Source organism: Gossypium raimondii, chromosome 6 (genome assembly GCF_025698545.1).
Source record: "Gossypium raimondii isolate GPD5lz chromosome 6, ASM2569854v1, whole genome shotgun sequence".
Classification (NCBI taxonomy): domain Eukaryota; kingdom Viridiplantae; phylum Streptophyta; class Magnoliopsida; order Malvales; family Malvaceae; genus Gossypium; species Gossypium raimondii.
Window position 1 is genome coordinate 60,284,264 of NC_068570.1, and position 118,426 is coordinate 60,402,689.

At 33.5% G+C, this 118,426-nt stretch overlaps 11 protein-coding genes, 2 long non-coding RNA genes and 2 pseudogenes across 49 annotated transcripts; 10 read left to right on the forward strand and 5 right to left on the reverse strand.

Annotated features, from left to right (window-relative positions):
• Positions 1–283: 283 nt before the first annotated feature.
• LOC105773741 (probable E3 ubiquitin-protein ligase WAVH2) lies at positions 284–3,323 on the forward strand. Of its 2 annotated transcripts, XM_012595840.2 has the most exons (4): positions 284–420; positions 520–687; positions 918–1,016; positions 1,721–3,323. In XM_012595840.2, the coding sequence occupies exons 2-4, from the start codon at positions 568–570 to the stop codon at positions 3,116–3,118; spliced, it is 1,617 nt and encodes a 538-aa protein (XP_012451294.1). In that variant the 5' UTR covers positions 284–420; positions 520–567; the 3' UTR covers positions 3,119–3,323. The 2 variants fall into 2 exon arrangements, with proteins under 2 accessions (XP_012451294.1, XP_012451293.1); XM_012595839.2 differs by having other exon boundaries at positions 349–687.
• Positions 3,324–4,623: 1,300 nt separating this feature from the next.
• On the forward strand, positions 4,624–8,043 carry LOC105773816 (protein PHR1-LIKE 2). Its single transcript, XM_012595958.2, has 6 exons — positions 4,624–5,063; positions 6,294–6,370; positions 6,490–6,544; positions 6,815–6,893; positions 6,990–7,059; positions 7,348–8,043. Exons 1-6 carry the CDS (start codon positions 4,880–4,882, stop codon positions 7,777–7,779), a joined length of 897 nt encoding a protein of 298 aa, XP_012451412.1. The 5' UTR covers positions 4,624–4,879; the 3' UTR covers positions 7,780–8,043.
• A 1,043-nt stretch (positions 8,044–9,086) lies between these two features.
• LOC105773477 (myb family transcription factor PHL7) lies at positions 9,087–14,028 on the forward strand. 2 transcript variants are annotated; one of them, XM_012595431.2, is made up of 7 exons: positions 9,087–9,232; positions 10,867–11,091; positions 11,529–11,605; positions 11,748–11,790; positions 11,954–12,011; positions 12,807–12,876; positions 13,117–14,028. In XM_012595431.2, exons 2-7 carry the CDS (start codon positions 10,878–10,880, stop codon positions 13,654–13,656), a joined length of 1,002 nt encoding a protein of 333 aa, XP_012450885.1. In that variant the 5' UTR covers positions 9,087–9,232; positions 10,867–10,877; the 3' UTR covers positions 13,657–14,028. The 2 variants fall into 2 exon arrangements, with proteins under 2 accessions (XP_012450885.1, XP_012450884.1); XM_012595430.2 differs by having other exon boundaries at positions 9,131–9,337.
• A 1,186-nt stretch (positions 14,029–15,214) lies between these two features.
• LOC105773700 (gamma-soluble NSF attachment protein) lies at positions 15,215–21,228 on the forward strand. Its single transcript, XM_012595784.2, has 9 exons — positions 15,215–15,382; positions 15,642–15,709; positions 15,855–15,939; positions 16,149–16,307; positions 17,235–17,372; positions 17,919–17,997; positions 18,889–18,968; positions 19,835–19,964; positions 20,879–21,228. Exons 1-9 carry the CDS (start codon positions 15,336–15,338, stop codon positions 20,981–20,983), a joined length of 891 nt encoding a protein of 296 aa, XP_012451238.1. The 5' UTR covers positions 15,215–15,335; the 3' UTR covers positions 20,984–21,228.
• A 4,614-nt stretch (positions 21,229–25,842) lies between these two features.
• On the reverse strand, positions 25,843–30,027 carry LOC105773914 (protein LSD1). 2 transcript variants are annotated; one of them, XM_012596115.2, is made up of 8 exons: positions 29,853–30,027; positions 29,706–29,764; positions 28,924–29,028; positions 27,879–27,989; positions 27,171–27,283; positions 26,367–26,453; positions 26,198–26,251; positions 25,843–26,087 (listed from the first exon to the last, which is right to left on the reverse strand). In XM_012596115.2, exons 3-8 carry the CDS (start codon positions 29,024–29,026, stop codon positions 26,046–26,048), a joined length of 510 nt encoding a protein of 169 aa, XP_012451569.1. In that variant the 5' UTR covers positions 29,027–29,028; positions 29,706–29,764; positions 29,853–30,027; the 3' UTR covers positions 25,843–26,045. The 2 variants fall into 2 exon arrangements, with proteins under 2 accessions (XP_012451569.1, XP_012451568.1); XM_012596114.2 differs by having other exon boundaries at positions 29,693–29,764; positions 29,853–30,026.
• A 10,100-nt stretch (positions 30,028–40,127) lies between these two features.
• On the forward strand, positions 40,128–41,422 carry LOC105771542 (caffeoylshikimate esterase). Its single transcript, XM_012592988.2, has one exon. The coding sequence runs from the start codon at positions 40,266–40,268 to the stop codon at positions 41,226–41,228; it is 963 nt and encodes a 320-aa protein (XP_012448442.1). The 5' UTR covers positions 40,128–40,265; the 3' UTR covers positions 41,229–41,422.
• A 12,046-nt stretch (positions 41,423–53,468) lies between these two features.
• LOC105771564 (isoeugenol synthase 1) lies at positions 53,469–55,351 on the forward strand. Its single transcript, XM_012592998.2, has 5 exons — positions 53,469–53,740; positions 53,850–53,984; positions 54,354–54,585; positions 54,666–54,869; positions 54,955–55,351. The coding sequence occupies exons 1-5, from the start codon at positions 53,543–53,545 to the stop codon at positions 55,152–55,154; spliced, it is 969 nt and encodes a 322-aa protein (XP_012448452.1). The 5' UTR covers positions 53,469–53,542; the 3' UTR covers positions 55,155–55,351.
• A 2,269-nt stretch (positions 55,352–57,620) lies between these two features.
• LOC105774543 (probable ADP-ribosylation factor GTPase-activating protein AGD13) lies at positions 57,621–63,048 on the reverse strand. Of its 5 annotated transcripts, none has more exons than XM_052632943.1 (9): positions 62,829–63,048; positions 62,194–62,268; positions 61,356–61,437; positions 61,099–61,174; positions 59,848–60,011; positions 59,442–59,574; positions 58,967–59,083; positions 58,436–58,531; positions 57,621–58,031 (listed from the first exon to the last, which is right to left on the reverse strand). In XM_052632943.1, exons 2-9 carry the CDS (start codon positions 62,219–62,221, stop codon positions 57,750–57,752), a joined length of 978 nt encoding a protein of 325 aa, XP_052488903.1. In that variant the 5' UTR covers positions 62,222–62,268; positions 62,829–63,048; the 3' UTR covers positions 57,621–57,749. The 5 variants fall into 5 exon arrangements, with proteins under 5 accessions (XP_052488903.1, XP_052488902.1, XP_012452526.2 ...); XM_052632942.1 differs by lacking the exon at positions 62,829–63,048 and adding an exon at positions 62,589–62,754; XM_012597072.2 differs by lacking the exon at positions 62,829–63,048 and adding an exon at positions 62,561–62,728.
• Positions 63,049–64,120: 1,072 nt separating this feature from the next.
• On the forward strand, positions 64,121–66,222 carry LOC128041967 (uncharacterized). 3 transcript variants are annotated; one of them, XR_008197162.1, is made up of 4 exons: positions 64,121–64,328; positions 64,842–64,922; positions 65,168–65,369; positions 65,865–66,222. It is a non-coding gene; the product is annotated as an uncharacterized LOC128041967 (long non-coding RNA). The 3 variants fall into 3 exon arrangements; XR_008197161.1 differs by lacking the exon at positions 65,865–66,222 and having other exon boundaries at positions 65,168–65,425; XR_008197160.1 differs by lacking the exons at positions 64,842–64,922; positions 65,865–66,222 and having other exon boundaries at positions 65,168–65,425.
• A 1,352-nt stretch (positions 66,223–67,574) lies between these two features.
• Positions 67,575–71,609, reverse strand: LOC105772187 (lysophospholipid acyltransferase 1). The gene is made up of 9 exons (XM_012593507.2): positions 71,315–71,609; positions 70,889–71,218; positions 70,346–70,401; positions 69,579–69,799; positions 69,060–69,468; positions 68,470–68,555; positions 68,252–68,315; positions 68,047–68,165; positions 67,575–67,854 (listed from the first exon to the last, which is right to left on the reverse strand). Exons 2-9 carry the CDS (start codon positions 71,188–71,190, stop codon positions 67,717–67,719), a joined length of 1,395 nt encoding a protein of 464 aa, XP_012448961.1. The 5' UTR covers positions 71,191–71,218; positions 71,315–71,609; the 3' UTR covers positions 67,575–67,716.
• Positions 71,610–73,058: 1,449 nt separating this feature from the next.
• Positions 73,059–75,169, reverse strand: LOC105772193 (uncharacterized). The gene is made up of 2 exons (XM_052632335.1): positions 74,515–75,169; positions 73,059–73,481 (listed from the first exon to the last, which is right to left on the reverse strand). Exons 1-2 carry the CDS (start codon positions 74,580–74,582, stop codon positions 73,223–73,225), a joined length of 327 nt encoding a protein of 108 aa, XP_052488295.1. The 5' UTR covers positions 74,583–75,169; the 3' UTR covers positions 73,059–73,222.
• Positions 75,170–76,777: 1,608 nt separating this feature from the next.
• On the reverse strand, positions 76,778–87,155 carry LOC105772190 (lariat debranching enzyme-like; annotated as a pseudogene).
• A 346-nt stretch (positions 87,156–87,501) lies between these two features.
• On the forward strand, positions 87,502–92,469 carry LOC105772191 (uncharacterized). 9 transcript variants are annotated; one of them, XR_008197049.1, is made up of 5 exons: positions 87,780–87,966; positions 88,305–88,399; positions 88,527–90,485; positions 91,545–91,927; positions 92,141–92,469. It is a non-coding gene; the product is annotated as an uncharacterized LOC105772191 (long non-coding RNA). The 9 variants fall into 9 exon arrangements; XR_008197046.1 differs by lacking the exons at positions 87,780–87,966; positions 88,305–88,399 and adding an exon at positions 87,502–87,773; XR_008197045.1 differs by having other exon boundaries at positions 88,305–90,485.
• A 2,448-nt stretch (positions 92,470–94,917) lies between these two features.
• Positions 94,918–106,638, forward strand: LOC105772188 (long-chain-fatty-acid--[acyl-carrier-protein] ligase AEE15, chloroplastic). 20 transcript variants are annotated; one of them, XR_008196583.1, is made up of 12 exons: positions 94,944–95,366; positions 96,895–96,948; positions 97,034–97,114; positions 97,674–97,765; positions 97,872–97,961; positions 98,534–99,583; positions 99,927–100,013; positions 100,117–100,216; positions 103,220–103,395; positions 103,653–105,210; positions 105,302–105,456; positions 106,285–106,638. XR_008196583.1 is itself a non-coding variant. In XM_052631910.1 (5 exons), the coding sequence occupies exons 2-5, from the start codon at positions 96,317–96,319 to the stop codon at positions 97,425–97,427; spliced, it is 381 nt and encodes a 126-aa protein (XP_052487870.1). In that variant the 5' UTR covers positions 94,918–95,366; positions 96,269–96,316; the 3' UTR covers positions 97,428–97,667. The 20 variants fall into 20 exon arrangements, 1 of the variants encoding a protein (XP_052487870.1); XR_008196582.1 differs by having other exon boundaries at positions 99,927–99,986; XR_008196577.1 differs by having other exon boundaries at positions 94,945–95,366; positions 99,927–99,991.
• Positions 106,639–108,022: 1,384 nt separating this feature from the next.
• Positions 108,023–115,714, forward strand: LOC105775752 (putative pentatricopeptide repeat-containing protein At1g26500; annotated as a pseudogene).
• The last annotated feature ends 2,712 nt before the right edge of the window (positions 115,715–118,426 follow it).

Below are 118,426 nucleotides of genomic sequence, written 5' to 3' on the forward strand. Positions count from 1 at the left end.
AGGCAAAATGACCATCCAATCCATCTTTTACTTTAGGAGCTAAGAGTGAAATTGAGAGAAAAAGGGGAAGGCCCAATCCCCAATAACAAAAGAGTGCTCTGAACAAAGAAAAAAAAAGGTGCAATCTTACTATTATTATATTAGTGTCCAAGTGGTCCCTCCCAAGAAGCATCCTTTTGTTTTCTTTCTATGTGCCTCTAGTCTACCACTTTTTATAATACAATATTATTGTGAAATATTTGCGTTTGTTGAATAGTCGTGATCTTTTTACATAAAAAAAGGGCAACGGTGGCGTGTACTGTGTAGTATACAATGATATATGGCTCTAGAAAATTATATTATAAAAAAACAGTGGAGGTGACACCAAACACTCATTCAACAAACAGCAAACAAAGGGGCTGGTTAAGACCTTAGAGAGTGGTAGACATTTTTGCAGATTTTGCAGACCTCTGTCCCCGTTTCTCTATTTCTTTCTTTCTTTTACTCTTTTTCTTTTTCACATCCTTCTGTTATCTTCAGTACCATCACCAAAATTTGGAAGCTTGAAGAAGAAGAAGAAAGAGGGCAATGGGGGTAGGTTCAACTGCATCTTCTAAGCTCAAAAAAGCGGCTAAAAAAATGGTGGTCGCTGCATGTGGTTCTTTCTCAAAGAATACTCCTCCTTCTCCTCCTCCTCCTCCTGCTGCTGTAAGCCTTTTTTTTAGCTTCAATATTTTAGATTAAAGATCCCTTTTTCTTTTGGGGGTATGGAATGTGGAAGATTGGGTTAATCTTTTCTTTTTTTTTTTTTGTTATGGCTTGTTGTCCATAATGTTAAAAGCATTGAATGATTCAAAGAGAACCCAATTCCTTATTTTTGCAACAATTTCAATTGCTTTTGGATGGCAGCTCTAATGTTATTATGTTAATGAATGTAGATGTCAATGTCACCATTGAAACCAAAGAATAAGTTTGAAGCAGTATCAGCTGGAATTGAAGCAGAATCCATCACCAACCATAATGACCTTGCATCTAAGGTAACCCCTTTTTGATAAGCTAAAAAACACTCAATTTTCTGAAAGAAATTTCATATGATACTAGTAGAGATTATACAGCAGTTAAAGAGATTAGGAAGGCAGTGTTTTAGCTCGGTTATTTCGTGTAGCCGATCTTAAGAAGTGGCGGTCGATTGTCTAGGTTTCGAATCTCATCATCTGTGATCCTTTCCTTTCTCCCCAGGCAAAGGCTTTGAACATTTTAGCGCTCAAAAGGCTAGGAATTTGTGACTTTAAAGTAGAAAAAGGTAGAGTAATACACACTCTTAGAATCCGAATTCCGATAACCCTCGCCTCTCATCGTTGAGATGGGAAAGTGTGAGAGATATCTTATTTAGAGAGTAAGTTATTCGAGCTGTACAAACTCGCTACTTTACCTTCAATTCTACTAAGTTCCCTTTTTCTCTAGATTCATGATCTGGACATTTGTCGCAGTGAATCTAATTGGAACTGCACAAAACATTAGAAAATTTACATGTTAATCACAAATGTTTGCTGAAATTCCTACTATGATATTTACTTATACCTTTGTAGTGATATTTATATAGTATTTTTAGCTTTTGGTAACACAGGAAAAATTTCATTCTCTAGCTATCTAGATCCTGAGAATGATGGCAACATTCAATCGATTTCATTTCGTGATTGTTTAACATGGATTTTCTTTCACTATTTGTGGATTGCTGCAGAATATATGTGCAATATGTTTGGAGGTTCTGAGTTACAGTTCTGGTAGCAGTCCAGGGCAAGCAATATTTACAGCTCAGTGTTCTCATGCATTCCACTTTTCCTGCATATCCTCGAATGTTCGCCATGGTAGCATCACCTGCCCTATTTGTCGTGCTCATTGGACCCAGTTGCCACGCAACTTAAATCCACCTGCATGTTCACTCTCTTGCAACCAAAATGACCCTGTTTTTCGTATCCTGGACGATTCTATTGCTACTTTCCGGGTTCATAGACGCTCCTTCCTTCGATCAGCACGCTATGATGATGATGACCCTATTGAGCCTGATCACACTCAAAATCATCCCCGTATTGATTTAGCTTTGGTTCCCCTCCAACCAACAGTTTTGACTCACCCTTGCTGCTTTCGGCATCAACCCGGTTCACATCCATCTTTTCAGATGCCGGGAGTTGGGCACGTCTCAAACCATCATCACCATCATCATCACTTCAGCAGCTCCTCCTCATCAACTTTACAGTTGCAACCACCAAGTGGACAAACACCTTCCTACATGTGCTCCCCCTCAAACAGTAGACCAGCCTATCTCAGCATAAAATTAGCACATCCACGAGCTACGGACATGGTCTTGATTGCAAGCCCCAACGGACCGCACTTGAGGCTTCTAAAACAGTCCATGGCATTAGTGGTATTCTCCCTCCGACCAATTGATCGTTTGGCCATCGTCACATACTCATCTGCTGCAGCACGTGTGTTCCCTCTCCGGTGCATGACATCCTACGGAAAGAGAACGGCCTTACAAGTTATCGATCGCCTTTTCTACATGGGTCAAGCTGATCCAATAGAAGGGCTCAAGAAAGGGATAAAGATACTCGAAGATCGTGCACATAAGAATCCACAGTCATGCATCTTACATTTGTCTGATAGTCCAACGAGATCATACCACGCCATGAACCTTCAATTCCCTATTCCTATACATCGGTTTCACATCGGATTCGGCTTTGGCACCTCTAATGGGTTTGTAATGCATGAATTTGAAGAGTTCCTAACACAATTATTGGGAGGTGTAGTTAGAGAAGTTCAATTGAGAATTGGGGAGGAAGGGCGGATCATAAGGCTTGGGGATCTACGAGGTGGCGAAGAGAGAAGGATATTAATGGACTTAGGTGAGTGTGTACATGTATCTGTAGGGTATAGCTATGTGGAAGGAGGAAGTGAAGAATGCATGAAAACAGGGGAAACAATGGTGAGTGTAGAGGATAAGAGGGAAACAGAAGATGGGAACAGAGAGAATGGTATTAACATTGTTGGGGGAAGGACAAGCAGTGTTGAGAATTGGGATTACCATGATCCTTACATGGCTAGAAGATGGGCTAAGCATTTGCATGGATACAGGTTCTGAATCTGAAATCAAGCTACCCCAAAATCCCACTGTAGATATATGGCTTCACATTTCATTCATTTTCCACAGGGATTTTGGTCATTCAATCCAATGGCTTATCCTCTATAATATATACTCCAAAATCTTTCAAGATATCTAATTTTATTGGTGCAACACTTGAACTTCATTGTTCATTTGAGTCAATTATTCCATCAGTTAGGATAAAGTTTAGGACTTTGTTGATTGTGTTGTTGGTTGGGATTGGAAAAATCACACCATTAATTAATACTATATATATATATATATTATAAGGTGATTATTTTGGTAGTTTGGGACTACAAATTTATTTCTTTGATTGAAATGACTTTTATGTTGAAATGATTAAAAAGAATCTAATATGAAAAATATTTAATCAAGAAGTTATGCAATTTTCCATAAAAAAAAAAAGGTTGTGCAGTTCTATTTTGTCCAGCAACCACCCTTGGTGAATGCTCTCTATTATAACAATATGATTAAATTAGTACCTATTATTAAAAGGATTGTTTAGAAAATATCATTTATTATTTAGTAAAGTTAATATTTTTAAATCACATATGTTTGTAACAGTGCATATAGATGGAATTTTTAATAGAAATGATCGATTTATTTTTTAATTTAATGCATAGAGATTATTTACCTATTTATTTAAATAAAAGAACAAAATACAATCGACTCCAAATATAGGAATTTCGTTATATTTTTACTTATTTGTTTGTATATTTGGCCATCAACCATACTTTATTTGATCACAATGGCAAAGCAAATTATGTTTTAAAAAAATGGAGAAAAAAGAAGAAGAAATGATGGTAATATTGTTAGTAATTCAACTTAATTAATGAATTATTAAAAATAAAAAATGTTAATATTTTAATATTATAATGAATAATTACTTTGGTTTTAATAAATTTAAGGGTAAATTGTAAAAATAGTCACTTTTGTTTACTTCAGATTGTTTGAAATGTTACGTTTTAGTTATTTACGTCATCATTTTGTTACGAAGTGGTCACTCTACTGTTAAGCTCCGTTACCTCCCTAACTGCGGTCCTACGTGGCAATCCAAATGAGTTTTAAATGCCAACTTGGATGTCCAGTTACTGAGATAAAAATAGGTTTTTAATTAAATAAAATTAATTTAGATTGTCACGTAGGACATCCAAGTTGGCATTTAAAACCTATTTGGACTGCCACGTATGACTGCCGTTAGGGAGGTAACAGAGCTTAACGGTAGAGTGACTACTTCGTAACAAAACGATAACGTAAATGACTAAAACGTAACATTTCAAATATAAGTGACTAAAGTGTAATCTGAAGCAAACAAAAATGACTATTTTTGTAGTTTACTCTAAACTTAAATAACAAAAGTTTAGACAGTATTTTCACCTATAAATATATATTTTTATTTTTATTTGTAAGTAAATAGATATTTATAATAATTATTTACCAATCAAACTTAATTCCAAACTATACTGTATATAGCATAAAAATAGAAAGAAAAATGGAAATTATTGAGTAGTAGAACAAGTATGGAAGTAGAAGGTTGAAAATGGATAAATTAAATTGTAAAGGGCGTCGGAGCAACAGCAAGAGTCCAGTCCCAGCCCCAGCCCCAGCCCCAGCGGTTTGAGTGGCTTGTTTTTTGCTTTTAACCATTTGCGGTTCAATTCCTTTGTTCGATTGTTCCTCTTGCAGCTTGGCCATCAGCAGCAGGGTGGATGTGAGATTTGTTACAGTGAAACAACAAAAATGGATATGTATCATCCAAGTTCAAGGCTCTCATCACAAGAAGAAATGCTTAATAATCTCAATCGCAAAGCTATAGGAGAGCCTTACCTCGTCTTGACTTCCGATCCTAAGCCTCGTCTCCGTTGGACTGCTGACCTCCATGACCGATTCGTCGACGCCGTCACTCAACTTGGTGGCCCTAACAGTAGGATTTCCTTTTTCTTCTTTCAATTTCTTTCTTTCTTTTTTAGTAGTTCTTTCTGGGTTTTTGTTCATCGCCTCTAATTTTACAATCCGAACCACCTTTATTTATGTTACATTAAGAAATAAGCATTATCTGCCTGGTTATTTTCATGATGCCCGACATTTGTGAAAATAAAAACTCTGTAACTGGCTGTAAAGATGTGATTTTCTGCTATTAGTTTACTTGTGGGCGAATTGCCTTCAAAGCTGACCAAAAAAAAAAAAGAAACTTAATTTGCCATTGTAATTAGGTAGTTAAATGATAGCTGATTTTGCTGAAACCAAGTGAAACTTGATTTGATCTTAAACTTAATTTGGCATTGCACAGCTTATTCTAATCTAAGATCCAAGTTCCTAGCAGTATGTGCGGCAAAACCAGGAAGCATAGAGTTAGAAATGAGTATATCCAACTGTAAATTGGGATAGCTCTTATAGAGGTTAAGTTAGTAGAAATTTGTTTATGTTGGTTTGGTCGCATAAGCAGATGGAGTGATGCATCTATTAGAAGAATGGAGCAAATTGATGTTGCATAGGTTAAAAGGTTTAAGGAGTGGAAAGAAAAAAGACATATAGAACTTAAAGAGAGGATGATAGTTACTAGGATGATAAGGATTTTATGTGTTCAATGTAATTTTTTGTCTTTATTTTGTAGCCAACCCTAAATATATTAGAATTAGGGCTTATTGATTGGGTTTGGTTTGATTTTAAGGAACAACTTAAACTTATGAATTATAAGTTGTGCGCTATTTCTTACGAGGTTGCTAATTAAAATAATAATTACTAGAATAGTGATAAGAGTAACTCTTCCAATTTTACAACCAATCTGTCAGTCATGCCATTATTCCAAAGCAACATAATTCATTTCATTTAATGGTTGTCACTATCTTGCTTCCCAACATAGGCATATTTCCCCTGAAATTGAGAAGTTTGCCTGTTTGTACCATAATGGGTTTTTGCTGGCCATTACCAGTACTTGTTAGTCTTATGTACGTTGTCCTTGTCAAATTATTTTCTTACATGCATTATAATGTTGGAATATTCCTTTCTTAGCTATGTGATAAACTGTTGGTCTTCTTGAGTATCTGATTCAGCCTATGTTTTTATGTTAAGTCTATTTTTGGCTAATCATAATTATAATGAATTCTGTATTTTATGTTATTTCTTCTGATAATGCATAGCATAACTACTGCAGAAGCTACACCAAAGGCTATCATGCGGACAATGAATGTGAAAGGCTTGACTCTTTTTCACTTAAAGAGTCACCTGCAGGTTTCTTCATTCTTTTCAATTTTTACCTAGTCAAATTTTTTTTACAAACTCATAGTTTTTGTTAGAAATGATTCTCTTCTGGACATATTATACTGTGTGATATTTTCATTGTCGTACAGAAATACAGGTTAGGTAAGCAGTCAGGGAAGGATATGGGTGAGGGACCAAAAGATGGTTGGTTCAGCTCTAACTCTTTTTCTTTCTTAGTGTATACTTCTATGCTACTGTAAATGAATCTGGCTAATTTGAATCTTAATTTTAAGTTTCTTTCACCAAAATGATTTACTTTCATTGTCTATCTTTTCAGATTTATAAAGTGAACTAAAATATTTTGGTGACTGATTTGAATTGGATGGATGTGTATTTGGGTATTAATTTATAAGGTAATCTGTGATAAGTATTTAAAACTTGAGACTGAATTTTCTTTTTCTGATTTTCATAAAGGGATGTCAGCTTCATATCTTTTAGAAAGCCCTGGAACCAATAATTCTACAATTAACTTGTCAACTGCTGACTTGAATGAGTGAGAATTTTCATCTTTTGTGTGAAAAGTATGATTTTGTTGCTAGTATGTCAAATTTTAAGCTAAGTTCCGGATGTAAATGAGTTTTACGTGTAGGGGTTATGAGGTAAGGGAGGCATTAAGGGCACAGATGGAAGTACAGAGTAAATTACATTTGCAACTTGAGGTAATCTTTTTCATCCTTCTCTAGTACATTCTCTTTTGTAAACGTGGCTGTGAAGTAACCGAATATTTTGCAGTTCATCTTGAATATATCTGGGGTTTTATGCAATTCAATAACTTCTATGAGCTTGTGAATGTTGTCTGGAGAAACTTGTAATGAGGCTTATACATGCTTGCAAACAGTAATTGATTGATAGTGGAAAAGCCTACCAAATATGTTTGATAGAACCCTCAGGATCATTGTCAAGTTGGTTCTCAAGCTGGGTAATGTCATTATGTTTTTCCTGTACAGGCTGAAAAGCACTTGCAGATTCGCCAGGATGCAGAACGAAAATATATGGCCATGCTTGAGAGAGCTTGTAAGATGCTTGCCGATCATTTTATTGGAAGTGGTGCAGTTACCGAAACAGATAACCTGGAATTTGGTTGTAAGATGCTGAGAAATTATTCTGTTGATCCACTGGGATTTTACTCCTCCCAATCCGCTGAGGTGGAGAATGCATGCGACCAGGAAGAAGAAATGCCATCCGGTCTGCATTCACAGAGGGGCGATGGTTCTACTGAAAGCTGCCTAACTTCACAGGAGAGTCCAGGAGGATTAACAATGGAGGGATCACCTGTTGAAGGGAAGAAAAAGATGGTCAACATGGAGGCAACAACAGGATCTGTGATATGGGGTGATACCAGGGTTAATCCCCAAGGGCTAACTGGTTATGGAATGTAGAGATGTAAAATGAGTGCTACTCTTTTATGTTTGCTCAAGTTATTATTATAGTATCAAGTGAAAAAAGATGGTGATATATCTTTTGGTTATTAGTGAGAGTTTGTCTCAAAATTGTAAATCCAAAGTTGCTTATGCAGTGCTCTAAAATATCAAAAACATGTAGTCAGTCTCTTAGAATATATTGACGTATGCTGATTTTATTGGAAATTTATGGAATCTCTGAATTCCAAACTAGGAATGAACTTTGTGTATTCTTGGTTTTAACTCTTCGATCTTAACTTTTGGTGTTGCAGGCATCTAAGGTTATGATTCAATGGAGGTTGGACCGGGGGTATTGGTCTAGACTGCATTGAATCGATTGATCGGTTGAAGTGAACAAAAAAATCAGTTAAATCGGGCGATTGAGTTGGTAAAACCAAAATTTTTAATAAATTTATAAATAATTTATTTAATCGAATCGGATCTATGATCGAATCAGCGAAACCAATTTAACCACCGGGTCAGTCCACTCGGTATTTCCACTTGACGGGCGGAAATGGAAAGGCCACATAAAATAGAAAACAAACGAGATATAATAATTAATTAACGGAACAGTCAAGACGAGAAAAGACAGAAATTACCGGAATCATTGAGGAATGGACGGAATATAACAGGGTAGATTCTGTGGAAGGCCGGTCGCTACAGGCCAATATTTAATTTCTTTATAATTTTACAAATACTAAATAGAAATATTAATTAAATACTTCTTTATCAGTTCTATGATACTATTGTTTTCGACTCATAATGATAACCTTGACAAATAAAAACAATTTATTTATTTTTATTGATATATTTTTAATAATATTTTATTGATATTAAACATTATGAGTTTATAATTAATTGCTTTTAAAATTAAAAAAACACAAAAATTATTATTAAGTATGTAATGAGAACACAGTAATATTTCAAATAATCACCCAGTAATAAATACTTGAAAGTAATTTTAATTGATATAATAATAAATTTAGCTCTTGATTTTTATATATTTTGTATAAATGCTGAAAGAATGTGTAAATATTCGGACTAAATTTATTAAATCAAAGGCTCAATTGATAAAATATATAAAATTTAAGGACTAAATTTTATTATATTAATAAAAACATGTATAGATGAAAATATTTACATTATTATTAATTTACTTTAGTTGCTCACTTTCGAATTTCAATGAATAATTGTTTTGAATTTTTTTTGAGAAGGATCAATTTGCTCAATATTAAAATTTAAAGGGATCAAAGAGAACTTTTACCCCAAAAAAAAAAAATTGTCTGGCCGAAAAGCAAATTGCTTTAAAGAATGCTAAACTAAAACGAAAATGTGAAGAAAAAAAAAAAGGAAAGCAGAAATAAGCGTCTGGTCTGCGTCTTTGGACCTTTTCGTTGGCTACTTGGCTTTGATTTTGGGGTCCAAAAAATTGGTAATTCTGTTTTTTGCTAAAAAACACTAAAGAACATTTAAATTATAGTTAAGTAAGCCATCGTGACATTGAAGTTATGGTGGGATGCTCATAGATCTGTTTCTGGTATGCTTTGCTTTGCTTTGCTTTGCTTTCCTCTTTCTCCTCTCTCCATATTCCAAACTTTAACTGCTCTCTACCTTTCTTTTCAGTTTTCTTTTTCGATTTTGGAGTTCAATGAATGGAGTAGAATTAGGAATTATGTTTGTTTATCCTGTAATTTGTTCCTAATTTAGGGTTTTATATGATAGAGGATTGCATCACATATCTCTTTTTTGACCTAAGAAAAAACAAGCAAACAAAAAAAAAATCATCTCTTTTCTTCACCTTTCTTGTTTTGAGTTGTATGCTAAGAATATTCATATTTCGAGTATACAATAACAATCAGCTGGACGCCCCTTTTCTGCTTGTATAAACTTACGCACTTCATTTTTTTTTTGTGTGTTTCTGCCTCTTTTAACTTAAAATTTTCCTAGTTCTAATACCCATTTCAGGGACAGTGGGGATATAATGAAGAAATTATATTTCTTATTTAATTAGTTTGTACGTCAGAGGGCTTTTATAAGACTTAAAGAAACATGAATTCTCAACTCTAAAAACTAGGAAAACAATCAAAACTGAATATTTAATCTTGTAATTATGGAACAAATTAGGAACAGAATAAAACTAATTTCCTCCAACAACTCAGCAGGTTTTAGGAAACATATATTTTTTAGAAGCAGAAATCAGGTAAATATGTGAAAGACTGAAGCAGTCAATGTGTATACCTAATATTTGCTTACAATGGATAAAACTTAGGTTTTCTTTTCTATTTGACACCTTCACTTCCTTGATCTCTTTAAACTTTTAAGACTGTTTCACGGGTTGTATTACATATGTTATGGTGGTTTAGTTCAATGGTTGGAGAAAGGGTAGAAATGGATGGAGTGTTCTCAGCTGCATCGAGACAGGCAAAAATGGGGAGTTATATGCAATGTTAGTGCGTAACAGGAAAATTCAGTAGCTATGGAAATGGTTTAGGGTTGTTTATGATTGCAAGGAGATATTGCTGATGATTCTTCCTCTAATCTGTTGTTTATTTTTGAAGGATATATTTTGACCAATTAGAAACTTGTGACTTGTCACGGCTCGCTATAGTCTGCCTTTATGATTACATTTGATTTCAATCACGGTCTTCCTTATTATGAATTCTTTGGTTTTGTTCATTATCACATGAATTACATTGACAATAGAAGTTTTTCTAGCAACTTCTGTTAAGGTGATATCATGGAAATATTTCCTTGTTAACTGCAAAAGTTGACAGATAATTTGATGGTTATAAATGCATTTAGTGATGATATTTATTAAAACAGTAACCTTGAAAAGCGTCATTAGGTGCTTGAGGAAAATGCTAAAATAATAAAAAGAGGAGGAAACATTATGGGGTTGGTTGGCTAATGGTGCTAATAATCCTTCTATTCATGCTTTCTTCACCAACCTCTGTGAGACTGTGAAATTTGCTTCTATGATGCATTTAATTCTTTCTTAGTATGCAATCTAGCTGTGCTTTGCATTTATTATGGTCTTTATGTATCTTTTATTCCCATCGTTTGTAGATGAACAGCAAATGTATCATCCAAAGACTGTTCCAGGTTCAAGTTTAGTTCGCAGCAACTCTTTGGTTCATGGTCAGCATTTAGATTGTGGTGCTAGCTCAATGGACCCTGTAAGTGGAGGAAACTCCAGCAACCCTAATCTTGCATCGAAGCAACGATTGCGCTGGACACATGAGCTCCATGACCGCTTTGTCGATGCTGTAGCTCAACTTGGTGGGCCAGATCGTGAGTCTCGTTAATGATCACCCTTGCTAATATTTAATTCTTATCCTGAATTTGTATGTGCTTGTAATGACTAGGTTGGCCATAAAAAAAGGGGTGCAAAAGGTTGGAAATTATGATGCCTTTATTTTGCTGCAAGATTGATGAAGTAAGATATTTTTGAAAGAAGGAAAACCAATTCTCTAATTCCTGGAAACTTAAATGGTTAAAAGTGATTTCATAACTTGAGCATCTCTGTTTCATCTAGTCTCCTGTTTTTTGAGAATTATCCATAAAACATTTCCTGTTAAGTTGCATGAGAAACCATTATTTACCATGGTGGCTTTAATTTTTTCATGGACGTGCTAATGCAGAAATTTTAATTACCATAAAATTTTCATGTTTATATATGGTAAAAGTGTATAACGGTGAAACAAGTTTCCTTCTTTTTACCCTCTCAGGAGCCACACCAAAAGGAGTTCTTAGAGTCATGGGTGTGCAGGGTTTGACAATATACCATGTCAAAAGCCATTTACAGGTATAATTCTTTTTTCAACCTAATGAAGAACTATACTTATTTATGTGCATAGTTTTGGAGCTCCCCAGGAAGTGAGGTTTTTGTTGAATGGTTCATGTATCATCTATGACTTTTGTTAACCCTACTGTTCTGATCCATCCAGAAATATCGACTTGCGAAATATCTCCCTGATTCTTCTTCTGATGGTAAGTTTCTTTTATCAATTTTTATTTTTTATGTAGATGTAAATTGATGTTAAAAATGTTGTTTTCTTGAAGTTTATATTCTTCATACTTAATTATAACTCAGGTTGTTTTGTACAAAACTTTTCTTCTTGATATTGCTTGTTTATTCTATTTGTTAATGAAGGTAAAAAGCCTGACAAGAAAGAAACTGGAGATATGCTATCCAATTTGGATGGTTCATCGTAAGTGAAGCTGCTGCTTTTTCAGTGATTTTAGTTTTTGAAATTATCCTTTTTCATATATATTCACCAGTTTTCAGAAGAGTAATTATTAGTTTCAACTTGTTTCTTGAATTTTGGGATGGTAGATTTTATATTTACATGCATAAGAAAACCTTAAGGTATGCTGGAATAAAGATAACATTCTGGAAATTGTCAGTCATATCAAAATGGCTGGTTAAATAGGGTTTTGGTACCTGTGAACAGGTAAAGCAAAATTTTAATCCAAATTGGGTTTGTATAGAGACACCTTTGGTTCCTGTTGTTCTGACCTGATATTATTGTGTTGACATTGTAAGCAAATTTTAATTGTAACATTATACTTTTATTTCCTTATATCCTCAAGATAGTGGATTACTTTTTAAGGTATTAAATTCTTCAACATAATCAAATAATTTTAGTTATTGAATTGGTTGTTATTAATGATTAAAAAATGGACAGAGCTAATCTTCATTTAAATTATAGTTTTGAAGTTGGGTGTGCAAATCATTCTCATCAAAATATGCGGTGCAGGTATTTTGTTGAATATTAGCTTCAGTTCTTTAGTTCAATATTGGTTGTCGGCTTGGGCACCTCAAATCTTGTTTTGTTTTAAAGAGTCGATGTAGGAGGCAGGTTACATGTTATCACCCCTAGTTATTATGCCTTGTGTCTAGAATCAAATGGATTTTTTAGTAATTTCCTTTCTTATACCACTATCTATAAAACTCAGTATTATATATCTGAGTTGAAGGAATTTTTTCCTTTCCCTGATTGCAGTGGCATGCAAATTACTGAAGCTCTAAAGTTGCAGATGGAGGTGCAAAAGCGCTTACATGAACAACTGGAGGCATGTATTCTCAATGCAAATTTAATATTAATTTGTTATTATGTTTGTTTGGCTCTACTTGCTATTTGGAGTAGCATGGTATTGAGTGTCAACAACATTCGGGCTCAGTATTTTTCTCTGTATTTATTAAGAAACCGGTGCAATTTGCTATATTACTGTGCAGTGACACATGCTTTAAGTTTTTGGTGTTTCATTTACTTGTCTTCTCAAAACACAGATTTCACCTCTGATATACAACAGGTGCAGAGACAGCTACAATTACGGATAGAGGCTCAAGGAAAGTATTTAAAGAAGATTATTGAAGAGCAGCGCCTTGGTGGAGTCCTTGCAGAAGCACCTGGCACAGGAGCTTCAGTCCCAGCGTTGGGTGACAATGGCCTGGAATCTGACAAGAAGACTGACCCTGCAACTCCAGCCCCAACTTCAGAATCTCCTTTGCAGGATAAGGCTGCCAAAGAAGGAACTTCTGCGAAGAGCCACTCTGTAGATGAGTCTTTCTCATCTCATCATGAGCCTTTGACCCCAGATTCTGGTTGCCATGTGGGTTCTCCAGCAGGGAGTCCTAAAGGGGAGATGTTGAAGAAGAAGCAACGGGTGAGCATGGCTGGAGCATTTGCTAAACCGGAGATGGTACTTCCACACCAGATACTAGATTCGAGCATAAATGCCTCCTATCAACAATCGCAGTCAGTTTTCATGGGAGAGCAATTTAATCCTTCATCTGGAATATCGATCAGAAATGAGAATCAATCAGGGAAGGGTTCAGGAACGGAGCTGTAGTTTTATGTGCTACATGGTAAATGTTGTTGGTTTCATTTTGGCCATGTATTCCTGATGAGATTTCTGATTAGGTCAAAAAGAAAAAAAAAAAAAAGAACTTGTTAATGTCTGTTGTTTGAGATAATTAGACTGAAGTAAATGTGTCCCTTTGACCTAATATATGTAGCATCCATATAGTGTAGTGGAATTAATTACAGTGAACGGTGCTGGGGACTTGGCTCGAGTGCCATGTCTATCAGTGATTGTTGTGTATTTTGGCTAAAGGTCTTAGAAAGACTTTGATGGCTGGCTTTAATTGGGTAACGTGGATTAGCACTGTTACTGTTGTTTTTAATTCTTTAATAACTTAGTAAGTCGACTTTGTTCATGGGATACTGCAGGTAGTCATGATGTCAATTTGCAGGCTTTCTACGTCATATTTGCAAATAATATTTTATTTTTTTAGGCAAGAACTATCATTCAAATTAGTTCCAACTTTTTAGGGATTATTTACATATTAAAATGGTCAGCTTTAAAAGAAATAATAAAAGATTAAATTAAGTGATTATTATCGTATTTAGAATAAAGCATATGATAGTTGATGCAAAAATATAATTTAAAATGTTAGGCTTTTTGTATATCTATTTTTAAAAATATCCTAATTTTAAGATTTAGCAAATTACGGTGTAAAATATATATAGCAAATTATATTGCAAAAATGTATCACCAAAGGAAAATGATGAGTGGCCAAAATCCAATATAGCCATTCAAGATGAAAAAGGAAATTAACTCAGATTTAAAATTATTAGATTTTATTATATAAATTGTTTGGCGTATTATTAAAATTAAGTATTAGTTTCTTTTTGATATAATTCTGATTCAAAATTAAATTATTCTTGAAATACATAAACATCTAATTAAGATTTAAAACTATAATTAGTGAATATTGACAATAATTAATTTTAATGTCATATTTGTAAGGAAAAATAATTTGATTTAGGCCCGTGTAGCATATAATGATAATTTGATTCGATGTAAAGGAAAAAGATACTTATGAATACTCTTTATGATTTAAAATTACTAACATATCCCTAAAATAACATTAACAACTCATCCTCTACAATCCCATTAACTTGTTAAGGTCTATTATTAAATAAATTTTAAATGAAAATATTATTATTTTGCTATTATTTATATTGATTTACTTTTCTTTATTTTTAATTACAAAATCTATTAAATTTCACATATATTTATATAAAAATATAATGCAATTTAACATTTTATTTTAATAATTATAAAATAATTTTATAAGTAATTAATTTTATTATTTTAATTAAAAATTATTGAATAAAAAATAACCTTTATATTTAAAATTCATTTAATAAATAAACTTGAGTTGGTATATTTTTCATGACTAAAGTTAACATATTTCAGTCAATAAATTGAGATTCAAATATTTCATCAAAAAATAAATAATTATTAAATTAACAAAAATTCATGATTATTGTGTTCTTTTTTTTTTCCCCCACTTTTCTATCAACAACTTTTTTTTTTTTTTTTTTAATGTTAGTTTCTTTGCGTTTAAATTTTAATTTTATCCCCAACATACGGAATCGGCATAAAATCAAATCAAAGTCGTAAAAATTAAACAAAGTCCAATCCAATCAAACACAATTCATAGAAAGTAAAACTCCGACGCCATGTCCAGCTCCGATCCCAACAAGCTCATCTCCAAAGCCGACAAACTGTTAGCCTCCTCTCTCTCTCCCTCTCTAAAGCTCTTACTTGTATGTATATTTAGAGGTTGTGTTGTAATTTACTTAGCTTAAGATTCTTAGATTTGCACTTTTTGGTTTTTGATATCCGATCCCATCGCTTGTAGAGTTAAATTGATCAAATTGATTTGATGTACATAAGGGGGGAAAAGTGGCAAAATGAATCAATAAGCATCACCCAACTTGTATCGAAAAATATTAGCTAATGTCTTAATCTGTTTATATTTGTAGAACAAAGCTAAGTCTTACAAGGTGGAGTGCAGATTGGAAAAGTGCTACTCTTTTATATGAACAAGCTGGTATGCTATCTACTTATTATTCGACATCTAGGATTTTATCTAAAATATTTAGTTGATTTTTTAAAAGAATTTTCTACTACAAAATTGATCATGTAAATGTCATGGTTCTAATGGCTTTTCTCATTGATGCTCATGCTGTATGTAGCAAATGGATTTCGAGTTTCAAAGGATTATGAGAAAGCAAAGTTGGCATTCGAGAAAGCTTCCAAAGGACAAGAGATGCTAGCTTCGTATCCTTAATTCTTTTCTTTCACTTTATATTATACATTTTTTTAATGCTATTCTTTCTATTTCATATCCAGTGTGTATATACTTAAAGACTTCAACTTGGAGGTCTAAAGTTTGAATCTTGAGACAGGGATGGTATAATAGAGGGTTCATGTACCAAAAATAGAAGGCAAATATATATCCGTTGTTACATCCTTTATAAGCTAATCAGTCCCTGGGATGCTGCTAAACACATGGAGTCTGCTGCTGCTTTAGCAAAGGAACTACGCAACTGGACTGAGGTTATCGACTTTTACAGAAGGGCATCTGAGCTATACATGCAGTGTGACAGACCACAACCTGCATCTGATTCACTTGCCAAGGCTGCCCGGTATGGACATTGCTTGAACCTTATGTTGTCTGAATTCTGATTTACATCATTTCAACTCTACTAATCTGCAATTCAGGTTTTTCAATTATAGCTAGTACTCTTGCGTATACACATTTATTTTTATTTAGATGGAACTTGACATGATATTCTTAAGTTCAATTGAAGTTGAACTTGCTCCATTAAGTGTTTTTTCTTGATCATATATGGTCAACTTTTTTATTTAGATGGAACTTGACATAATGTTCTTAAGTTCAAATGAAGTTGAACTTGCGCCATTAAGTGCTTTTGCTTGATCTTATATAGTCAACTGAAGTCCATCTTGTAAAGCTTTTGATATGACTCCACCATTCTCCTCCACTGTTGACTTATTATAGGAGATGGTGGAGTTTTATCAGCTTTCCAATGTCATTATAGTTTCTTTTTACTGTCACATCTGTGAATATGCTATTTGATTCGAATTGGCTATCAAACACTATTATTTACAATATGCAAGAAAATATCATGAATTAATCTTATTTCTTGGTATTTTCATGAAATTTGAAAAAGCATAGCCCAAATATCATGGACGTGGAATATTCTGAATTTTCAAATTCAAAGATTCCGGTTTCACTCATTCTTTTTTCCTCTTTCATGTTTATGGAATTATTATTGATCACTTGAGAATATTGATTTCCAATGCCAATATGCATTCAAATGAATATTCATGCAGGATGTAATTGTTTTTATTTGTATTATACATGTATTTATTTCCTAGTGCTTTTCTGCTTAATATTGTCAATTAATTGGTGTAATCAATAATCATTTCAAGAAACCTTTAAAAGAAAGAAAAAATCTCTTTGTTTCACATGCAACAATATAGTTGCAACATCACAGACTGAATCACAACTGCAATTTCCTCTTTAATCTCTTAGTACTTTTTCTTTGTAGTGCTTTGGAGGATGCTTTGCCTGATGATGCTGTTCAACTATATACCGATGCTTGTGTTATTCTTGAAGATGATGGAAAGGAACAGATGGCCTTTGATCTGTTTCGAGCTGCTGCTAGTGTTTATGTAAAACTTGAGAAGTAAGGATTTGCTTCTTAATCTGTTGAGAGGCAATATATTAAATCCTCATTCAGAGGATTGATAAATGAAAGTTACACCCTTGTGGTGTATTACATTCCTAAAATTAGAATACTGCTGTTTCTTAAAATAAAAGAAAAAACCAAAAACTGGAGGGTAGTTTTTGATTTTACTACCATATGATCATTAATTCGTAGTTAAATACGGACCTATTTTCGGCTAAAGGATTTCAAATGGTTTTATGTGTCTTTGTCTCTAGTCTGGAACTATGGAGTTCAGGTTGAGTAGACCTAAAGCGTGTGAATTGTAATTCCTTTTTTAAGCCAATTTTTGTCTTTGTTTAGTTGCACTTCTAGTAAGTATTTTTTTCTTTCATTAAGCCACTATCCATGTTAACTCCTGGCAGCATGCACTGCTTCATGACTGAAATGTCAAATGTGTTATAATGCTTGTAAATTTAGAGAATCTGGTCGTAGGCAACTACATTGTTTGCATATATAAGCAAACCTTATATGAGTAGGCATTATTTATGTTTTTGTTATCCTCAGGTTCACTGATGCTGCTACTTTCCTATTGAGGTTGGGCTTAGCAGCTGACAAGTGCAATGCTAGAAATAGTCAGTGCAAGGTGCGACTTTATATTTTGCAGCCCAACTATTTCCGTAATTACTAAATATCCATTCGTTGCCATTCCATTCCTTTGTTTGTAAGTCAGCTGATAATTTTTTCCTGAGAAGTATAATGTGGCTAATTTTTGCTAATTTCTCTCTAAATCCATGTATGCTTTTAGAAGTAGTGGTGTTGAACTGCTTTATGACTTAATTAACTTGCAGTTTAGTTCCATTATACATATTTTTGCTACTTTCTGCAGAACATTTTATGTTTCCAACCCTTTATCTCTTTCTTATTGTGGCTGGTAGGAGATAAAACAAAACTTTCTTTTTTGTTAACATTTTTGCAAGGATGAAAGTAGGATTTTTGTCCTAGTGGCGACAGTCTTGCATGAACTTTTTTAGGACTATATACTGAAACCATCTAAAAGATTCCTTCTTTTCTCAAATTGAAGGCACCTATCTTGGACTTGGTATGCTGATCAAGAAAGTGCTTTCCAAATCAAATTTCCCAACAAGTTTTGGTTGACTCTGGAAGATGTGACATATACCTATTTGCCTGTATAAACTGAGTTTTTTCATGAATAAACTGACTTTTAAATCTGATTTTAAGTATTGTGAAACTTACTTCCTTAAGTGGTATTTACTGCATGGTTCTACTTAATTCGGGTTACTTCTTTATGCACCATCTCTAACAAAGTATAGCTTTGTATATGTGATAAAAACGTAATCCCATGAGGTGTTATTGATCTGTGTACCATGTGATTTAATAAAGATCACCTTCTTGCTATCATCTGAAGGCTGTTGTTCTTTTTGCTTGTTTGACACTAACATTTTCTTCTTTTGTTCATTTACTGAAAGGAACTTTGTTGGTAACAATCTGCTAACCCTAATATATATAATTTCAGGCGTATCTGAGTGCAATTATTGTGTATCTTTATGCTCATGACTTAAAGCAAGCAGAGAAGTGCTACAATGATTGTTCACAGTAAGTGCAGTTATCTTTGAGCTACCTTTCAAACCAATATGTATTGAGGCATTTGTAGTACTCAGGAATGTGGTTAGCGGCTCTGGACTGGCTGATCTTGTTAGTGCACTATCATTTTAATTTTGATTGATATTTAGGTACTCATCACTATCATATGAGACATTGCATGAAAAAAGTGATTCTCCAGCAACTGAAAACAACCGTCAATAATATCTTCATTCTTCAGCACCTAGACAAAATTGAACTAAACGCATGTTAGGTGTTTGTTTTCTATGTGAATTTTCTCAAAAATTGTCAATCTATATGTCTACCAAATGCATCAAAACACTAGCATTGATTCTCTGCCCTGTAGTCTTACTGTATTGTAAATTGTGTTTTTCCCCTTATTTTATAAAGTTCTGTCCTCTCCCCTTAAGTGTAAAAAAATGTGGATCCCATTCACAATTTTCTTTACACTGATGACTTTGGAAACTTTTTTGTTTATTATTACAATATTATGCCCCCAATGGATGTTGTTAAGCATTTTCATGTATATTAAAGGCATCAAGCAATAGAATGATGATAGTTAAACTTCCTGCTACTCTAACTTGTTTTTTGATTGTTATTGTGAAAATCACATCATATATTCCTACCATTTCAATGTTTGGTTTTTAAGGCGTAATGTTGTCTCCCCTGCCACATAAAGGAAAACCAGTTACGTTATGTATCCTTAAGATTAATGCTGTAGCTGAAAGCATCTAGAAGAAACCAACAATACTGTCTACCCATTTGTTTTTGTTTCCTGTTTTATCTTTTATACTTAAAGATAATGACATTTGCTTACAGAAAAGGTGATCTAAACTACTATTGTCTATGGATATTTTCAGAATCGATGCTTTCTTAAGAAGTGATCAGAACCGTTGTGCTAGTAAACTTCTTTCTGCTTATACAGAAGGTGATGTAGAAGAAATCAAACGTGTAGCTCAGTCGAGTACTATTTCCAATCTTGACAATGTGGTATGTTTTTTTGACCATTTGCACCTTTGTTTTTGGAAATACATGTGCCTCTCCTACAATAAAGTGAATGATTTTGTGGGGACATTTCATCTTCTGCATGCTATAGTTGGATTAAATCACTTAGCCTAAGATTCGACCTATGCAACCATGGAAGATTCTAATTGGCCTAAAACCATGCAGTTTATGTGATACTTGGCTTATAGTTGCCCTTGGCTTAGAGGATCTTCTAAAGAACTAACATGGGAATAAAGGAATTCAAAATTTAAAGCACATGTCCATGCACACCTGGGCCACAGATATAATAAATACATGCGTTTTGAACCTTTATATAGCCAATTAAAGAACTGAGATCATAAAGTTGACCATGGTAGGAAAAGGGAAAATATCATTGAAGTTGGAAGATTTTGGTTTTTGTTATAAGCTGTCATTTGAGTTTCTTCTCCTGAAAAAGGGCTAAGTGGAGCATACTTCTATTTTGTTGTTTCTATTGTGTCCTAGTTGATTTAATTTGGCATTTTCCTATTGAACTCATTGTATATTAAAATATATAATAAAAAGTGTACGATTTCCATTTTCTACAATGTGGAATGGGATGGTGGGATACACAACAGTGTAGCTCCCATCTTCTAGTTGATGCTGTTCTCCTTCGCTTATCATCTAGCTTTCAGTGGTCAAACTAGATATTAGAATATGATTTTCACTCTGCATATCATCTTGGCTAAGAGAAGAAGGCATTAAAGAAAAAAACATAAGGTGGTGTTAGTGGGGACTCCTGAAAATCTTGGTTGCTTTTGAATGTACCTGTCTATATTTCATTTTAATCTTACAAAGCAGATAGACAGTGATTCGGGACATGGAATGCTATTCCTTCAATTGCAGACAATTTGAGTGAGAAAATGAAATTGTGTGTGCAGATCATAAAGCTTGCAAGGAAGTTGCCTACTGGTGATGTGGCTGAACTAAAGGAAGAAGCTGCTAAAGGTGAGGAAGAAGCACTGGATGAAAATGACCTGACATGAGTTTTACCTGTAAGAAATTGTTTCATCCTCTGCATCCATGGGATTTGTGTGTGCTGCTCATCCCATCCTTTCTTTTCATGTAATTACATAGGCATAGAAACATGTTCCATTTAAGTTTGCTTTAACTCTTGTTGTGCTTTGCCTACTTGAAAAAGAATGATGTTTAATCATTTTTAAACTGTTGCTTGTTTATACGAGTGGGCTTCACAATGCAATTGCCCTTATTGGAACTTTCTTCTTTCAAACTAAGTTGCACGTTTTACAAATGTATGCTTTGGGGAGTAAATTCAAGGCTCATTAGCTCCTTTTGTAAGGTGGTTTTAATCTCAGCAAGACGATGGCACGCTTTTAAGTTGTAGTAATGTGTGTTAGAATTGCACATATATCTTGCAAAAAGAAAAATGTATTTGTATGAATATTAAATATTTGTTCATTGAACAATAATAAATTCATCCAAAATGCATGGCAGTGATGGCAAGTTATTCACAGTTGAAATGCATTTAAGAGTTTAAACAATGCATAAAAACTAAAAACCAGAAGCATTTTGCTAGTAAGTTTGTAAAGATGATGATGCACAGTTTATTAGGATAAGATTTAGTGGTAAAGAATTCAATATATGTATAAACTTAAATTATTTCTGAAATTTTTCCTTGAAATTTCGTTATTTAAGTGCTATTTTGAAAAGAATGGCAAAGTCTCATTTTTATTTTGTTCACATAGCTGGCGTGATTGGGGCATGTATTTATTGCTTCTAAAGGTAGGTAGTTCACCAGACATGCATGTTTAGTACTAAACTGCAAAACACTATTAACTCATATCGTGTTGTAAGGTTACTCTATCAATCTATAAATAGAGGCTCATGCATGTTAGTACTAAATCGTAGAAAACTATTAATTCATGTCGCGTTCCAAAATTACTCTACCATTGAGGCTCGATAAGTAATCGAGTTTCCATTTCGTCATATTCAAATTAAAGAAATTGAGTACTCCTATGGATGCTAACAAAAAAAAGCTTCATCAAATTCTTTGATTCAACTCAAAGAAATGTTGCAAATAGGCTTCACAAAATTCGAATTAAAGAAATTGAGTACGCAAGCTTTCATCATATTCAAATCAAAGAAATTGAGTGCAACTGCAAAATGAAATTCAAGAGCACCGTAGAGTGCTAAACTTTCTGCAAGGAAAGAAGTGCGCATTCATGCTACCAGAAAGCGCATAACGGGTTTGGAGGAGAGGTAGCAAGCGCTCATTATTTATGGAGCACTCGGAGCACTCGGTCACTTGGGAGATTAGAAGAAATTAAAAAAGGTAGTTAAGTCACCTTCAGTTTTTTTATTCCAGGATAGTATTTAATTGAAATAATAAAAAGTATGAATTCTGCAAATAGGTTTCGTCTACTACGATGCTCCAAACAAGCTTTTTGCAATTTATATCGAAACGAGGATATCTGCAAAATTAAATTCAAAAACACCATGGAGTGCTAAACTTCTTTTCGAGAAGTGTTAGAACAATGGATCTTGCAAGGAAAGAAGCATACACTCACCCTATTAGAGCATGCATTGAGGGATTGGTTTGGAGGAGAGATAACTTATCTATAAAAGGAATAACAAGCGCTCATTGTTATAAAGCACTCGATCGTTATTTGAAAGATTAAAAGAAATTAACATAAAACAATTATATCATCTCTAACCCTTCTTAATTAAAAAAAAGTATGTACTTGCAAGAAGAATTAACCAAAAAAAAAAGTTTTCTTATTTCAAGAAATTATATAGTTGCAAAAAAAAAAGTTTTAAGGGTGTAAATGACCATTATTCAACTATTAGTCTGGTGTAAGGTGTTCATTATGATTTTAAGGGTTTACATTAACTTTTATTATTACAATTTCTAATTTTTATGAACAATTGATTTGATGTTATATGTTCATTATTATTTTAGGGATTTAGATGGCTTTTTTATAATTTTAATTTTTCTAAAACTTTAATATATTTTATAATTTTTAAATATGTTTTGTTAATTTGTAATTTTTTATAATATATTAGGCTTTATTAGATTTTTTTGTAATTTTTATAATATTTATAATTTTTTGAAAACCTATAAAATTTATAAAAAAATTCATAAGTATTTTTTATAATTTATTATAATTTTAATGAATTTTTATAATTTTTATGAGAAAAATAGAAGATAAAATTAGAATATGTTACATTTTGCCATCTAATTGGTTCGTCATTTGATTTTAACGATCAACGTGGTTAAAACAAAAATCATTAATAAAGAGGCTTAATTGATTTTTATTAACAATGAAGACTCAATTAAGCGTGAATTAAGGTCGAGCTTAATTGATTTTTAGTATTTTATTAAGGGTTTACTTGAATTTATGTTAACCTTTTCCATAGTTTTTAATTTCAAACTCCTTTAATTTTTATTTACTTATTTTATTTTTATTAAAGAAATAAAACTACGAGTGTGTTTAAAGTTGAAAGAAAGTATGTAGTTACTTTTTCAAAATAAAAAATTCACTCTATTAAATACGGTAGGTTATGAACTTATCATTTTCCGATAATGCAATAATTTTAATAGGGTAGAAAAAAATAGAGAATGGAAGGAAATGAGAGAGAGGATACCCCTTTTTTGTTTGCTTAGCTGCCACTTTATTAGCTTCTCTTCCAATCCCTCGTTATAACTTTCTTCCACTCTTTCTATACAACAAATTTCAATCCTTCCTAAGCAGTTTCTACAATCAACAAAACCTGTTGCACTCTTTTAATCCAACCTTCATTTCAACAACACTCTCCTTATACATTGTATTGGATTCGGATCCTTCTCCTTTGCACACCTCTACTTGTAAGCCTCCAACACTGCTTAGCTAGTAAAGCCACATTCATTAAGCCAACATCTTTGGAACCCGTACCACCACATTCCTTCATTTTATTCACCAATGAATCTCTCTCTTCCTGCTTTTCACCCCACCAAAACCACATTCATTTCTTCTTATAACAATGCATTATGTATATTGGACGACCACAAGCCGCTGCCTCTCCCTCCTTGTGACAACTTTTTTCTTTCAAAAAATTTATGGTTTTACTCCACAAACTTAGAACCCCTAAACATGAACCAGGGTTCCTAGCTTTCTGAGCAGGGACATTATTAGTACTCAAAATAGCACTTGACATGGCCAAATTAATAATGTCCCGACTTTGCAAGATGGACATCAATATTATTGGAAGAACAACGAATCATCTACAAACAACAAATGTGACCAAAATAGGACATGCATTCCATAATCCATTCAATCCATTTATCATCAAAACCCATCTTCTCCATAACACCCCCATATGTCAACCTTCAAAGCCATCTCAAATTTCTTCCCCTTCTTTAAGTGATGTGATGAAAAACTTCATTTGCAACGAATCTGTCTATTTTCAATGAATGCACTCTGCTCTTGGGTTATGAACTTCTCCATATATTAGTCATAACCTTGGACATTATCTTCTAGCCAGAGTTGCAACAATTAATAGGCCTAAACTGGAAGACCTCTTCTTAACATTTAACTTTCGTATAAACATCACATTTATGTAGTTTAGATCTTTCTCCAAACACCCTTTTTGAGAAAAATTCTTGCATTGCCTCCACAACCCCTTTAGCTATCTCCCAATAATTCTGGTAGAAGAAACCACAGTAACCATCAGGCCCTGCTGCCTTCACTGCACCTAGCTGATATGCAGCTTGCATGATTTAAATCTATCGACCTCTCTACTTAAATCTTTATTAGTATCAGCATTGACCACCCTTTCATCCTCAATCCACTGATCATCATCCCCTTTCACCCTAAGCACCTTATTTTTCCTCCTCTGCAATGTAGCCATGTGAAAAGAAATAGTATTCCTATCCCCAAACTCTAACCACTTCACCCTACATCTTTGAAACCAAATCTTTTCCTCCCTTTCCCATACCTCTTCTAATTCCCCATTCAGCTTTCCTAATTTCCTCTTATCATTGCACCCACTATTTTAAATCTCCCCGATTCTTTCTAGAATCTCATCAATCAGCTTTCTATTATTAGGGAACATCTTTCTGCTCCATTTTTTGACCATCAGTTCACCTTAGTTCTTGATGTAGCCACTATCCTCCATCCAACTTGCCCACATAACTTCAAATTTAAACTGCTTCGGCCCTTTCTTATCCTTCACTTCAGTATCAACCAGCATAGGAGGATGATCAGATCCTACCATTAGCAGATTAAAAACTTAAGCACTAGGGTACTGGCCAATCCATGATAAAGTTCCCAAAGCCCTGTCAATCCTTTCCTCAATGAGACCATCCTCCCTTGTATTAAACCATGCAAACCTCAAACCCTTAAAATTCAAATCAATGCAACTTAAATTCTCAATCATCTCCCTAAAAGCCTGAATCTTTCTCTCATTTCTCATCCCCCCACCCTCCTTATCATAGATAACTTTCTAATAATTTCTAAAACAAGTAATTCTAAATTTTTTTTAAAAAGTAGTAAAATAAACGGTTGGCCTATTTGTTGTTGTAGTTACGAGCATGTTACTTGTTTTGAACTTATCCTAATTTTATCAACTCTTCCCAATAATTTTTAATTTCAAAACTCCCTTTATTTTTAATTACTTATTTTCAATAAAAAATATAAGATTATCATTTGTCTATAAGTCTAGCAAGAGTTCAATACTCAGCTACCGAATATCTTAGATAAAAGCAAGAGAAAATAACTCTATACATATATACACAATGTATAGATTTATTTCTGTTGGTTTCATCACCCACAAGAGTTCAATACTCAGCTACCAAATATTGGAATATCTCAGATAAAAAAGCAGGGAAAAATAACAATATAGCAGATAAGATGAAAGTACACATTCGGTATTATTAATTTCACTTTAAAAATCATATAAATGAGACTTTCCATCTCCATCAATTCGTACACTAATAGATGTACATCACACATTATCCCTTCGAATACAATGCTTATGGTTTTGCCAGTTTCAACTTGATATACACAATCAATTCCTCAACAATCAAACTCAAGTACCACACTGGATTATTCATTTTTTGCCAGTTGTTATGCCAACCACGACATTGCTCACCTGCAAATGCATAATTTTATCACTATCCACCTTCACCATGTGGAATAACTTTGAAAAAAATGAATAGCACATATTAATGCTTAAACATATGCTGTTAAATCTATATTTACCAATTTCCCACTCTCGTCAACAGACATGGGGTTCTCAACAACAACAGTTTGGCTCTGATGAATACAATATTTAAAGCCAAAGGTTAGATTCAGTAAACAGTTGACTACTCAAAAGCATCTACCTTTCCTCATAATAAACCTAACAAATATGTAAAGCTTCAGAACTTACTGGCGAAGCAGATGGCGTAGCCATAGACCCTGTGGCAGCTTTCCCATTAGGTCTGTTTACGGGAAGGGGAACCCTTACATTGCCCATCTGAATGATAAGAGAGTAAGGAATGGGTGAACCTCCAATTACAGTTCTAACTTTTTCCCTATAAACATACTCATGCATATACAGTATCTCACAAAGGTTCTCAAAAAAATATTTATTGGATGGGCAAAAGCGGATAATAAGCTCTAATCCTTCCGATTAAATTTAGAAAACTTAGCAAAGAAAAAGCCTTTTGACTGATATTTATTTGACCAGGGGCAATCGATACCATTAAACCATTGATGTCTAATATATTGCAATGTAAGAAAATCTATGCCCCAGCATGAAAGGCTGCATAAAATTTGAATATTTGATAAGTGAATGGCCAGTAAGACCAAATTTGAGAGGTATGTCCCCAGCGGAGAGAGGAGACCCGGGAAGACAAAAGGCACAAAAAACAAGAAAATATAATTATATTTTCAACAGCACTACGGCAAAGGGCTTGCAGCAACAGTAAATGCTGCACACAAAAATGGCTAATGCTAAAGAAATTAAAGATTTTGAAAAACTGAAACTCATTTCAGGTGACTTCATAGATCAGAAAACAAGAAATAAGATACGAAGGGAAATAATGACTACTATCGACCAAATTATGAAATAATATGGCCCTCTCTTAGCCTCTTGTGAAATGAAAGCAAATCTTTGAATCTCTACATATTATTTTATATATATTTATATGTTAATGACAATTGAAAGTTGCATCAATTCAATCATACTTACTCCAACATTAGTAACATATTGACAGACAGCACATTTGACTGATGGAGCTCCATATGGATACATTAAAGTTGTACGGCAGTGCCCGCAAGTGATGTGAGAAATCTGGTTGGATGCTACTCCATGTTCAGAAAAACTCAGTAAACAAGCTAGGAATCACAAAGGTGAAAAAAGAGAGAAAAAACTGACAAAACATAAGATAAACTATTTTAATCGCATTGCAAGGCAACCTGGAAAACCAATGGTATGAGATGAATGAAGAAACAAAACAGAAAATACTGTATGGTTTGTACTCACTCTCAAATTTGATTAGAACAGCCATTATCCACCAGTGATATCTTGAACTAAAGTACCTCAGAAGACTACCAAACGAAGATGACAATGACAATAGAAACAAAGAATATAAAGGTAATAAAAGACATCCATGCTCGACACATTGTAATGCTGGAAAACCAAATACAGCACAAAGAAGCACTGATCAGGAAATGGAATCACATTCCCCCTTTTTTAGAAAAGAAAAATGAACAGGATTCCTTAAACTCGTTTACAGTGCAGAAACAAATTGAAGAAACATATCTTCAACCCACAAGCATTATATTTTCTTAAAAGCACAAAAATAATTTTCCATTCTTCTTTAACAGAATCATTTCCGCAATTCCAAACATTACAACCACAAATTAATATCACATGCACAGAATCATTAAATTGTACCTGGTGCAACATTAATGGTGTGACAGCAAGAGCATCTTATACTTGCTGCTCCACGTGTATACATTAGCAATGTTCGACAACCTCCACATATGAGTTGAGCCATTTCCATCCCTGCATGCTTATTTACAAACTTGGTGATCAAGCCATAATAATTTGATTCAACTTATTTACATATCGAAACACAAGGAATATTACTGACCACCCCATGTTTAATTTTTCTTTCACTTAAATTTTCTTATTTCTCTAATAAATTCTGGATAACAACACCATAATTAGCATTAACAGATGGTTTCGAACTATCTATCAACAAAGGAAACCAACATGAAAAAGGAAAAAGAAGATTCATCTAAAAATACAATAGAGTGGAAGTTCAATAGAATGTCTGTTTAAAGGATTGGAAAAAACTCTACCTAGAGCATTGCTGGCAGGTTAACCCTGCAATTAATGAGAGCCATCAATAATCTTGTCAAGATAACGACCTTTGTTTTTTTTTGGAGGGGGTTGGAGGCACAATCAAGCCAACTTAGGTGATAGATTTCAGCTGTTGGCAAGATGGAGTCATATTTCCGACAGTTCAAATGGAGCATGGTTTATGGACCATAAAAATTGTTTATGATTTGTTTGGAGTGCTCGTATAATTCGAACTCAGTCGTTATCTATCTTATACAATCAAGTTCACATAAAGAAGCAAGTATAAAAGCAAGAAATTCTACTATAAAACAGACTATGTCTAACGAATAATATATTCAACAATCAGCCAAGAACATAACATCCAAATCTCTAACACAAGCAGCATTAAGCTGATACAAGCAAATTGCCATGAATTTGATTTCACTGTTTCTTTATTACGCCATGTACTAAACATTGATAGGGCCACTTAGAACATAAAGAAAAATAACAACTTTATGAACTATATCTCTTGATTTTCAAGCAGAAATGATCACCAATTGTCCATTATACTGAAAGCCAGCAACTGCTCTCAACTTCAAAAAACCAATGAATGGTTTTACATTTGTAAATGATAAGAAAGAGAAATGAAGTGTACCAGGGGGAGTAATTGTATTGCATAATGCACAGCAAACACTGGTAGCACCTCTAGGATAAAGAAGAATGCTCCGACACCCAGTACAGATAAGCTGGCTCTGCATATCTGCAATCATTGAAAAGGGCCATAAGAAAGATGATTTTTCCAAAGTGCTAGTTGTAATGGATAATGTTGGTTTGAAAATTCAATATGAAAAAGCTGATAGTAAAATCCATAACATTCCAAATTCCTGAAATTACAAGCGGAAAAAAAGAAAAGGAAACTAATAGTGAAAAACATCTGACTGAAAGAAGGCGCAAACTCATTCAACAACTAGCCCTCAGCGGGAACTTGATGAGAGTGTTATCTCTTAAGACAACTATTAGATATACAGAAATCGTATGCGATAACATTCACAATAAAACAACAACAACAGGGAATGAGAACTCGAAATTCCAAAATTCGGGAAGGAAAAATCATTAAAACAGAATATTAGTATCTAATGCTAAGTCTTTTTTTTTCAATCACTTTCACCCTTTTAATAATATTTGGCAACACCTCAGCACAATTAAGACTTCTCTTTCTAAAATCCCTTGTTTTTCAATTAAATCCTTGGCTAATAAAATAGTTAAAGCGGGACTGGGGATCATCATCTAATTTTATTTGAAACCAAATTTACAAATAGAATTACGGATAGTTTCACGTAAGACAATTCCAATTCTAAACGGAACTAAAATTGACGAACATAGATAAGATCGGAATTAAAAAAACCCCCAAAATAAAGAAGTACCCGATTTCACCACCTTCAACTAGGAACCAATTCCAATTCTTTGATGAGCTATCGAATTGAGAGTTAAAATTCCTATCAAACAGATGACAGAAAAGGGGGGATTAATCGTGATTAAGAGGTGAAATTTAAGAAAAAAGAACACACAAAAAGTTCGTTTTACCTTGAAGAAGGCGGAGGAATTGAATATAAGAAAAATAAATTATTAATATGTTATTCAAAAGGAAATTAGATGCTGTGATATTTTTGCAAAATACGATGCGATGAGATACGCGAAATTCGAAAATATGCTCCCTTTTCTTTTCCTTTTTGAAATATGGTTTTTGTTTTTGGGATAAATAGAAAAAAGTTAAACCATCTAATGATACTAAAGTAAACTATTCGAAAGGTTATTCGAATGCTTTCATTATTTGAAATATGCTTTTTTGTCATTTAAACTATTAATCTAGTTCGAAAGCTCTTATTCCTCTTTTTTTTTTACAGCTTAATTAAAATCTAAATAATTTTTTTCTCCAATCTTTGACACAGAATGTCGAATTAGATCTAAGGTACATTCTTCTACTTATCGATGAATACTAATCCGTAAGTACTGATTGATGAATTATCGTTTAGAGCTCGCTACTTGAACTTTTTATATAAAAAAAAACTTAACAATCTAGTAGCTTAAATAAAAAACTTTTGAATAGTTTAGTTACATAAATAAAAACTTTTGAATAGTTCAATGATTATTTTATAACTTTTTGAAGTTGAGTGACCAAAATATATACTTACTAATAGTTTAGTTACCTTGGGAATAGTTTACCCATAAATAAAGTTAGCATTTGTTAAAGGTTTTATCAAATTTTAGTTACTTAGCATGTGATTATGTTATAGGGCTAAAACTTACAACCGCACAAACTTAGGCAATTTCTTTGTTTCAAATCCGCCTAAGTCAGTCTAACTCTCGTAAAATGAGAATTATTGATAGAAATTCTCTAAGGCATCGGAAATAAAGCGGAAGTAACTCAAAGACAAAGAAACAATGGGAGAACAGAAAAAACCACAAAAAAAAAACAATGCTCTCAAAGTATTCTATTACTCAAGTATGAAGTAATGAATGAGATGAATACAAATAAGGGGGAATGCTTCTATTTATAATTGTGTTCCCCCATATCCAACGGTACAATTTACTTTACATTGATGGTTGAGATCGAAGTCAATCTGCAATTGAGATTCTTAAGAGATTTACATGATCTCCAAAGATTACAAAATTAAATCTTCTAAGATTAGTTTCCATATCTACCATGGCAACCTTAGTTTTCCTTAAGTATTTCACTAGACCACCAAGGCTTCAAGTAGATGGGCTTCTCCACATGTTCAAAGAATCAGGTCAGTTCAAGTGGGTCAATGAGCCACATGTAATCAATTAACCTTCAAAGGATGCTCTTTGTGCATTAGTCATAGGTTCTGATCCGCAACCTGTGACATTCTCTCTCACTATCTCGCGACACCTTTATCGCGTCTTGGAAATGACAATGGTTTGACTCACTTCAGAACTTTCTCAATGCCTCGATTGTTTCCTAACTAGCCTCTCTATCGGGCAGTTCTGCCCTTTAGAACAGTGGCCTCGACTTATGTCTTTACTTTTGATGTTCTTATATATTTCCAAAGGGGTCTTCTTAACACTCCAATCCACCAAGTTGATGTTCTTACCATAATGAACATCCTCGACTAGTTGGATTGTTGATAATATCTTTGTTCTACCTTTCTCATCACGACTCATCAGCACCACGCATTGTCGTTAATGAGTATCCAATATATACATGTAATTGGTAAAATGAACTAGAAGAGTATTAATTTGGTTAAGGAAATTCAAGACAAGTATGAAGTTGTAATCATCTAAATGAATTACATTGAAATCTTCCTTGTCTTTCCACTCCCCGATCTATAGCTCAACTCTTTGTGTTACTCCCACACAATTGGGACCTATTTGGAATTAACCATCATAATTCTCTTAGTCGATTTGATAACTGAGAGACCAAGTTTACCCACAACTTTCTTCGATATAAACAAATTAGATGCCCTTGTATCCACAAGAGCACTCCTCATTCGGCCTGCAATGTTGATGTCCACAAACATCAACCTTTTCTGCTTACGATCTTTTTCGCTTTAGTAGAATTGAGTATTATTGATCCAAAACTTAATACATTTTCCTCATCATGCTCCGCCTTGTCTTTTTTGCTAGTCACAGATAACATGGATCACTGTGGGTAGTACTGCACCCTATGTAGATCATTACATAAAAAGTATTATATTGGCTTCTTTTCATTCTTATTGTCCTTTAGATGACTTGGGTTTTCTCTTACCATTAGGTGGTTTCCCATTGCCTCGACAAAAGATTCTACCTTGGTTATAGCTTTGGTAAGTTTATTGGCCCCTAGTCACCCAATTCTTATTTCGCTCAAGGCTTCAACCCATCCTTGAACTAATAGAATGCTTCATTCTCACTCAAATAAGGGATTTGGAATAACAACTTAGTGAAATCCCAAACATACTTGTTGGATCGCCAGTACGTCCTGTGACGCAACGAAAAAATTATTTCAGCGATCATCAACCAAAGATCCAAGTATGAGGAACGAATTGGGTTGAAACATGGTTAAAAAATATTGGGTTGAAACATGGTTAAAAAATATACATTTTCAATCTAATTTCCTTCAGAATGTCGATTTCAAGTCACTACAGAATCGTCTCGGCCGCTACATAGTCCACCCAATCAAGCACAGGCAACAAAACTCTTTCAACTTTTTATAGAGAATTTAAAAAATATTGGTTGTTAAACCTTTTTGAAAATTTCTTACTTCTTTCCATACATCGTCAGAGATCTTATTACTTTTATTAATTATCTATAATAAAAATAGAATAGTTCTATTTTACTCCTAGAGAAAATTATGGAAGGTATTAAAATTTTATATTGTTTCCAAAAGAATGGTAAGTCTAGGAAAATAGTTGGAAATCGTGTCCGCTAGGTGATACTATCCACCATTGATGTATGTAGGATGGTATACACCCATTGTATTTTGCGTGAAGTCTGTTGGCTTTAACCATAGGGTGTGACCCTATAGGCTCTTATAACATTAGTAGTAATACTAGAACATTTCTAATGTTACAAGCAATGAGTGGCATTTAGCAATTCATTGCTACATAAGTTACAAGAAGTCGTGATTTGACATAACGTTTCTGTGATAATTTTTTTCCTTTTATCATTTATATCTAGATTGGACACAAGTCATGGAATAGTCATACTTGTAGCCCAATCTCATATTTCTTGATATTCTAAGTAGACTACAATAAACAAATAAATGTTATATCTCATATAAACTTATTTGAGCATGACCATGTATTTCTAGTCTCACTCCATCAAGTAGCCCAAGATATTACTCCCATTTATGTAGGAGGGACAAATTTTATCTTAATCAATCATATCCCATTACATGGATTATGGTATATCCAACATCAATCTTTATAGTACAACCTGCTACGGTAGACGTTTGACTACATCAAAATATATGACTCATGATGTTAGGACAACGATGATCTCAAGTCTAAGGATCATGTACATACTTATCAATATGAGTAATGTTGTGACTCTTACATAATAATCTAAGAAACATACTCATAGTGGATCAGTTCAATATGTTGTTTTCTAACACATCTCATGTATAGATTTTGACATCCTTATGTCAATGACAACACTTTTTCATCAATCAATTACACATTAATCTCAATGCATTCTTACTATCCAAACCTACAATAATACTTGATTAAGGACTTTTTAAGAATAATCATATTATTCTCATGACTCTATTATTAATCAGTTTTAAAAATAAACTGGAATAATAATGACAATGCCTTATATTAACAACAAGGTAAAATAAGTATCTAATTACAATCATCTCATGATTGGTATTTGGGTATACTCTAATAATACTCTTGAATAGTTCTTTGTTGCGTAAGTCGATGCAACTTAGCTCGACCCTTCTTCTTGGCATATTGTGGGTGAAATTTATTTCTAAATTCATTCTAAAATACCACCTAAGTCTCAATAGTAGTACTACCTCGTCTTTCATTCGTGAACCTATGATGCCACTATAACAGAGTGACATTAGTAAAATAAATTGGAGTATTGTTTACCTTAGTGGCATCTTTCTCAATTCTCATTGTAAAGAAGTATTGTTCCATCCTCCAGAGAGAGTTGTCAACATCCCTTGTAGACCTCTTCCTTTTAAACTCTTTTAGTTTGGGAACATTTATCTTTAGTTCCGAAGCTAACATCCCATTACCCAAAGTAACTTTATAGACGATGAGCTCCTTCTTAAGCTCCTCAACCTGTTTCTTCAAGGTCGTCATCGTGGCCTCAAGAGTATCATCTCTTACTTTCAACTTATCCATAGTGGAATTGAGAAACCCTTGCATCACCTTCAAATTGGAATTGACAGACACCAACACAAATTCCCTGAGTTGCCCCATTATTGAGTTTAGCTCATCGGTGCGTCCCTCAACTACTTTGAGTGTCTCACTCACATTTCTCTTGGATTCCTTGAGATTGAGTACTCTACTTTCAAAATACTACAGCATGCCCCTCGATCGCCTAACTTTCTTAGCCCTCTCATGGGTCCCCATTGGCTTAATCTAATCTTCTACTTTTTTTCGTCATCTCGACCGACGCCTTCGAATCTTAACTTGGATACCAACTGTCACGAGGCTAGAACTTTAGCCTTACAATCTGTGCAACTTTAGGCGAATTTATTTTTTTCAAATCCACTTAAGTCAACTTAACTCCCATAAAGTGAGAATTCTTGATAGAAATTCTCTAAGGCACTGAAAATAAAGTGGAAGCAACTTAAGGACAAAGAAGCAATGAGAGAACAAAAAAACTACAAGAAAGCAATGCTCACAAAGTGTTTGAGTAAATAATCTCAAAGTATTCTATTACTCATGTATGAAGCAATAATGGGATGGATACAAATGAGGGGGAAGGCATTTATTTATAGTTGAGCTCCCCTAGATCCAATAGTACAATTTACTTTACATTGATGGTCGAGATCAAAGCCAATCTACAATTGAGATTCTTAAGAGATTTACATGATCCTCTAAGATTACAAATCTTTTAAGATTAGTTTCCATATCTACCATGACAACCTTAATTTTCCTAAGTGTTTCACTAGGCCACTAAGGCTTCAAGTAGATAGGCCTCTCAACATGTTCTACGAATTGAGCCAGTCCAAATAAGTGGAATGAGCCTCATTTAATCAACTGACCTACATGAGACACTCTTTGTGTCTCATGACATTTGGACACACCCAAGTAATTAGATGAAAGTTTAGTTATTATAAATAATTACATCATTTTGTAGTTACAAGAAAATTTAAATTTAATTTTTTTATACGTTTTGAGTAGATAGAGTGTCTCTATATCGTGTTTGGTAGCATAAATTATAACCAAACCCTATCTAATATTAAATTTTAAAAAATAATATTAATTGTAACATCTCCAGCCCGATCGAGATGTTAAACCTATAGGATGTAAGTGGATCTATAAGAAAAAAAGAAATGCGGATGGAAAAGTGAAAATTTAGAAGTTTAAACTTGTAGAACAGTGTTATACTTAGAAAGAATGTATCAATTACGAAGAAACCTTGTCTTTGGTTGGCATGCTCAAGTCAATCTGCATATTTTTATCCATTGCGGCAGCACTCAGTTATGAGATCTAGCAAATGGATGTCAAGACAACATTCTTGAATGACTATCTTGAATAGAGCATCGACGTGATGCAACTTACTAAATATATAGATAAAGGAAACGAGCTAAAAGTTTATAAACTACTTAAATCCATATTTAGACTTAAGCAAGCATCCCATTCATGGAATAAAAAAATTGATAAAGTGATCAAAACTTTTAGATTTGAGGAAAATGTAGATGAACCTTGTGTTTATAAATGTATTGAGGATGAAAATGTGGTCTTTCTCATTGTCGATAACATTATACTAATTGGAAATGATGCAAATACATTGTCATTAATTAAATTGTGGTTAACTTAATAGTTTAGCATGAATGAATTAGGAGAGTTGACTTTGTTCCAGGTATTCAAATCCTAAGAGATTAAGAGAACAAGGTGATAACATTATTACAAGCTTCATACCTAGGTAAGATATTAAAATGTTATGTCATGGCCGATACAAAGAAGGGAACTCAACCTTCTGTATCAGGATTTATCTTTCTTTGGAGGATTGTCCTAAGACAACAAAAGAAAAGGAACACATGAAAAAGGAAATCAGCATTAGGTTGTGTCTTTGTCTTAGACGGCAGATCCAGAGTATGGAGAAGTGTCAAACAGAGCTGTATTGCTGACTCTACTATGAAAGTCGAATATGTGGTTACTTTTGAGGAAACAAAAAAAGAAATATGGCTTCAAAAGTTCCTTACAAAGTTTATGAACTACCCATAACCCCTCTCCAACGCATAAATAGGAGGATAATGTGACGTGAACCGGCCCAGGTTGAGTCGAGTCATTTCACAAAGTTTGCTCGATCGTCGACGAGGAGTAGTTAGAGTTGTCGAAAACGGGTGATTTAGGTTAAGGGTTGCGAAAGCTTTCAAAGAGTTTAAATGAGTGGTTATAGTGTTGGTAGGTTTGGCTTAGGATAGAAACAAAAGGAGGTGGTGTGTTTGATGGCTCGGTTTAAGGATAAACTAAAGATAGACAAGTTTTAAGATAAATGGTGGGGATGGATAATCGAACTCAAACTTCAGAAATGATTCAACACTAAAAAGTGTCACCACGATTCCTATATCGTCTAAGGTGGTTTTGCAAAATAGAAGGTTGTTGAACGCCACACCGGGTTACAGTGATAAGTTCGAAAACAAGTCGGGAGATGCCACTAGCACGGTAGATAAGTCAACGAGACTTGTACAAAATTTGTAGAGGAGATAAACTTACTCAAGAACACAAAGTTCATAAAATTTGATCAAAATTCAAAAGTTATCTAACCTGAAACAATGCTTTCTTACAAACTATTTATAGGCATTATTATGACTGTTCAAATGTCTATTTGTGACCTTTCAACTTCAGCAATTAAATAAAGTTATTACAAGCTTTAATTTCATATTAAACTCATGTAAGGAAGCCAATTAGTCACGTCTCTTCATTGGAACCTGATGTAGTTGAAAAGCCATGCCAATTCTCCTTAATGAAGACTTTAAACATCCTTAATGTCTTTGATTGATGTCCCTTAAGCTCCCTTGTGACCACATGATAAAAGCTTGTGTAACATCCTCTTAAATGACACTATGATGAAGACTTAAGACTCCAAAAACGTTCATACTTGAAGAGTCTCTTTTGGTCCATTAAACAGCCTCTTTAATGTTCTTTTAAAAGCTTTGAAACTGTCCCGCTTTGAAGAGTCTTTAATCATATGAAAAGTCACCTGCAAAATAGATATTTAAGATTAAATAGTAACTTAAAATACTAATAAAAACAACATATTTAATAACACTCATGCACACAAAATAATTGAACATGCAACTTAAATCACCTTATTTAAAATGAAAATAAACACACAATTTATGCATTAAAATGTAACAGCCAATTAAATAACATACTTATATAAACAAACTCAAACATATTAAACAACTAAGATGCTTAAATGCAAGGTTTAAGATGCAAACTAAATGAACAAATAAATTACTTAATGCATGACTTAATTTAATGATGCAGACTTAAACTAACATGGGAGTTACATAATGCATGTCATAGTTAAGAGATGTAGATTAATAATGCAGGACATTAATTAAAGATGCATATTAATGATGTTAAAACTAAAACATAATTAAAGACACAAAAGTAAATGAATTAAAGTCCTTATTCTAGCAACCAAATTAACAAACTAAAATTAAAAGCTTCATTTTGCACTTGGGCCTCTCGAGTTTGGCCAATCTCGATGTCGTCAAGTTGTGTCGTAACATGATACGGCTGGGATCGCATCATAATGCGCTTAAGCGCACTCGGACCCATGTCCTACTGCATTGACAACAATGCCCATGCTAATCGAGCTAAGACTCAATCGACCATCTTGAATATAAAATTATGTTCATAACAAATTATTAATATAAATAATAATTATTTTATTAATAATGTTTTCATTGTCAATGTAATCATTATTATCGCTTAATTGGACTTTAGATCCATATTAACTTATAATTTTTATTTTAGATTAATTATCACTTAATTAGTGCTACAATTATATACCAATTAAAATTAATATTTAAAACCATAAATATATGTATTAGCAAGACATTTTCATTCAAAATAATATCTAAAGAAATACTAAAAATATATATATATTAGCATTATTTAATAGGTTTCTTTCTGTCACAAAAAAATGTATGATTTTTATTATTATTTAATATGTTTAGTTATTATTAATTAATATTTGATAGTTTTACTATTATTTGATTCTAATAATATTTACATACTTATGGATGTTGTTTACCATTGTATTGTAAAATAAAATATTAAAAGTAATGATTTTTGTATTATTTTATCTTATTATAGGTTGCTTCCCACTTTTTATTTTAATTAATTTTAAAATGTTATTTTATTCTCTTAAAATTAATTGGCTTTCATTATAAATTAGATCAATTATCATTTAATTAGCAAATAAATATTTTAAAGAAATTCCAAAAGAATAGCAAATTATTTTATTTAATCACTTCATATTTTATTATAGGTTGTTTCCACTTTTTGTTGTATTTACTTTTAAATGTTATTTTATTCTCTTAAATATTTTTCAAAATCAATAGATTTTTATTATAAATTAGATTGATTCTCATTTAAATAGTAAATATATTTTTAAAATATATAAAATATTATTTCATAAATTTAAAAAATAAACATGAAAAATCAAGAGAATTATATCGAAATAAAAAATAATTAATTGCTTAATTATATATTAGTGACCAAGATCTTTAGGAATTCAATAAAAGAAAGTAGGAACAATGTGTATATGCCAACACAGCTTAAGCTATGCGCATATTTATGTGGGGTAGGTGATCATACTGATATCTGGAAAGTCATGTCGGCCTATAGGCTACATTTTTAATCGGAGAAGAGGTTTTTTCCTGGACCCTGCAGGCGGCTCACGCTTGACTTTGACCAAATGTCTCAAAACTTTGGCATAGCGACTCATAATTTCTTTGAGCTTCAGTCCATTATCATGTTGGTGCTTCGTAACCAGCTGAAGCTGTTTCTCTTCTTCCGTAAAGTGGTGACCTAGTGTCAGAGAAGTGCTACTTTTTGCTGATCTGCCCATCATCTCCTTCGAGTTTGCGTTTTCGTCCCCTTTGATGAGTTGCTTCAAGCTTTTACGATCACCACCTTCATGCTCACCTTTTCTTGGGGAGCTTTGATCCAAAATATGACCAATACTTTTGAGAGGGATTATATCCCGTTCAGAGGAATGATTTTGACTTTGACGATTAGCTTCTTGGAGATTCAATGGCTTCCTGGTTCTCTTGGACATTGTAATATCATAATGGCGCTTGCAATGGCTGCCCATTTTCTCCCAAAAACAATTCGGCATACACTGGGACTAATAGAAGGGATGTACTAGCTATGTGGTTGTGATCAGAGAGGTACTTGCTTAATGTATGGGAAATTATATATAATAAGGGGGGTAGTTTAAAGGTAAAATGTCTGTTTTCTCTCCAACTGAAGGATTAACCTTCTCCCTCTAGAAGTAGCTGCAGAGGTTGAAATTTTACCAACCAACTCCTGCAATTCCCTTTGTTTCAAGTAAGTATGACGCTTCATGCTCTTGTTTAAAGCTTAGTTAATTAAAAGGGAAGAAAATTATATATTGAAATCCCCTCGAATTATATTTGAGCTACTTACACATCCAAATCATTTTACTGTCAAAGACTTGACATTAATTATACCAAAAAGTTAGTACATGCTAAGCTTTTCTTTTTTTTCTTTTTCTTTTTTTACTTGTGAATTAAGCATTAATCGATGTTATAGGCCAAAATAGAGGGGATATTTAGTATGTCACTAAATATGAATCACTGCGAAGACTTCACTTGTATTATCACTCAAAATGCTTGTGAACATGCTTTGATTTCATCATCGATCCTCTCAATGAAGGAGGCATATTATAACTGATAATGGATGAAAATATCAATAATATATAAATATATTTTCTAATAAGTGCCATCAATGAAAATTAATGAAAATGAAAAACTAGGCCACAAACAAACATCACCCATGCATTAGTAGAAGATTCGTTTTAGAGAGAAAGAGATTTGTGCAATGACTAATTTAAAGCAATCCTTTAATGATGGTCTATCTACCCATTTAATACAGCTGCTCTCAACGGTTTCTTTGCCGGACTAGTTTTGAGTTATGTATGGCCACGTTTCACGTTGGTGTATTATAAAAATGGGGGAGTTGCCAATGCCATGCAGATGCAGACAAGGCAACTTGTGGTTGTGGTTTAATTATTTCCGTCTAATTGGCATCTTGTTTCTTTTTCAGTCTAAACCAAATGATTCACCCAATTCACGAAGCTAATGAAAGCTGCCCATATGGAGACCTCACAAGAGAGGAGTTCTACCAGAAGCATCAGATTCTCCATCGGGAGGGCTTTATGTTGAACAGTCGAAAAATGAGAATCTTCACTCAATCATGGCGACTGAATTCAACACACAATCTGAGAGGGGTAGTAGCAGTGGTTCATGGCTATGCATCCGATAGCGGCTGGCTAACCGAGCTCACTGCAGTATCCATTGCCAAATGTGGATTCTTAGTGTGTGCACTTGATCTACAAGGCCACGGTTTATCTGATGGATTTCCAGGCCATATCCCCAGTATCAAACACGTCATCCAGGACTGCATTCACTTCTTTGATTCTGTAAAACAAGAGTATCGCAAGTTGCCAGCATTTTTGTATGGCGAATCACTAGGAGGTGCTGTTTCTATTCTGATATGCTTGAAGCAAAAGAATGAATGGGATGGTTTGATTTTGAATGGTGCAATGTGCGGCGTCTCAGCCAAGTTCAAGCCTGCATGGCCCTTAGAAAAGCTACTTTCTGTGGTTGCATTCCTCGCACCAACATGGACAGTAGCGGCTGCAAAACCCGTTGCTAGCAAATCATACAAGGAGGAATGGAAGAGAAGGCTGGCAGCAAAAAACCCGAATCGACGAGCCTCAGGAAAGCCACCAGCGGCGACTGCTTTGGAGTTTCTGAGGGTGTGCAAGTATATTAGACGGCACAGCCAGGAGCTACAGGTTCCGATGCTAATGGTGCACGGCGAAGATGATAAGGTATGTGATTGTAGGTCCGCTCGGTTAGCGTATGAATCAGCTTCCAGTCAAGACAAAACATTGAAGATCTTTCCTGGAATGGATCATATGTTGATCGGTGAAGGCAAGGACAATGTGGATCTTGTTTTTGGCACGATTTTAGCGTGGTTGGGAGAGCGAGCAGACCAGATCAGACCGGTCTAAATTAATTTGCCAGACCTATTATTTATATAATTTTTATACTTATCTTGCTATTATTCTAAGTTTGAATAAGATTGAGAAATAATAAAAAAATTATTTATTAAAGAAAACTATTTGAATTAGCCTAAATTTAATATAATTATAAAATATTTGTTTAATTAAAATATTGTCTTATATTTTAGATTAATGTTTTACTCGCATAATGTACCGATTTTGTTGTATGTATTATTTAAATAATTATAAAAGATGAGACGGATTCTTTAAAATTTTGATTCTTTGAGAACTTGTAGACTTACTAGACTAGTTAAAACTCACATAATGTAACTGAATTTACAAGAAGAAAAGAAATACGGATGGAAAAGTAGAAATTTATAAGGCTATACTTGTGGACTTGTAGCGAAGGGATATACTCAAAAAGAATATCGATTACGAAAAAAATATTTTTTCTGGTTGTCATGGTCAAGTCAATCCACATATTGTTATTAATTGCGATAGTTATCGATTACGATATTTGAAAAATGGATGTTAATAGAACATTCTTGAATGACCATATTGAAGAAAGCATTTATATGATGCAACTCACCAGATATATAGTTAAAATAAACAAATATAAATTTTGTAAATTTCTTAGATCCATATATGGGCTTAAGCAAGCATCTCACTCATGGAATCAAAGATTTGGTTAATCGATCAAAATTTTTTGGGTTTGAGCAAAACATTGATGAACCTTATGTTTATAAACGTATTAAAGATGAAAATGTGATATTTCTTGTTCTATATGTCGATGATATTCTACTCATTAGAAATTATGTGGAGATATTATCATCGGTTAAAATATCTTAGGTCTTATTGGAGAGGTTTATTCACTTATATGCAAGGATATTGAAATAGTTAAGGCTTAAATCGTTGGGTGTATTGTGAAAGTTGTTCAATAAATTCCTTCATTAAGCAAGGCTCTACAAAGGTAAGATTATTATCTTAACTGTGTAAATAATTTCGGTTTCCATCTTTACCTTATGATATTGCTTCGAAGTTTTGCTCAAACAAGTGTTAGAATACCAATTTCAACATCAAATTAATCAATAATTTTTTATTGTAATATATATTATAAATATAGTCCTATTTAAATAATTCATGCGTGAATTTAGATAAAAATTAAAATAAAGGAAGATAATATTTTTCTATGGATATTAAGATTTGATATTTATTTATATTTTGAATTTGAATTTAAATTTAAAATATTAATATAATATAATCAAATTATATTATATTCTATAAGGTTATTAAATTAATTTATCATATTAAAATTTTGTAATAGCATGTGTATATCAAGTGATATTTAAAACTAGTTTTATATGAAATTGCTATTGAATTTAGATATGAAATAAAATGAGATTTATTAGATTGAGCAGTGATATTTGAGTTTATCCAATAAAGAAGAAAGTTCTAGAAAAAACTCAACTTTGTATTTGATAATTAAAGAGGTGACGCGGCTTGAAATTTCAACGGGAAAACTGGCATGGGTCAAAACATTTTATTACTTAATGTTATTAATGTTTCCACAACTCTTTTAATTTCTTAGTCAATTGCTATTCTTATTTGAATTGCATGTTTTGTCTATTATTCAAATGTGTTTAGAGAAGTCTTTAGAACAAAATGGTGGCGAGGCCACCCTCAATTTTTTTTTTCTTTCTATATGGTATATGAGAAGCCTACAATATTATTGTTTGTTTTATTTTATTTTCTTAAAATACATTTGTTTGAAGATTATTTGTCAAAATGTACCAATTTTATATTAAACGATATTCACGTGAATATTTTTTACCAACTTTGACATTAATGGGTGCAAACCAAATATTAGTGAGAAATTTGTAACAACATTAGTCTAACCTCAAAACTCAATGCTTATTTTGCCTATCCGTCAAAGTATTTTTTAAATCTATTTAGGTTAATTATAATCTTTTATCCAGTTGGATTTTGACCCAACTCTAACATTAACTGAAGTTTATATTCGACTCTCTTAATTTGCATGTTTTCCTCTTCTAAGTTAACCATAGTTTATCATAAACCCTAAACTAAACTCTATTTTAGGTTAATTAGGCAAGATGATTTCCCCACACGCAACCAATGCTTAACACTTAGGGGACACTATGCTAATATCCATTTAAGGTTTTAAATGAATTACGCTTAACATTGGGTTTGCATAATTTTGAATTTAAATTTTTTCAGATTCAAGTTTAAAAATATTTGAATTTAAATTTAAATTTGTAGATTTTTCTATCAACCATAAATGAAATTGAGTTCAAATACTTTGACATTAGATTCAAATTTGTATAATAAAAATTATTTAAAATTTATAAAATTCAAAACTTTTAAAAATAATATTTATTGAGATAAAAGACTAAAATCGATCCAACTTAAAATTTATTACATTTTTAAACTCATAAAAATAAATATTATAATTGAAATTTAAGAAAATTAATATAAAAAACAAAGGGGTTGCTTTATGCCAAATTCTAAAGAAGTTTATTTTGGAGGTTAAAATTAAATTATAAAATTTTAAAGGGATCAAAATACAAATTTATTTTTATATATGCTTGTTATTTTAGAATTTTAAAAAATTAAATTGAAAAATTTTCATCTTTAAAAGAGAGAAAATGTATAACTTCAAGATATTTTACAATTTGAGTAGGATCAAAGTCCTTGTGTGCCTTCTTGACGTGCTAACCACCCATAAAACTCTAAAATATAATATTATTATTATTACATTGGAAACATTTTCCACAAAAATAATAATAATATCTCTCATCAATAAAGAAAATTATGAGGAAAACACAGAATTTGTACAAAAGGAGAGAGAATTCTGAATTATTTCTATTTGATTTTTTATAACTATCTCTAGTCCTTTACACCATGCTTATAGGAAAGAAAACTGAACGGAAATAAAGCTTTAAAAGTTGGTTAAAATAAATGGTAAATTAAACAACATTAATTAAACCAAAATGCCTCTTTTAGATAGTTCCTTTTGCGCATCGTTTCATTAAACAATTTCTCCCAAAACGCATCATTTTGTCGCGGTGATATTTTAGCTTGTGACAAATGTTGGAACGCCGGCAACCCCACGGCGCAGCAATAATTAATACGTCCGGCGATCCAAACCATGAATCCATGTGCGAGGAACTAATCGGGGTAAAATAAACGTTTCGAAATTACTGAATCTTTAAACTGAGTAGACAACGACGCTTTGGAAACGAGTATTCTGATCTACTATCGAACCAAGCCGCAACCTTTCGTGACTCCGACCTCTACGTAATTCATCCAGTTGACAATGAACGGAAGAAATCCCCAAAACTGTTTTTTTAGAGAAAACTTTGCTTGACGGCTGCTAGACTTTTTAAGCAAAGGAAAAACGAGATTTTTAATTTTAGGGTTTTTTTTTTAAACATGCACACCTAACCCTCTTATAATTGGTATATATATAATGAATCATAATTCATTAAATATTTATTTGAACATAATAATTATTATTTAAATTAAATAAATATAACAATGTTTTAAACCGAAAATTATAATTACATTAATTATAATAATGATTTCGGTAAACTATATTTATTTGAATTTATATATGAACCAAATTCATATAGTAATAGAACTATGTTCTCATTATATGTACAACAACATTGTACATATGATATGTTCAATATTTGATTACCCAATTAAATTAATTCTACAATTAATTTAATTCATGTGACAACCAAACACAATATCAATCATGTTTTATTCCGTTCATTTCAACCATAGGGTGTGACCCTGTAAGTTCTTGTAACATTAGCAGTAATACTAGAACTATTCTAATGTTACAAACAATGAGTGGCATCTAGCAATGCATCATTGCTACCTAAGTTACAAGAAATCATGATTCGACATAACCTTTTGCGATTAATCTTTCATGCATTAATCCTTAAGTCCTTTATCTCTGGGTTGGACACAAGTCATGGAATACAAATAAGTATGACATATCATATTAGCTTATTTGAGCATGGCCATGCATTTCTAGCCTCACTCAATCAAGTGGCCTAAGATATTACTATCATTATGTAGGAGAGACTTATCCTATATTGATCAACCATATCCCTCTACATAGATCGTGGTATATCCAACATCAGCCTTTATAGAACAACCAGTTACGGTGTACGTTTGACTGTATCAAAATATACAACTCACTATGTTACGATAATGATGATCTCAAGTCTGACGATCATATACATACTAATCACTATGAGAAATGTTGTGACAATTACATAATAATCCAATAAACATACTCATAACTGGTCAGTCCAATATGTTGTTCTCTAACATACATATTCATGTATTGATTTTGACACTCCATATCAATGACAACTCTTTATCATTAATCAACTACATGTTAGTCTTAATGCATTATTGTTGTCCTAGCCAATAATAATACTTGACTAAGGACCTTTTAAGAATAATCATATTATTCTCAGGACATTATTTTAAAACAGTTTATTTATACACATAGAAAAGAAACTGAAATAATAATGGTACTGCCTTATATTAATAAACATGATAAATCAAGTATGTTATTACAACCATCTCATGATTGATCTTTGGGCATACTCTAACAACAAATACCCTTTGCTTAAAAGGATCATTGACCTCAAGGATCAATGTGTGGGAATTTCTTATTGAGTTGCAACAGGGGCTCCCATGTTGTATCTTCTGAAAATGAGTTTGCCCATTCTACCAAGACCTCAGTGACAATAGCATTACCCCATTTAACCATCCTTCTTTCTAATAAACCTAGTAAGCTCCTTTTCCTAAGTCCCTTGCTCATCGATTACTGGCAACTGTGCTTGAACAGGAGTTGCACCCACATGTTTCTTCAATTGTGATACGTGGAAGATGGGACGCACACGAAACCCTTGGAGGTGCTGGAGTTTGTAAGCCACATTCCCAACTTTGCCTTCAACCCGAAATAGCCTAAAAAATTTAGGTGCCAGCTTCTGATTCAAGATCTTTCTCACTGTGTGTTGCCTTTAGGGTTCGAGCTTTAAGTAAACAAAGTCCCAAACTTTAAAATTCCTTTTGGTCCTGTGCTTGTCTACTTGTTGCTTCATTTTATCTTGGGGTCTTTTCAAATGAAATTGTAGCAGCTTTCCTCACGACCTCTCTTTGTTTTATTTCTTTGTCCATAGTAGCTACCATGAATCTTCCAGTTAAGTAAGGCATATATAAGAGAAGGGTTTGCCCATACAATACTTCTTATAGTGTGACTTGGATAGTGAGTGGAAGGTGGTGTTGTACCACCATTCGGCTAAAAAGAGCTATTTTGCCAATCTTGAGGGTTTTCTCCTATCATACACCTCAAGTACCCTTAAGACACTTGTTTACTACTTACGTTTGCCCATCTATTTCTAGGTGATATGTCATGACAGTTGGACCCTAGTACCCACCCTCTTAAAGATATCTTGCCAAAAGGCATCGACAAAGACTTTATCCCTATCTAAGATTATAGAGTCTAGCATCTCATGCACCTATACACATTATCGATGAATTCTCAAGCCACAACTATAGTAGTGAAGGGTGTGCCATGACTACAAAATGAGCATACTTAGTGAGGCGGTCACCACCGTAAATATGACACTCTTGCTTCTGAAGTTTGGAAAGCCCTCGATGAAGTCCATGGAGATGGAAGACCAGCTCTGTCTGGAATTGGGAGTGGTTGTAGTAGGCCTAAAGGTGCTACTGTTTCAGACTTGCATTTTTGACATGTCTAACAATCCCTCACCAATCTCTATTTCCATATGGTATATGAGAAGCCTACAATATTATTGTTGTTTTATTTTATTTTCTTAAAATACATTTGTTTGAAGATTATTTGTCAAAAATGTACCAATTTTATGTTAAACGATATTGACGTGAATATTTTTTACCAACTTTGACATTAATGGGTGCAAAGTAAATATTAGTGAGAAATTTGTAACAACATTAGTCTAACCTCAAAACCCAATGCTTATTTTGCCTATCCGTCAAAGTTTTTTTTTTAAGTCTATTTAGGTTATAATCTTTTATCCAATTGGATTTTGACCCAACTCTAACATTAACTGAAGTTTATATTCGACTCTCTTAAGTTGCATGTTTTCCGGAAGCATTATCATTCACAAATGTTTAAGAATTTTTTTTATATGAAGAAATCTTCTAAGTTAACCATAGTTTATCATAAACCCTAAACTCTATTTTGGGTTAATTAGACAAGATGATTTCCCCACAGGCAACAAATGCTTAACACTTAGGGGACACTATGCTAATATTCATTTAAGGTTTTAAATGAATTACGCTTAACATTAGGTTTGAATAATTTTGAATTTAAATTTTTAGATTTAAGTTTAAAATATCTGAATTTAAATTTAAATTTATAGATTTTTCTATCCACCATAAATGAAATTGAGTTGAAATACTTTGAGATTAGGTTCAAATTTGTATAATAAAATTATTTAAAATTTATAAAATTCAAAACTTTTAAAACCATATTTTTGAGATAAAAGACTAAAATCGATCCAACTTAAAATTTATTACATTTTAAACTCATAAAAACAAATATTATAATTGAAATTTTAAAAAATAATATAAAAACCAAAGGGGTTGCTTTATGCCAAATTCTATAGAAGTTTATTTTTGGAGGTTAAAATTAAATTATAAAATTTTAAAGGGATCAAAATACAAATTTATTTTTATATATGCTTGTTATTTTAGAATTTTAAAAAATTAAATTGAAAAATTTTCATCTTTAAAAGAGAGAAAAATGTAACTTCAAGATATTTTACAATTTGAGTAGGATCAAAGTCCCTGTGTGCCTTCTTGACGTGTTCCATCGTAAACCACCCATAAAACTCTAAAATATAATAATATTATTATTACATTGGAAACATTTTCCACGAAAATAATAATAATATCTCTCATCAATAAAGAAAAATTATGAGGAAAAACACGGAATTTGTACAAAATGAGAGAGAATTCTGAATTATTTCTATTTGATTTTTCATAACTACCTCTAGTCCTTTACACCATGTTTATAGGAAAGAAAACTGAAAGGAAATAAAGCTTTAAAAGTTGGTTAAAATAAATGGTAAATTAAACAACATTAATTAAACCAAAATGCCTATTTTAGATAGTTCCTTTTGCGCATCGTTTCATTAAACAATTTCTCCCAAAACGCATCATTTTTTCGCAGTGATATTTTAGCTTGTGACAAATGTTGGAAAGCCGGCAACCCCACGGCGCAACAATAATTAATACGTCCGGCGATCCAAACCATGGATCCATGTGCGAGGAACTAATCGGGGTGAAATAAACGTTTCGAAATTACTGAATCTTTAAACTGAGTAGACAACGACGCTTTGGCAACGAGTATTCTGATCTACTATCAAACCAAGCCGCAACATTTCGTGACTCCGGCTTCTACGTAATTCATCCAGTTGACAATGAACGGAAGAAATCCCCAAAACTGTTTTTTTGGAGAAAACTTTGCTGGACGGCTTCTAGACTTTTTAAGCAAAGGAAAAACGAGATTTTTAATTTTAGGGTTTTTTTTAAACATGCACACCTAACCCTCTTATAATTGGTATATATATAATGAATCATAATTCATTAAATATTTATTCGAACATAATAATCATTATTGAAATTAAATAAATATAACAATGTTTTAAACCGAAAATTATAATTACATTAATTATAATGATGATTTCGGTAAACTATATTTATTTGAATTTATATACGAACCAAATTCATATATTAATAGAACTATGTTCTCATTATGTGTACAACAACATTGTACATATGATATGTTCAATATTTGATTACCCAATTAAATTAATTCTACAATTAATTTAATTCATGTGACAACCAAACACAATACCAACCATGTTTTATTTCGTTCATTTCAACCATAGGGTGTGACCCTGTAGGTTCTTGTAACGTTAGCAGTAATACTAGAACTATTTTAATGTTACAAACAATGAGTGGAATCTAGCAATGCATCATTGCTACCTAAGTTACAAGAAATCATGATACGACATAACCTTTTGCGATTAACCTTTCATGCATTAATCCTTAAGTCCTTTATCTCTGGGTTGGATACAAGTCATGGAATACAAATAAGTATGACATATCATATCAGCTTATTTGAGCATGGCCATGCATTTCTAGCCTCACTCAATCAAGTGGCCTAAGATATTACTCCCATTATGTAGGAGGGACTTATCCTATATTGATCAACCAAATCCCTCTACATAAATCGTGGTATATCCAACATCAGCCTTTATAGAACAACTAGTTACGGTGAACGTTTGACTGTATCAAAATGTACAACTCACTATGTTGTGATAATGATGATCTCAAGTCTGAGGATCATATACATACTAATCACTATGAGTAATGTTGTGACAATTACATAATAATCCAATAAACATACTCATAATGGGTCAGTCCAATATGTTGTTCTCTAACATACATATTCATGCATTGATTTTGACACTCCATATCAATGACAACTCTTTATCATCAATCAACTACATGTTAGTCTTAATGCATTATTATTGTCCTAGCCAATAATAATACTTGACTAAGGACTTTTAAGAATAATCATATTATTCTCGGGACATTATTTTAAAACAGTTTATTTATACACACGTAAAAGAAACTAAAATAATAATGGTACTGTCTTATATTAATAAACATGATAAATCAAGTATGTTATTACAATCATCTCATGATTGATCTTTGGGCATACTCTAACAACAAATACCCTTTGCTTGAAAGGATCATTGACCTCAAGGATCAATGTGTGGGAATTTCTTATTGAGTTGCAACAGGGGCTCCCATGTTGTATCTTCTGAAAATGAGTTTGCCCATTCTACCAAGACCTCAGTGACAATAGCATTACCCCATTTAGCCATCCTTCTTTCTAATAAACCTAGTAAGCTCCTTTTCCTAAGTCCCTTGCTCATCGATTACTGGCAACTGTGCTTGAACAGGAGTTGCACCCACATGTTTCTTCAATTGTGATACGTGGAAGGTGGGACGCACACGAAACCCTTGGAGGTGCTGGAGTTTGTAAGCCACATTCCCAACTTTGCCTTCAACCCGAAATAGCCTAAAAAATTTAGGTGCCAGCTTCTGATTCAAGATCTTTCTCACTGTGTGTTGCCTTTAGGGTTCGAGCTTTAAGTAAACAAAGTCCCAAACTTTAAAATTCCTTTTGGTCCTGTGCTTGTCTACTTGTTGCTTCATTTTATCTTGGGGTCTTTTCAAATGAAATTGTAGCAGTTTCCTCACAGCCTCTCTTTGTTTTATTTCTTTGTCCATAGTAGCTACCATGAATCTTCCAGTTAAGTAAGGCATATATAAGAGAAGGGTTTGCCCATACAATACTTCTTATAGTGTGACTTGGATAGCTGAGTGGAAGGTGGTGTTGTACCACCATTCGGCTAAAAAGAGCTATTTTTGCCAATCTTGAGGGTTTTCTCCTATCATACACCTCAAGTACCCCTTAAGACACTTGTTTACTACTTACGTTTGCCCATCTATTTCTAGGTGATATGCTGCGGACAGTTGGACCCTAGTACCCACCCTCTTAAAGATATCTTGCCAAAAGGCACTGACAAAGACTTTATCCCTATCTAAAATTATAGAGTCTAGCATCTCATGCAGCCTATACACATTATCGATGAATTCTCAAGCCACAACTATAGTAGTGAAGGGGTGTGCCATGACTACAAAATGAGCATACTTAGTGAGGCGGTCAGCCACCAGAAATATGACACTCTTGCTTCTGAAGTTTGGAAAGCCCTCGATGAAGTCCATGGAGATGGAAGACCAGCTCTGTCTGGAATTGGGAGTGGCCGTAGTAGGCCTGGGGACTGTTTCTGACTTGCATTTTTTGACATATCTAACACTCTCTCACCAATATATTGACATCAGTGGTGAGGCCTTTCCAATATACAAGGCTTGTCAGTCTCTTTTTAGTTGTGTTTACCATCGAATGTCCCCCTAGGGTGCTGTTATGGAAGAGCTGAAATAATTCTTTCCTGAGGCCAGCAACACTTCTCACCATAATCTTCCCTTTTCTTCTATGAAACCTACCATCCCTGGAGTATTTTGGATGTTTGGAACCTTACTATTGGACCTTTAAACATAACCTTCGAGCCTTACGATCCACCATATAGGAAGCTTGCACTCGAGCCAACAAGTCAGAACTGATAGTATTTCTAGTAAGCTATAAAAATTACCCTTCTTTCAGTGCTTGATCATTGATAGTGCATCTACAGCCAAGTTACCAGACCCTTTTTTTCTATAGATTTTTTCGTAGTTATACCAAAGTATATTTGCGACCCACTTTTGTTGGAAATGAGTAATGACCATTTGATCAGTCAAAAACCTGAAGCTTTACTGGTCAATTCTATATGGAAAGGGCTTGATGCCTTATTCCCAGTCCCCTACTGAAGTATGCCATTGGTTTACCTTGCTGTTGTAAAATTGCCCTCACCCTATATCTTGAGGCATTCGTTTCCACACAGAAATCCACGCTGAAATCAGGTAGAGCCAAGACCAGTGTTGAGCATAAAGCTTGTTTTAGTTGCTCAAAGGCAGCACTGGCTTGTTCATTCCACCCCCAAGTATTTTTCTTAAACAAATTGGTGAGAGGCCTAGCAATAACACCATAGTTCCTTATGAACCTTCTATAGAAACTTGAGAGCCCTAAGAAGCCCTTCAGCTCCTTGATTGAAGAAGGGATAGGCCAAGTTACTACGCTTTCCACTTTAGTCTTGTCCATATAGACGGACTCATTAGAGATGATATGCCCCAAATATTCCAGTTGACCTGTTCCAATGGAGTATTTACTCTTTTTAACAAAAAGTTAGTGTTGTCTCAACAGCTCGAAAACCTCTCTCAAATGGTTCAAATGTTTTAACCAAGTGGGTGAGTAAGCAAGAATATCATTAAAGAAGACCAATACTGTTTTCCTCAACAATGGTCTAAATATGGTGTTCATCAGCCCATGGAAGGTAAAAGTGGCTTTGGTGAGCCCAAAGGGCATTACCAAAAACCCATAATGACCCTCATGCATTTTAAAAGTTGTCTTGGGAATGTCGGCTTCATGAATTCAGATATGATGGTAACCAAATTTCAAGCCCAACTTGGAAAAAGTTCATCCAACAATTCTTCGATGATAGGTATGGGAAACCTACCTTTGATTGTTAGCTAGTGAAGGTGCCTATAATCAACACAAAGCCTCCAGGTTCCATCTTTTTTCTAACTATACCCACAGGTGAAGAAAATGGCTAGGTAAAATTATAAAATTTTAAAAGTTAAGAGTCTAAGATTTTGTGTTAAAAAAATACAAAATGAATTATTAAATTTTAATGAAAGCCAAAAATAAAAAATTTATTTCCTTTTTTAAAAGGTCAATATTTAATATACTATAACTTTTTTAATTTTATAAGCAGAATTAAAAATTCTAATTTATCTCTTAATTGAAATTTTAAAAATTATTTACAATATATCAAATATTTATATTTTGAACCGTCTGATATTGAAAAACAAATGTTAGTAAATAGGGACAAAGTCAAAAAAAAAATTTGAAGAGAGTCAAGAATTAAATTTTATAATTTAACAATAGTAAAATATAATTTTATCACTTTAATTCTTTATATCTTATAATTTTTTTTAGAAAAAAATCAAATTTTTATGAAAGAAAATTTTCAAAAAGCCGGGCGACTACCAGCCACTCACCTGTAAACAAATTAATATCCACAAATGTCATTATCGTCCATGAGAACCCAAACACCATCGCGCGCCCCATAACAAAATCAACGAAAACTAGACAGCCAAAATTTTCATTTAACTAATGTGTTAAATTTGACGTAATTGTATGATATTTTTAGAAAATTTAAATGCGTAGCTTTTTTCTATTTATTCAATTATAACCACCAAATGTATTCGTATCATCAGCGAAATCAGTTTAGGAGACCAATATAAAATTAAAAAACATTGGGAATTCAAACTAATTATTTTTAGTTTAAATTAAATAATTAATTTTTAAAAGTGGTCAAAAATGAAAAAATTTATTTAACAAAGGTGGCTAAAACTAAGATTTGACGGTCAGCATGCGTGGCCCGTGGCTTCCTATATATATTATACAAGCCACAAGGACTCGTTCCCATGTAAAGAGTAGTAAATTAAGTAGGAGAATACAAGGAAAGGAAACATTGGTGGTGCGGAGGAGTGAGAGAATGAGCGGTGAGAAGAGAAAAATTCTGATTTTCGGTGGCTGCGGCTACCTTGGCAAATTCATGGTGAAGGCAAGCGTTTCCTTGGGCCATCCCACATTTGTCTACACTCGCCCTCTCAACCCACATCCTCCCAACGCTCCTACTTCCAAGTTTCTTCTTCTCAAGGATTTTGAATCCATGGGAGTCACCATTTTCTATGTATTTATTTTATTTCCTATTCTTTTTAAAATGAAAATCCGAAGTAATCAACATTTATCATCAAACTGAGAATGAAAAAATTTTCCTTGTATATTGATTTTTATTATAGGGGGAGCTTGATGAGCATGAGAAGCTAGTTTCAGTGCTTAGACAGGTTGACGTTGTCATCTCCACATTAGCAGTCCCACAACATCTTGACCAATTCAAAATAATAAAAGCCATCAAAGACGCTGGCACAATTAAGGTTACTTACTGCTCCTAATCAATCAAACCCAATATTCCAAATGTTATATCTGTTTATACTCGGTTGATTTTTTAATCGAAAATTAATAATCAACTAAACTTTCAAAATTAATATTTTCGTAAAAGCCTTTAAACGTAGTAGATGACGTTACAAAAACGTATTGACGAATGGGATCTAAAGATTGATATTTTTTTATTTATGAGTTCTTTTTTTTAACATTTAAGCAATATATATATATAAGGCTTAAATGGTAAAATATATTACACGTAACCCCTCCTGAAACGGGAAGAAGCCTGGAGCAATATTTGTAATTTGATGGCATAGTGAATATTAAATTTTAAGTGTGTTAAATTATGGTGAAAATTGTAGAGGTTTGTGCCATCAGAATTCGGAAATGAAGTGGACAGATCAAGAAATGCACTTCCACCATTTGAAGCTTTACTTGGCAACAAAAGGAAGATCAGAAGGGCAGTTGAGGAAGCTGGAATCTCATTCACTTACGTAGCTGGAAATTCATTTGCAGCCTATTTTGTTGACATCATTCTTCATCCTCATCAGAATCCTTCAGAAGTTGTGGTTTATGGAAGTGGGGAAGCCAAGGGTAAGCTTAGCTAAATTTAGAATTTTAAAACAGATAAAGAGTTTAGAAAATTAACAAATTCATGCATGTTATGCATGCAGTTGTATTCAACTATGAGGAAGATGTAGCAACCTATACCGTAAAAGCAGCGACAGATCCAAGGGTAGCCAATCGTGTAATCATATATAGACCGCCAGGAAATATTGCTTCTCAGTTGGAACTCATTTCTGCATGGGAGAAAAAGACTGGCCGGACTTTGAAAAGAGTTTATGTTCCTGAGGAGGAACTCGTGAAGCTCTCTGAGAGTAAGCCCGCCTTCGTTTCATTTTCGTTTCATATTATATAATACTATGATGTAATTTATTTTGTATACATATATATTGTGTTTAGCCATGTCTTTCCCGGACAACATTCCGGTGGCGGTTTTACACAACATATTCGTAAAAGGAGAACAAATGAGGTATGAAGTGACGGGAGACGATTTGGAGGCCTCCAAGCTTTATCCTGACTATAATTATACTTCCATTGATAAGTATCTTGATGTATGCTTGGTTGACCCTCCTAAACCCAAATTAGCTGCTTTCGCTTGATCCCCGCCTACGCATATGTATTTCTCATTTTGGAATGACAAAGATAGGTTGTTCCATGGTCGGTCTGGTTGGATTTGGATGTCTCATGGTGGTGTCGTTTTGTTCTTTCTCATTTGATTTACACTATGACAAAGATGTGTATGCTTGTTGACTTTTAAAATATTTTAAATAAAATTTCATTCTAGTTAAATTTGCAAGTGCTGTTGAGTCTTTTCCAAAGTAATATATGTATGGTAGTGGATATCCGCAATACCAATTGGCGCGTATCATTCCCATATCTGCAATACGATAATATTATACTCCTAAACTCTTTTAAAAACAGTAGACAAGTCCCACATACATCATCTAATTATAATTATAGTTTGAAGTTAATAACTTACTTCAAATTTTAGATAAAAGGAAGGAACATAATGTTATTGGTCAAATTATGTTTTTATCCTTATATTATATTTAATTTGAAGACTTAAACATCATACTTTAATTTAATATAATCTATTCTTCCTCTTCCCACCACTATTATTATTATTATTGTTATTTTTAATGTTATGCTCAATCAAAATCAGTACATCTTTATAGAATTCCAAAATTTCCTCCACCATTTAAAATGTAAAATTATGATTATTAGAATAATTATTTTCATTAATTTGTCGTTTAATAAAAATCCAATTCAATCTCATAATTTGGATTTTTTTAAATCACAATAGTTGATTAACAAATTCTTTTAAATATTTAGTACATTATTAGTTGAGTTTTTAGACTCATAAGTAGGTTAGACAATTGACAAGTGTCATATAGAGATATAGCAAATATTAAAATATAAATATTTTTTTTAAAAAGACACGTGATAATTTTTAAAGTTACTTGTGAAATAATAAAAATATTTTATCAATACACTAAATACTAACCTAATATTAATAATATTAAATAGTCAAATTATATCAAATTAAATTATATATAGACTAAATCCTCGTTATAGAAATAAAAACAAATATTAAACTTAATTTTGTTTGGGTTCATTCACTTTAGATACATAAAATAATCTAAATTCAGAAATTGTCATTATTGCAACATAATCAAACTAATATTATAAAGTAGTGTTTGGAAAGCCGCCTATTAATTAAATTTTATGTAATTGTTTATTAATACAGACATGTTTGAGTAACCATTATAATTGGTAGGTCCCATCAATTTGAGCGTAATTGAAGCATCTCAATTATACTTTCCAATTTTTAGAGGGAGGGTGAGAATTTGAGTAATTACACCTAAAAAATATATTTTTATACGGGTTATAAAAATTATATTAGAAGCATGAGCATGTATGAGTGTTTGGGATGGTTATAAAAAATTTTCTTATGTTATAAATCCAAAAAATATATTATAAAAATAATTTTTATGTTTTATAAGGGTATAACAAAAAGTTATATTATTTAAATCCTAAAAAATTGGCTAAAATTTTATTTACTTATAAAAAGTTATTGTAACACCCCCAACCCGTATTCCTCGCCTGAACCGGGTTACGAAGCATTATCGGAGTTTACCTATCAAACAGACATAAATTTCAAACATTTCGTATCATATAATATTCAGGTCAGAACCAATTAAACTCATACATACTATCCCTTATTCAAGCCTTCGAGACCCAAAATACGCATTAGAAACAAGTCGGGATTAATTTGAAAACTCAAGAAATTTTTCGAAAAAATATTAAAAATTTTCAAAAGTGTAGGGTTCATTCTACATGTAAATAAAGAATAATAAAAGATTTAACAAAACATATTTATTATTACGCTAAGAATCAAGATAAACATTTTAAAATTCAAAAATTAGATATTAAAATAATCAAATTAAAATATAAAAATTATATCATAAACTTCCATATAGTAACAAATTCTAATAGTAAAATTTACTAAAACCACCCACATTTTAGAAAACCGGGAGAATGGTTAGTGTATAACTTTTGCATTTAGAAAACTTCCAAAATTTCCTCTTTTCACATAGATAAATAAATACAGTTGAATCGAATCTACAAACTGAATTCAAATAATATCTTGTATTTGACAATGCATAAGTTTATTATGATATATCATCAATAAATTAATAAATATATTTATTATATTCTTTTTCATATAACATCCAATGGCTCATTGACAATTTATAAATTTATGCACAAATATAAATTCATAAAGTTAACAACCACAATAACAAATTTACAAATTTAGTCAACTATTTATTCTCGCACAAACCTTTCATCTATTTCTAATAATTTCCTTTACTATTGCTTATTTTTATTTTCGCAAAAGTATAGGTTATTTTCAAAATACACATAAATCACAAGAAGTCATGGTGGCTTTAATGTTTATTTTAATTTCTTTTTTACTTTAAACAAATAAATAAGGGCAATTTAGAAGGAAAAAAAACTGATTGCAGTAGCCACCATTCCAGCCTAGAGAATAGAAGCCTTTCAACTAAACAACGAGCTAGAAGTAATTCATAAAGAATAAAATGAATAAATACAAATAAATAAGTCAAGGTTCATTTCCTTCAACTCCAACAAAACAAACAATACTAAAGAATGTATTTGATGGAGAAATATAGTTATTGGTCAAGAGGCAGCCATTCTAGTTGTAGATAAATTTCTCCACATTCAACATTTTGGAGCTTGAGTGACACTTGCTGTTTCACCTTTCCATCAATGATGTTCACGATGCTGTCCTCTATAAGCGCATTATCCTGGGACTTTAGCCATTTCCCTATCTGCATATTTGAGAACATTTCCGGGTCCCCATATACCATTGCAGATGTTATCAATGGCTGTATATCGATCTCTGCTTCTCCCATGATGTCGTCTGCCGAGAATGTGTCATAATCGTAAACTTGCTGCAATGTGGAATTTTTAACCTATTATAATTATGCTTGAGACGGCAGCAATGCACATCATCTTTATCATAATACCGAGATTGAAGCCATGAACACGCTCATCCACCATGGCCTAATCATTATTAGGATATCAAACATACAGCAAGAGAGGCTGGAAAACATACATTTACTTAAAGCATGCAAAGCCAAATACATATGACACTATCCAAAACAGCCACATCACCATTACAGAACTTCATAAATAGGTAGAACCAAATTCTAAAATGTTGCACGCATAGAAATGGTAATATTCCTTTAAGAAATATTAAATTTTTTGCAACTACAAACTTTCTCCTTTTTTCTTTTTTGGGAAAACGACAACAAAGATTCTTAGTAACTTATATTTGGAAGAAAACTACACTCACCAACTTCACGGGCCCAAAATTTTGAGGAACGGACAGCATGAGTTCCTCATTCCAAACTGGATTAAGGTTGCTATTTATTACAGCCGTCTGAATAGTCTAACAAGACCAAGTACCCAAAGTTGTGTCATTAGTAAAAGAAATAGCATCAATCAAAGTAACTAATCCTATTAACGAACACATAAATATGTCGAGCATATCCAAAAGGGACATGCTTGTAGCACCAATTAAAAGGAAGAAAAATATATAAATTACAACAAGAGCTTTAATAGAAAGAGGTATGAAGTCCGAATCACCATCCAACCCAATGGTAATAACAACTTCATCCACTTGCAGAACTGGTACTGATGTAATCGACAAGCATAGATGCCCATAAATCCATGTATGCACATACAGAGAGAAAGAGAGAGAGAAAGTACAACATAATTTGTAAAGGTCCACAACATGAGATTGTCACAAGACAGCAACAGTTATAGCCTTGGCAGAATTTGTGTTTCAGTAGTGAGTAAAAGCCAAAGATGTGAAGCAACTAACCTGCTTCCCAAGCGTCAAGACAACATAAGGATCACTTGTCAGCATATCCCGGATGGCTAAATTTATGCCTTTTACCACTTTGACCTTCAGTAACCCAATATATTCTACCACGGTTTCCTGTTACAACTCTTACGTCAAACAGGATTGAAGTTATAATTGACTTGATTTTTGTCAGTAAACAGTAACAACCTGCAACACTCAACACGGACCTTTTCCAGATTTTACTGGTAGACTTTTCCAAAATAGTAAACAAGAAGCACATAAAAATATGCACCTTCAATTATTATGGATCTCTACAAATAAACTGAATACAAAATTAACCTATAAAGAGCATGCAATACAAACATCCCATGTTCAGCTCAAGCTATTTGACAAGTGACTATATTATCTCTTTACATCACTAGTAGCATGATCTTCCATATGGTTCCTGAGACAATGAAGCAGATTGGAGGAAACAAAGACCAAATGAATTTACCGGTTCCTTTGATGACTTTATCCGGAAACTATCCAAAATCTTAGTAGAAAAGCTTGATTGAATAGAAGCAGAACTCTTTCTTGATGTGATCCGCAAGCTAGATTTCAAAAATTCTTGAAGTTCATACTTGGATCTACAAGAAGATTTGAAACAAGTAATTACTATGCAATCTAAACAAAGGTAATCTGTCAAATCTACTCTTTGCTTCCAGAAAAAAACACAGAGATCGAGCAATTAATAAGTTGAATGGTTGATCATGGAAGTTTAAGCGCCGAGTTTCTATCTAAATCCAGTTAAAAAAGAAATAGCATGAACAGAAAAAATTGGTTTAGAACACGATAGTATCCAAGAGAAATGACAAAGAAATGCTCAAGTTGAGAGATTCTGGATTGGTCTGAACTCCAACCTGATAAATCTGCTCCGCTCATCATGAGTACTATCTGGGCCAGGCTTTGAATAACCTTCAGGTATATAGGCCTCATAGATTGCATTAGCAGAGGAATTTCCTCCAACTTCAATCATGGCATCAATGTCTTCATCAGACCAGTCATCCAATTGCACAGATAAAACCTGAAATCATCAGAAAGTTTTAAAAAAATATATAGTGATGAATAAAAGAAACACTATACAAACAACAAGACAAGGAAAATAAAATTTCGAAGTATCATATAATATTAAAGTGGAATTGCAAGCATGATATAGGCATCAATCACAAGAATCCAAAGCTAAAAGATTCTACACTAAAAACATAAACATGAGAAAGACTTCAGTTAAACATATGAAAGATTTAACCGGTATGTATTATTATCATAAAAACCAACCAATTATGTACAGTTCACAGATAAAGGGTGTTCTGCCATGTATCAGCTCTGCAGATCAATTTGTAGCATCCCGCAAGCTTTTAAGGAAACACAATAAAAAGAAAATAGAATTATTTTTAACATCTAAACGAAATTGATCCTCAACATATTTTTATTGAACCAGAAATTTTTTTTTTTTTGAGGGGGGAATTAAATTGTAATTTTTATGTTAGCAAAAATGCAATTTCACCATTTTAATAGCCTATATCTTTATAAATTTTAAAGGATTAAATCAAATTTTTTATATTTTTAAGGGGGGCAAAGTACAATGTTACCTTTACTAATTTAAAATCTTAAAAATTTTAAAGGGCCTAAATGAAAAATAAATCATTTTAGGGGCCTGGGCACCTGTGAACCCCCTAGTTTCGCTCCTGAGACAGGGAAGCATTTCAGAAATATATGTGAATTAACACAAACATCCATTCTGGATCAATCAATATTTATTTTAAACAGGCTAGCAGCTAGAATCATTAGTTCACATATTAATTGTTTAAATTTGTTTTCCTTATCTTTTAGTTATATCATTAAACATTTCATTTATCAATTGTGTAAAAACCACAGCTATACAGCTGGTTCTTTTGTCAAACTACACACCTATTACCCAATATTTTGATCTTCTAATTGTGTTGATTAATTTAATGATACTAAGATTCCATGCCAAAAATCAGATAAAGGGTTTCCTACGATTATTTATATAACATGTACACTGCAAAGAGCAAACATAAAATCTTTTATATATTCCCTAAAAGTCAAGGTTCCATGAATAAAAATAATTAAATGCTGCCTGAAGTACTTACCTTGGAGATGCGAGCACCAAGACTTCTGTGCACACTACAGCATTTCAAGCATATGAAGACGCCAATATTTGCTGATCTGATAATGCAATTGTCAAGTCATTTATACAAATAAATACAAATGCTTGATATTACAGTGTTTTATGTGGTTAGGTTCTAAGTTTGCATAAATTCATACTTCAAAGGTGACACTCTATCGCCCTATACATAGGAATAGAAATGAATAGTGAAATCTAGATATGTTGTCTGTTAATACTTACGCCCACTTTGGATCCGGAGCACCACAGTCAGCACAAATGCAGTTATCAGTTTGATTCATTAAGTTCTTCAATCTTCCATTAGCTGCAGAGCAAGAACACATTTTTCACAAAATTCAATAAATTAATGTATTAGAAAATCAACACATATAAGGAGGCAAAAAATATTGTCCAGGAAAAGGTATGCAAGTATGCTGATTATGGTTAAATTCACCAAACTGAAGTATCTCTAGCCTCTTGGACTGAATACAAAACCAAAAAGTGAACTGTTTGGCATTTTATGTTTGATCATGGTGCAAAACCAGATTAAAAGTGTGTATTTCATGGCAAATCCATTGTCTTCAAGATTGGTTGAAACAAGGAGGAGAAAAGAAAAGAAATGAATGGCATGCAGGATGTGAACTCATCCCTTCATTCTCGAGCACCATGTTAAATATTAGGCATTTATATACACAAACTTTACATTTTGTAGTGAAGAAAACAAGCTGACAAATGAATTCTACAAAGACAAATCCAAAAGATTAGCTCTCTCTTTAAGACAGGCATTAAATTCTTTCCACCTTAATTTATTCAACTGAAATGCACAGGCCAACTACAAAACAATGCTAAGACCTAATGCAATTACCTCGAGAAAAGTTTGAGCCTGTGCGCAAATGTCCTACTAATTAGAAATTGGGCATGTCATTTGGCAGAGTAGTAAATTTTATTAGAGAAATGATTCCCCCACCTATATTTTCCCTCTTAAATTTTGCATGGATCTCTATTTGAAGGTCATTTCCAAATTATTGTATAGAACAGGCTGACTATGAGCACCATTTATTGATGTTTAATATTAGCATACCTGAGGTAATCCTCTGAACTCGACTCATTGCTCTGTAACCAACCCACAATCATCCAACAAGCAGGCTTGAAAAATCTGACAAAACAGAAACCAATCAGTGTCAATACTTTTCTCTCTTCTTTTTCGTCTTCTTATTTCTCACTAAAGAGAATTGAAACGCCATAATAACAACCACAACAATAAAAATGAAATCAATTATTTCAAACAAGGTGCTACAATCAAAAGCAGGAAACAGAGAATTGAAATTAAGGAAATACTTCAAATGGAATATCCTGAAACAGCAATACAATAAAATATCTAGAAAAACAAATGTTTTTAAAATCAAATATCAGCTAAAACTTGTAAAGTGTTAAAAGTCCAATAATACCAAAATCCCAAAATTTGTTGATCATTACCAGCAGCAGCAAGGATACTATTAAAAAAGATAGCCAAAGCCAACCAACAATTGAAATTTCAAAATGAAATCAAAAGATCTAAAACAGGAGTTTGGAAATTTAGAAAACTGAAAAGTCTCAAGATACCCAAAGACAGATTGGCTAAGAGTGGGAGACAAAATGATATATAAAAAAACAGAATGAGAATGACAAGTTATCTTTCTTTTTCAATAAGAAATTTCATTCAAACAAGAAACGTACATCAGAAAAGTCGGCTCGACAAGCAAAATTGACAAAGTCGCAGCGAAACGGCACAAACATATAAATTGCTTAGCCCGCAGATCAGACAACAACACGAACCACGTACAACGATAAGTTTTTACTTTTCTAAGCCAAAAGGTGATGACAACTATGGAAGGAATCAAAGTTTATATGTTTAATAAATATAAGAATTATTCTTTTCTATATTCAATGAAGAAAGTTTTTATATTCAGTTAAGACGTTGATGAGAATAATTGACGAATCTTCCTTTTATTGATTCTTTAATGGAATCTACACTTATATTAAGCTTCTGTACTCCTAGACTCTAAAAACGGGCTCCTTAATCTGGGTAACTTTAACTTTGGGCCTGCAATATGGTCTCAATAGGTTTTGAACTTCGACTCCAAATTAAAACCGTCAACTTTTTTCATCCAAACAATACTCAATTAAATATGAATTGTTGTAAGTAGATTCACAAATGGATGCTGTATAACTTCCTGCCTTCGTAATCTCTAAAGAATTTAAAGGTTGCTTTGACTCCCTATGATAATTGAGATCTTATAAATTATTGTATCAAAGTCGAATTGTTCTTTCATTTTTTTCTACTCTTCTCTCTTGTTTTTACTCTAATTCTCATAATTTAATAATACGTCGCTTAAAGTTTTCTGTTAGAATCAAATTTCATTTCTCTTTTGCTTCAAGTAATCTTAAATTATATCTCACAATTTGCTTTATACTATTTCCTATCTTCATTCTCAAATATATTATTATAATTATGCTTCTATAAATTATGCATTAGATTTTTGTCAATTTTTCCTTCATTTATTTCCAAAGATGATTATATATGTAATGCATTTTAAAAAATTTGTCGGAATTCGTATCATATTGATGTCCTAGTAAATACAATTTTGAGTACGAATATTGGTTAGCATGAAATATTTATAAATTAAAGGTGATATTGGAAAGAGATCAAAAACCAAATTAAAATAAAACTTGATCTATAACGGCACCCAAAATTTGATTTCAAAGTCGAAATTCATAAATTGATTTGTACAAAATATTAAACCAAGAAATTTTCAGAGAGTAGTATTGGAAAAATGAAATCCCTGAGTGTGTTATTAAGTGAATTATTAAAAAAAGTTATTAAAATTAGTACAGGGACTAAATTATAAAAGGTTCAAGAAAAAAATGAAATAATAAGGAGGGACTTAAGTGATAAATTACCCTAGCCTTATGTGGTAACTAAACCACAGGAGAAAATCAATATCCTCCATGGATTTCCACTATGTAGATTTCCATGAGATAATTACCACATAAATTATGAATTATGGTTTAAATAAATTAGATTAAACTTGCCTATATATATATATATACTTACACATGAGTGGGATTGAGAATGGTAAATGGAAAACTTCATTTCATCTGCTTCCACCGTCGAAGGGGGAAAGAACATAGAATTTTCAAGTTTAAGCTCTCGATTGCCGTACATCAACTACCAAGGTAAGGATAATTTTCCTTTGAATTTTTGATGAATTTTTAGTTTAAATCAATAGATAAATAAATAAGACCCAATCATTAGATCATGGATATTGTTAAGGTTTTGCTTAGTTTACCATTGTTAGTCTTTAGAAATGAATTTTAAGCATGAAAGGTAATTGTAAGTAAATGCCTATGTATGAAAATATGATTCAAGAATGGTGAAAGATAAAAGTGCCATTTATTGAATTAATGTGACTAATGATGATATATGAAATTTGGGTAATGTTAATGATAAGACAAGTCTAGTGAAAGATAAAAGGCGTTATTTATTGAATTAATGATTAATTTTCTATGAAACTTTTAAGACTTTTGGAAACGATAGATTAATATGTTTGATTGAGTAATGTCCTTGTAAATTTGGTAAAAGGTTTAAGACACGTTTTGCATACCAATAGAGATTACTAGTGCAAATACGAGTTATGTGAATTGATTTTTCTGTTAGATTTAGTGAATTGAATGGAATTATTATTTTAGATCAAGAACAAGTAGAAAGTCGAAGAGAAGAGAAAATTACCAAATATCCCATGTACTTAGTCAATGCAGCAATTTAGCCTGGTAAGTTCGTATGAATTGTAATCATTATAATGTTATTTAAATTAAATGTTTACTATGTTTTTTTTTTAATATAAATGAATTAATATATATGAGAATGTATCCACATTATGACGAATTGACAGATATCGAGTCTCGATTGAACTTTAGGAATTATTAGGATACAAATGATATGTCATTAAGGATTTCATGTTTGGGGTGCTAGTCTTAAATGTCCTACCGATGCTGAGGTCCTGCATTTGTTGCAGATTCTCCACAATTCGTGTGAGCAACATCATGTAGCTTGCATTTCGACTCACTACTCATGTGAGTAGGCCCACTTCACAGCTCGTGTGAGCATTCATGTAAAGAAAAGATTACGATTTTATGTAAAGGCACACTTCATGTGAGCTTCCCCGAGTATCCGATGTAATTCTAGATGATTCAACGAATAAGGAAAAGAATGGAACAGTAAGTGACTTAATGAAAAGGTTCATGATTATATGAAAGAGTTGATACTTATGTAATGTATCTTATGAAATTCTACTTATGTTGTAAATGATTTTATATGTGTTGTTGATGAACCTATTGACATGCGAGTTTGGTGTTGCTGAATAGACTTATATTAAACTCAAGGCATTTGTAATGGTTTATGCTTAACCTCTTAATTGTAACATTGGAAATAGTAAGTATGCAAATGAAATGAATCAATATCTTATGGTAATGGTGATGAAATAAATATTATGTTTATACATGATTGATTTCATATGAATCATGAATAGATGTACTAACTTGTGAGTTTAATGGTGTTATATAAGCTTCTACTAAGCTTATGGCATTGGTAACGATTTGTACTTATACTTTAGATTTCACTATTGAAATGGTAGGTTATGTTTTAAGTTTATACGAACTTACTAAGCATTTATTGCTTACGTAGTTATTTTTCTTTGTTTTATAAATTACCAGAAGCTCGATTGGTTGGAAGTTCATCGGAGATCTATCACACTATCCAGTAATTAAATTGGTAGTTTTTGAGCAATTTGGTTAAGGTTTATAATGGCATGTATAGGATGATTTTAACTGGATTATGGTGTATGTGTTAATGATGTTTTGGTATGTGTAAGCTTTGGTAAGCTATGTTGGTTTGGTTCACCTTGATGCCTTATCAAGTTATGTGATTTTGGTTACTTTAAAGTGCTTGTTGGTATTGTCCTCTTGGCATGTTGATGATAGTTTGAAAATGGTTACTTGTGACATGTTTTAGTTCATATTTTAACTAGGTTATTATGTTTGGAAATGGCAAATTAACATGTATAAGGTGGTTGCTTGATGAATATGTAAATGGTAATTAGTATGTTTGTGCCTTGATGTTTAAGTATGGGTGATGGACTTATAATGCTTGATTAGGTAAGTCATTTAGGTCACTTTTTGCTAATGGATGTCTATAGCATATTGGTACAATTTGTTGGTTTGAAAATGGTCAATATGTAGTATGTTTGGGTAAGTAATTGAATAGGTTATCATGTATGAATTGGTACAATATTGACATGTTTTGATGCTTGATAGTTGATACTATGATGTATTATAGTGCCTTTGAATGACATATTGGTTAGTTGAACTAGGGTCTTGGGAATGGCATATATACATGTGTTTAGGTGAGGTTTTGGTGCTTTGAAAGTGTGCATTATAGGTCTAAATGTTTATGCATGACACAGTTTTGAAATGGCTTAATTTTAGGTAAATTTTGGTCCACACGGCATGAGACACGGCATGTGACTCAGCTGTGTGAGACATACGGCTTGACGACACGGCCATGTGTCATCTAATGATTGCAAAGGGTTCAAGTCAGTGGGTTACACGGCCTGACACACGGGCGTGTGACACGGCCATGTAAACCTACTCAGAGAGTTACACGGGTGATGACACAAGCTGAGACACGACCGTATGTCCTTAGTTCGAAGGTTACACAGAATGTGTCTCAACCGTTTGAGGCACACGACCATGTAACTCCTGTTTTTAAATTTTTGTATAGCTGTAAAATTCAATCTAATAAAAATAAAGTGATAGCTAAACATAGAATTGATGTATAGTTGTAAATTTAGCTTTAGTCCAAAAATATAATAGTAAAGATCACAAATTTCAATATCTAAAAAAATAATACTAAAATATACCATATCAAAGTTTAAAATTGCATAGCAAATTTCAATCAAGAATTAGAATTTAGTTGTAAAGTACAATCTAATAAAAATAAAGTGACAAAGCCATTAGTTCAAAAGTATAATAGTAAATATCAAAATAAAGTGACAAATTTCAATATCTAAGAAATAATATTAAAATATACTATATCAAAGTTTTTTTTAAAAACCTAAGTTTTATTTTTTTCTTATTTTTCAATATGCAATGATTGAAAAGAAAATTATTTTCTTTCAATTTTTTCATCTTTCTTATTAATGTTTTTAATATCTTTTTATATTTTTACCCTTTCAACTTTTCGATCTTTTCAATTTTCTACTGCATCTACCAAACAAACAAAGCCGATAAACGTGGAAGCAAATTACAATCCCCTGCTTAATGCCAAAACCAAGTAAGATGAATCATGGTTAAAGTGGACGGAGACAAGATGTCAAATTTTGTAAATAATGTTGAAAAGAAACGGATTCGACTAACATTGCACGATTTCAGGAATGGCTTTTCCATAAATTTTATGCGAAACCCACATACAATAAAGTTAAACAAAGCCCGAAAATTCCAGTGGTCAAAGCAAACGATACAAATCTAACTCCAAAGAGAAGAAAATTGGCTTTAGCCTACTCAGTTCTCACTGCTCTTTACGAGCTTTAAACCTGGCAGGTTTTGCAGGTATTATGTAGCCCAAGATAATCAATGCTATCGGAATGATGGTTCCAATATAATACACACTCCCATATGATGCAAGTGTCTCGTGCTTGCTTAATACCTGTACCAGACAACAAGGGAAGTATATTAAAAGCTAAGTTACGGAAATAATATTATCTTGATCATCCCACACCATCTGTCCAGTGACATGGCCAACCGATTAATGGCTAGATTAGGTGACCGTATTATCACCCAAAGATGATAAATTTCAAAAAATTAATGGTTTAACTTTACTAGAGAGAGAGGGAGTAACCATAAAGCCGACACAGGAGTAGTTCAGAACCAAAAGTGTGTAAGCAAAGTTCATCACGGCAAATGCTTTCTTCACAAGAGCCATATTTGTGGGTATAGCTTTTTCCCATTGGTAAATAACTGCTCAGAAAGAAAACGGGAGAGGTGAACAAATAAATGTAATAATACAATGATCTGAATAACAATAACGATGCACAAATCAATACCTCTTGAACCAGCAATCATCAAAGCTGATTGAACAAAGAATATGATGTACCCAGGATACAGTCCCTATAACAAATCAGAGAAGGCAAGAACAAAAGGTTAGCGCCAGGAAATTTTTGAGTGAATTCTACTATCATATTTTTTAGAATTGCCTTTTACAAAAGGAAGACAAATATAAGAACATCATAAAGGTTTTTTGGTAGTGTAGCAAATGACTCACATGCCAAACAGCACTAACGGTCTGTGTGGCCAGTAGCTGGAAAAAACCAGGCTTCTTCCCCTTCTTAACAAGTCTCTCATAAACATCTGCACCAATAGAGTACTATTTTAACTTTTCACTCTGGATATCTTATGACTTTAGCTTGTATTTGATTCAAATGCCCCAGATATCCAAGAAGTGCTTCATGTTAACAAAACTAAAATAACTGCAGTTACTTTAAAAGCTAAAAGCCATAAAATATTGTAATCAAACGTATAAAAAGTTATATCCAAATATATATATATAAAAACTTATTAATTAACTAATTTATCCTTTTCTTCCATGCTTTCACTCATCACACAAAATTTAACAGTTGATGGAGATTTAGACAAATGGGGGACGTATACCTACCACCGGACAGCATCTAGCCATCAAGAATCCAATAATAATAATAAAAGCCAGAGGATCAAACTTAATGAAATCAGAAACCAATTCCAAAAGTTGTTCAGATTGTTAAGCATTATATTTACATGTACAATATACACCACCAGCATATTTAAGCAAAACTGACCAACAAAACACAGAAATGAATAGCAGCTAGAAACACTCACAATGACGAAGCCAGGTGCTGACTTGTATGTTCCAGACAAGTGGTAACAGCACTGAACTCTTTGCTAACTCAAATCCTAGGATATCAACAACCTTTGCTCGATCCCATTTTGGTTTTGGGGGTGAAGATTCAGTCCATCCACTGAAACCCAAGCCAGATATAATCATAGCAGCCTCTGAAATTGACCAGATGAAATAATATTTCCACCGCATTGTAAAACCAGACATATACTGGTAACTCAACTTCCTCCAGAATCCCCATTCTTGGTATGCAGGATCAATAAACCAGGACAAGGGATGAGATGGTGAAAGGTAAAGAAACATGGCCATACAAAAAGCAGCTTGGACAAGAGCTCGAAGAGTTGCTACATATGGTGATGGCGATGGTCCTTTATCTGAATGAGCCCAAATCTTTAAAAGGGGAGGAGGGCAAGAAGAAGAAGAAAGATCACCAAAGTTGCATCCTGGTATCTTCAGAGTAGAAAAGGCATGCAGAAATACAAGCAACATAACAAACTTACCCCCTTCCCTTCAGTCCAGTCAAGGTAGTCCTTCATCTCGTAAACTGGACCAGCAAAGTGACTGCCACAGCACAGGCAGTACCCAAAGTATTCAATCAAAGAAGGTAGCTTAATCAACCGATTTTTTTTCTGAGCCTCACGTAAGTCTTCCTCTTTCAACAATCCATCATTGTAGTTCATTGCACATGAAATGACTTTCAGTGTCAAGACCATCAACGCGCCTAAATATCAGAAGAAGGTGCCCCACAATTATCTAACATGTATAAAGTACAAAAGCGCTCCCTAGAAAACTGATAACCATGGGAAACCTTGAATAATAATGTACATAGATGCATTTTCAACAATGTGAATTAAATGTCAAAGCAGGAACATATTAAGCATTACAATCCAAACAAAGTGTCAGCTACAAGAACAAAAACCTAGAGACATTTACATCAGGTACATGAATCCTCTTCCTCCAATCATTCCTATCAGTTGCCATCCTCTCTTCAAAATCTAATAGATTCATAGAATTTGTTATCACCTCCAACCAGGTCCTTTTTTGGTGCCCCTTCAACCTTTTATCTGTAAGTCACCTGTTTACTCCATTCTTCTAACAGGGGCATCTTTTGATGTGTCCTAGTCCTATGCAGCCAAAGCAATGCAAATGGTTTTTTTCTAACATTATCCTTAGGAGCTGTCCCAACTTGGTATCACGATGAACTAATTGTAATAAACAAAGGGTTGAAGATTCATCAATATGAAGGAGAAACTCTAGACATGCTTACCAGTGGCATCGATACCTCCTTGCTTCCATGCATCCCCGCTCATGTAATATACATGGCTACAAACATATAAAAAAGGAATAGTCAAGAGTCTAAAATAAGTACCATTTACAAAGACTCAGTTTATAGCGCATGCATTAAAAGGATTTTCAGAAAAACTTCAATAGATAATCTAATATCAATCAAGTGTTGCATAAGCAATATTCTTCCCACAAATTTCCACCAGCATCGTCAACAATCTTAGATGTTAAAAGGAATGAAAAGTGTATATGCATTTACTAAAGTATTCAAGAAGACAAACATATAATTTTGTCAGTCAATTTAGCATGAAAACCCAGCAGGCATGACCATCAGGGTTTTTTCCCCTCTACAACCTTTTCCTAAAGATAAAAATAGAAATAATTCAATTTCTAGAATTACAAACCCAAAAGCATAAATCAAAATGCTGATCTTTTTAAATGTCAAGCATGTAAACAGGACAGAATATAACAATCTTAAGATAAAGTCCACGACAAGTTTCTTAAAAAAAACCAATGAAAGACTTACCAGCCAATCAAAAAACCGAAACCCAAGAAAAAAGTGATAATCCCACACTTGGGACGATAAAGAACCATTGCAGCATAACCCAACAACATGGGCACCAAAAAGTGCAGATTTGAAGAAAACCCAAATGACAGATAGGAAAGCAACGCTCCTGTAAAGGCTGAGTAAAGATGTTTAGCTAGTGGACCCGGAACAAGTCGCCATAGAAAACTCACCGGTATAGTCGTCACGAAGCATAAAAGGAACCGAATCACTGGCACCGACACCCCGATCGATGCCGCCATAGTCACCATGTCAAGTTCCATCTTCGTTTGGGATTTGATTCAGACCGAACTGAGAAGTGGAAAGGAAGGGAAATGATGGGATCGGGAATGGTCAATAATTTTGATTTTGAGAATTCGAAATTTAACCGTGTATTTTGCGATTTACCTCGAGATGCACGAAACTGGTGATTTGTTCTTGGTTATGATCAAATGCAACCGTGGTCAAGTTAGGTATTCTGAATATACATGTACGTTGCTCTAAAGGGTTTTATTTGTTTATTCCCAAATGCGGCATTTTGTCATGCATTGAAAGGAGAGTGGTGAGGACGGGCGGGATTGCCGATTGAAGCGCGCCCTAGGTTTGCGTAGTAAATTCGATCAAGTTTCAAAATTTTTGGATTTAGGATAATTTGGAAACACTAATTATTTATACAGGTTTGATGTTTTCGCTGTGGGTTCTCGGGTGGGCTTTTGTTGGGTGGAAACAAGACTGTCATCTTCATCTTTGGAGTTTTTTGAGCTACCACATTGATATGGTTGTTGCAAACAACTTTGGTGGGACACGTTGGCAGTTTATTGGTTTCTATGGGGTTTCGAATGAGCAAAACAGGGGATTTGTGGGATTTGTTTCGCTATCTGGGATGTGATATGACATGCCATGGTTGGTAGTAGGTGACTTTAATGAGATTGTATTCTCTTGTGAAAAAAGGAGTCATGTTCGATGGGAGCATCAGATGAAAGACTTTAGGTTAGCGCTTGCGGATTGTGATTTACATTATTTGGGTTTCTCTAAACAATGGTTCACTTGGGAGAGAGGCCATTTGTCAGGTACTAATATCAGGGAACGTTTAGACCGATATGTCACTAATGCTTCTTAAAGGGACCACTTTCCTAATTATTAGGTTCTCCATGCCCCCCATTCGATTTTTGATCATTGTCTACTTGTTTTCGCTCTCTACAATCCAATGTTTGGGAATTCCAGTAAATCCTCTGCCAATTTGTTTCGTTTTAAATCCCGATGGGTTTTTTAGCATACATGTGAAGATAAAATTTAGAAAGTTTGGACGATATGTAGTGGGTTGGTCCCTTCTTGGCTTCAAGCTTTAGGCATTGGTTTGTCTACATGGATTAAACTGTTAACTAGGCAACTAAATAGTTTTGTTCAAAGGGCAATGGATTGGTTAGTGTAGTTAAATTAAGAAGCACCTTCAAATGATGTTTTAGCGGAGATTACTAATATTAAGTTGGCTCTTAACTTGAAGGTTGATAATGAGGAGTTGTTCTGGTACTAGATGGCTTGGTTGAATTGGTTGAAACATGGTGACCGTAATACCGTATTCTTCCATAAATATGCCACTTTATAGAAAGCGTGTGAATACCGTTACTGGTTTGGTTGATAAGACTGACATTACTTTTATTACACTTAAGGCAATGTCTGGGGTGGTTAAACAGTATTTTGTTGATTTGTTCTCCTCTTCCAATCAAGGTGACTTATCTCATATATTAGGGGCAGAGGACTGACGTCTGTATTACCCCGCAAAAAGAATAAGGACTTGATGCCTGAGTTTACTATTCAAGAGGTTCAGTCAACCATAACAAGGATGCTTCCTCTGGAGGCTCCCAGAAAGGACGATTTTCCCACCTTATTTTTTCAGAAGTATCGGCACATTTTGGACCTACATTACAGATTATTTTTTACGGGTGCTTCGGGGGAAAATTCCCTCTCTAAGATAAATAGTATGAATATTGTCCTCATTCACAAAGTTGCAAATCCAAAGCACATGTCACAATTTCGCCCGATTAGCCTTTGCATTATGATGTACGAGATTATTTCCACAGTGCTCATGAATCGATTTAAGAAGGTACCCTCATAACAATCATCCTAGTTGCCTAACCAACGTACCCTCATAGGTACTTCACATATATTATCAAAACAATCAAATAAAACACCATTTAAGCCAATTCTAAATTCATACCAATTTCAACCCAAATTTGCCTATCTTATGCATCAACTTAAACATTCTATATTAAACCTCAACTTAACACGTATAATCATGTATATAAGTAACCAATATCATCTTATAACATCATTTACATTCACTTCCCAAAAGGATTGGAACTTGGAATCGTCATCGTTTGTAGAAAAAGATTGCTTTTCACACAATCTTATAGAAGATATTCTTGACGGCATATGAAGTGGAGCAGCTGCAGGCCTCGAGACATACGGAGGTGTTTCATCACTCTCCACATCCCCTTTGGTGGAAGGCCAAACACGATCTGGAATGTGTGTGATCCCATAGTCAAAATGGCATTCACTTCCAACCTTTAAGAGACTGCAAGAAAACCAAACGTCAATAACTATAGCTAAACAGTATAAGTTCCTTTGCAATGCCATCGAAAGAAGCTAAACGTATGTCACTATAGCAACCAGTATAAAATAACAAATCAACAAGACCAATGCTTAGGAATACAATGTAACAGACAGTGAACGGAACGGAAAAATAGAAGTGAGAAAAAACAGCACCTGCATGTATGTTGCAGTAGTAGGAGAATGCATCATAACATGTAAAAGCTCCAATATAACAATAGGAAGGGATATGTAATGTTACATAGTAACGCCAAAAAGAATACCAGATCATTGGCAGAACGAAAAGATGAGCAAGACATGTAGAGGTTCCAATGTCGCAACAAAATTGGAAAGGAGACCTAATTTTTATGGCACTTGACAGCAAGTTGCAAGAAGTATGGCATGTTTAGGTCACCTAACCCTGATACATGAGCACTGGAAGAATTGACACCACCATTTCAAATTAGAGGTCATTACTCTAAACAGAGTAACAGATGACACACTTCAGCATATTGTATTTTGACACCAATAAATTTGATAAATGCAAAGAAATGCCAACAAGTAATGCCCCATGTTAATAAATTGTAGATCCACCTTAAGTAGTAAAATTTATAGTACAATAATAGGAAATCAGAGACATCTTGTACTTGGAAGAGGATGCAAATACATCTATATCTATTTCCATCTCCATTTATACATGAAGGAGCCACTATACTGCTGTTTCCATAAATACAGAAAACAAACAATCGAAAAAATATAAAACACATAACAGGCCATAAACTATCAAAAAAATGACAGACATCAGAAGATTTAAAACGACGAATATAAGCAGTGTTTCATAAGGCTGAACACCAAAACGAATAATAAAAACACATTGAAAAATCAAAAAAAGAAGCATAAATCTGAAAACTAAAACAGAGATGAAAACCACAATACCCACAGAAATAAAAGAAGATAAGTATAGGTCTAAAACTAAAAAAGACGTGAAAAGAAAAAGTTAGTACAAGTGAAAATCATACCTGAAATTACAATCCGATGAAGAAGGGGATTTCAATGTCCTGCTGTAGCAAGTGTGTTTTTGTGGCATGTACACAAGCTAAAAAAGAAATGTCAGGAAAAAAAATGGAAAGAGACTCAGATAGAATCTGCGTAGTAAAGAAAGGGAGGAAGAGAAAATAAATAAAAACAAAAGAAAAAGAAGGTAAAAATCAGAATAAAGGGAGACAAAGGAGACACAATTTACGGGAGAAAGAAGGGTCTCTCATCAAGAATTTAGAGAGACGTTGGAAGCTGTTTAATGTATCATTTAATTATCAAAAGACACTATGATACCTGTAGGCCTGGTCCGACCTGAACTTGGACAACGTTAAACTCACAACAGTGATTTAAAACCAGGCCAAAAATAGGATGAAAACTTGTAAAGTGAATACTCAGGAATGTGTCACTGAGTGAGCTAAGAATCAATCATAATAGTAGGATGAAAACTCAGTGTTTGAATTGATTGCAACTTGTTAAGAGTTTTTTTTTTTTTCAAGAAACACTTCTTTGCGAATGTCAAATATCCGGTATGCCCTCAAGTTTCAGCAGATGGCCAAGCCATGACTGTCGGAGAACTTGCATTGTCCCCCACACTTGCTTCACTTGAAGGCTGCCTCCTCTTGCGTGGAGGGCATGCAGTGGTGACCTTCGAGTGATCCATTTTCCATTCACAGATTTCAGACGTGGAGCAGCATTTCAAAGGTCCATATATCTGTGCATATTACAAGCAAAGTTCATGATGCTTTAAAAGAAAAATTGCTTGAACAAGATAGGATAACTTGTTTCTAATATGTTACCTGTAAATGAGTCCTACGCAAGGTTCCACAAAACCGAAATAATTTTGAGACTATGAAGCATGACAGCAACAGAATGTCGATCGAAGAATACATCTACCTGAACAGACCTCTGAAATCTACCTAGAATTCAAGCTCAACCTAAGCAGTTTCTAAAATCATATTTCATAACTATCTTTGAAACCAAAATTTCATAACAATGCACTCACTAATGAAACTAATAAAGATCTGTAAACCGAGACAATTAGAGACAATGAAGTACCACAGGAACAAAATGTAGATCTATGAAGACATCAACTCAAGATTAATATGGAAGGCCGATGTTTTTTAAAATTTTAGGTCCTTTTTTCCATAAAAAAAAATAGACACCTTTTAAGCCTACCCCATTTCAAAAAAAGTCCCCACGATCATTAATACATTAAATTCTATTTTCTATTCCTTCAAACTAGGCTAGCTGTTTGATTATCTTATTTGTCTTAATTCGTAAGGGATAGTGCTTTTTTAAACAAAATTTTAAGTTAAGTGTGAAAAACAAATTGTTTTAAAGGAAAAACAATTAATACAAGAGCATTAAATTCTTTTAATAGTTTACATAAAATTTTAAAAAACACTTTAAAAATCAATATCGAATTTAGAATCTAATTATTAAGGTGCCCAAATCTGTCAATCCTTTTACTTGTATTATTCATGTCACATAACATTATAGTTTTCTAAATTATCAAAGTTAAAGTAAATATGAAGTTGAATCCCCAAAATCAAAATTGATTCAGTGGATTGTAGATTTGGGTAACTAAATTAAAGGTTTTTTTAAAACTTTCTTGTGAGATGATTTCTATGATATAAAATGTAATCTTTTCATCAGTATGTTTTGCACGCGAAAATATGCTTCATGTCAAAAGAATTAAGCTTTGAATGTAACAAGAAATTTTGAATGAGTTGTGGCAATTTTTAATGTTTTAGGCCCTGAATCATAGGTTTTAAAATTATATTTCAAACTTTAAATTATTATTATTAAAATCACCAAAATTTTAAAAGAGTATGGAATTTTTATAACTTAAAATGAATTAAATTGTCATGGAAATTTTAAAATATAAAATACAAAAATTTTCAATTTTATTTCATTTTAATATTATTGTTAGTAAAATTATGTTTATTATGGTAAACATCACATAAAATTAATTTTGAAAAGTTTTTGTTGAATTTTTTTATTTATATATTATAAAAATCAAGCCATAGCCTCCACTACAAAAGAAAGTATGTTGTCATGCATGTTTGTTTTCTAACATCACAGAACCAAAACCAATTCTAACAAGGATACCGAGCAAGATTTGCTATTGTGTTTGTAATTGTAGGACAAAAACACATTAGCCAACATATAATCAATTATAAATAAACACATAAAATAAAATATAAATAGAATGATTTATAATTAATTTTTCAAATACGAAAATCAAACAAAACCGTAATAATAAATTGAAATAAAAAGAATAGATATTTTACAAAAAGTTGAGGCCTGTGAAACACAAACCGAGATAGATCCGAACCAAAATAGCCACAAACCGGTGTAACTGTAATGTAGGATATCCCAGCCCGAGATATCCCTAGAATGGGATATCCCCGGCTGGAATACGTACAACAAGTAGCCTGGTTCAAACAAGTAAAAAAGCTGAACTGGACAATAAAACTATCGAACCGACCACAAAAATCTGTGAACCAGAATAGCAAGATATTGCCATCAATCTTTTTGCACTAATAAACCTCTTGGCTGATAGAAAACATTATTCACATTCATGAGGACCGATTTTCATTATTCGGTTCTGCATCTTCTAGATCATCCTTGTCTTCAATGGGAATGTCTTCGCTGTAATCATCTAATGAACCAACAGGAAAAATGATGTCACCTTAAGAAATTTAATGGATTTAGTTCAATCAACGTGTATAAGGCAAAGTTATAGCATTACGTATGATATGCACAAAGCTCAAAACATTAGGCACATTCAATGTTCTACCTTGATTGAAAGCAAATGATCAATTATCTATCCCATTAAACTATATGAGAGAGCATCAGCACCATATTAAACACGAAAAGCATAAGGTATTCCTAGAATCATGTATACTCTAGGTTTGACTGCATCACAATGAAGATTAACTAAAAGCAGCTAAGTACAGTATAAAGGGACAATGCATCAAAACTGAGTGGGACGAGGTAAATAGAAAACTCTTCACCCTTTTGAGGCAATGAAGCAGGAGTATCCCTGGAGTCCGATGCATTATCAAGAACATAAGGAAGATCTAGCAATTCCAAGAAAGATACAGTCTGAGGATTACGGGGAGAACCTACACAAGGTGAGAAAATTTTAATAATTAAAAAGGAAATCGAGCAAAAATAAATTGCAAAAGTCATGATTATCTAGTTGCAAATCTAAATAAAAAAGAATGCATTCGCTAACCAACAATTAATTGAGCTAAAAGAAGACCAAAAATGAAGGATAGTGTTTTGTAATGACTGTGACAGTAATATCGAGATGCTTAATCATGATAGTGATAAGTGGCATAAATATGCAAACATATATGGTGAGTTTCTTAAATCCAAAAGATAGAACCATTAATGGAAATACTTTTAGCACCTCAAAGAAGGAAAAGCATCAAAATATCACCATATTATTTACCAGAAAAAGTAGTGTTTGAAACTGAATCAGAGGGTTTGTGAGGTGGAGTTGTTTGAGAAAATTTACAAGGTTTGGCTCCTCTGTCTTCCATCCTGCTCTTAACCCATTAACGACAATCTTGCATGTTGGACATATTAGAACAGCAGTTGTCGGCTCACTAGTTCTTGTAGAGTAATAGTACTTGCAAAAATAGAAAATTGCACATTTTCAAATAAAACATTAGTCCACCCCACCCAAGAGAGAGAGAGCGATGAGTGGCATGGTCAAAACAAAAATGTCATATATACACACACCCAAAGTCTCCACGTCGGAAGGTCAAAGGAAAGACATAGTTCAACTTCCGTGTTATTGCCAGCCATTCTTCATCGTACTGAACCTCATAAGGTCCTGGATCAGATTCAATATCAACAATCTAAAAGATCAAAAAAAGCCAGAATTCATTTATTAGCTTCCAGCAAAGCCCAAAAGAAAGAACCTAAATGAAATGGTCAGAACATATGATAGATACCTGCAAGAACTTGCGCCCTGGAAGGCATTTATCGAGTGCAAGAAATTTTGTCACTCGACCACCCTCTTCATGTTCAACAAGAGCAGTGAATTTGCAGTGCAAGTGAGCTGAAAACCAATATTATGGTTTGAGTTTCTCAAGCAGCTGAGCAGCAGGCTTGCTTCCAAGAGCTCATTGCTGGATCTAGGATATATGTTTCAACCAACAAGCAACAAGGAATAGTCAACAAGAAAACTGAATATGCTTGGTATGAAGATTTTCATTCTGTCACATATATGCATTTCCACCAATCGAATATAATTACCTCATCTTTGAAATGTTTTTTGTAGCGAACAAGTTGTTGCCAGTTCCCATAATCAGTGATGCCGAGCGGCTAATCGTGTGAAAGGAAAATATCAATCGGTTCCTCTAGGTGCATGAGCTTGTGAACATCGTACTCCCGGACATGAGATCTGATAGTATTGTCATTATAAGGTGGTCTTTCATGGTGTCCTGCTCAAGGAAAAGCTAATTCATTTCAGTTTCAAAGGTTCGACTCCCCACCCTAAATAAGAATCAATATAACATATTTGACACTAGCTTGCAGTAAATAAACAATCACCATTAAAAGAACTCCGGAATAAACACAAAATAGACAAGTAAAAGAACTTCAAACCCAACCTAAACAATAATTACGTGCATTGTAAATTCCGGAAAGTCCACCGATACGGATATTGCCAAACTTCACAACCCCAGCAAACCCCAAGAAGTATATATTAGATGCTGCCCATCCCCCATAATACCTAAAGTTCACACATTTCAATTGCAGAAGGTAAAATTCAAGGCCTTTTCATAAAAGAATCAAAATCCCCAAGCTAGAACATATGAAGGAAAGGGGGTGACTTACAATTCCCATAAATAATAGGAAGCTTCATGATTTCCACCGATAAAAATGGTGGGAACTGGGGGCAACCTCCTGACCTGAATAGTATTTCCAGAATGACTTCATCTCCTTATATTTTGGGGGCACATTAAGGCTATCCATATCTTTTTCATTCCTGATTGCCTAAGTTGCAAAAGAAAAAAAAAATTAAGTTAATATAAAAAATGGGTATTTGGAAAGTGAAAAATTTTCGTATAAAAACAACAAATTGAAGGGAGAAAGTGAGAGTGTAAGGGAAAGAATCTGGAAATCACCACAACAAAGGAGGGGGTCGATTTTGATGTTGCGAGTGTTTTTGATGTATTTAATGGTGTCGTAGACCTTGTCGATATCTCCATGCATGCACCCTTCCACTGCTATCTTTATCCTTTTGAATTGGACACAATACTGTGAGGGTTTGAGAAAAACTTAAAACCTTAGGTTTTTTCTTAATGACTTTATTCTCTAAAGGTGAAAACAAAAAACCATGACAAAAACACACTGAAAATAGAAGTAAAAAGAAGCATATATAACTAAAACAGGAATGAAAAGGGCGACAGCAGGATTAACAATAAAATAGCCGTGGACGGATGGAAAGACCGGAGACCAGAGACCGAAAGAAAACATCCATTTTTTTTTAAAAAAACAGAGATGAATGTAGACGGATTGAGCCAATGTTTTCAAAAATTCCAATACCATAAGCGGATTCAACTTCTATTTATTATAGATTTTGCACCTTCAAAAGAGATCGAAAGGAAGGCCATATTGAATTACAGAAATCCATGAATGTGTACTTCTTGCTGCTACAGGGCAAGAAAGATAGGAACTAATTAAAGACAGTCATTTGTGGACAGGAAGAGTACGACATATTCCAGGGACCGATCTATCTCATTAAAGGATTTTGTGGACAGAGCACAGACCTCAGACCGATCGATTAAACCAATTATTGTAGAGTTTCCCAGGGAAGTATTTAATTAAAGTCATTCATGTGTGCCGATTTCCTTTTGGTTGACTTAACAATTGGGATACTGGTTTCACAGTACTTATAATCTAGCCAATCAGAGATTTTTCTTTTGCAGGGCATCAGACTAGAAAGCAGTTTTTTGTACACGAGACCAGTAGGCTATCTGGACTGTTACATTAGAAAGAAAGACAGGCAAAAAAGTTTAAAGCATTACCTTAAGTGAGATAAAAGGGAAAGGAAAGAAGAGACTTTACTTTGGTCAGACTAAAGACTACAAACCTGAACCAACAGCACCCCAAACCCACACAGTTAGACACACCACACTCCAAAACAAAGATGAAAAAAAACAAAAAGACAAACGTTGAAGCGAAGATTCATACCTGAAATCAGTCTCTGATGAAGCAGGGGTTACAAAAATTGCAACAAAGAAACGGCAGAGAAATGAGCCCGCTGAAATAGAAGTAAAAAAAAAAACATTGATCTGAAACCAAAATAGAAATGAAAAGGCAATGACAGACAAAGACAAAGTTCAAGATTCATACCTCAAAATCAGTCTCCGATGAAGGGGGATTTCAAAAACCACAAAAAACAGAGCGTAGCGTGTATGTGTGTTTGGGCATTTGGTTACCCAAAGCTAAAAAAATGAGAGGAAAAAATTGAAAAGAGACTGAGAGAGAGAATCGGTAAAGAAATGGGAGGAGATATGGATTGAAGAGATATATTTGAGGATTTGTTATGAAAGCAAAAGAAATGAGGAAGAAAAAGAAAACAAAAGAGGGAGAACGAATGAGAGAGAGAGAAACGGCTAATAGGCATAAAATGAAGAGATAATTTACTCAGACATAATGAAGGAAACAATAAATGAAAAGCGTCTGTCACTTTTTTTTCGGTTTTTCAGGCTTTTTTTTTCTTTGGCCCTGTTTCGTTTTTGGGTCTGTCTTTTAGTCCAGTTGATTTTATGTTTGTATTTTAATAATAGCTTGATACTTTTCTTCAAAAAAAAAAAAACCCTAAACTAAGCCGGAATATGCTAAGAATGGGATATACCCAAGAATGCTAAGAATGGGATATGCCCAATGCCGGAATAATTGTATGACTATAGTTATTGTATGTTATATTATTTTATTTTTGAGTATTCGGATTATAGAAATACTACTGAGTTTATACCCAGCGTACGGTTTGTTTTCCGTGCATAGGTTAGGTTAAAGTCAAATGGCCAATTAAGCATCCATCAACAATCTCGAACTCAAAACGTGATGATGTATATTTCTTTTTGTGTCGGCATGTACCTAGGATGTCTTATGCTTATCCTTTTGGGAAGTGAATGTAAATGATGTTATAAGATGATATTGATTACTTATATACATGATTATACGTGTTAAGTTGAGGTTTAATATAGAATGTTTAAGTTGATGCATAAGATAGGCAAATTTGGGTTGAAATTGGTATGAATTTAGAATTGGCTTAAATGGTGTTTTATTTGATTGTTTTGATAATATATGTGAAGTACCTATGAGGGTACGTTGGTTAGGCAACTAGGATGATTGTTATGAGGGTACCTTCTTAAATCGATTCATGAGCACTGTGGAAATAATCTCGTACATCATAATGCAAAGGCTAATCGGGCGAAATTGTGACATGTGCTTTGGATTTGCAACTTTGTGAATGAGGACAATATTCATACTATTTATCTTAGAGAGGGAATTTTCCCCCGAAGCACCCGTAAAAAATAATCTGTAATGTAGGTCCAAAATGTGCCGATACTTCTGAAAATCGTCCTTTCTGGGAGCCTCCAGAGGAAGCATCCTTGTTATGGTTGACTGAACCTCTTGAATAGTAAACTCAGGCATCAAGTCCTTATTCTTTTTGCGGGGTGATACAGAAGTCAGTCCTCTGCCCCTAATATATGAGATAAGTCACCTTGATTGGAAGAGGAGAACAAATCAACAAAATACTGTTTAACCACCCCAGACATTGCCTTAAGTGTAATAAAAGTAATGTCAGTCTTATCAACCAAACCAGTAACGGTATTCACACGCTTTCTATAAAGTGGCATATTTATGGAAGAATACGGTATTACGGTCACCATGTTTCAACCAATTCAACCAAGCCATCTAGTACCAGAACAACTCCTCATTATCAACCTCCAAGTTAAGAGCCAACTTAATATTAGTAATCTCCACTAAAACATCATTTGAAGGTGCTTCTTAATTTAACTACACTAACGAATCTATTGCACTTTGAACAAAACTATTTAGTTGCCTAGTTAACAGTTTAATCTATGTAGACAAACCAACGCCTAAAGCTTGAAGCCGAGAAGGGACCAACCCATTACATGTCGTCCAAACTTTCTAAATTTTATCTTCACATGTATGCTAAAAAACCCATCGGGATTTAAAACGAAACAAATTAGCAAAGGATTTTCTGGAATTCCCAAACATTGGATTGTAAAGAGCGAAAACAAGTAGACAATGATCAAAAATCGAATGGGGGGCATGGAGAACCTAATAATTAGGAAAGTGGTCCCTTCAAGAAGCATTAGTGACATATCGGTCTAAACGATCCCTGATATTAGTACCTGACAAATGGCCTCTCTCCCAAGTGAACCATTGTTTAGAGAAACCCAAATAATGTAAATCACAATCCGCAAGCGCTAACCTAAAGTCTTTCATCTGATGCTCCCATCGAACATGACTCCTTTTCACAAGAGAATACAATCTCATTAAAGTCACCTACTACCAACCATGGCATGTCATATCACGTCCCAGATAGCGAAACAAATCCCACGATGCCTGTGTAAAGTCAGAGGAGGGTGCATTTTTCCAGCAGAATATATTCAACGATCTGTATTATGAAATTTAAACAAGCAACAGATTTCAAATGAACCTATTAATAAATTTGCAGAAACCTCAGGGTGTGAGATGGCGGCGACGAACTTGCCGCTTGCAAGTCACAAGAATCGACTACTGATTACCTTTGCTTGCAGCCGCATGACCGACCACTGATTGCACCGCTGCTTGCGAGCCGTCTGAATCGATTGTCGATTGCAAGGGTTGAGTTGAGCGACGGAAAGAGGCTGTGAGGGATGGGTTGTAGCGGCTGCCGACTGAGAATCTAGTGGAGAGAGTGAGTTCTGCCTGAATGGCACCGGTTGAGGTGAGAGATAAGATGACTCGAAGGTGAAGGGTGATCTGTCTAGGAGGTGGATGAGGGACCGACTATCTAAGGGTGTTTCCGTTTTAGGAATTTAAGGATTAGGAATAGGCTTAATTTGATGATTCAATTTGTTACAATTAAATATTTTAATTATTTCCCATTAATGATCAGAAAGCTAAATTGTGTCTTTTTTTTTGCCTAATAAAAATTTTAGCTCTATAATATTTATAGATTCTATCAATTTAATCCTAAATCTAAAAATTCAACAAATTTATCCTTTAATGTTTACAAAATTTATCATTTTAGTTTAAATTCTAAATTCAATAATTTAACTCTCAACTTTACAAAATTTTCCAATTTAATTCTATTTCTAAAAATTTAAAAATTTAATTTTTATTTAAATATTCATTCACATACCTCTAAAACCCACTAAACAAAAAGAATATTTAACACCATTCGTCTGTGCTCATATGAACTAATGTCACCTTCGTGATGATGATAAAAAAATTAAGTTGACATAAATCCAACTAATTGTCATAATTTAAATTAATATAATATTATTCAATTAAATTTCTCTCAAAATTAACAGTTTTAAACTATTACTCAATAATTATTTTGAATTTTTTATTTTAAAATATATAGAGACCTAATATTCGAGTAGAGAAAATAATATAATGTGAAATTTTGATAGAATGAAAAACCTTAAAAAGCTTTTTTTCGCCTTGAAAAGGCTGAGAGAAGAAAAAACAAGAGAGAAGGAAAATATTTGTAAAAAAGGGAAAAAGAGTAGCTAAAAAAGGAGAAAGGAACGTTAGAAATAAAGGAAAAATAGGACAGAATATGGGAATAAGCTAGTCATTTATTGCCAACTGGTTAGTTTAATTTATTGTAATATTTATGAAAAAATTGAAAAGACCAATACAATTTCAGATTTTTTGCTTCCCATTAAGTAATTGACAAACTTTTTTTATTGTTGATTTCTAAAACTGAAAACCAAAAGCCATAAAATAAACCAAAAAATACAAGTGCAAAAGCATAGTTCTTAAAAGGGTGAACGGAAAAGACAATGTTGGAGAAAAGAGGTAAAATACCTGATGAACCAAGGGAGTCCAAAAATCCCAAAAACAGAAACGGTAGAGAGAATCACAATATAGTGTCTTTGAATTCTTCCGGGCATAAAAAATATAAGAGGTAAAATTTGAAATGAGACAGGCATAATAAAGGAGAGAATAAAAGGGAAAGAAATGTTAGAAAAAAAGGAAAATGAGGAGAGAATAAACAATGCCACAGGAACTAAACAGAAACCCGAAAACCATGACCATTATAACAGCCAAAAAAAAAAAAGAGGTCAACTATCACAAGTCACAAAAAACCAATAGCCACATAGGCCCATTGAAAATTAAATTCGATCCAAAGAAAATTTACTTTAATTTTAACAATTTAGAAAACAACAATCAAATAAAACAAACGCATCAATGTTACTGCAAACAAAACCATGAGATTGTAGAGAGATACCTTGGGTTGATATGAATGGCCGACGTCCACAAAAGAGAAACCTTCGTTTTCTACATAATTAACAATACCAAAGCGAAAGAAGAGTAATTTGGATTTTTTGAAAAATAAATCAGTAATACGATTCAAATATGAAACTTTGAAAGAAAACTCTCATCGTAAGATCAAAAAAGGCAAATATACTGCGTTCTTCATAAGAAAGAAAACAACACCTAGTTAACATCTTCTAATGCAACACAATAAACACTTGTAACTACTTTGTAATATAAAACAACATTTTCAGTTAAATTGCATCCCTAATTCCATCCAGGCCAAGCATTTAGATATTACCCGAATATTTCAATCAAAATCCAATTCCAAATCATATAAGCAACAGCACACAAACAGTTCCAACTAAGTTCGTCGATGACCTCCACTCAACTATTTTAAAGAAAACCTAACCCGATCCTTACTGATGAGTGAAAGCACCTAGCAGTGTGAAAAGAAAACCAAAGATTAATATGCACCACCTTAGCACCAGATAAAATGCAAGAATTTTCACTCCAAGTATGACAATGTTCTTCTAGTTAAAATTGATGTTAATTGATCCCAAAGTCTCTTACGTTCTATTCTATTTGAAAACACACAACAACGCCATACAAACTGTATTTTTCCTTTAAAAAAGAAAATCAAACAACACTTGTATAAGGAAAATGGCCTTAAATATATATTAACTGTAGATTAAATGAAAACAGCCAAGTGTTCAAGTAATTGGAAACAGCTATTCCCTGACCTTAAATATATATAAACTGTAGATTAAAGATATTAACCTCATATAACACTCAAGATTAAACTTACCAGTAAACAGAGAGTGGGCTTTCCCTAACATACCTATATCTTGACAGTTCAGAAAATTAGAGCATAACTTTTTCACATTGTCCTAATCAAATTTCCACATCAACTATTAATAATTCGGAAAATTTTGAATTAAACCCAAGGCACCACAAGAAGGTTATTCAAAGAATCAAATTCATGCAAACTAATATGATATAAACCGAAGTCATTAACCAATGGCTTAAAAAGGAAAGTGGGCTCAATTTGTTAGTTTCTATCTCACAAACACAAACACTCTAACTAAAAACAAGGCAAGAAAGATACTAACTAAAAACAGTTATATATGGACAGGAAGACTACTACTTATCCCAAGGACAGATCGATTAAACTAATTATTGTAGAGTTTCACAGGGAATTATTTAATTAAAGTCATTCATATGCGAAGATAGGAAAAATATGCCTGTACATACATGGAAAAGCATATGAGAACTATATGCATTTTCAATTACTAAAATTTCTGTAGTTTAAATTTGAAAATAACTGTACAAGGTCAAAAATGAAGCAAGCACTAGCATTTGCAACCTAATATTTCATTTTCGTTAGCAAATAAAAGGGATAAAAAAACACCCTTTTGTTTAGTCGAGCATGAAAAATCAAATGAGCAGAAAAACAATGTCGATTCATCACCAAATTATGGAGTGGTAGAATATGACAGTAATGAGAATGCTCAAATCGCCTTGAATAATGGAATGTAACTATTTGTTCAATTATTAATTAATAAAAAACGCAAGGGGCGACTGACAAAGTACCTGTGCGTTAATCGCTTGTTCGTTTATATAGATTCGACCATGTATGTCCAAACCCTGAAAATAAAATTGAAAAAATAAATAAATGAAACGCCTGGTAGAGCAGAAGAAAGGAGTTTGGTAATCGACGATTTGAGTTTGGATTTGGTCCTCAAAGCTTGGATTTGAGTTTGGTTTATGTACCGAAAACTATATCTGAGTTTCTGAAAGAAGTTTCGAAGATCAAAAATGGGTTTCAAAGGTTATCCAAGATTACGGATTATCTTCAAAGATTGGAAGATGAGATGAAGAAAATTGATGGATCAGTGTAAGGAGGAAGAAATACAGTGTAAAGAAATACAGTGTAAGGAAAGAAATAAAAGTTAACATACCTTTGAAATTCAAAGGTAGAAGACGTAGAACGGTAGAAGCACTGCTCTAACCTCTGATTCTGGAATTGGGTGGAGCCGTAATACAGCAATTTCCGGAAGCTGAAATAGAGGAGATACCCTATTGAAGTACTCCGGTTTTGGTATATCCTATTTCAGGAAAATTTGAGTTTGGGGTCTATGGGTTTGGGCTTGGGACTTGGGCTTAAGTTTAGGGTTTAAAGTTTATAGTTGGGCTGGCATTTTTGGGCTTTTGTTTTAGTGTTTGGGGCTGTAGACCGCTTAAATTTTCGATTACTTAGTTATTGAGCTTAGGTTATATCCCATGTATTGGACTAGTTTTGGGCCTTCATTTAATTAGTCTGATGGGCTCTTTTTATTATTATTTCGTTCTCTTGCGTTCGGTTTTATTCATTTATATGTACATTGGTTATTTTAATCTCCAGTCCGATATTTTTTCACAAAATTAAAATAAAATTCAAACCGTTTTCAAAATAAATAATATAAAAACTCTTTCTTCATTCATCTCTCTCACCTTCGGTTCTCCCTTTGTTCTCTTCCCTTTCCCCCTTTTTTCTACTAATTTTCTTTTTCTCTCCTCCTTCTTTATTGTCCTTTCTAACAAACCGCTGCCGCTGCCTCCACACACTTTCCAGCGTCTTACCTCCGATCAGGCGAGCTTCCTTCCCATCATTCGAAATTTAAATCCTCAAATATATCTATCCAATCCGTTGCTCCCCATTTCTTCGGTGATTCTCTCTCACTCTCGGTCTCTTTTCAACGTTTTCCTGTCATTCTTTTTTAGCTTTGGGTATCCACAGGCCAAAAACACACACGCTATAGTAGGAAGAGAGTTTTCGTGAGAGAAACCCTAAGTTTTCTCTGGCGTTTCTGGTTTTTATGATTTTTGAATTTCGCTGCTTAAACGGAAACTCATTTCAGGTATCAATTTCTTTTTTAGTTTCAGCTCCATGCTTTTTTACTTGTATTTCAGTGGGTTTTTCTTAGGGTTTTTGGTTTTCAGCTTTAGAAATCTCTATTTCGTTCCGTCTTTCAGATCTATAAATGTCGGTCTTGTTCTTCATTTTTGTTTGTTTATCGTAAACTATATGTTGTTCTTTATTTTTGGATTGTTTGTTCCCCTCTGTTTAATATTATAACTTTTGTGTTATTTTCTGTTTCTTTTAAATCGTTGCTTAGCAAAATACTAATTGCCTAAACAAAAAGCATCCGCATGTAAATTGTTTACTGCATCTGTGTTGGCTTGATTTTGGTTCTAGGAACCCGATGGGTGTTGTGTTGGCTTGATTTTGGTTCTAGGAACCCGGTGGGAGTTGTGACGCACGTAGAGTTTATTTGGTAGTTTTTCTGGATGGTAATAAAATGTCTTTTTAATTCGTTGTGAGTTGTGACATTCTGTTTCTTAGTTTTCTCAAAAAGTTTGTACTTTAGTTTTAAAAAAATTATAATAATCTAATTGGGATGCTTGTTGATATTGATAGGAATTGGAGAATTTCAACCGATTTGCTAATTGCAAAGGTTTTTGTCGATTTGGGTTTCATGATTATATACGGTGGAGATTGTCATGATTCGTATATGCATATATGTTTTCTTTTTCATACTGCTGGGTGTTTGCATTAGTCAGTAAGTGTTGGGTATATTTTCTTTAAAATAATTGGGATTGTTTGAGTTCTGTTGGGTATGATTTGCAAATGGATTTTGATTGGAAGTTTTAGGTAGACCCATGGTATCTCTGTATATCTTCTGAATGGGAAGTTTTATGTGATTATTGATATATCCATGTGGTGAAAATGCTCTGATTTTGGTTAAAGATAGAATTATATTCATCTGTGTTACCTAGCCTTACATGAAGGGAAATTTAGTTGTAATCTTTTAAGTAAATAGGTTCCATGAGACTGATTAACGTAATTTTGATTTGCTTATTGGTTGATGGTTTTACGAGACTGGTAAAAAGATGTGTTGGATATATTCTCTAATGATGTCATAACCAATTTCTTGTTCATTTATTGTCTTAGTTGATTTCTCGATGCATGCTGGTTCTGAATAAATTTTTGTTCTTTTGATTTTTCTGTTTTGGGTTAGCTTATAGGATTTAAAGATTGTCTTATTCCAATCCACGAATATCCTTGTCATATCCATGTGGTGAAAATGCTCTGATTTTGGTTAAAGATAGAATTATATTCATCTGTGTTACCTAGCCTTACATGAAGGGAAATTTAGTTGTAATCTTTTAAGTAAATAGGTTCCATGAGACTGATTAACGTAATTTTGATTTGCTTATTGGTTGATGGTTTTACGAGACTGGTAAAAAGATGTGTTGGATATATTCTCTAATGATGTCATAACCAATTTCTTGTTCATTTATTGTCTTAGTTGATTTCTCGATGCATGCTGGTTCTGAATAAATTTTTGTTCTTTTGATTTTTCTGTTTTGGGTTAGCTTATAGGATTTAAAGATTGTCTTATTCCAATCCACGAATATCCTTGTCATATCCTGTCTCGGAATAAGCTATTCTGGGGATATCCCCTTCATATCCCATCCCGATTCAGAATTTCCCCTGTCCGGTTTAGTTCTTTTAGTGTCCGGTTCAGATTTTTTATGCTGCAGGACCGGACTACCTGTCACACTTATTCCACGTAGGGATATCCCATTCCTTGTATATCCCGGTTTGGGGATATCCTAAAGAGGGATATCCCGGCCGGGTATATCCCATTCCAAGGATATCCCGGCGTTGGTTTAAGGTTATTTTTTGAAGGAAAATACTGGGCTATTATTAAAATTCAAAAACACGAACCATCAGGACTAAAAGACCGACTCCAAAACGAAATGGGCCCAAAGCAAAACAAAAGCCTGGAAAAACAGGCCTAAATTTTTCTGGGTCTAAATACTATTTAAGAAAAGATTGTATCTTCAATCCATAAAGATTGAATATAACTTTTCCCAAGTACGATATTTTTTACAAAATGAAATAAAATTCAAACCATTTTTAAAATAAATAATAAAAACTCTTTCTTCCTTCATCTCTCTCACGTTCGGTTCTCCCTTTCTTCTCTTCCCTTTTCCCCTTTCTTCTACTAATTTTCTTTTTCTCTCTTCCTCCTTTATTGTCCTTTCTAACAAACCGCTGCCGCTGCTTCCACACATTTTCCAGCGTCTTACCTCCGATCAGGCCAGCTTCCTTCCCATCATTCGAAACTTAAATCCTCAAATATATCTATCCAATCCATTATTTATCGTTTCTTCGGCGATTCTCTCTCACCCTAGGTCTCTTTTCAACGTTTTCCTGTCATTCTATTTTAGCCTTGGGTATCCACAGGCCAAAAAAACACACGCTATAGTAGGAAGAGAGTTTTCGTGAGAGAGAAACCCTATGTTTTCTCTGGCGTTTCTGGTTTTTGTGATTTTTGAAATTTGCTGCTTAAACGAAGACTCATTTCAGGTATCAATTTCTTTTTTAGTTTCAGCTTTCGAAATCTCTGTTTCGTTTCGTCTTTCAGATCTATAGATGTCGGTCTTGTTCTTCATTTTTGTTTGTTTATCGTATACTATATGTTGTTCTTTATTTTTGGATTGTTTGTTTCCCTCTGTTTAATATTATAGCTTTTGTGTTATTTTCTATTTCTTTTAAATCTTTGCTTAGCAAAATACTAATTGCCTAAACAAAAAGCATCCGTATGTAACTTCCTTACTGCCACTGTGTTGGCTTGATTTTGGTTCTAGGAACCCAGCGGGAGTTGTGACGCATGTAGAGTTTATTTGGTAGTTTTTCTGGATGGTAATAAAATGTCTTTTTAATTCATTGTGAGTTGTGACATTCTGTTTCTTAGTTTTCTCAAAAAGTCTGTACTTTAGTTTTAAAAAATAGTAATAATCTAATTGGGATGCTTGTTGATATTGATAAGAATTGGAGAATTTCAACCGATTTGCTAATTGCAGAGGTTTTTGTCGATTTGGGTTTCATGATTATATACGGTGGAGATTGTCATGATTCGTGTATGCATATATATTTTCTTTTTCATACTGCTGGGTGCTTGCATTAGTCAGTAAGGGTTGGGTATATTTTCTTTAAAATACTTGGGCTTGTTTGTGTTCTGTTGGGTATGATTTGCAAATGGATTTTGATTGGAAGTTTTAGGTAGACCCATGGTATCTCTGTATATCAGCTGAATGGGAAGTTTTGTGTGATTATTGATATATCCATGTGGTGAAAGTACTCTGATTTTGGTTAAAGATAGAATTATATTCATCTGTGTTACCTAGCCTTACATGAAGGGAAATTGAGTTGTAATCTTTTAAGTAAATAGGTTCTATGAGACTGATTAACAGAATTTTAATTTGCTTATTGGTTGATGGTTTATGAGACTGATAAAAAGATGTGTTGGATATATTCTCTAATGATGTCATAACCAATTTCTTGTTCATTTATTGTCTTAGTTAATTTGATGCATGCTGGTTCTGAATAAATTTTTTTTCTTTTGATTTTTCTGTTTTGGGTTAGCTTACAGGATTTAAAGATTGTCTTTGGTCAATCGTTTGATAATTATTACCTTATACAAGTGCTGTTTGATTTTCCTTTTTCAATGTTGTCATAGTGTATAAATGTTGAGGGTTAAATATTTTAGAATTAAAAGCAAATTGACATGATATATATAGCAATTATAATATTATTTAATTAATATTATACAATTAATATAAAATGAAATTAAAAGCAAGATGTTTGGGAGTATGATTCGGTACTTTTCAACGAAACCCAAGCCGAAAATGAAGCCAATCGAGTTGAAAACGTCGCCAGAGCAAACGCAGACCATAAGCAGAGTCACCTTTGACATTCTCAAGGAGCATGGGCCCCTCACCATCGGTGATACTTGGGAACGAGTCAAGGTCAGTTGTTTAGTAGACTATAATCTGTATTCATTGTGTATCTATATTTGTTGTTTCCACATCTAATTAAGTCAAGCCCAAGAGTGAATTAAGGGCAGTGCAGTTTTATTGTTGCATAATTTTAGGATCTTGAATTCCATACGATATTGTTTTTTTCATGCTTTACTTGCCTGTGCTCGACATAATGGAGTAGAAATGTGTTTATGAGTTCAGGAGGTTGGACTGAGAGCACTTACAAGTAAGAGGCACATGAAGATCGTGCTGAGATGGATGAGAGGGAGACAAAACATTAGGCTAATATGCAACCATGTGGGGCCTCACAAACAATTTCTGTAAACAACTTGGTTCACTAAACCAAGCATCAGCCACACAAGAGCTGTCCATAATTCCTCAACTTCTACAACTAGTTTTTCTGTCGATACTTCTAGTCCAAAGTCGTCTTCAGGTTAGGTTGTAGCACGCTTGTGCTGGCTGTAATACCATCACATGTACTGTTTTTTGCAATAATGTAATACAATTGTTCTGTTGTCATGTTGTAGAAATTTTACCCTCTTCTTCCCTTATATTTTCGATTTTAATGTACAAATTCCAAGTTCGATTACTTATCATCATTTCTGCCATTCAGATGGCTCTATAAAAAAATGAAAAACAAAGTAAAAGAGCTAAGAATTTATTAAGAATTTTTTTTGCTTTTGTTCCAGTGATCAAATTTTAAAGAAGCATAATGGAAATTTGAAATTTCACAGATGCTAGCTGGTGATCAGGGTGGAAATTAGATCATTGGGATATTGAAATGATCAAATGACTTTTATCTTCTGTTCTGCTTACTTGATGGTTAACCACTTGAATGTCAAATAATGCTCAAGAACCTATTATTTGCCTATGCTTTAGGGAATAAGAGGCATTTATTTTTAGTATATAAGTAGTAAAAACCTGTCATCCTTCTTTAGGTCTTGAAGGAGGCCTCTAGGCTTTATTATGTTGTTGGCACCTGTGTTCAAGTCTTAGATTTTATGCTTCCATTGGCATATTTCTGGTGAATCCCTTCTTCACCAGGCCAAGGTTCAGTTGTTAAGGAAGATATTAAATTACTGTTTATCTCCCAACAGTCTTAGTTATCTGGGTTTCATTGTCTAGGGCCATTACAGTGACGATCGTACCGTTATCTTATGCTACCTAGGTACCTTTTTTTCTTCTTTTTGGTATCACCCTGAAGAATGATAGCATGCTGTGCCATCTGCCAACATTCTATTTTCTGAACATTTTAATATATATTTCTTTAATTGATTTTAGAAAGGAAATTTTTAACTCATGATAATTTTCTACTTATTTTGTCATCATTTACCTTGTTGGTACAGCTTCTCTTTTTCAACTAAAATTTTCTAGGCCAAATTTCTCGTCTCACCCATTTTTTTGGTATTATAGTTTATCTTGTTGAATTTTACATGGTTTAGGGTTTATGATAAACCATTTCATAAGAAATTACATGCTTTAATTTATACCCCTTTTTCATTTACATAAGCATATTACCACTTAAACACTTATCGTTTCAATGTATTTCATTAAGACTAAGCATGATATAATCCAATCATAAACTTGGCACAAGCCTAATTATCATCCACAACTCATGTTATAGTATCAACTCATAAATCACTTGAAATAACATAAGGTAAGTCATATACATGAACAACATTATTTGAAATCTTCAATTTCATGAGCGTAAACATACTTTCATTGAACATTACCTTTTCATTCATTGGCATAAATTCATGACATAAGTGATTTGAATACTTACCATTCTTTCCCTTTTTAGACCTGTTGAACCACTTAGAATAATATCAAATATACGGGAAAGCTCACACAAAGTGTGATAAACATATAGTCGTAGTTGACATGAACTGTAAAATGAGTCTACTCAAACAAGTCGTTGGTTGAATGTAAGCTACACGATGCTGCCTACACAAGCTATCGAGTATCTGCAACTAATGTCGGACCTCAGTCATCGGTAGGAAATTTAAGACCAACATCCGAAACATGATAACCTGGGTTTGCTCACACAAGCTGTCGTTCGGAACGTAGCTACATTGTGCTCTTCACACAAATTGTCGAGTATCCACAACACATGTCGGAACTCAGCAATCGGTAGGACATTTACGACCAGCACCCAAAATATGGTAACACTAATGACATATCATTTGTATCCTATATATTTCTAAGGTTCAAACGAGGCTCGATAGTCATCGTACGTCGTTGAATTTCCATCGTTTCTTGACAAGATAAATTGCGTAATAACATATATAGATTGATTCAATCACAATAGAATCATATACTAACATTTAATTTAATCAACATTATACGAAATTCAATTCATACGAACTTACTTGACTAAATTGTAAAAATAACAAAGTATAGGGGCATTTTAATAATTTTGAATTCTATTTGATTTTTCACTCGGTCTTGATCATGCTAGCTTTCACCATGGCCGAACCTTAAAGCTTAAGAATGACTTCTTCTCCTTTTTCAATTCAGTGAAGAAGAAAATGTAAATGATGGTAAAACATTTTGGTTTTATTTAATTTAATTGACTAATTACTATTTTACCCTTAAAAACTCAACCAAATTTCACCAAATGCCAAATCATGTTCATCCACTATCCTCTAAACTGGTTGAATTACTACTTTAGGCCCTCATTTCATGCATTTATATTCATTAGATACAAATAATGTTATGACCATTAAATTTTATCTTTACAATTTAGTCTTTTTTAATTAATTAACTATCAAAACATTAAAAACTTTCAACGAAATTTTAATATGACCTTTATAATATTTATAATATTCTGACTTACTTTTTAACTATTTATATATTTGATATAGTAAATAGTATTATTTTAAAAATAAATATATTCAGACATTGAGAATATTAAAAATAAGTATATTAAATAAAAATTTAAAAGCTAAACAACTCAATTATCACTTTATTAAATGAGTGTATTAAATAGCTAGTTACCGTTGGCAGGAGAAGAGCCCCTCTGCCCGTTTTCATCAGTCTTTTCAAATCCCCTTCCTTTCCCATCGTTGGAAATTTAAATCCTCTCTCCTTCACTTTCCCAATTCTTCACTATTTCTTTCTCTTCAAATTTTTCCTCTCTCATCCGTTTTCTTCTCTTTCTTCTCAATCGTTTCTGTTTTTTTTTCTGATATGGAAATCACTTGCTTCATCCATAGATTTTGGGTTTTCAGTCCTAGGAAATATTGTTTCGGTTCGTCTTTTCAAATCTATGGATGTCTTTGTGGTTGTTCTTGTTGGATGCTTTGGGAAAGAAAGAAACTCTGGCTCTGCAAGATTTCACCAGCAATGGCCTCTCTTTTGCAGTCAATCTCTATTACATTGATTCTTATCCCAAATAGACACGCTATTCCCTTCATCGTATTGCACGGTAATGTTCTTATCCCAATATCTTTTCTTTTCAATTTTAATGTTCATATGCACTCTCCCATGGCTTAAATTAATTATTTATTGCCCTAAAACTTGAGATAAATGGGGATTAGATGCCAGTTTAACCTGATACCCATATTTCTTTTATGGACATAATGCGTAAAGTTCAACTAAGACCACATAACTTCATTTCTGGTGAAATTGTTTAAGCAGTTGTGCCTTTGTATAAATTGTTAAAATTCTGTTAAATGTACGGGTTAAACATGGTTCTACTTATCAGGGAATTCGTTTGACAATAGGGTTATGCTGATAACGCTTTCTGCATAAGATGGTGACTAGTCTAGCAGTCTGTGGAATCGACCAAACTGAATAAAGTAAATTAAAAATAATCATCATGTGTTTCTTTAATTTTCATTTTTCTTGAAGTATTCGTGTTCAACACATTCCCGGCCGTGGGTATAGCATATGACCCTCCAAATACATGAAAAAGTTATGTTACTCGGACTTGGGTGTAAGTGTTGGACATAGGCATCTGACTTGAGTATTTTCAGTTTTTTCTAGGATTGCATGTATTTGGAGGACTCTTGGAGGACCATATCTCGATGCCCATGTCCGAGCATGTGTTGGAAATGAATTCAGACACAGTAGTTATTTAGGCAAAATGAAGAGTTGGGTTAAAATATAGTGAAAAACTTACCAAAAAAAAGTCAAACATACCCATATAAGATGCGTGCCTCTACTCACACCCACTTGAGTCCAAGTAACATGTACTGAGTGTTGGTGCACTCATATGGTCCTCTGACTGTTTTTTTCACTCCAAACTATCAAACTGGATGAATTCTAAAGTTTGTTAGTCAGATGTTTCAACTCAGTTTTGCCCTTTGATTTTTATTTGATCAATAGGGACTATGCCTAACAAGAAATTCGGAGGAACCTTCACATATTGTTTCCATGTTCGACTACTTATGGTCTAAAACTATTGCTACAATATTGTGGCCATTGCATGTCTTACCAACAAAGTTTGTCTACAAAAAAATCCACTCTGCTATTGGGATACAAAAGGTTTGATATATTAGCTACATAAACTTATTGAAAAATTTTCTTCCAGCTTCTGAGTGAACTCTATTTATCAATCAATAAAACCTGCATGTATTGTCTATGTTTCGCCTACTCTTTCATTTTTCTTTTCTTGAAGTACTTGGGTCTGACACTTGTGTTTGACATATCACTGGACATTGTTTGGGGATATTAGCCGAGCCTTCAAATATATGGAAAAGCATACGCAAAATTAAACATATCAGTGTTGCTTACATACCCGTATTTGACACTCACACCTGTGTCCAATAACGTAGTGTATTGCAATTGAAAAATAAGAAACCTTACAAAGGAGAAAAAGAAGAGGAACCCGTATTATTATTTTTCCTTTTATGTGCAAAGATCCTTGTTGGAATGTTCCTTTTATTTTTCTTTGTTCGGCATTTCTAGTATTTCTGTTCTGGGTTTATTGATTATTTTCTATCATCCTCTAGACTGCCAAAAGCGGAGGTGGAAGTTTGCCAATGCATATTGAAAAGTTTTATGAGGTTAGATGCTAATATGTTTTTAGTTTTCAAATGAAAAGGTTCCTAGTCGATTTATCTCTTATTTTATGATGGCTCGTATGTGCAGACAATTGGTCTGGAAGTGCAGAATGGATATGGTTTAATAGAAACATCACCTTGCGTTGCTGGTCGACAACCTTATTATAATGTAAGACAGCTGTAGGTCTTTCTATTATAATATTCAACTGAAACTATTCTCTTTCTTCCATGCTACCCCTGATAGAACATGTGATTTCTCCTAAGCAATGTGAATAAATTCTTAAAAAGAGAACTAATAGTTATATATCCGTTATCTCTGTTGCTCCTGCTCTTATTTTTTCTTGTAGTACACGCGTCTGACGCTTAGACAGACTTGGATACAGGGATATGTCCCTACAAAAACATTCCAATGCATGGAAAAGCTTAAAAAAATTGAACACACGTACATTGGATACATATCCGTATATAAGGCTTGCACCTGACTCCAAGTAACTAGCTAGAAATCTACTTTTTTAAATACAGGATATTGGGGAAAAATGTGTTTGAGATCAATTGAAAAGTAAACATGTTATGCTGGTACTATCTTTTCTTGCTAAGTTCCTTAATTGGATCAAAGGAAAGGATCTATGTATGTGCTTTGGTATTAAAGTGAGTTTAAGAGAGTTTTCGTAAGCAGTTAATAAAATGTATAGAAAAAATAAAACATAAATGGGGATTTTGGTTTTCAGGTTTACAATTCACTGTTTCGCTCTGTGTTTGAAATCTATTGATATGGGTCTGTCTGTTTCTTTTTGGTTGCTTTTTCGGAGGCTGATTTCAGGTATGAATCTTTACTTGGGTTTGGTTTTTCATTTCTTTGCCTTTGTCTTTGTTTTTGTTTTTGTCTTTTGCCTTTTCATTTCTATTTTATGGTTTTTGGTTTTCAGGTTTAGACATCACTGTTTCGTTTCTTGTTTCAAATCTATTGATCTCGATCTGTTTGTTCTTTTTGTTTGTTTCCTGTGTCCTTTTTCGAGGTACAAATCCTAAGTTTTCTCCTCTGTTTCTGTTTTTTATGATTTATGCAATCCCCCTAACTATGTTTTTTTTATGGGAACATCTCTGTTTTTTAGTTTTTGATACATGCTTTTCACTTGAATTTATTTGAGTTTTTTTTTCCTTCTCTTTGCCAAATCCGAGTAAGGTTATCAAGCTTGAGTTCAACTTGACAATGACTGAATTGATTTGAGTTTTACTTGTAGCCGAATCCAAGTGACTTATGCGCACATGTATCTGGTTTTTACCCCTAGTATTGATGTTCATTTTTTAGATACGAGAGTTACACATTTTAATTTTAGATTAATTCTAGATGGTTGAGCCATGCATGATTAGTTGATTAAAGATTTTACTTACTCCGATGAATCAAAATAACTTTCTTTTGTGATAAATGTTCTCTTTCTCATTCTGTATGTTGGATTGATCTTCATGTTTAAATTATCCAAATTAAATGCTAATTATACTGCTATGACAGATCTCTGGTTAAACTTATTGTGAAGGAAACTTTTGATTCTAAATGCTGCTTTTAAAATATTTTTGGATTACCTTGCAGTGGAATTCAAAAGCGGATATCTTCAAGCCCCAATGCTATTAAATTAATAGTATTTTCATTCATAAGGGTCAGCTTGGCATACACGGAGTTGAAGAGAATTTATGAGGTGATGGCAATTTTTGTGAAACTAAAGTTGAATTCTGCAGATTCCTTGTTAATGCTTTATGTTGTTATGCACTCTCCCATGGCTTAAATTCATTCTTTAATGCCCTAAAACTTGAGATAAATGGGGATTTTAGATGCCAGTTTAACGTGATACCCATATTTCTTTTATGGATATAATGCCTAAAGTTCAACTAAGACCAGATACTTCATTTCTAGTGAAATTGTTTAAGCAATTGTGCCTTTGTATAAATTGTTAAAATTCTGTTAAATGTACATTCAAGGTTAAACATGGTTCTGCTTATCAGGGAATTCATTTGACAATAGGGTTATGCTGATAATGCTTTCTGCAGAATATGGTGACTATTCTGCAGAATAGGGTTTGACAATAGGGTTATGTGGAATTGACCATACTGAATAAAGCAAATTAAAAACTATCATCCTGTGTTGCTTTAATTTTCATTTTTCTTAAAGTATCCATGTTCAACACATTCCCGGACGTGGCATATGACCCTCCAAATACATGAAAGGTTATGTTACTTGGACTTCGGTGTAAGTATTGGACATAGGCATCTGACCTGAGTATTTTCAGTTTTTTCTAGGATCGCATGTATTTGGAGGACTTTTGGAGGACTATATCTCGATGCCCATGTCTTTGCATGTGTTGGAGATGAATTCAGACACAATAGTTATTTAGGCAAAATGAAGAGTTGGGTTAATATAGAGAAAAACTTACCAAAAAAAAATCAAACATACCCATATAAGATGCGTGCGTGTCACATGTACCGAGTGTTGGTGCACTCATATGGTCCTCTGACTGCCTTTTTCGCTCCAAACTATCAAACTGCATGAATTCTAATGTTCGTTAGTCAGTTGTTTCAACTCAGTTTTGCCGTTTGATTTTTATTTGATCACAAAAAAATCCACTCCGCTATTGGGTTAGAAAAGGTTTGATCTATTATCTACCTAAACCCTAAACGTTCCTTTCTCCTTTCTTAACTACTGTTTTTTCCATTCTTTTCAAATACTTTCCTTCTGTCCTGTTTTCTTTCTCCCAGCCTCCTTTCTTGTCCTTTCTTTCTTCACACACACAAATACGGTACATTAGGTAGAGAAACCCTAAGTTTTGTTTATCGTTTCTGTTATTTGTGATTTTTGAAATCCCCTAATTCATTGGAGATTCATTTCATGAATGAATATGTATTTAACTTTGTTTCTTTCCTTTTCATCTCTGTTTTTAGTTTCAAATATATGCTTCTTTCTACTAATCTTTTCAGTGGACTTTTGCCAGGGTTTCCTGTTTTCTTATTCAAAGAGTCACTGTTACGTTCCGTTGAAATTATGGATCTCGGTGTGGTACTTTTTGGTTCTTTATCTTGTACTATATGTTCTTTTTTTTTCTTCAATTTGTTTGTTTCCGTCTACTTTATATTTCCTTTTATTTTTTTCTTCGCTAAATACTGTTTCGGTTTCTCTTTTAGGGCTTCTGTTTTGGCGTTTGGGCCTGTGCCCTCCTTAGTTTATGGCCTTTTGGGCTTTTATCCCGCTTGGAGGCTGTCTGACCCTATTTGCAAATGCACAGTAAGTTGCTTCTATTGTGAAAGTCTCTAAATCTGTGTTCTCTTTTTGCATACTGGTTTGTGATCCATCTTTTTGCTCGGGCCACGGATTTGGTTTTGTTTTCATTTTTTTAGTGTTTTGGGTTGGGTTGTTTTGGAATACGTTTGAGCTGTTTTTATGTCCAGTTTTCTTTTGATAGTATTTAATTTTAAAAAGATTAGTAAATATTTTTGAACATAACTGTTTAATTTTGAAGCAATTGTTTTAAAATTGAATAAGTTTAAAATATTAAATTTTAAGGTTTTTACTTCTCTCTGTTAATTTGTCCAAAACAGTAGTAGTGATTTAAAGAAGGTTTTAATTACCATAAATGTTACCGTTGCATTATTCGTAATCTAAACCTGCTTTTATGTTATTTGGACATCATGCTTTGGATTTTTCTGTTTAGTTGTAAAGAATTTTTTATCCGGTACAGATTTTTAACCGGCCTGCTGTAGTTAATTTTCTTTCTTATTCTGCTCCGACTTTATTCCTGTCATATAGTGCCTGAATAGCTTCTTCAGTAGTTGCTTTTTTTTGTCTGGATAATAGTTAGATAGAAGTATAATTTGTTCGAACTTTCTTATTGCGGCAATAGGACGACATTTTCGGAAATTAATTAACTATCCGAAAAAACAGGCCAGGTTTTTTTATGTTTTTAATTTTTGAGTTCGGTGTTTTGATGTTTAGAAATTGCTGTTTTGCTATGTGTTATTATTGAGGTGGCCTGTGACTTACTTTGTTGTTTTATGCTGTTTATTTCATTCTGTTATTTTCTAAATAAGAGGACCTAAATTAAAAAAAAAGGTGTCTAAAAAAATGACAGATACATCAACAAATAATATATGAAAAGAAAACATTTCTTTTAATTATTCTTCTGGAGCAATTTACATAATATATATAATTATTTCAATAGTTTTCCACTCTTTATAGAAATGCGAATTACCCACTAAACGATCAAAACCGGCGTATAGGATTCCAGACTGGGACATTCTGTTTCTTAGTTTTCTCAAAAATTCTGCAGTTTTAAAAAATAATAATAATATTGGGATGCTTGTTAATATTGATAGTAATTGAAGAATTGGAGAATTTCAACCGATTTGCTAATTGCGAAGGTTTTTTTCGATTTGGGTTCATATACGGTGGAGGTTGTCAAGATTGTGTATGCATATATGTTTTCTTTTTCATACTGCTAGGTGCTTGCATTCATTAGTAAGGATTGGGTATATTTTCTTTAAAATATATGATTATTCTTAACAGAACTTTGGATATGTGGTAAATATTTTCGTTTTAGGGAGTAAATTCTGGTACAGAAATTCCATAGTAGTCTAACATCATCTATGTATTCAATTGAATGTGTTTTCCGTCTTTTAAGGATTCAGAAAGTGATTTGTTTGTAATTTATGCTTTTGGTTGGTTTAAAATAGTTTAACTATTTTAATGTGACAGTCCAGATAGCCTAATGGTCTCGTGTATAAAACTTTGGATATGTGGTAAATATTTTCGTTTTAGGGAGTAAATTCTGGTACAGAAATTCCATAGTAGTCTAACATCATCTATGTATTCAATTGAATGTGTTTTCCGTCTTTTAAGGATTCAGAAAGTGATTTGTTTGTAATTTATGCTTTTGGTTGGTTTAAAATTAACTGTTTTAATGTGACAGTCCAGATAGCCTAATGGTCTCGTGTATAAAAAACTGCTTTCTAGTCTGATGTGCTGCAAAAGAAAAATCTCTGATTGGCTGGATTATAAGTACTGTGAAACCAGTCAACCATCAGTAAATCGGCCCATATGAATGACTTTAATTAAATAATTCCCTGTGAAACTCTACAATAATTAGTTTAATCGATCTGTCCTTGGGATATGTAGTACTCTTTCTGTCCATATATAACTGTTTTTGGTTAGTATCTTTCTTGCCCTGTTTTTAGTTAGAGTGTTTGTGTGTGTGAGATAGTAACTAACAAATTGAGCCCACTTTCCTTTTTAAGCCATTGGCTAATGACTTCGGTTTATATCGTATTAGTTTGCATGAATTTAATTCTCTGAATAACCTTCTTGTGGTGTCTTGGGTTTAAATCAAAATTTTCCGAATTATTAATGGTTGATGTGGAAATTTGATTAGGACAATGTGAAAAAGTGATGCTTTAATTTTCTGAACTGTCAAGATATAGGTATGTTAGGGGAAGCCTACTCTCTGTTTACTGGTTAGTTCTATCTCGAGTGTTATATGAGGTTGATATCTTTAATCTACAGTTTATATATATTTAAGGTCAGGGAATAGCTGTTTCCAATTACTTGAACACTTGGCTGTTTTCATTTAATCTACAGTTAATATATATTTAGGGCCACTTTCCTTATACAATTGTTGTTTGATTTTCTTTTTTAAAGGAAAAATACAGTTTGTATGGCGTTGTTGTTTTTCAAATAGAATAGAAAGTAAGAGACTTTGGGATCAATTAACGTCAATTTTAACTAGAAGAACATGGTCTTATTTGGAGTGAAAATTCTTGCATTTTATCTGGTGCTAAGGTGGTGCATATTAGTCGTTGGTTTTCTTTTCACACTGCTAGGTGCTTTCACTCATCAGTAAGGATCGGGTTAGGTTTTCTTTAAAATAGTTGAGTGGAGGTCATCGACGAACTTAGTTGGAACTGTTTGTGTGCTGGTGCTTATATGATTTGGAATTGGATTTTGATTGAAATATTCGGGTAATATCTAAATGCTTGGCCTGGATGGAATTAGGGATGCAATTTAACTGAAAATGTTGTTTTATATTACAAAGTAGTTACAAGTGTTTATTGTGTTGCATTAGAAGATGTTAACTAGGTGTTGTTTTCTTTCTTATGAAGAACGCAGTATATTTGCCTTTTTTGATCTTACAATGAGAGTTTTCTTTCAAAGTTTCATATTTGAATCGTATTACTGATTTATTTTTCAAAAAATCCAAATTACTCATCTTTCGCTTTGGTATTGTTAATTATGTAGAAAACGAAGGTTTCTCTTTTGTGGACGTTGGCCATTCATATCAACCCAAGGTATCTCTCTACAATCTAATGGTTAACAATGGAAGTTTAATAAAACCGTGGGTTTTTAGCTGCTTCCATGCAATTTTCTTCTTCATATCTGGAAAATATTACTATCTAATTCAGAAGTACTTCTGGGTAAGTCTTTATTTCTCAATTTTCTACCTTAACTATTGATTAAATCATTCATCTTACATTCTTTTCCTATTTAGATGCATACATATATTTTAATGAATTTGGGTCTCCCTGGTATTCTAGGTGATAGTTTATTCTTAATAGAACTTTGGATATGTGATAAATATTTTCGTTTTGGGGAGTAAATTTTGGTACATAAATTTGCATATTAGTCCAACATTATCTATGTATTCAATTGAATGTGTTTTTCGTCTTTTAAGGATGTTGCTTATGGACTCCTTGACGAAGATATCTTTCAATCGCTGCTGCATTAGAGGTGGAGATTTGATTATTGTATATGAGAGGCATGATACTATGAAAGTTGTTAAAATTGTGCGACAATTCGGTTCTTCAAAATCGTTTGGGTGTATTTAAAGCTGTTAAAGCTGCATTATATTTGTTAAGGAATAAGAAAACACTAAGTAAATCATACCGAGTTTTTAAAACATAGGCTTTTCTTCTTTTTTCCACGCCCTGCTTCTTTCTCGTTGAAGATTGGGGACTTTTGCGCTCGCAATAAAGCTAGGTCCTGATCGAGCAAGTAGTCCTATCTATCCACCTCTCCAAAAACAATATATTGACCACATCTGCTGGCATGTGATGTTTGGACATAGAATCGAGTCCTTGTAAATGGGCAGAGCTGGGTATTAATAAGCACTGAATTTATTTTACAACGTTTTAATAAGCACTAAATTTATTTTACAACGATTTAGTAAGCACTGAATTTAATTCATTCTTATTCTGCACCAGGGATATCCCCATGATATCCCGCACCGGGATAAGCTATTCCAAGATTTTTCTTGTCGTATTTCATCCGGTTCAGTATTTTTAGTGTCCGGTTTGGCTGTTCTGGCAGCCGGTTCAGATTTTTAACCTGTCTGGACCGGGTTACCTGACATAGATATTCCAAGCAGGGATATCCCATTCCAGGGTTATCCCGACTTCGGTTATCCTATTCTAGGGGCATCCCGGCTTGGGATATTCTATTGTACGGATATCCCTCCTTGGGATCTAGGGGTTTGAGGCTTGGGGCCTGGGTTTTGGGTTGGGCTGGTGTTTTTGGACTTTTGTTTCAGTGTTTGGGGCTTTGGATCTCCTAGGTTTTGGATTACTGGGTTTTAGACTACATCAGATTGTGATTTCAGGGACCAAAATATATACCTAAAATTTATTAGCCTTGTAAATTATTAAAAAAGAATTGAGGATGATGTTTCATTTTAATTGAAATGGGCTCTTTTTATAATAATTCCAACAAGCCAACTCTAGGCCATTGATGACTTTAATCCAACAAACCAAATGGACCGTCTGAATGAGGGGAAGAAAATAAGGAAGCCAGCCACTAAGAAATGAAGCTTCTCTCTCCTTTGTTATAGGATTTATGAATAACCTCGATTTCAATCTCTCTCCTCCTGCTATATCTCCGGCAGTAAAACTCCACCGTTTCTTTCTATCTTCATCAGTTGGGTTTTGGCTCAGATCGACTCCCGCGTAAGAATTTGTGCCTTTGTTTCACAGTTCGAATCCTTATTTCTCTTCTCCTAAAGATTCTTCTCATTTGAATCTTTGCCATTATCGTTTTTACACAACTTTTGGTTTGGAATTACGGGTCGATCATTTGAATCTTTGCCATTATCTGTTTTGGAGTGTGGTGTGTTTAACTGTTTTGCCGTTATTTGTTTCACATGTCGTGTAAATAATCGAGATTCCAATTCAAATGATGAGACAAGTGCTAGGGCTAGCCTATCCAGAATCGTTATGTTAGCTGAAGCTTTATTTGAGGTAATTTTTATTTCTTATGTTATTAGTCTGGGTAGTTCTTCTTTCTCTTTGCACCTATCGGTTGGAGTTAATTTCTATGCATTTTAACTAGGTTCTGGATGAAATCCCCCAGCAGTCTGTGGTTTTATCTTCTCGACCTTCTGTATCTTCAATTTGATCTGTTCCCGCTCCTAACGAAGTTGTGGAATTGCTTCCTGTCAAAATTTATAACAAGTCACACAAACTTCATAATGATGAGGCTGGACAGTAAGTATTTATTTTTCTCTGCTGTTTGAGAAATGTGAAGCACACTTGAATTTTTTTTTTTTTTTTGTTGACGGATAGTTGAAGATGAGATTTAACTGTGTGTGCCTTGACTTTAAATGGACCTGCTACAAAAGAATATGTGGTTGGCATTTTAGCTCAGAGTAAGTTATGAATTTGTATATGAGGTAAAATAAAACATAATCAGTTCTACAAAGCAGAAACTAAAAGCTTTCTGAGCTACAAATTGATAATGAGACAGTTTGATTCATATCATAACTATAATTAAGCTAATGAAAATAAATAATAAGGTAACTAAACTTTTTTCTTTGTTGGAGAATTTAAAGCTGAATGGCCTAAAATCAGTATCCAATCAGCAAATTAAGTGCGCTAAGAAGAATGATTGTTAGTTTGCTATCACGTCGGAATTGAAATCTAGATCATTTTTGGATGCTAAGTTTTAAGGCATGCTTCCAAGTTATAGTCAGCAGTAGGCTCATGAAGGTTTGGCGTCTAACACTCTTAATGAGCTTGTTTGAAAAGGTTTAGATGATTAGGTGCAGTAGGTCTATCTTTGGCTGACCTCATCGGTAATCCCTTGTGCGGATTACGAGCCTTATTCTATGTAAAATATGAAATTTAAGTTTGATGGCATGATTTCTTAATGACTTATTAGAGAAAAAAATAATTTAATTATCCTGTTTTTTACCCACAATATTGGTTGAGATGAGTTCTATATGCAATTCTCTTGTCTTGAGGGCTTCAGTTTGACTTTAATATGTGAAATTATTACTTGAAGTATATAGAATAAAATTTTCTCACCTTCTGTAGGTTCTCCCTGTAATCCTCAGATTGTATCTTTCTTGGGATTGCTAGATCTTCCTTATGTTCTTGATAATGCATCGGACTACAGGGATACTCCTGCTTCATTGCCTCAAAAGGGTAGAGTTTTCTATTTACCTTGCCCCACTCAGTTTTGATGATGTTACAGCATCCGTTATGTGATAGGCCAGTTTAAGAAGAATACCTTTTCAGGAGTTTCGGAGAAATCACCTAGAATAACCAAGCTTTTGAAGCTTTCAAGTTAATAATCCGTTAAACTAATGAATGGAGGGCTTTAAACAAAGCCAACAATTGTTTCGGGTTTACCTATTTATTATAAAGCTGATTTTGTTTGCCTTTCTACATTTATTTTCAGTGAGTTTTTGTCGGATCTTTCTTTTTATTTCTTGGTCGCCAGAATATTGTTGGGGCTGGGGGTTGTTGGGCGTAGCTTGAATTCGGTACCCATTTTTTTTTAATTGTCTTGTTGTATTTGGCCCGAAGAATATCCATGTCATATCCCGGCTCGGAATAAGCTATTCTGCGGATATCCCCTTCAAATCCCGTCCCGGTTCAGAATTTTAGGTGACCGGTTCGGCTGTTTTGGTGACCGGTTCGGCTGTTTTGGTGACCGGTTCTGTTGTTTTATGAGCCCGGGCCGGATATCCCATTCTGCGCTTATCCCTGATGAGGATATCCCATTCTGCGCTTATCCCGGTCTGGGATATCCCATTCTGCGCTTATCCCGGTCTGGGATATCCCATTCTGCGCTTATCCCGGTTTGGGATATCCCACATTAGGGGTATCCCGGCTTGGGTATATCCCATTCCAGGGATATTCCGGCGTTGGTTAAGGGGTTTTTTTTGTTTGTTTTTTAAGTTAAGTACTGTACTGGGCTGTTATTAAAATGCAAAAACACATAAAACAGGCCCAAAAACGAAACAGGCTCAAGGAAAAACAAAAGCCTGGAAAAATAGGCCCAATTTTATTTGGGTAAGCACATCATGATAGTAATATTTAAGAAATGATTGTACCTTAACAATATTTTTGAACATATCCATTAACAAAAAATAATAATAATAGTTTGCCCACTCTATTGATTTTATTTATGCTAGAAAAAGTTATTGAATCAGCTCCAATTTTATTTAATTAATAAATATATATAAAAAAGCTCAAAGGTTAGGTCCAGCAAAATATCATTTATTTATCAAGCCTGATCCAATTTAATATGTAGATAACTCTAATCATCAATCAAATAATGTATCCATTTAAATCACTTATTTTTAAATAGACAATTGTATCCATTTCTCTTTATAGTTCAAAATTTTAGGTTATATTCTCCTTTATATTTGTAGATATATATATTTTATTAAATTTTCTAACAATTAAATTATTTACGAATGGCTAGAAAATTTTAAAGTATTTACATTATAAATATATGGGTAATATTAAAATTGACATTTAATATTTATTTTTTTTCAAATTGGTCCTTATTTTTTTAGTGTAGTCTGTCATTTTTTAGGTCTATTTTTTGGTTCCATTCGCTGCTTTTTTTAGTTTCCGTTTCTCTTCGATTTCTGTCCGGTTCGATTTTCTTTTTTAACCGTTATATGTGTGTATTTTTTCACTTGTATTTTCCCCAGTTTTTAATATTATTTTTTTGTTACTGTCATTTTCTTTCAAAAACTGAGTTTTTATTGCTACAATATGTTTCTAAGAACTAAAAAAATATAAATTCAAATCTTAATTTTTTTTATACAAAGTTATCTGCTCCATCTTTTATTTTTAGTGCATACCTAAATATGTTTTTCTCATTTTAAGAAAATCTTTAATATGGCTGTTCGTATTGTGATTTCCATTTCAAGAAATTCCTATCCTTGAATTGGCCTGTTTGGAGATAGGTCAAATTAGAACAGACCGTAATATCAGTATCTTAATCAACCTTTTTGTCTCTTCATTCCATGGCTTCCCAGCCGATTCTTTTCCCCCTCTGTCTCTCTCCTCTCAGTATTCAATTTTTCCTCATTCTTTTCTAGATTTGGTTAAAGTCAGGCTGGTTGTCAATTAGAAGATCAGGCCAAAATCGACGATTCTAGACTGGGTTGAGACATTCTTGTCCGTCATTGTGGATTTCTTGCTTGACAGTTTTGGCCTGCCTTTCTTTCCCTCCCTACTTCCAGGTTTGCCCCTTTTCTTCCTTAATAATAGTTATTGTTTTTGTTGTAGTTTGTTTTTTGAGATGCTCTGTTGTATGGGTATTTTTCGTCTTTCTCTTTGGGGTATTTTTTTTATTGGGAGCATCAGAAATTTCTTGGGGGTAAAGGTGATTTGGAGTTCTAAAATAAATTGAATAGCCACGCGCTATGATACTTATTTCCTTCGAAGTTGGTTCAGATAGTTTTTTACTTCAAAGCATGAACTGCAGATTTTTATTTTGCTGATTTGATATGTAAAATATGTTAAATCCTCTTCTTCATCGGATAGTCATTTCAGGTATGAATCTTTAGTTCACCTCTGTCTTTGCCTTTTTCATGTCTTTTTTTGTTTCATATTTTGCGGACAATTTAGACTTTGATGCCGACCAAATTTGTTGAAGGAAGCAAAAGGGCAAGTAAATTAATTTGTTTGACATTTACTTTTGAGGTCTTTTATACAATCTGTCTGGACCAGGAGATCTCGTGGTGAAGCTGCAAAGCAACCCAATAGGAAAACCATAGAAACAAGGAAATTTATTTTTTCTAAGCCTGAAAAATGTATTGGACTTTCAATTCAAATTTCTTTTTCTGATTTGTTTTCTCAGATGGAAGAACTCAAATCAAACCTAGTTCTTCTTTACTAAAAAAATGTTGATAAGATTAAAAACCCTGCTTAATCCCTTGTCTGATCCTCACCTCCGTCTCATAGCCACCGAGTCAACTCAAAATCAACTCAGCAACCCATCTAACTGTCTCAATCTCATAACTCCAATCAACCAACCCACTCTTCTGAAAGTCTGTACCATCCTCTACCAACAGCAAAACTCACCTGACTCACGCCTCCACTCATCCCGCTCTTCTTACAATCCTTCTTTCAACCCTGAATTCTTCCTTCAAGTTTGCAACACTTTCCAATGCTCCTGGCGCCCCATCTACTGATTCTTCCTCTACACCCAAAAAGTCCCTCACTTCACTCACAACTCCGTCACCTTCAACAAAATGTTGGATGTCGTTGGAAAATCCAAAAACATTGACCATTTTTGGGAAACTTGTCAGGAGATGGGAAAACTTGGTTTGGTCAATGATAAGACCTTTAGGATAGCTTTAAAGACCCTAGCATTAGCTAGGGAGTTGAAGAAATGTGTTGGTTTTTTCCATTTGATGAATGGGTTTGGGGTTGGATACAAGTTGGAGACTTTAAATACAGTGGTGGAAAGTTTATGCGAGGATAAGCTTGTGGAAGAGGCAAAGTTTGTTACTTTCAAGTTGAAAGAGTGTGTTGAGCCAAATGGGGTTACTTATAAGTGGTTGATATGGGGGTTTTGTGATCTGGGGTAATTTGATTGAGGCCTCAAAAATTTGGAATCTGATGGTGGATGAAGGGTTTGAGCCTGATGTTGAGGTTGTGGAGACAATGATGGAGGCACTTTTTAAGACTAATAAATATGATGAAGCAATGAAGGTTTTCCAAATGATGAGAGTTAAGAGAATGCATGATTTGGGGCTTTCAAGTTATAGGCTTGTGATCAAGTGGATGTGTAAGAGAGGCAAGATCGAGCAAGCCAATGGGATGTTTGAAGAAATGTGCCAAAGAGGGATCCAAGCTGATAATTTGACCTTGGCTTCGATTATTTACGGGCTTTTAACAAGGGGGAGGATTAGAGAGGCTTATAGGATTGTGGAAGGAATTGAGAATCCGGATATCAGCATTTACCATGGACTAATAAAGGGGCTTTTGAGGTTGAGGAAGGCAGGGGAAGCAACACAAGTGTTTAGAGAGATGATAAAGAGAGGGTGTGAGGCCTCTAATGCATACATATATCATGTTACTGCAAGGTCATTTGGGGAAGAAAGGGAGGAAAGGACATGATCCATTAGTGAATTTTGACTCAATATTTTTTGGGGGCTTGATTAAGGCTGGAAAGACAGTAGAGGCTACCAAGTATGTGGAGAGAACAATGAAAAGAGGAATGGAAGTGCCTAGATTTGATTACAATAAATGCCTAACATGGCACTAGTTCCATTGCTCCCAAGACTCAAGAAAATATATGCCTAACATGTAAGTTGTTTCAGGGGCGTAAAATGTCTAAAACTCTTGGCAATGTTATTGATCCACTTGATACTATCAAGGAGTTTGGCACTGATGCATTGCGATTCACTCTTGCTTTGGGAACTTCTGGTCAGATTTGTCTTGTACTACAGGCAACATGTTGGTAATTCAATAATGAAAAGTTGTGTCATATAATGTTCTCTTGCTTGCTCTCTTTCATTGCATTATGGCCTTTCAGTACTCTTGGGTGGCCAGATTTGTTGGCAGAGGATTTTAAAAGGTTTTATCCGACAACAATGCTTGAAACTGGGTATGAGCCGCTTTGTTTAACTCCTATTGCTTTGATGAGGTGCCCTATTCTTTTCCATAAGAGAGTGCTTCTGTTATTATTCAATAACAAATTAGAGGGCATTATAGCTTACTTGGTCTTAAGAAATTCCATTTGATCTACTTTTCTATGTTAACTGTTGGCCATAACACTTTTTCTCTTTGGACAGCCATGATATATTGTTCTTTTGGGTTGCAAGAATGGTCATGATGGGAATCGAATTCACAGGAACTGTTCCATTTTCATATGTATATCTTCATGGTCTAATCCGTGATTCACAAGTAAGTAGAGTGTCTGAATCAGGCTACAACTTAGGTGCCCATTTTAAAGTACAAATTTTTTTCTTGAGTTGTGTTCCCCTTCATCTGCATCTATACTTCTGTCATTAGAGTTCCTTTTCGAAATAACATGACACTAGTTCCATTGCTCCCAAGACTCAAGAAAATATATGCCTAACATGTAAGTTGTTTCAGGGGCGTAAAATGTCTAAAACTCTTGGCAATGTTATTGATCCACTTGATACTATCAAGGAGTTTGGCACTGATGCCTTGCGATTCACTCTTGCTTTGGGAACTTCTGGTCAGATTTGTCTTGTACTACAGGCAACATGTTGGTAATTCAATAATGAAAAGTTGTGTCATATAATGTTCACTACTGTTCTAATGTCCATGGTTCTAGCTTATGATAGTATGTCTAATTAGCCAATTTCCTTGAATAATCTCTAGGATCTTAATTTATCTACTGAAAGGCTAACAGCGAACAAGGCCTTCACAAACAAATTATGGAATGCTGGCAAGTTTGTGCTGCAGGTTCTGCCTAATCGGGATAATGTTTCTAGTTGGCAGAATATAGAGGCTTGTAAGGTTTGTTCCTCTTTTCTCAGATTAGTGGGATAGTATTAGACCACCTGTCTGTCCTTGTCTTCATACAACAGTATGCATTTACTACCATATCATTTTTAGCATAAATAAGAAGGAACAAACACATATATATTATAACCCATGGTATCTCCGTATATCAGCTGAATGGGAAGTTTTATGTGATTATTGATATATCCATGTGGTGAAATACTTGGATTTTGGTTAAAGATAGAATTATATTCATCTGTGTTACCTAGCCTTACATGAAGGGAAATTGAGTTGTAATCTTTTAAGTGAATAGGTTCTAGTCGCGACCCTTAGATTAACATAATTTTGATTTGCTTATTGGTTGATGGTTTTTATGAGACTGAAAAAAGATGCGTTGTCTTAGTTGATTTCTCAATGCATTCTGGTTCTGAATAATTGTTCTTTTTCTTTTGATTTTTTTTTTGTTTTGGGTTAGCTTACAGAATTTAAAAATAGTCTTTGACCAATCGTTTGATAATTATTACCTTATACAAGTGCTGTTTGATTTTCCTTTTTTTAATGTTGGCATAGTGTATAAATGTTAAGGGTTAAATATTTTAGAATTAAAGGCAAATTGATATGATATATATACCAGTTATAATATTATTTAATTCATATTATACAATTAATATAAAATGAAATAGTTTATGTAGTATTTTAATTTATTATAATTTTTTTTATAGTTTTTTAAAATTTTAAAATTAAGACTAAATTGTCATATTGTATAAATGTTGAGGGTTAAATATTTTAGAATTAAAAGCAAATTGACATGATATATATACCAATTAGAAAAGCCATGTCATCAGAAATTCACATTTAGTTCAGTGTCCCATGGACCACAGTGTAGTTTAATAGCACCATAATCAAATATTCAAAACCCTATTTGGTTAACAATGGAAGTTCAATACAATCCAGGGTTTTTAGCTGCTTCCATGCTCTTTTCTTCTTCATATCTGGAAAATATTGCTATCTAATTCAGAAGTACTTATGGGTAAGTCTTTTTTTCTCAATTTTCTACCTTAACTATTGATTAAATCATTCATCTTACATTCTTTTCCTATTTAGATACATACATATATTTTAATGAATTTGGGGCTCCCTGGTATTCTAGGTGATAGTTTATTCTTAATAGAACTTTGGATATGTGGTAAATATTTTCGTTTTAGGGAGTAAATTCTGGTACAGAAATTCCATATTAGTCCAACATCATCTATGTATTCAATTGAATGTGTTTTCTGTCTTTTAAGGATTCAGAAAGTGATTTGTTTATAATTTATGCTTTTGGTTGGTTTAAAATAGTTTAACTATTTTGGAGTAGCATAGGGATATTGAGTTGCCAGGTATCAAATTGTTCACTGTGCTGTGCTTGTCACAAGTTTTCAGTGAGAACTCTTCATTAGTATCTAAGCTGTGACTTAAAATTTGCCATAGGATGGATGATCTCTCAATCATCCACGGCAGATGTAAAGATTAAATAATAAAATGACAACTTCAATTAAATAAAAAAATAACAAATTAATAATTCAAAACTGATTAAGCCCAATGAAGAAGCAACTTGGGTTGGATTTCTATGCTTCCTTGAACTGTGTCAGTCTCCTTTACTTTTGTATTTTGTTTTTGTTCTTATTTAGTTTCTCTTGAAGTTTTGAATGGATTAATTAGATAGGTGAACTGCTCAGCTGCTTCTTCATTAAATGAGTGTATTAAATAGTATTATGTTACCGTTGCGGAAGATTTCAAGAATCTTTATTTTTTGGGCAGTGACTGCCCCGCTGCCCGTTTTCTTTAGCCTTTTCACATCCCACTTCCTTCCCAAATTTTAAATACTCAAATCATGCTTCATTCCATACATTCCTTCTTTCTTTTTGTTTTCATTATTCCTCCCTTCTCTGCTTCATGGATTTTCTCTTGGTCTCATTTCAATTTTTCCTGTCATTCTTTATAGCTTTGTGTACCCACGGGCAAAACACACACACAAACAATCAACAGTAGGAAGATAGTTTTCGTGAGAGGGAGAAACCCATAAGTTTTTCTCTGCCGGTTCTGTTTGTTGTGATGTTGAAATTCCCTGCTTCATGGGAGAGTCATTTCAGGTATGAATATTTACGTTAACTGTGTATTTGCCTTTTCTTGTATTTTTTTTAATTTCAGATCTATGCTGTTTTTTTTCTCTGTTGATTTTTTGTTTTCATCTTTAGAATAAGTTTGTCTCTACCTTTTTATCTCTATTTTAATTCTCAGATCAATGCTTCTTTTCTTGTTTTTCAGTATGCTTTTGTTCCAGTTTTTCTGTTTAGTTCCTGTGGTTTGTGATAATGGGCATGTTTTCATAGCTTATTGTCTCCTCATTTTCCTTTTTTAATAACATTTCTTCCCCTTTTATTCTCTCCTTTATTTTATGTCTGTCTCATTTCAAATTTTACCTCATATTTTTTATCTTTTTTGTAGCCGACGCCCGAAAGAATTCAAAGACACACTATACTGTGATTTTCTCTGCCGTTTCTGTTTTTGGGATTTTTGGTTTTGCTTCATCAGGTATGAATCTTTGCTTCAACATTGTCTTTTCCGTTTCTCTTATAATTTAAGAACTATGCTATTGTACTGGTATTTCTTGGTTTATTTTATGGCTTATGGTTTTCAGGTTTAGAAATCAGCAGTAAAAAAAGTCTGTCAATTACTTAAATGGGAAGCAAAAAATCTGAAATTGTACTCGGAATTTTCTCTTTTCGTTTTTTTTCATAAATATTACAATAAATGAAACTAACCAGTTGGCAGTAAATGACCAGCTTATTCCCATATTCTGTCCTATTTTTCCTATATTTCTAATGTTCCTTTCTCCCTTTTTAGCTACTTTTTTTTCCATTCTTTACAAATATTTTCCTTCTCTCTTGTTTTTTCTTCTCTCAGCCTCTTTTCCTGTGTTTCTTCAATCTATAGCTCTCCCGTTCATTCGCCCTCTCTCTTAATATCCTTTCAATTTTTTCCTTAAAATTTTTTAGGTTCGGGTAACCAAATTCTGTTTTTTGTTTTTTTGCTGTTTCTTTTCTTTTTGTAATTTTTGAAACCCCCTACATCATTGGAGATTGATTTCAGGTATGAATATAATTAAACTATCTCTTTCCTCATTATCTCTGTTTTTAGTTGCAGATATATGCTTATTTTTACTAATATTTTCATTGTGTTTTTTTCAGGGATTTTGTTTTTTTAACAATAATAGTTTTTTACCAATGTGAGTAAGTTTAGGTTTTATTATCTATTAAATATATATAAAACTAATTGACCCGACGTACATAAAACAAATCAATGTAGTCCGATATGTTCTGCCTTCGAAAGATGAAAATGTACAATTGGTAGCACTGTTATATTCCCTCCCTATAAATTACAAAACCAATTACTGTACCCCTCTAAATATTTATCTTACCGGTAAAAATAAAATAAAAATATTATAATATTGTAATGCCAAAAAGGAAAAGAACAGGATTGAATTCATGAATCAGTGGAAGCTTCTTCTTCCCAATGAAAGAGTCGACATTTCAGGTATGAATATTTAGTTTTCCTCTGTTTTTGCCTTTTCATGTCTTTTTTTGTTTCATATCTATGCTTCTCTACTTGTATTATGTACACGCTTCTTTACATGTTTTTTTGGTTTTCAAGATTGATTGATTCCACTCATCTTGTAATATATATATTAATTCGAAATCTAAAACTGCTTTTATGCTTTTTGAACATCATGCTTCGGATTTTTCTGTTTTTTCATAAAGAATCTTGTATTCTGTACACATTTAAGTTTTGTGCTATTGTTAATTTTCCCTATTCCGCTTGGAGGATATCCCTACCATATCCCTATTCTGATTGGTTCCACTCATCTTGTAATATATATTAATTCGAAATCTGAAACTGAATTTATGTTTTTTGAACATCATGCTTCGGCTTTCTCTCTTTTAATTTAATGTTTATGGCTTTTCACTTGTATTTTTGGGTTTATGGTTTTGATGTTTAGAAATTGCTGTTTTGCTATGTGTTTGAAATTTATTGATGTGTCCTGTGACTTAATATATGAACAGAAAACATTTAACATTTAATTATTGTTTTTTCAATAAAGTTTACAATAACTGAAATGTCCTTAATGTAAACTCCTTTATATTAATTGATAAACCAGCTCCGATCCTATTTAATATTTATAAAAATATTTTTGGAAGTATTTTATGTAATTGTTTTGCAGCAATTTACATAATGCATATATTGTGTATTTATTTCAAATAGTTTTCCATTCTTAATAGAAACATGGCAGTGATATTACATTATAATTTCTGAGGGAATAAGAAAACAGTACTCCGAATATATTGTGAATTTAAGGGCCCTTTGATATTTAATTTTCTACTTTATTCTGGTGGATGGATATTCCGGGATATCCCAACATGGAATAAGGTATTCTTGGGATATCCCTGTCAAATCCCGCCCCGGTTTGGTATATTTATCTACGGATTTTGATGTTTTAGTGGCCGGTTCAGATTTTTATCATTCTTTCTATTTTTTTCTGTTTTGTCGTAAAGATTCTTAATGAAAAATTAGATTTGTAGTACACAATATATCTTAAGTAGTGTTTTCCTATTCCCTCAAAAAATATAATGCATTCAAACGTGGAGAATTTTCGGTTTCTAATAGTGTTTGAAATTTATTGATGTGGCCTGTGACTTTGTTGTTTTTGTTTTATTCTGTTATTACGATTTTCTAACTAAGAGGACCAAATTTTAAAAAAGGTGTAAAAAAAAATTGTCAGATACAAATAATATGTGAAACGAAAACATGTGACTTTTAACTATTATTTTTTCAATAAAGTCTACAATAACTGTGAACCCATTATATTTTTTGAGAGAATAAGAAAACAGTTGATAGATTATGCCCTTTGATAATTAATTTTCTACTTTATCCTGTTGGAGGGCTATTTCGGGGATATCCCAAGCTGAATTAAGCTATGTCGCGGAAATACCAACTTGATTTAAGGTATTCTGGGGATATCCCATTCAAATCCCGTCCCGGTTCAGTATTTTATTGCCGGATTTTGATGGTTTAGAGGCCGGTTCAGACTTTTTTCGAGTTTGGACCGGGCAACCTGCCATGGTAATTCCAGCTCGGGATATCCTATTCCACGGATATCCCGGTTTAGGTTTATTCCATTCCACTCATATCCCGGTTTAGGTTTATTCCATTCCACGCATATCCCGGTTTGGATTTATTCTATTCTTTGCATATCCCGGCTTGGGTTTAAGGGTTTAGGGTTTGGGGTTTGGGGTTTTAGGGTTTGGGGTTTGGGGTTTGGGGTGTCAGGTGTCGGGTGTCGGGTGTAGGGTTTAGGGTTTAGTGTTAAGGGTTTAGGATTTAGGGTTTAAGGGGTTAGGGGGTTAGGGTTTAAGGGTTTAAGGGGTTAGAGGGTTAGGGGGTTTGGGTTTAGGGTTTAGGTTTAGGTTTAGGTTTAGGTTTAGGTTTAGGTTTAGGTTTAGGTTTAGGGTTTAGGGGTTTAGGGTTTAGGGTTTAGGGTTTAGGGTTTAGGGTTTAGGGTTGGGGTTTAGGGTTTGGGGTTTGGGGTTTGGGGTTTAGGGTTTGGGGTTTGGGGTTTGGGGTTGTAGGGTTTGGGGTTTGGGGTTGTAGGGTTTGGGGTTGTAGGGTTCGGGGTTCGGGGTTCGGGGTTTGGGTTTTTAGGGTTTAGGGTTTAGGTTTAGGTTCAGGTTCTAGGGGTTTAGGTTTGGTTGAGTTTTGGGTTGAGGGGTTGGGGGTTTGGTTGGGTTTTGGGTTGAGGTTTGAGGTTTAGGGTTTAGGGGGTTTAGGGTTTAGGGTTCGGGGGTTTAGGGTTTAGGGTTTTAAGGTTAGGGTTTTAGGGTTTAGGGTTTAGGGTTTTGAGGTTAGGGTTTTAGGGTTTTAGGGTTTAGGGTTTAGGTTTAGGTTTAGGGTTTAGGGTTTAGGGTTTGGGGTTTGGGGTTTGGGGTTTGGGTTTAGGGGTTTGGGGTTTGGGGTTTTGGGTTTAGGGTTTGGGGTTTTTGGGGTTTTGGGTTTAGGTTTGAGGTTTAGGGTTTAGGGTTTAGGTTTAGGTTTAGGTTTAGGTTTAGGTTTAGGTTTAGGTTTAGGTTTAGGTTTAGGTTTTAGGGTTTAGGTTTAGGGTTTAGGTTTAGGGTTTAGGTTTTAGGGTTTAGGGTTTAGGTTTGGGGTTTGGGGTTTAGGGGTTTGGGGTTTGGGTTTGGGGGGGTTTGGGGTTTGGGGTTTGGGGTTTGGGGTTTGGGGTTTGGGGTTTGGGGTTTGGGGTTTGGGGTTTGGGGTTTGGGGTTTGGGGTTTGGGGTTTGGGGTTTGGGGTTTGGGGTTTGGGGTTTGGGGTTTGGGGTTTGGGGTTTGGGGTTTGGGGTTTGGGGTTTGGGGTTTGGGGTTTGGGGTTTGAATCCAAAGGGTTTGAGGGTTTGGGGTTTGGGGTTTGATAAAGGGGTTTGCCAGGTATTTGGGGTTTGGGGTTTTAAACGGGGTTGGGGTTTGGGGTTTAGGGATTAAATCAAATTTTTATATTGGTTCTTTTGTCAAACTACACACCTATTACCCAATATTTTGATCTTCTAATTGTGTTGATTAATTTAATGATACTAAGATTCCATGCCAAAAATCAGATAAAGGGTTTCCTACGATTATTTATATAACATGTACACTGCA

Excerpts from the sequence above, each read along its gene's own strand:
- LOC105773741 (XM_012595840.2), top strand. The coding sequence starts at position 568 with ATGGGGGTAGGTTCAACTGCATCTTCTAAGCTCAAAAAAGCGGCTAAA. Across the intron at positions 688-917 it reads CTCCTCCTCCTCCTGCTGCT|ATGTCAATGTCACCATTGAA; the intron begins GTAAGCCTTTTT and ends TAATGAATGTAG. Across the intron at positions 1,017-1,720 it reads ATAATGACCTTGCATCTAAG|AATATATGTGCAATATGTTT; the intron begins GTAACCCCTTTT and ends GGATTGCTGCAG.
- LOC105773816 (XM_012595958.2), top strand. The coding sequence starts at position 4,880 with ATGGATATGTATCATCCAAGTTCAAGGCTCTCATCACAAGAAGAAATG. Across the intron at positions 6,894-6,989 it reads TCAACTGCTGACTTGAATGA|GGGTTATGAGGTAAGGGAGG; the intron begins GTGAGAATTTTC and ends TTTTACGTGTAG. Across the intron at positions 7,060-7,347 it reads AATTACATTTGCAACTTGAG|GCTGAAAAGCACTTGCAGAT; the intron begins GTAATCTTTTTC and ends TTTCCTGTACAG.
- LOC105773477 (XM_012595431.2), top strand. The coding sequence starts at position 10,878 with ATGTATCATCCAAAGACTGTTCCAGGTTCAAGTTTAGTTCGCAGCAAC. Across the intron at positions 11,791-11,953 it reads CCCTGATTCTTCTTCTGATG|GTAAAAAGCCTGACAAGAAA; the intron begins GTAAGTTTCTTT and ends TTGTTAATGAAG. Across the intron at positions 12,012-12,806 it reads TCCAATTTGGATGGTTCATC|TGGCATGCAAATTACTGAAG; the intron begins GTAAGTGAAGCT and ends CCCTGATTGCAG.
- LOC105773700 (XM_012595784.2), top strand. The coding sequence starts at position 15,336 with ATGTCCAGCTCCGATCCCAACAAGCTCATCTCCAAAGCCGACAAACT. Across the intron at positions 15,940-16,148 it reads GGACAAGAGATGCTAGCTTC|TCCCTGGGATGCTGCTAAAC; the intron begins GTATCCTTAATT and ends TAAGCTAATCAG. Across the intron at positions 17,373-17,918 it reads GTTTATGTAAAACTTGAGAA|GTTCACTGATGCTGCTACTT; the intron begins GTAAGGATTTGC and ends TGTTATCCTCAG.
- LOC105773914 (XM_012596115.2), bottom strand. The coding sequence starts at position 29,026 with ATGCAGAGCCAGCTTATCTGTACTGGGTGTCGGAGCATTCTTCTTTAT. Across the intron at positions 26,252-26,366 it reads CTACGCCATCTGCTTCGCCA|AGCCAAACTGTTGTTGTTGA; the intron begins GTAAGTTCTGAA and ends TGTATTCATCAG. Across the intron at positions 26,088-26,197 it reads TTGACGAGAGTGGGAAATTG|GTGAGCAATGTCGTGGTTGG; the intron begins GTAAATATAGAT and ends ATGCATTTGCAG.
- LOC105771542 (XM_012592988.2), top strand. The coding sequence starts at position 40,266 with ATGATTCACCCAATTCACGAAGCTAATGAAAGCTGCCCATATGGAGAC.
- LOC105771564 (XM_012592998.2), top strand. The coding sequence starts at position 53,543 with ATGAGCGGTGAGAAGAGAAAAATTCTGATTTTCGGTGGCTGCGGCTAC. Across the intron at positions 53,741-53,849 it reads TGGGAGTCACCATTTTCTAT|GGGGAGCTTGATGAGCATGA; the intron begins GTATTTATTTTA and ends TTTTTATTATAG. Across the intron at positions 53,985-54,353 it reads AAGACGCTGGCACAATTAAG|AGGTTTGTGCCATCAGAATT; the intron begins GTTACTTACTGC and ends TGAAAATTGTAG.
- LOC105774543 (XM_052632943.1), bottom strand. The coding sequence starts at position 62,221 with ATGAGTCGAGTTCAGAGGATTACCTCAG. Across the intron at positions 61,175-61,355 it reads GCTCCGGATCCAAAGTGGGC|ATCAGCAAATATTGGCGTCT; the intron begins GTAAGTATTAAC and ends TTGCATTATCAG. Across the intron at positions 60,012-61,098 it reads TTGGTGCTCGCATCTCCAAG|GTTTTATCTGTGCAATTGGA; the intron begins GTAAGTACTTCA and ends TGATGATTTCAG.
- LOC105772187 (XM_012593507.2), bottom strand. The coding sequence starts at position 71,190 with ATGGAACTTGACATGGTGACTATGGCGGCATCGATCGGGGTGTCGGTG. Across the intron at positions 69,469-69,578 it reads ACTGGACTGAAGGGAAGGGG|ATTTGGGCTCATTCAGATAA; the intron begins GTAAGTTTGTTA and ends CCCCTTTTAAAG. Across the intron at positions 67,855-68,046 it reads ACTCCTGTGTCGGCTTTATG|GTATTAAGCAAGCACGAGAC; the intron begins GTTACTCCCTCT and ends TGTCTGGTACAG.
- LOC105772193 (XM_052632335.1), bottom strand. The coding sequence starts at position 74,582 with ATGCCACAAAAACACACTTGCTACAGCAGGACATTGAAATCCCCTTCT. Across the intron at positions 73,482-74,514 it reads TCATCGGATTGTAATTTCAG|TCTCTTAAAGGTTGGAAGTG; the intron begins GTATGATTTTCA and ends GTTTTCTTGCAG.
- LOC105772188 (XM_052631910.1), top strand. The coding sequence starts at position 96,317 with ATGTTCGACTACTTATGGTCTAAAACTATTGCTACAATATTGTGGCCA. Across the intron at positions 96,428-96,894 it reads CTGCTATTGGGATACAAAAG|ACTGCCAAAAGCGGAGGTGG; the intron begins GTTTGATATATT and ends ATCATCCTCTAG. Across the intron at positions 97,115-97,292 it reads GTCGACAACCTTATTATAAT|TACACGCGTCTGACGCTTAG; the intron begins GTAAGACAGCTG and ends TTTTTCTTGTAG.